Source organism: Sminthopsis crassicaudata, chromosome 5, assembly GCF_048593235.1.
Source record: "Sminthopsis crassicaudata isolate SCR6 chromosome 5, ASM4859323v1, whole genome shotgun sequence".
Classification (NCBI taxonomy): domain Eukaryota; kingdom Metazoa; phylum Chordata; class Mammalia; order Dasyuromorphia; family Dasyuridae; genus Sminthopsis; species Sminthopsis crassicaudata.
Genome location: NC_133621.1, coordinates 213,482,883 through 213,627,061, shown reverse-complemented (window position 1 = coordinate 213,627,061; position 144,179 = coordinate 213,482,883). Strand labels below are relative to the sequence as shown.

Below are 144,179 nucleotides of genomic sequence, written 5' to 3'. Positions count from 1 at the left end.
AAATACTATATAAAAATAAAGATTTTAGACATTTCAAATATAAAACTTGATTCTGGCTGGACTGAGCTGAAATGATTTTAATTCTAATGAAATTAATTTACAAATTCAGTACTGTGAAAACTACCAAATTACCAAAGGTTTACTTTATGGAACTAGAATAAATAGTGATACAATTCATGCAGAAGTACAAATGGTCAAGATTTTCAAGAGAAATAATAAAGTGATTTGGAGCAGTGAGAAGGAAAGTTTCCAATCCCAAAACAAGAAACATCCATAAAATTCAGGAAGGATTTAAAAAAAGTAAAGGGGTTGTCAGATGGTGCAGTGAATATAGCACTAGCCTTGGATTCAAAAGGACCTGAGTTCAAATGTGACCTCAGACACCTTATACATCCTAACTCTGTGACCCTGGGCAAATCATCTAATTCCAATTCTTTCTCAAAGCAAACAAACAAACTAAAAGTAAGAGAAGATGAGCAACGGATCACACATAAACATACTTACATACACAAGACTCCAGTAATATAGCAGTTGTTGAAGGAGTTTGGAATGACAGATACGTTAATTATTATTGGGAAAAGGATACAGTACTCTTAATTATTCTAAGAAGCATTTTGAATGTATATGTAAGGAATTACTAAACTGGCATTATATTTTCATCAATGTCTTAATAAAAAATGAAAAGGCCCCAAATGTAAATTTCTAATTTCTAATAAGACCTTTTTTGTAGTAAAGAATGGGAAGCAAAATGGGTCCCCATGGCATTTTCTTTTTCTGTTCTTAGTGAAGGGAAATATTCACATTTGTGAGAGTTTGGTTAATAAGAAAAAAGAAATTTTAAAACAATCATAATAGTAACAGTAAAAAAATGAAAATCCCCTAAAAGGTTTTGTAGGAAAATGTGAACTCTTTAGAAATCCAAATCAGTATTAGAGTGTATATGCTGACTTTAAAGTCATGAATACATTTGCATTTTAAAAAGGAATTTAACTCATTTCCTCATGCTTACCTGTCAAGATCTAGATGTAGTGTTCCTAAAATATGGTTTTCTGGGTATAGGCCATATAGTTCTTGTAATATAGGCTGTTATTCACATCTTGGTACTCATGTAATAAATCATATGGAAAGTAAATCATTTCTATGTGTTGCTCTAGCAGGATTCATGTCCATATTTACCTTTAACATTAGGGGGTATAATAATACCATAGACTTAAAGAGAAGGAAAAGATAGGTCAATTATTTTATATTATATATGAATCTGAATTATTATCTGCTTTCTGCAAACAGGGCAGAACATGGTAAGAGGATATAAAATTTTTGTAAAATTAAGAGTATTGTTATTTCTCCAAAAGAGTTTTAAGCAATAAAAAAAATTACCAAAAAAGTTGCATAAGTATACTTTTAAAGAAGTAGTGAAGAACATCTCTTTTAAAAACTTCTCAAATTAATTTAACACCAATTAGTTGTAAGGCTGCATTCCAATAACAATGTTTTTACCACTCAGAAGTCAGACAACTAGACTATGACATCTCTTGAAGTGACTTTAAACCCTAATAATAGTAGATACACATTTTAAAAATAATTCTTCAGTGTATTTTGCAAAATGAAGAAAAACATAATAGGATAATAAGTAGCAGATTTTTTTTTTCTTTTCTCTTTTGCTAATATAAGATTGTGAAGAAGGTTATATGAAGGGATTTACTCCCAGCTTGTTTAATTTTGCCTACTAGATTTAGAGCTGGGAAGGAGTTTAGATGCCATCAAGACCATAAAGCAGAATATAAGTTTTGCGAGGGCAAGAACTGCTTTATTTTATCTTTACATCTTGAGAATTAGCACAAAGTAAGAACTTAATAAATTCTGAATTTATGGAAGATCATAAGAAAACAGAGCCCCGGGAGCTTGTGAAAAATGCAAAAAAAGAAGAATGAGGAAAAATCTATCATCTTTTGGGCTTTAAAAACTAAATTACAATTACAAGAAAAATAGCTAAATTTCAAATAAGGCCGCAGTAGCAACCCACTAACAGCAGCTGGATGATTCTGGACCTCTCTCAGAATTGTGTCTTTTGTTTTCAAAGTACCATGACATGATGAATGATGTCTTGACTTGCAAATGTATTGAATTTACGTAAGGCAGAGCTGCACAAAATTGTCAGTCTCACTATTCCAGTCATCAAAGGCCAATGGTAAGAAAAAAGTAAGGGTGACTTTTCTAGTGGCCTAGAATGTAGTAGAAGCTTGGATGCCTCATAAAAGCTCTAGACATTCCTTGATGTCTGCCTTAGCCACTTTCATGGCCTTTGATATAAATTGTTCTTATCCTATCAATTTTCCAGGTAAAATATTCACATATTTTGAGATAGAATCCACCCCATCCCATCCTATGCCCAAATTATTGATGATTTTGATATTAAGAAAGTAAATGCAATTGAAAAAATGTTGGATAAACTAGAAGTGACTGGCCCATTGTATTTGCTTTTTTATTTAATACTACTCTGAGGGTTTTTCTTTCCTAAGTATTTTCTTCCTCCTTGAACAGTTTTTCACTCTGTGGCTTTAATTTTATTGATATGCTTTTTTATTTTTTCACTCTTTCTAGACTTAGATAAAAAAGTAGTATTTCAATAATCTATTCTTTTATATAAGTAGTTTCAATTTGTAATACTCCTTTTCCAATAAGTGTTATTTTCTTTCCACTTTCATCTTAGTACTCAGACCTTCTATGATTTGAGGGAAGCTACTCCTAGGAATTTTAACACTTGATGAAGACAGTATGTGTGCCATTATTCAATAAAGCTAATTTTTATTTTTCTCCTTCCTTACTCTGACATCCACACAATTCTTCAGGAGCTGAAGAATGAGGAACGCTTTGAGGGAACATCAACCCTTGCCTTACATAGGAACCTCCAAAAGAATTCTAACAAACTCTCAAATTAGTCACAGGGGTAATAAAGCAATAAACTCTTTCAGAATGTCCAGAGCAAATGGGTAGTGAGATAGTTCTCAATGTCTTTATTTATTTCCTGCAAAAATTATCTTTTGGCAGGTTCTATTATTTTTTAAAATAAACTTTTAAACTTGGAAGCTCATTTAGAGGCTGGGCTAGGGAAGAAGGGAAGCTTTCATTAAAAAACATCTCATTTTGCCATCTTCCCAGATTTCCCAAGAGTTCTCATTTATAAAAAACTCATCAGTATTTTATAGGGATAAAAAGGTAAGCAGATGGTTTGATAATTATGAATGTCTCCTGGTCACTTAAGATAATACCATCTGTGATTTTTTTTTCTCCAATTATTTGGTATTTTTTTTCTTTCTTGATATATATTAAAAGTATATCCTTCAATGACTTCGAAAATATAACATCTATCAAATTTTATTCTTTTTTGCACTTCTTGTAGTTCAGTTAATCTTCCCAAATTTTAATAAGAATTAGATTGTTAGGCTTGGTAGCTCACACCTCTCATTCCTGCTATTTGAAAAGTTAAGATTAGTACGTCATTTGCCATTGGATATTGTGAGCTACAGTGTGCTAAGCTGACTGGGTGTCTCTATAAGTTGGAGATCAGTGTAGTGAGATTCTAACATCCTAGGGCCATCTAACTTCCTAAGGATTCCTAAGGAACCAAGTAAGAACCAAAGTAGCAACTCTTCTCTCTCCATACCAATCAGCAGTGACATAAACTTATAAATAGCAGCTGCATATGTATATAAAATATACATATATATTCTTGAAAGGATGAACTGGATTGAATTGAATTTTAGAGTAAAAATTGAAGTGATCTCTTAGCAGGTCACATTTTAAATGGTGAATAAAGCAGCATCAAAAGCTTGCATCTTGAAGTTAGCCACTGCTTATTGTCCCTAGAAGCCAAGGTTAATGGAGTGGGGACTTCTGAGAAGTAGTATGTTGATCGAGTCATCAATTTTCTGTTTGTGCCCACATTTTCATGCAGCAGAAACATCAATTTGATCAGTCAAAAAATGTGAAAAATGTTGTGGGGATGTGATAAGCATGGTAGCTACTTCTCTGTAACCTCAGGTCCTATTAAGTCAAATCAACAAGTGTACATTAAGTCTTTGCTATGGGCAGAGGAAAGCTTTTGTTTTCCCCAAATAATGAATACACACATATATACGTGTTAGGTGTAGTTATAATGCCTTTTTAATGCTCATGTCTGAAGTCTCATTTATGTTCATAAGTCAGCCAGAGACAGGAGTAGAGGGCCTGAAAGGGTCTCATGGAAAACAGGACTTGATTTTTTTGTCATAACTCAAAGGGAAGCATAACAGCTACCAACCATTTCCTTTCTGTTGAATTACTTCCCCCCACCTCTGTTCACTATCTTTTATACATGTCTAATACACATAATACATTATAAACTAATAAACATATTTCAAGAAGAGATACAAATTTAAAATGGATACCTTATATAATATATACATTTATATTTAGTAAATATATATGCATAATACATATCTTTTTTAGTTTTATTTTTTATTATAGCTTTTTATATACAAAACATATGCATGGATAATTTTTCAACATTGACCCTTGCAAAAACTTTTGTTCTAACTTTTCTCCTCCTTCCCCCCACCCCCTCCCTTAGATGGCAGGTAGTCCCATATGTGTTAAATATGTTAAATACAATATATGGCATAAGATATATCTTAATATCTATGCTTACACACTATATGAATATATCATATGTAGCTTTGTTCCTCACTACATATGCTTTTTATATTTCATTTTATTATGTTATATGTATTCATTTTATTATATACGTTGCATATATATTATATGTTTGAAGTACAGATGTCTTTTATCTTTATTTATATATGTACATATAGTTTAATATATTTATATATATATATACATACATATATGCATATGGACATGTGCAATAATAATTTTATAATGCTTATTTTCTATAAATTTACATGTGTGTATGTATGTATATATGTACATTTATTTGAGACATGAGATTTTGAGAAGTAAAAACCATCTTTCTACTAAGGACCTTCAAATGTATATTTAAAAACCAAGAATCAATCCTGATTTCCAGTCCTACATCACCAACTTCTTGCTGGAAATTTTAAACTTCTTAGACATCACAAACTCAATAGATTCAAATTTGAACTTAAACTTTCATGCTATCCTCAGCTTATTACTCTCATTCACTCTAGAAATCCTCTCAGAAGCTAAGTCTTGTCATTTCCACTATCACATTTCTTGTGAAATGTACCATTTTCTCTACTTCTGCAGCTATCACAACTCAGAATCTTCCCATTTCTTGAGAAGACTATTGAATTATTTTCCCAATGGAATCCTTTATGAATTCTCTCCTCACTCCTATGCTTTCTTCATATGTTGCCACACTGATTTCTCTAAAGTGTTGGTTTGACCATGTTCACCCACTTCCCAAACAGTATCAGTCAGTCTTCAAAGATTTATTAAGGATTTACTACGTGAGCGACATTTATACTAAGCAGTGGGGATAAAAAGATGGACCAAATCATGATACCTGCCCCCATAGATTTTATATTCTAGTGGAAAAGATCACATGCAAGTAACAGTGAAAAGTGATCTTGGAGGAAAGGCGTTACTGCTGTGAGAGACTAGGAAAAGCCTCCTATAGAAAATGGGATGGGACCTATTTTGAAAAAGAGGCCAGGAAAACCAGGAAGCAGAAGTAAAGAAAAAGAGCATATCAAAGATGAGGAACAGATGATATATATATAAGCTGTGAGTCAGAATATGATGTACCATGTACAAGAACAATAAGCAGATATAATTAGAGGGTAATAGAGTATGGGGAGAAGTGTACTGTAACTAGAACAATGTTTATGCACTTAAAAGTAATAGGAAAGCTTGAAAAAAGGAAAGGTTTTCCCCTCAAGGGAAGAATAATGAGTTAACAATATCATCAAAACAAAACAAAACCTAAAGATCTAAGGCTTTTTTCGATAATGATATATTTCTGCCCATTTCTTGACAAAGAGAAGTTGGACTCAAGATGAGGAAAGAGATACATATTTTGACAAGTCCATTGTATGAATTTATTTTGCCTGACTAAATAATTTATTACAAAATGCTCCTGCTCTCAATTGGGAGAAGGAGATTTGGGATGGAGAGGAAATCAATGATTGATAGCTGGTTTTTTTGTTAATGTTTATTTGTGATTTTTTTTTCATCCTCTAAATAATTGAAAATAGAAAGTTCATGAGTTTTAATAATAATAGAAACTATCTCTTGCCTTTGAACCTTTGCCTTTGATGTCTCCTTAGAATGGCCTCCCTTTCTTAGACTACAGATTTTTCTTCAAAACTCAGAATTTTCTTCAAAAACATGAGACTAATCCTGCTGCTGCTCATGGCTCCTCCCTCCTGCCAAACCCTGGCTATACAAAAGAGTATACCTAGCAAATCTATTTATTAAGTTAAGCAGAAATGAGGAAAACTATACAAAATAGGATAGATCAAAGAATGTAGAAAAAAATGAGATTGTTTTTTGGGAGATAACATCTCACTTCAAACAATAAGAGAATGTTGAGAAGTGAGGCAGAAGGAGCCCACTAATTGTAGTATCTAAGATTATAGGCATTGAAAATTAAGAGACGTGGTCAGAGATTGGAGTGGAGGAGCAGCTTCCCCATATGTCCACAGTTAAAGGGAAGTCCCCTATCTCCTATGACCAAAACATCATTTTTGACTCTTTTTATCACATTTCCATTTCTCCCTTGAAGTGGTTGCTCAGCTAGATAAGGAATGAGTTGACAGCTCAAAGGCCCTTCAGTTAATGAAGTGTCATATCTCTTTGAGTAAGCAATCCTCAGAATCATAGGATTGTTCCTCAAAATACTGTCTTACTTGTGGGTAGAAGTCAGGTCACTTATACATACATGTGTAATATTACCTGGTTTAGATTATAAACTCTTTGAGGGCATAGTTTTTTGTTTGTTTGTTTGTTTGTTTGTTTTGTTTTGTTTTGTTTTTTTGCAGTTTTTACTTTGTAATATCAGAATACTGCCTAACATATAGAAAGTATTTAATAAAGGTTTATTGGTTGATTGGTTAGTTGCCATATTCTCAAAAGCGTTTGGCCTTATTGAATCCCTTTAATTCTTAGGCCTAAATTATAACGTATTTTACACCAAATACCTTCAAATTGACATTACTAAATATTAAGATTGTTTTTGATATAACTTAGAAGAGCTTTTCAAACTATCCTCTACAGCAGATAATCTGGGATTATCTTTATGTCTTTTTGCTATTCTTATCATGCAATCTATGGTGTAATAAACTATCCCATGAAATAAAGATTCTTACTGTCTTTTATTATAATAAAAACACACACCGATAATTATCATATTTGACTCATCAATGAAAATATGACATATCCTTCCATTTAGCTACTACATAATAGTAAACATATTAAAAAGAAAATTTTAATTCAAAGTACTAGATTAATGTATGCTCACAGTTTTACTGTTATCATTACATTTTACATTATATGATTACATTTTACATGATAGAGAAGTAGCATGGGATATCAACTAGAAAGCTAGATTCAAAGCCAGTAAAAACTGAATTATTAGAGACCCATTTCTCATATGTACTGGCTTTGTGACTGTGAGCAAATCAGTATTTTAGGCATTTTAGTGTTCTAGGCATTGCTTTAAGAGTGTAATTTACAGAAAAGATCCAAATCTTTCTCTACTACTGGAAGGAATTCCCTCACCTGAAATTTCCATTCTAATGAAAATGTCCCTATTGCTATACATCATAAACATTGATGATCACTATTAAAAGAGCAAAACATGGAGCTGATTATGTACAATTTATCTATTCTCACTCACCTGAACTTTTCTTATTTCATAAGTTGATGTTTGTGATGGGGAGGAGAAAGGAGATTTGGGGGATGGCAGGAATGCACCATGATGTATCCAACTATGTATTTACAAGACAATTAACCTCTGTATTCTTTATCAGTCAATTTAAGGAAATAAAAGGATCAGATAAGATACGAAAATAGTAGAGATGATGAAAACGACATTCTACTCTCATTGTTGACTAATGGTTGTTTTTATTATAAGTTAGGCTACCTAATAAGTTTCTCATTATGAGCCCAGAATTTGACAGGAATATTTCTTTGACTTTCTAATTCTTATAGTAAAAAATTAGTTGTAATGACTCATCAATTATTTTCATCAACCATAACGGATGAAGAAGTTTTAATCCATAATCTTGATCACATTTTAGTCATGTTGTCTAGGATGACTACATTTCATGGAATTTTTAGCACTTTCTGAATAAACCTCAGCTTGGGTATAGGACAAGCTTGAAGCAAGAATGTATTTGGAATCTCCTGGTAGTCAGTGGTTAAGAAACAAACAAACTTTACTATCTCTGTTTTTCTTTTCTGAGAAGAAAGGAGCCCCCGAGGAGTACAATGGGAGTAATTCTGTCTGCTATAGTTTACAATCATCCAAGAGCCTAAGGTTTTACAATAAAAGATGACTCCCTCGCCTTAGTTGATGAATAGCTATAATTTTCCATTGGACATCCTGAATCGGCTAGCCTGCCAGAGAATGGAAGAAGCTCTCTAACTCTGAATTGAAGGTATAATTCTAAAATGTGAGGCTCCACTGTGCAATACCAACACATTTTCCGGAAATCCTTGACATTCAAGTATTGTGAGGGAGAAAAAAAAGATAACATGGTAGTTATTTAGAAAGGACAGGCATTTGGAATAAATTCAGCAATTTCATTACAAAGGACAAAAGGATAATGAGATATGGGAATAAGAAAACTATAATACCAAGGTAAGAAATTTAGAGAAAATATACTCAGTGTTACCAAGTATATATAAAGTGACCATTTAGTTAATTTTTATAGAAGGGAATATTTGTGGAAGAGAAACCTGAGGATTTACATACATACCACACATGAACTCTCATGCATGTTCACACATAAAAAACCTACCATGGTGCAAAATCATGCCTAATAAAAAAATAAAATTAAAAAAAAAGGCTCCCAGCTCTATCTTCTGGCATGACTGGTTGATTTATCCACTGTCATTCTTTCCCAGAAGTCAGCAGCTAGACCATATTGATTCAAACTCTTCCCTGGGAACTGATGGAATTATGTTGCCTTTGGCTCATATGTCGCTTTGAGACAGCTGGTTCAAAAGCTAGCTGTGATGTCTTTGGCTGGGTCCAACCCTTGAATTCACTTAGCAATTTGGCTATTACTATTTCTCTGCAGAAGGGAAGAAATATGGCATAGTGGACAGATTGGGAGTGTAGCATGGTGAAAAGCATGCTAGAATTGACATCAGGAAGATCTGAGTTGAATGTCACCTCATATACTAACTACCTATATGATGATAGGCAAACCTCTTATCTTAAGTTCAATTTAAACCTTTAGAAAATATAAATGAGAGCACCTATTTAACAAGGTCATTTTAACGGCAAAATGAGAGAATTTATATAAAATAATTTTTAAAAAATATTTTATTTTTAATTTATATAATAAAACAAGTATTTCTATAACAGTATAATAAAAGGATGATTGCACATAAAGCTACAAATCTCTTATGTATAATTTGCTATATTTTTGAATAAATAATAGTTATGTATTTTTTCTTTTCTTCATATATACACACATATATATTTATGTGTATATATACATGTATAGGCATATGAACACACATGTTATATATACACATATATGTGCGTGTGTTTTCTAATACTAAGCAACAATAATTTATTATCTTCAGAACTCCCATAGTATCTGGAACTTCACTGATGTGACATTTTGTGTATACATACAATATAAAACAAAGCTTGAGACAATTATCAAATTCAACAAATATTCTTTAGCATCTCCAACATATCTAATTTAACATTAAATGTTTGGGATGGAAGGAAGTATAAAATGCAAAATTATATGTGTTTTCTATATAGAAAAGAATAAGGTTGGGGATTTCAAGATGCAGCAGAGCTTACAAAATGCCTGAAAACAATTTAATAAAAAGGGGAGGTACCACTAAGAAAGAGGGCTAGGAATACAAACTACTCTCCTTTACTTATCACCCTAGTGGGATCATGTTGCTAGGGAAACATCTTAACATTGTGAAAAATATTTGTGGTGAATAATAAAATTAAGTTGCTTCTACAATAGAAGTCCAGGCATTTGATTTTCCTTCCCTATTCTCTTCTATCTCTTTGAATTTCTCTTTAAATTACTCTTAAGTCCTCCAGATACCTCAGTTCTATGCCTTAGTGTATCTGTGTATAGATTTATATTTTATTCCTTGCTAACTCTTATGGTATAATCCAAAAAATGTATAAACAGGAATGTTAAAATGAGAGAGTGACCTTAGAGGTTACTTAGTGTAAATCCCATGTAAGCATCTATCTTTGACATCTTTAACTGGAGATCATTTAGTTTGGGGCTCTTTTCCTCTTCAAATGGTCTTCCTAATACTTAATTATGTGCATATTGCATCTCCTAGAGGAATGTAAGCTATTTGAAAACAGGAATTATTTTTGCATATCTAGCACTTAGCATAGATGCTTATACATTAGTATGGGATTTAGTAAATGTTTCTCATTGACAATAATATTATGCTACTTTCTTACACTATATATGAGGAAAACAAGACCCTAAGTGGTTCTGTGATAAGCAACATGTGACAGAACATTTATTTGACTGGGCCAAGAGTCAGAAAAACTCATCTTTCTGAGTTTACCTCTGGCCCCAAATGCTTAATAACTCTGTAACTCTGGGAAAGTCGCTTGACTCTGTTAGCCTCCATTTTCTTAACTAAAATGTTCTGGAGGAGAAAAAGGTAAACCATTCCAGTATCTTTGCCCAACAAAATCCAAATGGGGTCATGAAGAATGGAACATGACTGAAATGATTACACAACAACTTCTAATCCAAATCTATCATACTTTCTATTTGAACATCTTGTTAGTGAAAAAGAAAAAGAAGTATCTATTTAATTTTTTATATTTGATTGTGATAATAATAAAAATTTAAATAGATATTTCTTTTTACCACAATCAAATGCCCTGCTTTCTGCTGGATAAGAAAAATGATAAGTGAATGTAGAATGTTAAAACATTTCCCTTAGTCACTATATTTGAAAGAGCAGTTCCTGATTAAAATTAAAAGTAATGATGATTTTAAGGTGTATCTTAACTATGAATTCTAGTCATGCTGAACTTTGGCCACAGGGAAGTAAGGCCAGTACTTATGACTATGTGAATAGAAACAAAGAAGAGTAGTGAAAGATGATGAGTTTTCATAAGAGGTTACCCATTTACCTGGAGAAAATCACTTGTGCTGGTAGAGAAGTTAGTCATTACAAAGCAAAAGATCATCTTTAAATGTGATAAAGAATGAAATCATCTAAGTAATCTAAGTTGATGAGGAGAAGAAGGAACTCTCAGAAAATTATTTTTTCCTCCTGTGAAATAGGAGATAAAGTTTTCAGCTGAAAGGGTTGGAAAATATTTGAGAATAAAATGAACAGGTCTGAATTGAGTCTGAAAGTAAGTCATTAAATAGGGGTAAAAGGGTTATATTGTTTAGCAAAAATGCAATTGAAAATATATAAGAAATTTGTAATGAACTTCATCAGTATGGTTCCATATTTTTCTCTAGATTCTTTCATTAACATAATTAGAAGTGAAGGCAGTAGATAGTGAGAATCCAAAACTGAGGCTTTGTCTGGGCAAGATCTTTAATAAGATAAAGGGGCAAAGGACTCAAAAGAAGAGAATAGTATAGAATAAAAATTATATCCCAAGGGTTCACAAGAAAAATGTTTAGTTACTGAAGGGGTGATGGTCTGGGAAAGACCAGAAGGTGTAAGGAATTGAAGATCATTATGATGATTTAGAGTGGACTTAAGTGATGTAAGGCAGAGGTAGAAATAGAACTAAAATTGATTATGATTAGTTAAAGAAATTTTAGTGTTTACAAACATAGTAGTGGAATAGTATGTGTAATGATGAGATGAAGGCAAGACCATCTGAGTGTATAGTTGAGGTGGAGTTAGGAGTAGTTCATGGGAAATAAATTGAGTAATTGGAAGATTATCATCTTTGAGGTAGTATCAATATTTAATGACACTGGTATGAGGACAGAAATTCAGTAGGAAAGATAGGCTGAATCTCTGAACTCATTGAGGATGAAAGAGTGTCTTAGAGCTTGATAGACAATAGCTTCCAGGATCTTTATTGAGTGATACATTTGGATTGTATGAATTTTAAAGGAACAGAGGTTATATGGCTAGAGAGAGAGTCTAAAATTAGCAGGGAAGAACACAGAGTATTATATCTCCAGTCTCTCCCTAATGTACCCAACTAAAGATTCAACATTATTTAATGTCTAACATATAAAACACTAAATTATTAATTTTAGTTCTGTTTAGAATTTTATAGTCAAGGTTAATCATTTACCTAAATTAAGATGTTCTATCTTCATTAAAAGCATTGCTATGCCCTGGTAATATTATACATAGATAATACATTCAATTTTTCCATATTTGAATTTCACATGATTTATTTAACAATAAAGACACATTTGAAAGGATACATTTATTCATATCTGTAATAAAAGTAAATGATCCTTTTAACTTTATAAATTAATGTTTTCTAAGAATACTATAGAACAATAATCTGTGAATTCATTAAAATTTTGTTATCTGTACAATCTCTGTATATGTTTAATCTAACACCTCAAAAGTAGGAAAAAAATCAGAATATGGAAGAGCAAATAACTGAGAATAAATATCAAAGAGACAAGAATTATCACTTAAAATAAAGTTCATCATTAGCTATGGTAGTTACATGGACAGTGAATAGAGGAATCAGGAAGACAAGCCCAGATCTTGCCTCAAACATTTACTAGCAATGTGAGCCTGGACAAACGATTTAACTATTTCCCTCAGCTTCCTCATCTGTAAAATGAACTTCTCCATCAATTTTGCCAAGAAAACTCTAAACAGGATCATGAAGAGTTGTACACAACTGAAATGACTGAACAACAGTAGCAATAGCTGGCAATGTATGTTAAGAACAAAAAGGGACTTCTAAACACTAATTTAAGGAAGCCCCAAAAGGGATTGCTAAATAGATGATTTGGACAATGACTATAAATGATAAAATATGGAAATTGGTTTTTGTTCAGATTTTCCCCACTAAGGAAAATGATATTGAGTCTGAAACCAGATAACTGAAATCCAAATAAATTTAAGACCATTTCATTTTATGGATGCTCTAAGAGAGCACCTACCTTCCTTTAAACTTTTCAGTAACCAGATGGACAAACGGCATTCCAAAATCCTGAAAACAAAACAAAACAAACAAAAAACCTCCAAAAAACAAACAAAAAATTTTACAGTACCCTAACCTTTGGAAAAAATCATGTACCTCTTTTCCTTCATTTGTTTTCTCTCATACTGTGTTTGCATAAACCTACTTTGTTCAATCATTTATCTTTGTCCCAAATATCAAACATGAACCAAGAAGGCATTGAGTTTAGGAGTGGGCCTACGACAGCATCCTGGAACGTATAACAGGATCTTGAAGTAGAATGTAAGTTACTGGATCTCTTCCCTTATATCTGATTGTTGTTGCTTGGAAAGTTCACGTGGACTGATGGGGAGTAGGGCCTTAGGGTCAGTTAATTAATAATTTGGATTGTAATTTCCTCCCCCTAATTATTGGTCACAAGGATATTTTCTTAAGCAAGTGATCAAATATGATGTAACTTTTGTCTGCTAGATTCTAGTGATAGACCAATGCTGTATTGAGTTAATTTTAACAACATGTTTTCTCAATTATTCATTTGGTGTAGGTTTGTTTAATAAAATAATTTGTGAGTTTATATGTAATATTTTAGGTCTAATCTTGTGGTCTGCTATCTGCCTGCCCACAAGTTTCAAATGAATTTCCTTAACTTGAAGAATTGTCATCACCATCACCCTCATTTTTATTTCCTTATTGAAGAGTCAATTCTGAGAAATGGTAGACACCAAGCTAATGAGAACTCAAAGCAACATATATTGATATTGTATCATTTTTAGAGCATTTACAACAGAATATATCTACGTCAGAAAGCACAATTGCAGAGTCCCTGAAAAGAGCTCAGCTGAAAAAGTGGCAGAAAAAAATTAGCGAGATCAGCTCAGTCTTTCCGGTTTTAAAGATACAGACATAGGATAGGAAACACAGTTAAATTCAAATTAGGTGAATTAGAAATACTCCAAAGTCAGGTTATAATATGTTACCAAAAAGTACCCTAATTAATGTAAATGAAGCAGCTGAAAATATAACAAAAAAACTTAAATAGCAGGGGATATGGAAAATGCATATGCCCTAGAATATGACATCAATTGAAAAATTCAAAAAAACATGATAATGAAGTCTGTGACTCAAGACCCCTATGATTAATTTTAAACATGTTCTCACCTTGCAACAGATATTGCTTATCTAGGTCAGAGAAACAGGATTCATATAAACTTTAATATACTTCATTTACCCTTAAGAAAAATTTGTGACCTAAAACTAACAAGTTCTGAGATATACCAAAATGGAAATTTGAAATAAAAAGATGAGCAAAAAAGATTGTCCTTAGTGATAGGACAGACTGAAATGACAGATAAGGGAAAAAGTAAGAAAGTCAAGGTGATTGACTTAAAACGGAGCAAAGTGATTGGCTTGAAACAGATACATATTCAAGATACAGAAATCAAAACAAACTTTCTTTTATTCTCCTTTGTCTTTAGATAACACTTAAAAGTTCAGGAAATTGGTTTCAGTTTGTGTGTGATTATTTTGCAAAACATTTACAATTTTAGAAGGAGTAAATAGAAAACTAGGATCATCATCAGAATGCAAATCCTACCTAAATCTTACCTGATCCTGACTGGGATTCCAAGATATTTAAATTGTTTATTTCTGGCTGCTTGGAATATTTTCATGTTAACCTAGGAACTCTAGAATTTGACTATAATATTCCTGGGAGTTTTCATGTAAGGATTTCTTTCAAGCAGTATTAGGTGGATTCTTTCAATTTTTTTTTTATCCTCTGTTCTAGATTACAGTATTCTAGGACACAAGGAAAGTTCTCAGTGATAATTAAATTTCTGATATTCGCTTTCAGGTGTTCCTACATATACACATATAGTTATAACAATATGTATGTAATGATGTTATGTATATATATGTATATATGTATAATATATAGTTTATATATTATATGTATATATTTATAGTTCTATTTATATAACTATATGGTCATATATAATTATAAGTATATATAGTTTGTATATATGTATACATTTTATATATAGACATTTATATATACATTATATATAAACATATGTATATATGTAATTTCCCCCCATTTTACATGTAAAAATAATTAACATTCATTTTTAAAATTTTGAGTTCCAGATTCTCTCCCTTCTTCCCTTCCCATGTACCTCATTGAGAATGCAAGCACTTTTTTTAATGTTATACCATGTATAGTAATGTCAAGTATTTCCATAATAATCTTATTGTGAAAGAAAATATAGACAATAAAATCTCAATAAATAAAGAAAGTAAAACAAAAATAAAATGTATGCTTCACCCTACATTCAAGTACCATCAGTTTTTTTCTTTGATTATTGATAGCATTTTTCATGTTAAGTCCTTCAGAGTTATCTTGGATCACTGTATTGCTAAAAATAGCTGTCATTCATGGTTGATTATCTTACAATATTGCTGCTGCTTTGTACATAATACTTTTCACTTTGCATCAGCTTATGATAATATTTCCAGAATTTTCTCAGAGTATCTTCCTCATCATTTCATATAGCACAATAGTATTCCATCATAGTCAAATACCACAATTTATTCAGCCATTCCCTAAGTAATGAATATCCCCTCAATCCCAATTATTTGTCCCCAGAAAAAAGCTGTTATAAATAAATACACACACAACACACATACCGAAATACATATACATATATACATACAACCACACACATAATCCTTTCCCTTTTCCTTTTTTTTTTTTTTTGCTTTTTTTAATCTTTTCTAGGATATAGACCTAGTACAAGTCAAAGGGTATGCATGGTTTTATAGCCCTTTCAATTTAGTTCCAAACTTCTCTACAGAATGTTTGACTTAATCCACAAATCCAACAATAATTCATTCATGTCTCATTTTCCCCACATTCCCTCCAACATTTGTTATTTTCCTTTTCAGCCTTCTTAGCCAATCTAATAAGTAGGAGGTAGTACTTCAGAATTGCTTTAATTTGTATTTCTTCAATTAATAGTAAGTTAAAGCATTTTTTTTTCATTTACCTATAGACATCTACTATTATTTCATCTGAAAACTGTCCATATCTTTTGATCATTTATCAATGGAGAAAATGGATTTTTATTTTTAAAAAAAAAATTTGATTCAGTTCTCTATATGTTTGAGAAATGCAGTTTTTTATTTTTAGAGAAACTCACTTCAATTTTTTTTCCACAACTACTCTGCTTATTCTATTTTCTCTCTGATATCACCCTGTCCCTCCTCAAAAGGGTTTTGCTTCTGCTCATCCCTATTCCAGTCTGTGCTATCTATCACCACCCCCCAGTCTCTTCCCCTACTACCATCCTAAAGATAGATTTCTATACCTAATTGAGTGTGCATATTATTTTCATTTTGAGTTAATTGTGATGAGAGTAAGGTACATTTATTCCCCCTTGCCTTCTCTCTCTTCCCCCCAATGTAAATGTATTTTTTTGTCTCTTTTATATGAAATAATCTATAGGACTCTCTCTTTTCCCCCTTTCTCCCAGTACATTCCTCTTTTATTTTATTTTTTAGATATTATTCATTCATATTCAATCCACAGAAGTATATGTTCCTTCTAATTGCCCTAATAGTGAGAAAATTCTTGTTAGTTACAAGTTTCATCTTCCCATTGAGGAATGTATAAACAGTTTAACCTTATTAAGTCCCTTGTGATTTTCCTTTCCTGTTTATATTATATTTCACTAGAGTCTTATGTTTGAAAGTTAAATTTTTTATTCAATCTCCTCCTCTTCCCTACCCTCTGCAAGTATTATATTCAGTTTCACTGGATAGGTGATTTCTTGATTTTGATCCTAAATTGTCATCTGGATTTTTATATTCCAAGCCCTCTAATCCATTAGTGTAGAAGCTGATCATCTTTTATTATCCTGGCTGTGGCTGCAATAGAATTGAATTATTTCTGATTATTTACAATGTTTTCTCCTTAAACCAGGAGCTCTGGAATTTGGCTATGAAATTCATGGGAGTTTGCATTTTGAGATCTCTTTAAGAATAGACCATAACAAAAAGGAGGTACAAAAATTCACTGAAGAAAAGTAATCCTTAAAAAGCATACTTGAACAAATGGGGAGTTACAAAAGCTCATTAAAAAAAAAAAAAAAAAAAAAAACCTTTGGAGAAACTTACACAAACTGATGCTAACTGAAGTGAGTAGAACCAGGAGATCATTGTGCAAGGCAACAACAAGATTATATGATGATCAATCCTGATGGATGTGACTCTTCAACAATGAGGCGATTCAGACCAGTTCCAATGGTCTTATGATGAAGAAAGCCATCTACACTCAGAGAAAGGATAGTGGGAACTGAGTGTGGATCTCAACATTGTATTTTCACTCTTTTTGCTGTTTGCATTTTGTCTTCTTTTTCACCTTTTTCCTATTTGATCTGATTTTTCTTGTGCAGCATGATGATTGTAGAAACATGTATAGAATAATTAAACATGTTTAACATATTTTGGACTACTTGTCATCTAGGGGAAGGAATGGGGGCTGGGAGGGGAAATTTGGAACATAAGGTTTTACAAAGGTAAGTGTTGAAAAATTATCCATGCATATGTCTTGAAAATAAAAAAAAAAAAGCTTTAATAAAAAGGGAGAAAAAACTCAGATCAAATGCTAATAAAAATCCCTAAAAATTAGAATTGGGCAACTTGAAGGTAATGACTCCATGAGACTACAAGGAACTGTAAAACAAAATCAAAAAAATTAAAAAGAAAAAAGAAAATGTTGAATATAGGGAAAACAACTGTCTTGGGAAACAGATCTCAGAGAGATGAGTTAAGAACTATCGAGGATGCAGAACCAAGATTACAGGGACATCTTTTTTCAGTGAGCTTTTGTAACTCTTTTCCCATTTAGCCAAGTATGTTTTTTAAAGAGTACTTTTTTTTTCTGTATATCCTTGTTCATATGGCCAATTCTGCTTTTAAAAACAGTTCCTCTCTTCATTGAATTTTTGTGCCTCTTTTACCATTAGCCCTATTTCATTTTTAAGGTATTATTTTCTCCTGTATATTTTTTAATTTTTCTTTACAATGCTGTAAATTCTCTTTTCAAAATTTTCTCGCATTACTCTCATTCTCCACCACACATTTTCCCTCTACTATTCTATTCTTTCTTTAATTCTTCTGGAAGTTATTGCTGGCATTGGAGATAATAACATTTATGTTAAAGGCTTTGCTTATAGTTATTTTGACATAGTTATCTTTTTCTAAGTCTACATCTTGGTCTTCCCTGACATCTTAGGAGAAACCTCCAGTTTCTTTTCTGTTATTTGTCCACTTTCACAGTCAATTTAGTTAATTTGAAAATTATGTTAAAGTTGGGCTCTGCCCATCTGGGAGTGGGGAGGTATTATGGAAAGATCCCAGTCAATTTATTTAATTTTAAAGTTATGTGAAAGTTGGGCTCTGCCCAACTAAGAGTGGGGAGGTATTATGGAAAGATAAGTCATAAAAGAAGGTTTGTATCACAGAGTTGGGCACTATTTAGCAACTTAACTGCCAATATCCATTTCTTGGTCACAGTTCTAGGGTAGAGAGGAGTGCTTGCTATGGCAAAGAGTATTGAAGAGTATTATCACCTTCAGATACAAAGCAGCAGCTCTGCCTGTATCACCCTACCTTAGAAGCACTAAAAACTTCCTATAAAAAGTAGCTCTGAAAACAGCAGCACAAAAAAGCCTTATCTTTGGGACATTGTGCCTTCCTACCCCTTGATACTTTCTAGAAACAAAATCCAACTTTAATATAAAGTTTATATTCAAGAAAGATTCTGGGAAAATGATAAGCAACAACACTGAATATGGAAAGCTCCTATGGTGATAGGGAAGATGTAGACACAAACTCAGAGGATGTTAAGAACATAAAAATAGCTATAATAAAGCCTCAATGGGGTGGGAATGGAATAAATTGGATGCCAGCTCAACAAAAATTCCCCCCCAAAAATACAAAAATCAAATAAGAGTAATAGAAGACAAATTGGGAAAATAAACAAGAGTTATGGAAGAAAATTATGAAAATACAATTAACAATTTGGTAAAGAGAAGAATACACACACACACACAATAAAGAACATAATACATTTAAAACCAGAACTAACCAAAAGGGAAGTGAAGTATCAATGTTCACTAATGGAAAATAATTCTCAAAAAATCAGAATAGGACAAAGGCAAAATGACATACAAAAGCTCAAAGAAAAAATTAATTACTTAAAAATTAGAATTGGGCAAATGGAAACTAAAGACTTCATGAGACAACAAAAATGATAAAAACAAAGTGAAAATAATTTTTAAAAAGTAAAGAAAATGTGAAATATATCATTGTGTGGCAACCTGGCTGGGACCCTGGGTACCTTAGAATCAGCAGGAGTCAGGTTAAGCCAAAGTCTTTATTCTTGGTCTTTAGTGGTAGAAATGAAGAGAGTGAATGAGTAGGATCTCTGCAACCTCACCTCCTCGTTTCTCTCGATGAAGTGACTCTGGCTAGTCTTACTGCACCTCCTAGTCCTTCCCATAATTCTCTGATACACCAAATGATTGGGCCAGCATAGGATAGTGGGAAGGACCATTTTCCAAGCATATTTTTATAGAGTATTGTATAGAGTATTATTATATTATATTATATTATATTATATTATATTATATTATATTATAGAGTATTATATAGAGTATCAGTAATTAGCCTCAAGTGCTAGATTGTTTTACCCCAGGGCATTGACTCAAGAGTTTCAGCCCCTTACATTATTGGGGGTGGGGGAGTAAACTGTCCTAGAAAACAGATTGAGGAGATACAATTTGAGAATCTTTGGGTTAGGTATGATACAAAAGGATAAGGTAGTATCATTTTTCAACAAATTATCATGGAAAACTGCTCTAAATCGCTAAAATCACAGGGTGAAATAAAACTTGAAAGAATGTAATGACTTCTTGAAAGAATTCTCCTAGGACCATTATAGCCAAGTTTTGGAACTCCCAGATTAAAAGAAAATATTTCAATCAGCAAGAAAACAAAACAAAGCCAAAAAACAAAATAAGGTATTTAAATACTGTGACGTTATTCAGGATTACAGATTTAAGAGTTACAACAATACCAGAAAAGAAAGCTTGAAATATTATATTCCATAAGGCAAAACAGAGGATTACAACCAAGAAGAACCTATCCAGCAAAAATTAATATAATTGCTCTGGGACAAAATGGAAATTTAATAAAATAGAGAACTTTCCAGAATTCTCAGTGAAAATGTTAGTGCTGAATAAAATAAAAATAATAACTTCCAAATACAAGACTCAAATAAAGCCTATGAAGATAAAAAGGAAAATAAAATACATTATTCACTAAGATTAAACTGTATCCCTATATATGATACTTATAATACCTGAGAACTCTATTTCTTTAAGGAAATTATAAGATAGTAGACATAGACAAAGTGCATAGCTATAAGTTGACTTTTGATGTGATGATATAAAATAACTAAGGGATTAAAAAGTAATTGAACTAGTAAAAAAGGAAAGAGAGAGACAGATAGAGTACACTGCAGGAAGAGATACAAAAGACAGTAAAGGAAGGAAAGAAATGGGATGCTACATTTTGGAGTAGAAGGTGCTTCTTTCTACTTTATTGTCCTCTGAAGAGGAACTTGAGAATTCCATTCCCATAATAAGTTTTTATGGTGGGGTTCTTTCTTTTTTTTGCCAATTCATTTTTTTTTTAATATTAGTATAAGAACCTCTATTCTTGCAGTGGGAAGATGGTGCTTCTATCTTCATTTCAGCTGCTCTTTCTGACCTGGAACCCAAAACCAAAATCTCTAGACAGTGCCTCTAGACAGCAATGATACACTGCTTTTACATTCTCTCCTTATGTGCTGGTTCCTTTTCCACCCACAGATATGTCTTTGCAGCATAGCTGGGCCTGGTGATACTAATCAAGAGACTTTCCATCAGTCTTCCCAAACTCAGATACAGACCCCACAGGAAGTCCAGAAGGTGAAAGATTCTGTGGTTCCTGATGAGGCTCCAGCCAAACCTAGCTATTCCCTAGGATTCCCATTTGGCATTTCTACAGAGCAAAACTGAACATGTGGGTACTTTACACTGGTTAATTTCAGGTCTGAGATCTTTATTGAAATTTTTTTGGATTGTACTAGGAGGATCCATCCCTGTTCTGCTCCAAGTCTTGATTTTCATCAGTCTATGTTCACCTTTAGGTACAAATTTGTTCTGTTTGTGAGGGCAATCTGGAAAGCCTGAAATTTACTGACTTAGTCTTCCTAATTAATAAAATTTTGGAAAAGATAAATGTGTTAGTCCTCTGGAGAAAATGGAATGGTAAAAAGGAGTATATTTTTCTTAGTTGCTTTTTCTCAGGCACAGAAGTACTAGAAAATTTGCATCTCTAAATGCATACAACAATTAAAAAAAAAAGATCAAATCAATCAATGGATTGAGTGTGCAAATAAAAAAATTAAAAAGAACAAATTAAAAAACTCTAATGAAACGCCAAAATGGACATCATCAAAATCAAAAGAGTTGAATAAAATTGAAACTTAAAAAAATAAACTAATAAGTAAAATTAGAGGGTAATTTTATGAAAAAAAAAACAATAATAAAATAGGTAAGACACAGTCAATTTGATTTAAAAAAAGAAGAAAACCAAATCATCAGTATCAAAATGAAAAATGTGAATCAATCACCAAAGAAGATGAAATTAAAGTAATATTAGGAGTCATTTTGAACAAGTTTACAATCTAAGTGAAATTAATGAATATTTGTGAAAAATAGCAAATTTTTCCAGATTAATATAAGAAGAAAAAAATTTAGAACTATATCTAATTTGCTATAAAACTATGTATATACCCTTTGACACAGCAATACCACTACTAATTCTGTATCCCAAAGAAATTGAAGAAAATGGAAAAGGATCTGTATATATAATTTACATTTTTGTGGTCACAAAGATTTGCAGTTAATGAATTGCCTATAATTTAGGGGATGGATGAACAAATTATGGTACATGATTATGATGTAAGAATGATGAGCAGAATGCTTTCAGGAAAACCTAGGATGACTTATATAAACTGATTCAGTGTTAAGTGAACAGAACTAGAAGAACATTGTACATAGAAACATGAGGTAATGTTGTAATAATCATATATGAAAGACTTACAACTCTAAGCAACCTAATGAACCAATGAAGGAACCCATGATGAAAAATACAATCCACCTCCAAAGTGATCTGATGACCTATGAGTTCAAATCAAAGTATACTTTTTTTTCAGTTTATTTTATTTTTTGCTTTTAATTATTTCCTTTTTTATATGACTTTGTATTTGTAAGTGAATCCATTTAGGGTATGGCAACAAAATATGTCTGCAATTGAGAATTGGTTTAGTAAAAAAAAACAAAAAACAAAACAAAAAACAAAAAACAAAAAAAACAGAGAAGTTTATGACCAGAACATTAGTAACCAGAATATAAATTTTCTATTTTTGGCTACTGCTAATCTATGAATACATTAAAAACCTCAGGTCTGTCTGGCATCCCTCTGCACCTATTTTTATGGCAAAAATAAAAAGTTAGAAATCCAAGGGACAACTTGACAGTATCCTCTAAACTAAGTCAACAGATTTATTGAATATTCAATGATTTAATTTAAAAGTAAATTTAGGGAAGAAAGCTAAAAAAACCATAAATCTAAGAAATTAAAAAGATAATAAACCTAGCAGATTCTTTAAGTGATAATATTTGACAATCATTTGATTATATAAAGTCAGATTATTAATTGTTTAGAGAACAAAGGTTAAACTATTTGGCTACACTAGCTCTGATTCAAACTGTTAAACAAACATTAACCCTGTCACCATTTATTTGTATATTTAATATATATTTTTAACAGAAGAGTTACTTTCCAATTCCTTTATTCCCTCATTCCAATTGCTTATTTTGTCCTGTCACAGACTCTTTAACTTAAAGTGAAGGTTCTAGTCTCCATTGGTAGTAGGATTTGCTTTATTTAGGAATTTGCATACCAATGAAATCACAGTCATAGTCCCATTACCATCACAGGTTAATATTCCTCTTCTTCGATTTTGTCATTTGTAAGGTGAAGATTATAATATTCACACAGAACACATTTTACAACTTAGAAGATCCTTCCCTAAAAACTACTGGTTGTTAAGATAATCTAGGAGCACAAGTATAGAAAGCAATTAATTGATTCTTCTCTTCCTTCAAGAATAAGCCTAGACAAAAGATGCCAAATCCAATGCAATAAAAGAACACCTTTTACCTCACCCCTCCACCCCTCCCAAATGATTAGTTTTAATTGGATTATTCCCTTTCCAAAATAAAGTTGGAGTTTTGATTCATTCATTCTGTCATGAAAATCAAACCATAGACCAAGAAATTACTACTGGATACATTAAAAACAATTTACCTTCCCAGTGACCTCTGGCCCTTGTCAACTCAAATAATCCTTAACAATTTCACAGTGGTAATCAACTGTGCTAAAGATATAGAAAACAAAGCCGCCCTAATTTAGCAAATCATTTTACTGAGTTATTCCTCTTTTGCTCAGGGCTCCAAAGCTTCATCATTGCCAATTACTTGGAGGTGTAATATATATATACCAGCAATCAGATGATTAGGGAGGCCAGAAGATGCTAGCCTAAAACTACTTAGCCAGTTAGGCCCCCAGTAGCACTGTCCATTCAGTGTTTGTGTAAGAACAACATACATTCAGCTGAAATTTAGCTGGGGTTGACATTTTAAAATGAATTTGCAAGGGGAATGTTTATCCTATTTAAGATGGCTCCTGAGATTCTCCAATGTATTGGCACTAAGCCTGGAGTAGATTAAAGTGAGATTGTTTGACAAAGGGAACAGATAGCCCAGTTAGTATATTGAATTTTATGAATGTAGTCTTCCTTTGACCTGGAATGTGCAAAAGCCAACACCTGCTAGAAAGCTTCTGAGAAATACAAAGCAGAGTATATTAGGGAAAATGTAATTATCTCCAGAAGAGGGACTGTCTCCATGTGCTTCTTTGTATCCCTGGGGTCTTAAATTAGGATCCAACTTGATTTCACTTAATAAATGTTCATTGACTGATTGGCCAAAGTGATTAGAGTGTTAAGAAATTTAATATAGTTAAACTTCATTTGGCATATTTGATACAGAGGTTGGTCTGAATTATTGAAAAGGCTGAATTAACTAATATTTCAATGTCATACAATTTTAGTTTTGTCATGTACCTAGAGGAACACAAACTAATCTTGAGGAAGATACTTCAATGCATGCATGATAACAATGGGTAATTCTTAAGGAATTAGTTTATGTGATAACTGCTAAGGAATACTAGAACTGGAGGCAGGAAGGTTAAGGTCATATCCTGCCTGACACTATTATCAGGGTCAAATCACTCTACATTTCTGAAATCCAAACAACTCTCTAATCTGGTATTAGCAAAAGCAGAGAGTTAATATCAAAATTCTGAAAGAAATCTGTTTTCTTATATAGGACATTTCCTTAGCCAGGTGGCTCCCATAATACAGAGAGTAATGGACTTGAAGTCCAAAAGATCTGGATTCCATTGTAGACTCAGATACTCAGCTATGAATGAGATTCTGTGCAAATCACAACTTGTGTTGTTCGTTGTTGTTGTTCTTGTTATTGTTTGTTATTTGATTTCTCCCCCTCCCCCTTCTATTTTCCTCATCCATAAGATGGGGATAATAATAGCACATATGTCCCAGGATTTTGGGGAGGCTCATATATTTGTAAAGTGCTTAGCTCTGTGTCTCATATATAGCATTATATAAATGTTAGCTATCATTACCTTTTTTTTTTTTTTTTTTTTGGCTGAGGCAATTGAGGTTAAGTGACTTGCCCAGAATCACACAATCACACATCAGGAAGTGATTAAGTATCTTAAGTATCTGAGGCTAGATTTGAACTCAGTCCTCCTGACTTCAAAGCTGGTGCTTTAACCACTGCACCATCTAGCTGCCCCTAGCTATCTTTATCTTGCTTATATCTTAAAAATGTTTCAGATCCTCTTTCCTGTATTCAATTAAACCCTTGTTCAAATAGCCATAATTTTATTTGATTTTTGTAGGATGCTTAAATGAGATGACTAACTGAATTATAAGCATCTTAGTGTATTTCACAGTTATCTTTAAATAACATTTTGATTCAACTCAGGAAGGAATATTGTGTAATTCAATAGGATATAGAACTGTTAACTGAAAAACAGGGCAATTGAATCTGAATAGAGATAAGACATGGGTTGATAGACTTGTCATTCAACTAGTCTGAAGGGATCTGAATAGAATGAGATAATATTGCATTCCATGATAAGTCCCATTCTTCATTCTGCTGCTGACACATTGACCATGTCATAGAGTGTTTATGGTTCTTAGTTTTCCTATCTAGAAAACAAAGATTGTAATATTTGCTTTTCTCAACAACCATGCTATTTTGTCATTGTTTTACACAGCTGTTAGATTTTTCTGTGCCATGAAAATTGCATTTTCTTTCCTTCCTTCCTTCCTTCCTTCCTTCCTTCCTTCCTTCCTTCCTTCCTTCCTTCCTTCCTTCCTTCCTTCCTTGCTTCCTTCCTTCCTTCCTTCCTTGCTTCCTTCCTTCATTTTTTTCAGTTTTGATTCAGTTCTTCTGTGAATTAACAAAAAGCCACTGTGGGCATGGATATATTAGATTTCAATCCATTATAATCCAACAATTATTTATTAGAGTGTTTACCAGGAACAAGACATTTTGCTTAGGAATGTTTTCAATGTAGTACTCTGTCAAGGTTTATGCTGTAGAATATGACACTTAACAGTGTCAAATGTACTTTAATGCATATTGGTTTTATTTTAGCCTCACTAATCACATTGGTTGGTTATTTGGAATGTCAGAAAAAAAATTACTATTTTGTCATTTGGAGTGGAAAATAAGCATTTATTAAGTACCCATTATATGATAGCCACTTTACAATTGTAAAGTCATTGGATTCTCATTGCAATTTTTAGACATTAAAAAAAATCCATAATAAATACTATTAAGATTCCCTTCTGACTTCAGGCCCACCACTCTATCCTTTGTGCCAAACTAGATGTTTTGTTGTGTCTTTGTTGAGAAAGAACAAATCTTAAGTATAAAAAGCTTGGGTAATACTTCCCCTTTAAAGAATAATAATCAGGAATGAGGGCTTGAACCTTTTGAAAATATTTTCCCCAACATTAGCAATGCATGGGGAATGGGGCAGATAGGTATAATTTTAGTCTGGCTTCTCAGTATGAAGAGAAAGGAGTGGCTAGGCTCTTGCCTTTTTCTATTTCCCTTCAGACAGAAATCAGAGTCTTCCTTGGAGAGGAGTGGACAAGAATCCCAAAATCTTTGAAAGCCTCCAGGGAACAACATTGTGACAGCCACTGTAGACATATCTAACATGAGAAACATATTCATGCCTTGTGGGAATAATAGTGAATATGTAACTACCTCATAATTCATCATGGAGTTCAAATGGAATCATGTAAAGGACTTATTTAGTCTCCCCACTCAGAATAAAAGCTCCATAAAGATAGACTGCTTGGTATGTTGTTGTAGTTTTGCATTTTATTTTGTATCCTGTGTCTTAACATGGTATCTAAAATATTTTAGCCATTTCCTACATTTTATATATAATTTATGCTATAAATAGCTAATTTGACCATGAATATTTCTATGTTTTCTTTCCCATCAGATTGCAAGCTCCTTAAGAACTTCACCTTTCTTTGGACAACCATGTCTTAGCACAAGGCTGGGCATAAAGTAACTTAAAAAGTGAAGGAATTTAACAAATATTTAAACACTGATTCTGACACATATTAGTTTTCTGTCTAGAGAAATCACTTAATCTTTCCAAGTTTTTTCACATCTATGTACATGACATATAAAATACATGCATATATTTTATATAGATAGATATAATATGTACATATATAAAATATCGACATATTTTACATAGATTTTATGTATGGATGGAAATTACAAATACTTCTTTTGTTATTGTCATTTTTAAGCTATGTCCTACTCTATCTGACCCAACTGGAGTATTCTTGGCAGAGATACTGAAATTGTTTGCTATTTATTCTCCAGCTTATTTTACACATGAGGAATTGAGGCAAATAGAGATTTAATGACCTGTCCAGAGTCACACAGCTAGTAAGATTCTGAAAGGAATCTTCCTTACTCCAGAACCAGCACTTTGTCCACTGAATCACTTGGCTACCTATAAATACTTCTACTGCTAAAATATTCTTATGAATAAGAAAAATAATACTTAAGAAATCTTAGAGTATAGCAATCATTTCTGTTATGGCCCCATTTACAATCTCTGTACCTTTCAGGATCAAAATGTCTCTATCCTCTCCATCCTACACCTACATGTGTATCATTTCCCCCCTATTAAATTTTATAAATTAATTGCTTAAGGGTGGGTTTTTTCTTTTGTGTTTCTATCCACAAGTCTTAGATAATCCTTGATACATGATAAATATTTATTAAATGAATTTTCATTAAAATATTCATTCAATCAAATGTCATATAAATGCAACACAATTACTTTTTCCTTTCTTAATTTTAATTCTTATACTTTTTAGGTTCAAATCGCATTCTTTTATTCCCTCTTCCACCTATTGGGAAGACAAGGAATACATTTGAGGTCATGAAGAACATTCCATATTAATCATATGGAGGGGGGTAAGCAAGAAAAATAAAGAAAAAAATGCTTCCATCAGTATTCAGAGTCCAAACGCAATCATTTTTCAAAGGAAAATAACCAAACAAAAAAATTACAAAACACTTGAAACAAATACACATATTCAAGCAAACTAAATTAATTATCATATTAGCCATGTCCAATAATATGCATCTCATTCTGCATATCTGGTCCCCAATATTCTTCATCATGTCTCTGAAAAAAATTTTATCAACAAGCACAGCAATCAAGAGAATCAATGATTTCAAACTCAAATAGAATTGGCAGACCACTAATCCATAATATATATTCTTACAAGCCACATATTGATCTATTTTAAAATTAATATTATTTATACTGTACTGTATTTTAGATTGATTTTTAATATTTCCCAATTATATTTCAATCTGATTCAAGCACACTTTGGAGTGTTATACACCACTAAGTTTTTGATCCTGTAGTTATAGGTAATCTGATTTAACTGGTTCCATAGAAACTTTCCTCATTGGCCATTTCTTTTTTTCAGGATAAGAAATTCTAAAAGAATTTCCATATTTCCCTCCTTCTTTCTGAAGTTAATGCAATTAATTAATGCCACAGTCAGGACTTTGAACTCAACTCATGATTTATATAACATATTTCATTTTATACTATTATACCAGGGCTTCTTAAACTTTTTCTCTTATGATCCATTTTTCCCCCAAAAAAAAGTTTTATGTGACCCCCGGCATAGAGGTATATATAAAATAGGTATGCAAATCAATATTTCCTGATAACAAATTATGATTTCATGACCACCATATTCAGTTATGAGATCTCATATGGAGTTACTTGCTACAAATTAAGAAGCTGGGTACCACACAATACTGTCAAACAAAATAAGTTAAATCATCATAAGCATTTCTGCATTTAAGGCTAGAAAAAAGAAGACTTGGAATATATTAATAAGGAAATTCTCTGAAGTAATGTTCTCTAAAGTTTTTAAAGGATATCATATTTTTTTTTTTTTCCAGGTTGAGCTTTCCTGGGTACAAAAGATTATAGTAATTTGACTACCAGGATTTCTTTGGGCCATAAGTATTGCTATTGGCTCTTTAGGTGCCCTTCTGATCCTAAACTCATTGTTTCTAATAAGAGAAATAAATGAAATCTGGGAAGTTCAAACAGTTTCTAAATGACTAAGAGCTACTCTTTTCCCTGTAGCCTCTTTTGTTTACTTTAATGCAGGTTTTTAACTTTTCTTTGGGTTAATTACACACCACACTATGAACTTGAGTTGCTCTCAGAGAAGGCTAGAAGTCATAGTTTGGGGTATATAATAAAAATCAAGTTGTGAATTTATCTTGAAAGTCATTTTTTAATTTTTTAATTTTTTTATTAATTTTATAATTATAACATTTTTTGACAGTACATATGCATATGTAATTATTTACAACATTATCCCTTGTACTCCCTTTTGTTCCAAATTTTTCCCCTCCTTCCCTCCACCCCCTCCCCTTAATGGCAGGCATTCCCATACATATTAAATATGTTATAGTATATCCTAGGTACAATATATATGTGCAGAACCGAATTTTGCTGTTGTTGTTGTTGCAAAGGAAGAATTGGATTCAGAAGGTAAAAATAACCTGGGGAGAAAACAAAAAAATGCTAACAGTTTACACTCATTTCCCAGTGTTTCTTCTCTGGGTGTAGCTGATTCTGTCCATCATTGATCAATTGGAATTGGATTAGCTCTTCTCTATGTTGAAGATATCCACTTCCATCAGAATACATCCTCATACAGTATCATTGTTGAAGGTCATCTTTTAAAAAAAATCTGATAGAACCTATCTATAAAAACAGCATCATGAAAACAAAAAGCTGTAAAGGACAAACATAGTCATTAGTAATACTCACAAAATATTTTATTTTGAGCTAGTAATACTCACAAAATATTTTATTTTGAGCTAGAACAGTTACATAGTCAATGAAAAATTATGATGAATCTTTTGCTGTCCGGCAGATGGCGGGACCCAAGGCTTCCTGATGTCATCCAAAGATGTCTCACACATTAAATTGTAATAAAATGTTATTTATTACACTATGAATGTGAATAATTCTTGTCATTAAACATTGGGACTCTAGGCCTGGAGGAGATTTTCCAAAGTAAAATGGCTTTGCTCTTGTCATTACAGTGAATAGAATCAAACCCCCCCCACACACTCCCAAACCCTTCCCACACATACATTGAATATATTACCATTTCAGGACCAAGTGGTTTTGCTAGGGCATAAAAACCCACAAGGAAATGTATTATCATTGAGCCACAAATTCATACTTGTAAAGAATTACAGCTCAGAGACGCATTCCAATAAAACTGGTCATTGGCTATTAGTGAGCCTCACATTCCTATAGGTATGTGTGTCTATGTCTATGTATATATAATCAATATTCCTCTCCAGCCTTCATTCCTGAACCCCACAGAACTTTATTTACCTTGCCATAACAAAAATTTCTTCATTTTGTAGACTTCCTTCATTCTGGCCCATTTCTCACAGTGAAAGTACCCTCTGGCTTTGGAGTCTCTCATTTTAATTTGATTCCCTTCAACCCCTCTCCATTCCACAACTTTTCATCTTCCTTTTATATAATGTCTTGCTCCCTTAGAATGGAAGTTCCCTGAGGAGAGGGACACCTTTCTTCTTGTACTTGCTTAGAACTCTATTGGATTCAGAGTTTAGTGTTTAATAAATGCTTGTTGAATTGACTTGGGACTCTTTTTTTCAACTCCACCCTCACTTAAGCTTCTTGCCTCCTCCCTTCCCTGCCCAAAAAAAAATCATAGCTATCAATTTGCAAAAAACTTTCCAAGTTTGTTGTTCATTTGACATTTAAATATATCAAACATGTTCTAGTCCTTGATGCATAATTTACAAGATAATTAACTTTTGTTGTAGAAAGTTATGTCAGTGTTATAGAAAAGCATATTGGAGGTTCTGCAGAAGTGTTCTTGGCCATAGCACTGAAGATACAGAATGTCTTACTCCTAATTCCTGCTTTTAGCATCAATAATATGACTCCTGTGGGATGTGACAGAAGCAGCAAAAGATCAAAATTATTATGATTTTTCCTTTCTGTCAATAGTGACATTGCTAGAAGAGGGCTTTGGGGAACTGCTAGTTCTAAATTTGGTTTTTAAAAGATCCTATATAGGAAGTACACAGTATCATCCTGAGATTTAATGAGAAACTCAAATTCAGTGATGTCCAATACATTCAAATGTCAGATACTAGAGTTTTCTATTACTCAAATTGAGTCATGATCTCATTGATACAGATTGATATTAATGCTCCATTAAATCTTTCATTCAATATATGTTTATCATCCACAAACAGTATGTATGCTATTCATTCAATATGCATTTATCATCCACAAACAGTATGCATGCTAAAACAAAAAAAAAAAAGTAAAAATGCTTTTATTTTTTAAGAATTCATATTTGAAAAAAAAATGAAAAAAGAATTCATATTTGTTGGGGTGGTAGATTACAATCCACTATAATTTGTGTACATAAACAAAGATATTCAGAATAGAGAATCATTTTCCTTTATCTCACATGTTGTCTATATCATTTTTATATATTTGCCTCTATCAATCTACCTTTCCTTGTCTCTCTAAGATCCTATTTCCTCTACAAGTACCTATAAATGGGCTCTCTCATGGTTCTCCCTCCTATGTACTTGATCCCTCCTTCTCTTTCTCCTTTGCTAGTTCATCAATCTGTTCCTGTTCACCAAATATGGGAATCCACCAGAGATCTATCCTGGGCTTTCTTTTCTACTCTTTCTTCATTCTTTTCCTCAGTGATTTCATCAATTTTGATAGGTTTAATTACTACCTATGTGCAGATGACTCCCAAAATCCAATTCCTCATCCAAAAATCAGATTTGTAATTTATCCTCCTTCCCTCCCTCCCTTCCTTCCTTCCTCCCTCCTTCCCTTCCTTTTTCCCTCCCTCCCTCTCTCTTTCCTCCCTCCCTTCCTTCCTTCCTTCCTTCCTTCCTTCCTTCCTTCCTTCCTTCCTCCCTCCCTCCCTCCCTCCCTCCCTCCCTCCCTCCCTCCCTCCCTTCCTTCCTTCCTCCCTTCCTTCCTTCCTTCCTTCCTTCCTTCCTTCCTTCCTTCCTTCCTTCCTTCCTTCCTTCCTTCCTTCCTTCCTTCCTTCCTTCCTTCCTTTCTTCCTCCCTTCCTCACTTCCTTCTTTTTTTCTTCTTTCTTTCCCCATATTTTAGACCTTGTCAAGTCTTGTGAAAACATTCTTCACATACAACTATTCTTCAGAGGGACAGATTAGGTTGTTTAACTTGATTCCCTTTATGGCTTCATTTCAGTCAGTTTGGGGTAAAAACTACTACTCTTGAGTTCTGATCACCCTGGCTTCTCAGGTCTTTCCTGATAGGCTGACAACAATACCATGGCTGGAATCCTTCTGGAATCATGACTTGATTCCTGTTCTGGAGACTCCATTGCCTGTGCCTAGAACTAAAGCCCACTCCTTGGAACCACAGGGCTTAAAGGTAGGGAGGGGCAGTTAGTTCTTCCCCTCCCCCAGGTCTATCTATGCTCTGGTTGAAGAGGAATTTGATCTAGAAGAGGAGGAAGAGGAGGAGGAAGAAGAGGAGGAGGAGTCAGAAAAAAAAAAAGAGAAACAAACAGAAACAGAAAGAAGAGAGGAACATAGAGACAGAGACAGAGAGATAAAGATAAACACGCAGAGAAAAACATACAGAGACAGAGAGACAAATGAACAGAGAGAAAAAGACAGAGACAAAGTCACATCAGGAAAAAGATACAAGGAAAGTGACTGGCCAATGTGGGATCTTTAAAAAGACAGTCTGTTCCAAGTTTAGGGTCAATGGAAGAAGCTGTTCCCATCCACATGGTAGGGGAATGAAGACTGTCTTCTCCCAGAATAATGCTGATTTCTTCCATGTAAGTGCCTTTATTTTAGATGATCTAGGCATGCTCAAAGCAAAGCTACTATACAATATTAGTATTGATTCATTTGAACACTTTTGCATTTAGTTCAATTTAAAGTTTGATGGCATATTATCATAACTATGAGGATTTCCTAAGCCTTCTGATATTGCTGTCATTATATGAAGGATGTTTCACAAGAAAAAAAAAAAGCAGCATATTCTGTCAGACTCAAAGGATGTAAAAACAACTATGCTTTATGGTGATATTTATGACCTTAAGTGAAGTCCTCAGTCCCAGAAAATGATGGCCATGAGGAGGAACCTCACTAAACAAATCCTTTGATGTTATTGCACATAACACGATGAGTAAATCATTTAGAAACATATAAAGAAATAGAAATAGCTTGACATGTGTTCATTTTGTGAAACAAAACACAGGACCAAGCATAGGCAGTTCTCTTCTTTTTCTTAGTTGTCAACCTTTAAATTTTATTTTTCATACCATCGTGATTCAAAACTCCTCCCTACCTACCTAAATTTAAAAATACATACATACATAATATATCATAACATATGCATATGTGTGTGCATATAACAAATGTATATTATGTGTAAATAATATGTGTATATATAAGCCACAAGATGGTTCAGTGGATAGAATACTAGTTCTATTTGCTTCAGTTTCCACGTCTGTAAAATGAATTGGAGAAGAAAAATACATTCCAGTATTTTTTAAAGAAAACCCTAAATGGGATCACAAAGAGTAGTCATGACTGAAAATAAATAGTATCAACAAATGTATATACACATATGTATTTATATATATCAGTAATCTTATAAAATATGATTTTTATTCATGATTATATTGGATGAAAATAAGAAAATGTGTAGTTACTCTTAAGCTATTTTGTAATTTATTTTTATCATTTAAAAACCTCTATTTTTTAAATTCTAAGTTTCAATGTTAGTAGCTGCATTTGCATTGCTTTAGTATTTTCCCCTCAACATTTCTATGATGATGAGATTGAAGAATCAAATTTAGAGCTAGAAGTACTCTTAGAATCCATCTAGGTCAACCTCTCAATTTACAAATAAGGCAAGTGAGGCTCAGAAATGTTGAGTGACTTGCTCAGTCTCAAATAGCTAATAAGTATTCTGAGACAATATTTGTATCCAGGTCTTCTTGACCCTGGGTCTAGTATTTTGTTTTATTCACTATGTTTTATTCACTGTTTTATAAATGAAGAAAGTGACTTCAGAAAGTCATTTGCTTCTCTATGAATTAAGGTATAATCTTTAGAAAGAGAAGATACCAGCCAAAGAAAGAAAATATTGAGTCAGATAACTCTAAAAAGAAAAAAAAAGACCGATGACTAAAATGGCATCATTTAAGAGAAAAAAGAACTTGACAGTGATTTAAGAAATTTAAGTTATCCATTTAAACCAAAAGGGAAACAACTAAGTGAATTTGACAGTAGAGCTAAATTCCTTTACATGTTCACAGTGGGAGGAGATCCAATGACCTTTCAAAGTTCCATCTACTTTGGTAGTCATTTGACATAATAGGAATCATTTTTCTTTTATGAAAAATGTCACACTATTGTATTCAGGAAATATTGTAATAGCATGGTAATTATTCACAGCTGAATCTTAAATCAAACAGGTCACTATTTCATTGCCTTAAGGGATCCCTACTTATCCTGACACAAATTAGAATCTTTGGCAGAATTTAATATAAAGAGATCCAAAATAGAACCATGAAAATTATTGTCATAACTGTGTATTTTGTCCACTTGTGAGAATATCTCTAATCAGTGCTATTTATCTCTGATTTATTCAAATGAGATTACTTTATTTTACGTTAAGACCAGAGAAATGGGTTAAAAAGAAGAAAACATGGCTCACTGATTAATTGTCAACTATTTTTGCCCCAAAAATGTGCTTGTGGTTGGTTGGTAGACTGTTCCAAAGTAGATAGCTGAGTTGTGTTGGATTATACTTTGATTTGCACATAACACTGAGCTTGAGATATACTGCTTTATAATCAGCCTTTTGGTATTGGAAGCTCAGTCTTCTAAATGAAGAATGTGCTTAGGAGGAAAAAAAAAAGCATTTCAACTTAGTTATGAAAAGAGATGTTTCCTTTTTCCCTTTGTACATAAAGCTTCAATGTAGAAATATTATTTCAGTTGCTATTTACTTCTAATGGCATTTGAAGTCCTAAGGCAGACTTTTGACACAAAGAAATTTTTCAGTGACTTCATTTTAAAAACTGCACCAAATATACAGAATCATGAGGTCTAGCGGGCACCTTAAGAATACATTTATCTGCCTCCCTTCCGGCTGTCTGGCACCTACAATGCCCTAAATGGATGAAAATCCATCTTTCTTTTAATAACCTTCATCTCAAAAAAGATGAAATTCTGTTGGTCATATGATTGAAGCCCATTAGACTTGCATAATATTTCTTGTGCTACTGTTATTGGTAAACTTTTTCTACTTCTGTTAATATCTAATTTGAAAAATCATCTCTCTCCAGAGAAAATTCAGTTATTTTAAAATATCTGTGTTGTTACCTTTTCATTATACACCTTAAGTATGGTATCTAAAAGCTAACCTTTCTTTAATATATTTTTAGTTACAACATTCAGTTTCTGATACTTTAAAAATATGTAACAGATGTTTCTAAAATATTTGGATTAATGCACAGTTACATCAACAATGTATTAATGTGCTTATTTTCTAATAATCCCTCCAACTTTTTTTACTTTTCACTTTCAGTTTTTGTCAAATATGCCAATCTGAAATATATGAAGTAGAACTTCAGAACTGCTGGTTAATCATTAACTACTAATAATTTATAACATCTTCTCAAAGGGTTTTTAAGATGCACAAAGAATCCACGATCCAACATGACCAACAAATAAGTGTTGAACCTCCTTATTCTCAATTAAATTGTTTCTCAGGAAGTATTTTCAGTTGTCACTAGAACCATAACTCAAAGAATTGGCAAGTTGGTAAGATGCCAGAGTTTGAGCTTACAAGATATTCGGACCTGTAGCTGACTCAGGCTGACTGTTATATAGTTTAAGTGAAATACTGAGGCAAAAAGTGATATCCTTTAGATCATTTGACAATTAACAAAAAGAGATTTATTTAGCTAAAACAGGTAATAGATATTCAACAAGAATAGCCATTGAGCACATGTCAAGTTGATGGAGCTAAGCAAAGCTCTTTGCCTGAAGTACCCATCATGATATATTAGCTAAGCAACAGAAACCCTTAGAGCTCTTCAGAGTGCTTCATGACTACTTTATACTCAGGTGGTGAGGAAGTGATATAAAAATCCTGAACTTTTAATCCCCTGATTCAACCAAGATTCAAGAGTGGTCTCATTTACTTTTAAGGAATAAAAACAACAATAAAAACTAAGACAACTTGTAAGAGTGTGATAGAGGTGGTAGTGGCTATTATGATATTGTTCCTATCCTAGAGATCATAGCTTTTAACAACACTGACTAGCAAACACACCATAATAAGATACTAGAATAAATTTGATAATATTTTATTGTCATCTATCATATGAGTAACTGATTTTGTTAAATTATCTATAAATACCCATAATTTAATTTCCAATATTATCTCCTTCCCTTTCTTTATCTTTTGTATGTGTGTGAAAGAAATGGAGTGTATCTCCCTCTCCTCCAAAACCAGACCTTTTATTCAACTTAATTTATGGAAATAGCCTATATATCTGCTTTCTGCCTATATTAATCTCTCTCCCTATACCTGCTGTAACTCATATGTAGGAAATATTAATTCTAGTGAAGGAAAGCATTTTGGTGAGAAATTTGAGCTTGGGATCCAGTGGTAGAATGAGAAATATGGGACCTGAGTTTTATTTCCTAGTCTGTTATCAACCTGTTATATATGAACTGGAGTCATTCATCCTTCCAGAAGTCCAGTTGTCCTGAGTCACAGACTCCTTCATATTTAAAAGTAGAATAATTAGAGCCTTTATATGCTTTTTTTCAGCTAAATATGGAGTAGGAAGTAAGAATTAATTTAAAAAAACACTTTACATTTCTTAGAAAGGACAAATGGGACAGAATTCTGAGATAGGTAGGGATATAATGTTATCAGTATGCATGCACAGATATGTATATATAAAATACATACATATGTTTGTTTATAATACATATGTATATAAAATTCTTGGTCATAACCTTAGGTCCTTTGCCTTCTAGAATATAGTATTCCAGGCCCTCTCATCCTTAATTGTAGAAGCTGCCAGGTTCTGGATAATTCTGACTGTTTCTCCTTGATAAATGAATTATTTTTGCCTGGAAGTTTGCAGTATTTTTTCCTTGAGACTGTAGTTCTGGATACTTGGAACAATGCTCCTTGAGGTTTTCCTTTTGGGATTTCTTTCTGAAGGTGATTGATGGATTCTTTCAATGAATATTTTCCACTCTGTTTTCTAGAATATTGGGGCAGTTTTCCTTAATGGTCTTTCCTTAATGATAGAATGCTATCTAGCCTCTTTTTTTGTTGTCAAGGCCTTCAGGTAGGCCAATGATATTTAAATTGCCTGCTCTGTATCTATTTTCCAGGTCAGCTGTTTTGCTAATGAGGTATTTCACATTTTCTTCCTTTATTGCATTGTTTTTACTTTGACTTATTCCTACTGTCTCAGAGTTATTAGCTTTCATTTGTATTGCTCTAGTTTTTAATGTTATTTTCTAGTTACCTTTTGTATCTCTTTTTCCATTTATTTAATTCTACTTTTAAAGGTGGTGTATTCTTCAGGATATATATATATATATGTTTTTTTTTTTTTTTTTGCTTTTCCTTTTTGCTTTTTACAACTGAAGACCTGAGGCAAACCAAAATTAAATAATTTGAATAACCACTTGCAAATGTCTAAAACTGGATTTGAAATCAGTTCTTCCTAACTCTGGCCCCAGATGTTCTATCTACTGCACCATTATCAGCTTCTAAGTATAAACTATAGGAAATAAAATTTCTAAAGAGCAAGAATCAAATTCTGAAAGCAATTTATTCAAAAGGGTCTTTGATCTCTCCATTCAGGTCAGCAAATATTTATCCAATAACTCCTACATATAAGAAAATGTTCCAGGACCTAGAGATCTAGAGCCCAAAACAGAAAAGCAGTCTGCAGTGTGTTGGCAGAAGAAAATGCATATAAGTAAGTCAATGCAAAGTAGATAGAAACTAGAATATGATGCTGAAATTCTGGGGAGTAATGTTATAAAAACACCTTAGCCTTTGAAGTTATTAAGCCTGGATTCAAATACTGCTTCTTCTACTTACTTCCTGACCTCAGCAAGCTAAGGAAATCACACTTATTCCCACTTCTACCTTACAATGTTGTAAGAATCAAATGAGAACCTTGTAACTATAAAAAGTTATTTAAATGTGAATTGTTATTGCTACACCATTTCTAACATATATCTTTCAAGGAGCCAAAAATACCAACAACTAGGAATAAACAGTTGATTCTGGATATCCAGGAGCTACTAGGAAAAAATAATTTTAATAAACTAAAAGTAATTGTAAGATTCTGCATTTCCCCCCCTCAATTCAGTAGCTTTTTTCTCAATCTCTCTCCCTCCCCCCTCACCCCTGTCTCTCTCTGCCTCTCTAGCCTTTACTCTCTTCTCCCTTTTTCATATTTCCTTACATAGACATAGATTCAAATACCCTCACAAACTTTCAAAGAGTTTATTTCTGTAAGTTTCTAATGAACATGAATCTCTAAAACTCTCTGGGGCTTAGATTCATTTGTTAAAATAAAGGAATTAGGCTAGATGGTCTTTAAGATCCCTTTAAATTAAAATGATCATCTTAAGGTCATAGTAGAAAGTTATTTCAAGAGAGAGAAAATTCTAAAACAATAATAGTGGAATGGGCCCCAGCAGGGCCTTTGGTAATTCCTGCAGGGACAACTAAATGCAGGGGCAGAAAAACAGGGTGCTGCTGCCCACTCACTTAGCCAGGTACAGGACTTGGGTCCTGCAAAATGTTTCAAAATCTGGAGCCCCAGCAGAGTATTGTTAATTTCTAGATGTTTCAAAATCTGGAGCCCCAGCAGAGCCTTGTTAATTTCTAAATGTTTCAAAATCTGGAGCCCTAGTAGAGTCTTGCTAATTTCTAAATATTTCAAAAATAACAAGGCCTTTGTTAGTTTCAAAATTTTGCTAAGTCCTAACTGATGGTTGAAGAGTAACCTCCCATAGGAGGAAACCTCAGTCACATCACAGGCAACCTCTTTTGACCAACCAATTCCCTGTTACTGTTTGATTCCAGCCGCTTTTACAATAAAACCCTTTTCTTTGAAAAAGAACGCTACCTGGTTTTTTGACAATTCTTACCAATCAAACCTGAAATCCACTGCAATAGGAAATGTCTTATACAGGAAAAAGCATGATCAAACCATTGGTATAAAGTTCAAATAGGAAATAGGTCACTAACCCCTGCTGTTATTGACTGAGAACACACATAACACACACACACACACACACACACACACACACACACAAAGATATGTACACATGTGAACAAAACGTAAGAATATATGTGTATATGCATACATGAACAGATATTTGTTCATATATATTTGTATAAAATTGACTTTTTTTTTAATTTTGTGAAATATTTCCCAGTTTTTAATCTGGTTTGAGAGGTACTCAGGAATGTTGTAGAGCATGAGACTCAATGTATCTTTATGTTTTTAACTTAAACTATTTATTGGAGCAAGTTATAGGTTCTAAAAAACAAAAGTTTGGAGTATATGCCATGCATGTTGGTGATGGAATTTGGAGTGCCAGACTTAACAAGCAAATCAGTTGATTACAAAGGAGAGTATAGAAGACATAAATTATGTTTGAGGAAGTAGGTAGGAATGTGTTTAACCATTATTCCCCAATTTCTTATTCCCAAAGTTACTCATAGAATGAAAAATTGAATTTGCATCAGAAAAGTTGGGTTCATATGACATTTCTGCCTTTTGCAAGAAATATGTAATATTTCTTGTTGTTTTCCATGTGAGCCTTATTTTTCTTTTTAAAATGGAGATATCTGCATTGGAATAATGGCTAAAGAGCTGGCCTGAAAAATCAAGATCTTTGTTCAAAATTGTCATATACTGACTGTAAGACCTTGAACAAGTCCAAACATTACATAATTCTACAAACCTCTGCAGGTCTGTGCAGTTGTAGATAAAATGTCAACCTGCATTGGCAGAAGGGCCAATGTCATTGGCCTGCGATGAAATCGCAGGTTCAATCACAATCCTTATTCCTATTTCAACCTGATGATGTTGTGAGAATCAAATGAGAACCTTGAAACCACAAAAAGCTATTTAAATGTGAATTGCTATTATTATTCCATTCCTGACATAAATCTGCCAAAGGGCCAAATATACCCACAACCAGGAATAATCAGTTAACCTTGGATATTCTACAAATGTAATAGCTACTAGGAAAAAAAATAATTGTAATATTTTAAAAGTAACTGTGATTTTATGTACTCTCCCTCTCAATCCAGTATCTCTCTCTCATTTCCTCTCACACACACACACTCTCTCTCTTTCTGTCTCTGTCTTTGTCTCAATGTTTATCTCTCTCTCCCTCCCTCCCTCTTCCTCCCTCTTTCCTTCCTCTTTCTCTCTCCTTCCCTCCTTCCTCTCTCTCCCCCTGTCCCTCTCTTTCTCTCTCTCTGTCTCTTATACTCCCTCCTTCCTCTCATATTTACTCACATATGCATACATACACACATATACACACAAATCTATGGGGAAATGGAAAAGTTCTATGAAGTTCCATTGTCAAGTCATAAGGAAGGGTCACTAGATGGATCAGCATTTAAGAAATAGGAAGCTTTTTTTTTCTATTTTCATATAAGAAAAATAAAAATATGATTAAATCAACCATGTTCAACATAGTTCTATTGTTTTATGTTTTTATATATTACCTTAAAAAAAGGATTTTAAAATGATGCTATTCTTTTAATAGCTTCCATTTATTTGCATTCTGCATTTCCATTGTGCCAGTTATATGATTCCCCTTAAATGGTGAAATTTGTGGGCCTCGTGCCTATTTTAATGTGATGCCTTTTATGCTGTAATTGAGTGGAGTCTCCAATGACTAAAATAAATGGTTTCAGAGGGTTCTCCAGCCCTCAAAAGACATCAGCTAAAATGTTAAGAGTGCCTCCAAATCCCTCTAGTGCTATATTTTCTAACCATGAAAGAAATGTCATTATTGTAAATTCCCAGTCTTTGTCTGAAAATCTTGTACCAGATCCCTTGAGCGCCAGTTCACTTAATTAATTCAAACAATTTCTTCCCTAATCTCTAAAACATTTTCATATTTAAGACAATAAATGAGACACTTAAGGGGCTTGCCCGTTGTTGGTCATTAATGTGCCAGGGAATTAGAAGAATTACACCTAGCTTTCAGTGACATGAATGATGACTCCCCACCTCCCCCACCCTCTGCAATTCAGTGATTCTGACCTGCACAAGGTTAAGATGGAGACCTCTTTGCAATTGAATTCACTAAAATCTTATTTCCTATATTATGTAGGCTTAACTCAGTTCCTGATAATCTTCCTTCTAGAAGCTAATATATTTGATAAGATAGCACTACAATTCATGCCATTTTTAAGTTCAAATTTGTTAATGATGACTTTGAAATAAGTCATTTGTTTAGAAGATGAAAGATTGCATTTTCCTTGAACCAGTGCATAAGGTTAATGCAATTGGTAGTCTGATGGCTCTGGTAACTTTGACACTAATTGGTGATTATGTTACAGTTGAAGATAAAAAGTCAGCATGAAAGAATTCCCACAAGGGTTGCAGTAAAGTAAGACTATGTGTTTGCAAATTTACTTTCCTCTATTTAAGTATTTGCCTTAATTTCTAAAATGGTTGATTTTCAACCTTCAAACTCATGTTCCAAAAGACTTCATGCAACAGATTGTAAATAATCAGATTGTTGGAAGGCATTGCAAACAACTTCTTTTGTGAAGAAAAATCATACAACAATCTCCTTAGTTCTGTCAATATATGTAATTGATTAATTATGTCATTTGCTTATATGTGGTACAGAGTCTGCAGAAGCAAAAGAAGAAACAAAAACTTCAACCTTATTATTGCTAATTTTGTTTTTGCATGTTCATCACTCTCACTTCTAAAACATTTATATAAAAAACTAAATTTCACAATAATACTATGGAGAAAGTGGAGGTTGGGGATGGGGGAACATAATCATGTCTAGTGTTTTCTAAATGGGAAAAAAGAACCAGATGTAAAAAAGATTCTTCTGACTCCTGGTGCTGATATCTCAATCCAGTTTGCTTATCTCCAGCAAACACACATACACACACACACACACACACAAATACAATATAGACTCAATTCACTCAAAAACACATTTTTTTTTTAAATAGAATTTATTGATATGAGAATTTATTAGTTTTATATATCTATATTAAATATATTGGTTTTGTATATTTAAAAAAATTCTATTTTATTGTACTATAGCATTCACTTTTGATTTTTATTGTAATTGTTCTTTCTGTTCACATAATAATTGTGCATATTGTTCTTTTGGTTCTGCTGACTTAACTCTGCATTATATTGAGTCAATCTTTCCAGCCTTTTCTATGACATCATAGTTTTTTTTTTAACAATACAATGATATTTCATTAAATTTATGTACTTTGATTTGTTTATCCATTTCTCAAGAAATAGGCATTTGCTTTAACTTACCAAAATAAATAAATAAAAAACAATAACAATATAATAAAAATATTTTACTATTGATATAAGGCGGGATCAAAGGAAATAAGCAGCTTAACAATTGATTTTCAGTAATTCCAAATTGCCTTCCAAAATAATTACATAGATATGCAGTTCCATCAAAAACACACCTATTTTCCCACAAACTCTCTAAACATCAATTGTAATGTCTGGGTTAGCTTTCTGGAAGGCCTTTGGAACAGCCTTGGTTTCATTAGAATAGTCAGGAATAAAGTCCAAAGTCTTTACTGCCTCTTTCAGTCTCCCAGTCTTTGTCAGCAGTCTCAGCCAGTCAGCCAGTCAGCAGTGTGCATGTCTCAATGTAATGTCCTGCTTTCTAGAACCCGCAGGTTGGTGTGACAAAACATACCATTGCTTTCTAGAGCCCCCACACCAGGGTGGATTAAAATATAGTATCCAGACTAGCTCTCTAGAAGATCTCAAAACCAGCTCAAGTCCTTGGTCTTAGTGAAAGAGAGATGAAGGTAGGAGAGCTACCATGAGGCTGGCCAAGTCTTCTCTTCTGTGGCTAAGTTTGTCCCCAGTTTATATATTTTATTACAATTAAATCCATTCATCATACTGAGTATAAGCCAAACATTATATCACTAGGGAACCATTATTTGTTGTAAGTTAAATCAATCATACTGAACTAGAGAACTATTAATCACTATCCTAAATTAGATAACCATTGTCTTATCAATTCCACTGAGTTAATACCTTGTTGGAAGAATCCTTGCCTCAAGTATATTTCTCCAGATTTCTGGCCCATAATAATCAATTTTCATTTTTTTATCATTGCCAGTTTGTTAGGTATTAGGTGAAACCTCAGGATAGTTTTTGATTTGCATTTCTTTCATTAGTTGTATGATACATTCTTTCAGATGGCTGCAAACTTTGTAACTCCTGAGAACTATTTATTCTATCTAGTGAGGAGGGAGTTTGACATATTACATATATACATGTATGTATCCTATATTTATATATATTGTGTTTATACAAATAGACATAAATGTGCACACAAAGTCTATATATACATACACATATATATGTAAATATATTTACACATTCATTATGTAAATGTATACACAGATATACTTTGTGTATATTATATATCCATACTGGCTATGTATGTATGCATGCATATGGATGTGAGGTTTTTTCCCAATATTCAGTCATTTCCCTTCTTTAGCTAATTGTAATATTTTTGTTTGTGCAAAAGTTTCTCAGTTTTAAGTAATTTGACCCCTATTAACCTCAGTTTCCTCATCTGTAAAATGAGAATAATAAAAACAATTTCTTTGAAGGGTTATTGTGACTATTAAGTTAGAGAATATTTTAAAAATATTACTGTGCAAAATATTACTGTACAAAATAAGTACTATATAAATGTTAGGTAGTAGTGTAAAATATTCTGTAATTGTCCATTCTGTAATTGTCTGTAATGTATCCATTATAGCTATGTGTAAAAGATACATTTTTATTTTGTAACATGATCTTTAATATTAAGATCATATATTTATTTTGAATGTAATATGAAATATATCATAAGATTTTTGTCTAAGTCCAACTACAGGAAATTTTTTCCTAAGCAATATGTCTTTTTTGGTTGTTGTTTGTTTATTGAACATTGGGGTATTGATTTCCATTTTTTTTTCTGTTTGTCTCTTTTCTACTCTATTTCATTTATCTACTTCTCTATTTTTAATTAATAATAAATGCCTCTATGCTGCTTTATAATATAGTTTGAAGCAAAAGAGGAAAAAGGACCCATACATGCAAAAAATGTTTATAGCAGTTCTTTTTGTAGTCGAAAGAAATTGGAAGTTTAACATATGCTCATCAGCTGGGGAATGGATGAATAAGTTATGGCATATGAATGTAGGGATATTATTATTGTATAAAAAGTAATGAACAGATTGATTTTAGAAAATTGGAAAGACTTATATGAACTGCTGCTGAGTGAAGTGAGTAGAACCTAGAGAACATTGTACACAGTAACAAGATTATGTGATGATCAACTGTGATGGATTTGGCTCTTCTCAACAATGTGACGATTCAAAGGAATTCCAACTAGCTTGGGATTGAAAATTCCAGCTACATCTAGAGAGAAACCAGTGGAGACTGAATGTATATATATTCATTTAAAAAACAATTATTTGTTTGATTTTTCTTTTTTGTATTTTCCCCCCTTTTGGTCTTTGTTGTTGTTGTTGTTGTTGTTGTTGTTGTTGTTGTTGTTGTTGTTGTACAACATAACAGATTTGGGAATATGTTTTGTAAAAATGTGTTTTCCACAAAGAATCTCATTGAGATGGTGGTGGGTAGATATTTTCTAGGATGGTCATTTCATTATTTTCCGGGATGGTCATTATTTATTTATTTATTTGTAGTTTTTCCTCAGTATCTCTCATTTGATTTTTAAATTATTTTTGAGTTCTTTTACATATTCTCCCTGGGCAGGGAGCCATTTCACTTTACTCTTTGGGGTAGAAGCTTTTTTTACTTCAGTGTCCTCCTCCGTCAATTAACTATGGTTTCCCTATTCCCATAGTAAGTTTCTATGGTTGGGTTCTTTATTCTTTGCCAATTCATTTTTTTTAAAATAAGTTATTAGTGTAAGCATCTCTAATCCTGGGATCTCCCCTCTGACCAGGAGCCCCAAAACTAATTGCTTCCCTTCAGCAAGTGCCCACAGCAGAGCATCTCTGCCCAACTCCCTCTGCACTTACCTGGTGCTGCTCCCTTCTTGCCAGGGCCATGTCTCTGTAGCACAGCTGGCCTGGCAAATCACCTGAAGTTCCCTCAGTCTTTCTGAACTCAGCCAGGACTCCATAAACAATCCAGGAGGTGCAGCTCTTTTTGTTGTAGCTAGAAACTGGAACTTGAATGGATGTCCATCAATTGGAGAATGGTTGGGTAAATTGTGGTATATGAAGGTTATGGAATATTATTGCTCTGTAAGAAATGACCAGCAGGAGGAATACAGAGAGGCTTGGAGAGACTTAAATCAACTGTTGCTGAGTGAAATGAGCAGAACCAGAAGATCACTATACACTTCAACAACAATACTGTATGAGGATGTATTCTGATGGAAGTGGAAATCTTCAACATAAAGAAGATCCAACTCACTTCCAGTTGATCAATGATGGACAGAAATAACTATACCCAGAGAAGGAACACTGGGAAGCTAATGTAAATTGTTAGCACTACTGTCTATCTGCCCAGGTAACTTATACCTTCAGAAGCTAATAATTAATGTGCAACAAGAAAAAGGTATTTACACACATATATTGTATCTAGGTTATATTGTAACACATGTAAAATGTATGGGATTACCTGCCATGGTGGGGAGGAAGTGGAGGGAGGGAGGGGATAATTTGGAAAAATGAATTAAAAAAAAAAAAAAAAAAAAACAATCCAGGAGGTGAAAGTCTCTGTGGTCCCTGCTGAGGCTCCAGCCACACCCAGCTAGCCTGAGGGGTCCCCAATAGGTGATTCAATGGAGATAGCCTGGAGGTCTTTGCATTTCACACATATTAATCTCCAGCCTGGATCTTCTCTTCTTCTTTGGTAATATCTCCAGTTCTGCCCAAGTCTTTTTTTTTTTTTTTTTAATAATTTAATTTTTATTTTATTTTATAATTATAACTTTTTTTTTTTTTTTTTTTTTTTTTTTTTTTTACAGTACATGTGCATGGGTAATTTTTTACAACATTATCCCTTGCACTTACTTCTATTCAGATTTTTTCCCTTCTTCCCCCAACCCCCTCCCCCAGATGGCAGGCAGTCTTATATATGTTAAATATATTACAGTATATTCTAGATACAATATATGTGTGTAGAACCGAATTTTTTGTTGCACAGGAAGAATTGGATTCAGAAGGTAAAAATAACAGTTTACACTCATTTCCCAGTGTTCCTTTTCTGGATGTAGCTGATTCTGTCCATCATTAAGCAATTGGAATTGGATTAGCTCTTCTCTATGTTGAAGATATCCACTTCCATCAGCATACATCCTCGTACAGTATCATTGTTGAAGTGTATAATGATCTTCTGGTTCTGCTCGTTTCACTTAGCATCAGTTGATGTAAGTCTCTCCAAGCCTCTCTGTATTTCTCCTGTTGGTCATTTCTTATAGAACAATAATATTCCATAACATTCATATACCATAATTTACCCAACCATTCTCCAATTGATGGACATCCATTCATCTTCCAGCTTCTAGACACTATGAAAAGGGCTGCCACAAACATTTTTCTGCCCAAGTCTTAATTTTTCACCAGTCTATGTTAGCCCTGAGGTGCAGATTTGTCCTATTTGTGGGGAAAACAAAAAAAAACAAAAAAAAACCAAAAAACTGGAGAGCTTGAAATTTATCAACCTATTCTGCCATCTTCCCAGAAAGCTCTCTGTAATGTTATATTAAAAGAGTGACAGAGATTGAAGGACACAGCCTTTGATTCTCAGGAGAAGCCGACACACCTCCCTAAAAGACCTTGTGTTGTTACAGAAGCAAGAGGGAGATTTTCTAGCTTAGTCCTCTCCTGGTTCCTTCCCACTTAATCATTAATTGGCTAGAGGACTAGAGGACTAGTTCCTGGTCTGCTCTGGAACTCCCTCTTCCCCACCCCAATTTGTCTAGATGTGTGTTTTTGCTTTCTTGTGGTCTGGGTAGAGATTATTTATGATCCTCATTCAGCATCTTTCTAAGCCTAGACCCCTTTATCAGAATTCTATACTCAAGTTAGTTGTTCTTTCTGAGAGCTCATTGGTCAATGATACTTTTTGACTTACATTACTTTGAAGCCTGCAACATTCTGTGGAAACAGCTTTGTAATATTTCTCAGTCTGGTCAAGGTTTCCAAGGAATTAAATTTTAACTGTTCTGTGAAAACTTAACTCTAGTTTGACTCTCACATATATTAGTATTTAATATTCCCTTATCTAGTTAAGTTATTCTTTATTTCTTTAAGATCATTTTGTCATTGAAGCTATCTAAATATTTGATACAATTTGATAAATTGGTTTGCAAATATTCAATGCTTTAGAATTATTTTGAATGACATTTACTTTTCTCTTTTTGCCGCTTATATTTAGTTTTATTTATATAGAAATGAGATGGGAGTTAATTTAATTTGTTGAAGAGTACTATATTCAATCTATTAATTATCTCATGTAATAATATATATGCTCATTCTCTGGGATTTCCTAACTAAATAATTATGCCATAAGCAAATAGAGATAGTGTTATATCTTTTTTGTCTACTTTTATGTCTTTCATATTTTCTTTATGTCTTTTTCTGGTAATGTTGCCATTGTTAGCATTTCTAGAACCATTATCATTTCAAATGATATTAGGGAGAGTCGAGATTCTTGCTATGCTTTTGTATCTTTTGAGAAAGCTTCTAGTATATTTTCATTGCATATGTTGCTTGCATTTAGTTTTAGATAAATACATTTTGCTGAATTAAAAAAAAGTTTTCCTAAAGGGATGTTTTTAATATATTTTTTTGTATTTATATGAATATTGGCTCTATTTTTTTCAGGGAATTTTTTTGTATCCACCCATATTGGCATATAGTTTAGATTTTTCTTTTAAATTACATCTACATCTAGTTATCTACCTACTTAGAATCACTGACATAAACCCAATTTGGTCATATTAAATAGTTTCCTGGATGAATTACAATAATCTGAAAGAATTTTATTTAAAAATTTTAATTGACATTTATTAATGATATTGGTCTATTTTAATGATAGTGATTCTCCTTTGATTCATCTTTCTCTCCTTTAGTTATTAGGATTCTATTTGTCTTATAAAAGAATCTTATAAAAGGAAAGTGATTTCTTTCTCAATTTTTGAGAGTAATTTAGGTAATATTTATAGTAATGATTTTACAATTCAATATAATTCTCCTATAAATGAGTAATAATAATAACATTTACATAGTACTTACTATGTGCCGTGCAATATACTAAACTATCTAAAATTATTATTTCATTATTTCCTTACAACAATCTGGGGAAATGGATGCTATTGTTACTTCCTAGTTAGAGAGGAGAAAACCAAGGCTGAATAATGCTTAACTGGCTTGCACAGGATCACTCAGAAAGGGTCTGTGGGAAGATTCTCCCCTTAGATTCTCCCTCTGAGAGTGCTGCCTGCACTGGAATCTGTGCTCAACCTGCTTGCGCTTGGCTTACCTCCCTCTGTGCCCAATTGAAACAGACCTTTTCTGGTGATCTTTGAAGTTATCTTCTGCTGGAAATTTGTTGCACTCCCCATATTTGTGGATTCTGCTAGTCCAGAACTAATTCAGAGGCTGGATTTGCTATTTAGTCTGAGGGTCGTGTGAGAAGCTCAGAAAGAAATGTTTGTCCTCTGCACCATCTTGGCTTTGCCCCCCTTTTATCTAGATTTTAAATGGAAATAATGGTAGAAAGTATTCATCATTAGACAACCCCACAATAAACTGGAGACTACATAGACAGATATAGATATAGATATAGATATAGATATAGATATAGATATAGATATAGATATAGATATAGATATAGATTTTAAAAGACTGAGAAGGACCCTGAAGGTCAAAACCTAATAGGGAGATCATTAATCAGAAGAGAAAATGAGCCACAGAAATGAGAGCAAGAAAATTTAAAGAAGGGACCAGATGAGAGAATGTATATATCATACAACAGAAATAATCACCAATTAGGAAAAACAAGTCAAATGCATGGTGGGAGTCTCTCTAAAGATTTTTTTTTTTATAAAAGAAAAATTCAATACTAAAGTAAAGAATAATCTAGAAAAAGCTAACTGCAATACTAAAAGAACACATGGGTTTTTTTTTTAAAATATAAGATTAATTGATCTTAAAGATATTATGAATAGAGAAAAATTAAGCATAGGTTCCTTAAGCACACAACATCAAACAAAATAAAACAACTGCAAAAATGGAACATCACAATGAAAGATAAAATATCTAAACAGAAAATGCCCTTTGAAATAGTTCACAGACTTCCTACATGAAGGGAGGGAATCTATGCTTCAAACTTGAAAAAAATATAGTTGTAAGATTTAATATTTTTTGTAAGACATAACAAGTTCTGCATGTTACAAGGAAAATGACCCTCAAAAATGAAGGAAAAGAAATTTGAGTAACTCAAGACTAATATGAATTTAATTGATTTTGCACAAGAGGATGTGATATATGAACTTGAGATACAACTCATAATTAAATATCTTAGAAACTTGAACTTAAATCCTGAAAAAATTTAACTCCATGAACCATAGCTGTCTAGGAAGTTTTCTTGACAAAAATGCTTTAGTGGTTTTTCCATTTCCTTCTATAATGGAGCCAGTGGTTCCTTTTGTTAGCTAATCAGAGATTAAGTGATTTTGCCAGTATCACACAGCTAGAAAGTGTCAGAGACAGGTTTGAATTTAGTTCTTCTTGATTCTAGATCCAGTGTTCCATCCACTGAGTGACCAGCTATCTCCATCATCCTTTTGTCTGTACTCAATAATGTAGAACATATCAGTATATTAATCCTTACACATGATTCAATTTGTACTTTTTTGGGGGCATAAACTGAACTGCTGAGAGGAAGGTCTTGCTTTTATTAGCTTAGCTCTCTTTTACCCCTTGCTCTGAGAAATGGGGCAAGGGGTATTATTTTTCTGCTCAGTTATGTGTTGATTGTCCTCAATTTCAGGTATCCTTATGGGACTGGGAAGCTCTGAAAAGCTAGGGTATCTGGGACTTCAACAGGAAGGGTTTTTGATTCTGAAGTGGGACAATATACTAGACCACGGCTTTATAAAATTTTTCCACTCCCAACCCTTTTTCTCCCAAGAAATTTTTTATGAAACTCTGGGTATATAGCTATATAAAACAGAAACAAAATTAAATATACAATGATAATAAATAATAATTTCATGACCTATACATTCAATGTGATCTCACATGGAGTTGTCACCCATAGTTTAAGAAGCTTTGCTCTGGAATATCCAAACCAAGTCAAGAGCCAAACTTCTCCCTCATATTTTTCCCCCAGAGGCTTATGTGTTACAGGGCAAAAAGGGGATTATGCTTCCTAAATGTTAGGGGAGTAAGTTTGGATATTTATAATTTTAAAAAATAAACCTCTGTAAAAGTTTCTATGTTACATATGGGCTCTTGCTGGCATGAAATTAGGTCATTTGCTTTTGTGGGGACTGCTAAAAAGATTATCTGCTCAGGATTTCTGATTTTTGACATAATCTGGATTGCAAAATCCTAGAGGTTTGGCAAAACAAACAAATAATAATCAATAAATGCCTCTTTAAACTCTAAATGTACATTTATTTTTTATTTTCCAGTGATTGGACTCTCACAAGTCAGTTTGTTTTGTGTAATTTTGTGATCTTTTATCCTATTGACTGCTTGGATGATTAAATAATGATTTTTTTTTTTATTATTGAATCATGTATAAGGATTAGTATACTGATGTGTTCTACATTATTGAGTCATGTATAAGCACTAGCATTAAGTTTGATGTGAGAAATCTGGAGTCATTCAACTGCTACTATCTAGTAAAAACGGTCATCTTGTTCTGTTTGAATTTAAGCAGATCAAGACTTTGTGACAACAAAATATACTGTTTCTTAGGATGAGAACTCATGTGCCTAAAATCTACAAACAGCTTACATTTGCTACTTCTTTAACCGAACCAAATTTTTCTTTGTTCCAATGGGTGAGTTTACTATTCCATTTGGCTTACACTAGAGCTGACAAGATCTTTACAGGAAGTTCAGGAAATTGCTTAGACTTCTATTGAGATCTCCTGTGCTAAAGGGACACATTTTTGCAGATCCAAATTGAATGACCTTATACACTGAGGAAAGCATTGGAAGTTTCTATCCAGAACAGTTTTCTCATTTGAGAAAGGGGCAATTCCAAGTTGATCCCAACTCACAAATCTTTAATGGGAGAGTTACATGTGCATCCAAAAATTCAGTGTTGACCAGGCATCTATTTATAATGGAAGCTGATTTTCTTTGTCTATGTTATTTCTTTTGTTTGTAGATTGAGAAAAGTCCTATAAGGCTAAGTGAGAAGAGATATTTGATAAATATTGTAAAGTTCTTATTTTGTTATCTTATTTAGAGAACTTTGTTAACTATTCCTTGTTTTGTGACTCTGAAAAACCTTTATACTTGGAGATAGTTGATTTTCATTTTAACATGTAGGATTGTATGTGTTTTAAATTGAATTGTATGGCTCTGAGGAAGCAAATCCTCAGAACCTTTTGAATTTGGAATGAAAATTGGGAAAAAAATGTACTCCTGTCGATTTCCTAAGATGGAAATTTTCAAATAAACATTTCTAATCTGACTCGGTGCTTTTGAGCAAGCCCATTTTGTCTAACATGATCACTCTATTTCCATTATTTTTTTTTAGTGTTGATGCCATGAATAAAACCAGTGAGGGGGGAAAGTCTTGCCTTTCCCTGCTCATCTCCTTTTTAAAGAAAAGGTTTCATAACTAAAGGTTATGAAAAATGGCTCTAGATGTCTTTGTTTTTGTTCTATGTTGTTCATCTTCAGTTCTAGAACTGATCTGCAAAGAACCCAATAGTTTGAGCCATGATGATGATAGATTAGAAGCCAAGTGGTCTCATCAGCTGGGCCAGTAGAAAAACTCTGAGAATATAAGCTACCTGGAACTTGAATCTGAAAGGGGTTTTAAATTCAAAACTGGCACTATGGCCTATGGGACTAAGCTAAAATATGAACCTCATCCTTTTCCTTTTCCCAAAGATTGAGCTAGTAGAAAATTAATAGGGGAGAGGATTATACCTTTCACTTGTTTAGGGGGTGATATTTTTACATATTTGTGATTATATCTTCCAGAGTAAATTTTTTTCATAGAAGTTCCACAGCATTGCTTAATCAAGGAAAAGGGCAATGATAGAACTTCACACTTGTCTGAACTGGTTAAAAGAGAAAAAAAAAACATACACAAAGGTACAGAAATTCGTTTTGCTCAATGGGAAAAGAGAAATGAATGGGAGAAGATTGAGGGTAGAATAAGAGTTAAAGTAGATTAGGAAGAGTTTACTTCTGTGAAAAACAAACTCTAATGTTAATGAAACTCAAAAAGTGAGTTAAAATAAAACAAATGATAAGAACTTATGATTAATCTCTAAGTGAAGGAAAGAGAAGAGGGATAGAAGAAGAGTAACAGATTTCATGGAGCACACTCCTTTCCTCTTCTTACTCTTTATAAAGGAGTGTAGAAAACAATTAAAAGTGAAAGTAGAAGAGAAAATAACAGGAAAAAACAATGCTCAATTAATAATAATTGCTGTGAATGTCAGTGGGATTTACTCACTAAGAAATGAAAGGGAAAAGAAGAATGGATTAGAAAGTAGAATTCAAAAATATATTTACTAGAAATATACTTAAATATTAATATAGGATTAAAATAAGAAAGTGGAAAATATAGTAAGTTTCAGCTAAAGTTATAAAAAGAAAAAGCAATACAAAATAGACACAATTAAAAGAGTTAAAAATAGAAATACTTTATTGAAAGGCTGCATATACAATAAATTGATATTACTATAAACATGTTGTTTGTTTTTCCTTTTCAAAGGAAGAGAACCAGGGACATCAAGGGATGTTGCCTTGACTTGCCTATGAATTGGATTTAAATTAGGCAAAGCTGTGGCACAAAGTCCTCAGGCTCACTCCAGAGTCATTGAAGTTCAATGGAAAGGCTAAAGTCAGGATGAGTGATGTTGTCCAGGATGCATCAGAAGACCTTGATAATTCGATCTCTATAACCAAGTTCTGAGAGGTATATAAACAGCAACTGATTCAGCCACTTTCATAGCCCTTGGAAAAAATGGTTCCATCAGGGGAGTCTTCACACTCTCCCTGATAGATTTGAGACCTATTAGTTTCTCTCAACTTGGTTTTAGCACATCTGCAAGATGGGTTACCAAGGTATGAGTGCTTAACATGCTACAGCTTCTCAGAGCCACAAGACAACTGAGTGTCAGATAGACAACAAAAGTGCATGATCAAAGATTCTCATCAAACACATTATATGAAATGACGTAGCATCTAAATACTTACATTAAAAATTGAATGAGTTACATGAAGAAATAGATTAGAAAATTATGATAATGGAGTATTCTCAATTTACTCTTTTCAAACATGTGTATACCTACACATACAAACATAGATGTATACACTTTATGCATTGGCTTCATTTGTTCATGAAGTTTGTATTACATAAATCATGTTCAATTTTGGTAAAGGTGCCATGCACAGTGGAGAATTATATTCTCTTCAATTTCCATTTGCTAACCTTCAAGGATCCATCATATCTAACTTTTCTAAAATTCTATTTGAGTCTTTAACTTCTTTTTTGTTCTTTCATGTTTGAAAAGCTAGAAAGCAGCTTGACAGAAGCTAGATTTAGACCAAAAATTATAAACATTATGCCAAGATAAGTTTTAAATAAGTACATGATAGACACAAAAAGTCACACTGGAAACAAATTAAATGGCCAAAAAGACTATATATTGTTGAGAGGCTTGTGACTAAACACAAGAGAGGTGATTCCTCAGAAGCAATATGCATTATATATAATTAAAAAGTTTGTTCATAAATAAAATGAATGTAAATAAAATTAGAAAAAAAGCAGGTAAATGAGAGAACTTCCACAATTTTAATAAGCTTGTCTGATAAAGGGATTATCTTTATGTTTTATAAGTCATCAAGTAAAACTTATACAAATAGTAATTATAATAATTGATTAAAGTATTGATCAAAATATATGAATAAACACTTCATAAAAAGAAATCTAATAACAAAGAAATCACTAACAACAAGAGAAATTTAAATAAAGTAACAATGAGCTTTCATCTCATACTCATCAATGTCAAAGTATCCAATAAAGAAAAATGACTTTTGCTGGATGGGGACTAGGAAAAGTTACATTTAATACAGTTTTGCTAGAACTGTGAACTGATTCAATTATTCAGGAAAACAATTTGGAATTATACCCTCAAAATATAAATTGTGCATACCTTTTAACCTAGATACACCAATATTAGTTCTATGCTAAGAGACATAAAAGAAAGTAGAAACCAGCCCTTAATGTTGAAAATTATTTATAGCAACTCTGTTTTGGTAAAGAATTGGAAACAGGGGATTTCTTATCAATTGAAAAGGGCTGGTTATATTTTGTTATACATGTGATATAATAGTATTATACAATAAGAAATTACAAAGGGGGGTTAGTTTCAGAAAAGCTTAGGAAAACTTGAATGAACAGATACTGAATGAAGAGAATAGAATGATGAAAACAAGGTAAATCAATCTTGAAAGACTATAAAACTGATAAATGCAGTGACCAACATCAGTTGTAATGTGCTTCCCACATCTTGACTGAGTGGCAATAGACTCAGAGTGAATACTGAGACATCTTTTCTCCAGATGTCACCAGGGAAATAATTTGTTCTGCTTGGCTACATGTTTGATTTTTTTTTCATACAGAATGGAAACAGGAGTGGGAGGAAGAAATAGGTAGGTTTTTATTGAAAAAAAAATTGAAGTCTATTTTTCTTGAAATTATTGTGTTAGTGATGATAATGAATTTGAGGCTCAGCAGAATCATAACAGGCTTAAGATGCATCCCTGGACAATTCCATGTTTTATACTAAAAATTCTTGACATTATTGCATTGTTAATGTGTTTAAAATAGAAACTTTTCCATATGTTTTTCAAATATTCTGTCATTATCATTATGTTCAAATGTTATATTTTGCTTAGCTGACAAAGAATTGAATGTGGAAATGAATCAAGGGATTTTCAGTGGTAAAGATTATAGAAATTTTCAGCATTTCTGCAGGTTTTTTTCAGTAATCATCAGATCAACAGAATTGTTCTCAATTCAACTAATACTTTTTAGAAGACACTTTTTTATCCTTTAGCTAATAAGAGAAGTTTCAACATTTAAAGCAATAAATTTCCATTTCAAGAAAGCCTATATAGTAAATACTGCACATGGTGTTCAGAGCTGTCTATCTTTTCTTTGCTTCCTTATAGGTTTTCTTGTGTTCTCTGCTATGCATTTATTTTATTTTTCCCCTTTCTTTTTTTCCATAAGAAGGTTATGATAAACTATGACTATATTTACATAAAACATATATATATATGAACTTACATATACAAGCATGTTATAGTTATCTATACATTAATATGTCTACATATAAGACCATACTATGCCTATTTCCAGTTATCCTTTGTTTCTCTGAAGATGGATAACAGATTCCTTAATAAGTCCAAATCTTTCCATATTTTTCTCAATCCATTGGCTCATCATTTCCTACAGCAATCACATCAATATTCCTTTTTTCTTGTTTTATTTTTTGATGATATATGAATATTAACTTTAAAAAACACATTTTTATGAATCATGTTGGGAGAGAAAAATCAGAACAAAATCCATTTCATTACATCCAAATCTCTGCTTCTGGAGAATGGGTCTTTTCTGGAGTCTTCTCAGATTTCCTAGGAGAACAACTGATTTACTTTGACTTTTGTTTACTTCCCTCTGAGGCAATGTTGTGTCTTTTTTTTTTCCTGTGGGAAAATTTGGAGAGTTAAAAGTTTTCTGACCTATTTCTCTATCTTCCCAAGATCCTCTCCCACTATAAATCTTTTAAGCACAAAATTAGGAAACATATCCAATCCTCAAGCTTTTTAGTTTTGAAGAAAAGGTAGTTTAAATCACATGCCTTAATGTAACACAGTATATATATATATATATATATATATATATATATATATATATATATATATATATATATATATGTATATGTGTGTGTGTGTGTGTGTGTGTGTGTGTGTTTGGTTCTTGAAGAGGACCAAAATGAAATTACTATGTTGGGATCAAAATACTGCTTCTCTAAAGTTACACATCTCACATTTCTTTTGAGCTATTGTAATTCTGCTTTGCAGAATTATAGAGCACAGCACTTTCTTTGGTGAGGACACCCCAACATGGAGAGATCTTTACTGGTGTCTCCTCTGTCTCATGATTGCAAAGCTCTTCAGAGGGACCTTAAAGGTGGTTCTGGTATTGCTTCTTCAAACTTCTATGTGAACATTTACCTTGTCCGAGTTCCCCATAAAAGAATCTTTTATATAAATGTACTTTTGATATTCTAACCACATGGCCAGACCATCAGAATTGGGCTCTCTTCAGCAGAGTTTGAATACTTGACAGTTCAGCTCAAGAAAGGACCCAAGATTTTTATTTTGCCAGGTAATCTCCAGAAACTTCTTAAGGTAGGTCAAATGGAATTGTTTCCTGGAATAGCACTGGTATACTTTCCAGGTATCATCGACATACTATAATGAAATCAGCACAATGGTAAGCAACCTAATACCTTTCTCTCCCACAATTCCCTTTGGAGCCTCTCAAACACTGAGCTTACTTTGACAAAGAGTTCATCAACTTTACCATCTATGTTTACATTTTTAGAAAGTATATTCTCAAAGTAAATTAATTCATAGTATTCAAAATTCTCCATTTCCTATAACTGATGGCTTTCTGTATGAATAGTATGGTGCTAGTTTTCTGGGTGTCAAAATTTAGACCAAAATTATCACAAGCTGCAGAAAATTGATCCAGTTTTTGTTATATCTCAGAGGCTGCATAGAGTATATATACATACATATATATATATATATGAAATGTGTGTGTATATTTATGTATTATAAAGGAAGAAATAAAGTAAGGCCATACTGTAAATTCCCTGAAATCTTAGCTGAAGAGAAACAATTGACTAGGAGAGAAGGACCCTAAATCCAAAGATCATAGTTTTACTTAGTGAACATTGTATGTCACTACTGAATGATGAGTCACTGTTATATGCCACTTTGCAAGAGTTTGTTTTAACCAGAGCTTGCTTTCATCAAAGTAAATAGAATAAGTTGCTTAAAGTAAAGGAAATTATTGTGTATTTTAGTCTAATGTAGTCCATATGTTTCTGACTCATTTACACTTGTAAATAGTTTGGCAAAAGACTGTGATCTGATTAGCAAATTAAACTTCTAACTTTGTAATTATCTTCCACAAGCACAGATGTTAGCAAAACCTGTTAACCCAGTGCACTTTTTCCTACTTTAATTTTTAGAACTAGATTTTCCCATGTAGCTACCCGATGAGTCACTTTTTCTAAAATAATTCACATAATAAATATGTCTGGATTTCTGAAGGGGAAGAGAAGAAGCAAATGAGGGATAGCCCAGAACCCTACTAGAGGATGATGAGTTGAGTTTCTGATGACACTGGATATTTTAAGAGTTGGAGCTGAAGCAGGGAAGGTTTCAAGAAAGAGCTGGGGGTTCCAACCTCAAAGAAGGATTGAGCGAGGTCTACCATGCAAGTGGAGTAGTGATAGGGGCTTAAATTAAGTAAATGCCTTGTTCATGGAGATATGAGACACATGTAAGAGTTTCTGTGGGATTAGCACTAAAAATATCTAACACCTTGGGGACAAGAGGGAGAAAAACAGTTAAAGGATAATAGAATTAAAGAGACACTAATATTTCAGAGGGAATGTTGTTACAATACTGATTCATCCAGAAGAAACCAGCAAAATAATCAAAACTTATCAGGATGCAGTTATAACTACTTGTACGAGAGTCAGTGTGGAATAGTATACATACAGGGATGTCAAACTGATGGGGAGGTCAGAAAAGCTCCTACCAGGGAAACAGATTAAAATATAAGTGGCAAATGTTTAACAAAAATAAAATAAAAAAAAACCATAACAAATAACACATAATGCTAATTTGTGGTTTTCTAAATTGACAAATAGCCAGGGATCTGTTTCTGTTTGATAACAGTATAACAAGCAAATTTTTTTTGACTCAGTAGCTTCTAATCTTTCTCTTAGCTCTAAATCAATTTCCCTGTGATCATTGAATTTCCTTTTGGTTTCAGTTATATTGGCTTCCAAGTTTTTGCTTAAATTTGTCTGTTTGGGATAGTCTGTATGTCCTTGTCATATTGACTAACACCTTAGTTAATTTCTGGATTCCTTACAGGATCCTTGATCCCTTAAGGGTGGCAGTGTAGTTCACTGGAAAAGTAACTGGGTTTGGAGTCAAAAGTACTGGGCTTAAATCTTACCTTACTACCTCCTACCTTGATAATGTTTGTTGCTGCTACTCTTCATTGTCAGATCACTGTGCAACTATTAGTATATGTTGTTGTTGTTTGTCTTTGTTGGATGTCAGTGGCTGTGCAAGGTCACTTGCCTCATTACCTAACCTTAATTACTGAATGGGTGTGCTACCTAACCTTTAGTGGCATAAGTATTGAGTCCCTTTGACATTATCTTGGATCCTCCCACTAGAGGGGAGCTCCTAGTACATGTCCTTGCTTGCAAGCCCTTTCCTTCACTTTGAAATTAAACTTCAGTTTTATTCCTGATTCACTTGTCTCTAACCTACTCTGACTCTGGCTGTCCACAGGAGAGAGGCTGGTTCAATCCAGTTAACACTTTAAATCATTGCTTTAAAAGTAACTGTTATTCTTATAGAGAGATCACATCCCAACTCATTAATATGACTTCTCAGCATTTTTCTACTCCCATTTGGTATTGTGCAACACCTTTATATTATGTGTGCTATGGAAATTTAGAGCCTATGTAAAAATTTTGAGCATATTTTGTAGATCAGATTATTGAGAGAGATAAATATTTCCAAAGCTGATATTACTTATGAGAAACTAAATCTTATTATGGTTTCCTTTTTCCTAGGGACTTTTAGACTAGTAAATTTTAGAAGAAAATTTAAGAGTTTAATTGGCAAGAGAATGAAAAAATCATGACCATTTTGTGGGCCATGTATATTTCATTATTCTTTAGATTCATTTACATAGCAAAATTTCAGACTGCTTGCCCTCCAGGGCCATGTATTTATTCACAGAAAAAAATGACATTAACATGAAATATTTCTGTTATCTAAGTAAACATAAAATGAGAGGATAATACCATGTATTCATAATGATTAAGTAATACTTCTGTGATATCATTTATTTACATGTCTTTGGGGAGTCTTTAAAGTTGACAATTCATCATAAAACAAAGCAATGTATGCACACAACAAGCTTTATGTTGGTGTCCAACCAATTAATCCTAACAACTGTGATGCTGTTGTTTGTGACATGTTACAGTTACCTAAAAGTTAGCTTTTTAAATTGGAAACGTATTTGAATGTCAATGTAATGGGGTGGCAGCCTGTCAGCGAACTGCTGCTTGAATGGGGGGGGGAGTAAAACAGAAATTAATCATATATAATCATGATGATCAATAGATTCCTAATTCCAGCTCCTTACACTGTACTTACAAAATGAAATCTATGTAACATTGAGGTGAATATACAAAGACCCCAGGGATTATATCCAAAGCATGGTGTTGCTATGGCTTGGACCCAATGAATTTTCATTTATAACTCACTCCTAGACTTTCCTTCCTTTTCTAGAATAAGAACAGTAGTCAATAATACTATCAGAGATTCTGTATCAGGACCCATTCAAGGATTCAAATCAATAAGTATTTATTTAACTCCTTTTATATACTCTGGACAGATAAAGGCAGACTTTTTAATAGTCTATGTATGCCTTTAAAAAGCTTGCATTCTATTAGGGAGCTAAGGTTTGGGGGGGTTCACCACATTACCTTTATATAGGAAATACAAAATATACAAAACATAGTGGAGAGGTCTTGTAGATCTTGTGTATGGGGGGGAGTAAGTGATGTTGTGTGCAAGTAGGTGACGCCTTAGTTTCCATTTCCTACAAATCATGTGATCTTAAAATTGTAACTTTTATTTGCTTACCTTATTTCTATTTGACCCATTGTCACCCTACCTGCCATATAAGAGAAGGGTAACCAAAAGACCCAATCATGATAAAATGCTTTGCTTAAGGGGATATTTTGGGAGGGGTTGGGTACTGCTTTTCCATTTAACCATGCTCTTAATTTCTGGATCCACTTACCTCATTCTGACTTAGGGAGTGCAGACTGCCTGCTTTTCATGAGATTCTAATAAAACATTTCTACCTTCATTTTGAGATATCTCCAGGTAGTCAATTTGGGTTAGGGTCTCTATCCCACACATGTCTAATATGAAAGGAATTTTCTTTAAGGTATAGGTTTTTACAGAGGGGAAAAATGGAAAAATAGAAAACAGTGAGATAGGAGCACTGAAGGAATGGGACTAGTATATTTGAAAATAAGGGAAGAGAAGCTGGTGGTTGAGGTGTCTTATAAGTAACTATTAGGGAAACTAGGTGTGGACATAGATCAGGACATGCTCACACTCCAAAACTACAAAAGTATTGTTTATTTGACAGAGATTGCAAGGATATAAAGCCAGAGTGGGGGGGGGAGTTGATATCAAGGAGATTGAATGCAGTTTTTAAGACAAGAAAGCAAACAAAAAAAACATAAATCTCAACTGTTAGAAGAGATTCAGAGATAAGTCCCTTTAAGTGAAACAGAAATAATATAAGTGAATAGAGGAAATGTTTTTTCCCTCAAAATTAAACAAAAAAATTGATACCAGTAGATAAGAGTAAGTCTATTTTTATATAGAAATATTGTAAGATCAATCTGACAATAGTCATGGGACCAAAAAGACATAACCCTCTGGGAAATTACTTACCATGGGAAGCATGGATCCCTTTTCTGATGGATGAATGGAAGACTTGTCAGTATTCTGACTTTGAGTAGAAAATTACATTAATGTAAAAGATTTAGGGGAAAGTGGGCTAGTGCAGAATTACAAGACCAAGTACGCTGATATCACCTTCTAGGAATATTTCAAAGCTTAGGCAGCCAATTAAAGGATGATGAAACTCTCTAGGAAGCATTTACTGCATTCAGTCATTTTACTAGTTATCACAAAGGAGCAGAGTTCAGGATTTGGGTTGAAAAGAGGGTACTGAAATTGATATAGAAAGGAGTCGCAGCCCTCATGGATGATAATTGATCAACCTTCAGAAAATGAAGAAAGATGTAAAATGCAAAGCAGACATGTTTTCCATTAAATTTTTAAATTCATTTTATTGACATTTTCTTTTCTCAGGTTACAAACTAATAAGAAAACAATATATAAGAAGGAAGAAAATAATCAGTACAACTCTTCAATACATTGAAAAAAACCTCAAAATATGTTCAATGGGCAACACTGAACCTCTGTAATAGGATGAGTCAGGGCAATCTTTTCATTATTTTCCATCCTATTCTTGATTGATCTTTAATAATTTTGTTTTATTTACTTTTGATTTTTTGGATGTTTAGTTTTTTTCCCACTTATATTGTTATATTTACTGTATATATTGTTTCTTTTGGTTCTGATTCACTATGCATCTCTCTCTCTCTCTCTGTATATATATATATATATATATATATATATATATATATATATATACAGAGAGAGAGAGAGATGCATAGTGAATCTATATGTATATATATATATATATATATACAGAGAGAGAGAGATGCATAGTGAATATATATATATATATATATATATATATATATATATATATATATATATATATGTGTGTGTGTGTGTGTGTGTGCATCTGTATGTCTATCAATCTATCTATAGACCTTTCTATGCTTTCTCTGAAATCATCACAAACATTATTTCTTACAACACAGTTATAATTCAAGATATTCATGTAACAGTTTGTTTAGCTATTCCCCAATTAAATGGAACTACACTGTTTCCAGTTCTTAGCTAACACACAAAGTATTGTTGTAAATATTTTGGAGTAAGTGGGGACTTTTTTATTTTAAAAAAATATTTATTTAATTTTAATTTATAGGATAAACAAACATATCTATAATACAGTAAAATAAAATGATGATTGCACATGAAATTGCAAATCTATGTACTACGTGCTATTATTTTCAAATATACAACAAAATTATCAGGTACATTTTTTCTTTTTCTTCACTCTCTTCTCCATATAGCATATGTCATACACACATAGATAGATAGGTAAATGATAGCTATCTAGATAGCTAGATAATTATTCTATACATATTTCTATTTATCATTTCTTTCCTTGGGTGCAAATGGTATCATTCTTCAAATATTCTTGATAGTTAATTTGGTGTTTATAGTAGTAAAAATAACTTATGCACTCAGTCATTCTTAAAAATATATTGTTACTGTTCTCTTGGCTTTGCTCATTTCCAAGTCTTTCCATATTTTTCTAAAATTATTGAGTTCATTATTTCTTATAGCATATAGGCATATACCACAACTTATTCAGCTATTTCCCAACTGATGGGCCTCCTTGCAATCACAAAGAGACCTACCATAAACATTTTAAAACTTATAAGTTCTTTTTTTTTTCTTTAATCATTACTTTGGAAATAGACCAAGTGGTATTATTACTTGGTCAAAGGGTATATGGAGTTTAATAACTCTTTGAGCACAATTCCAAATTGCTCTCTAAAATATTTCAGTCAGTTTTCAATTTGACCAATAGTGAATTAGCATCCCAACTTTTTCATATCCTCTCCATATTTGTCCCTTTCCCTTTCTAACCTTTTAACCAATTTAGGGAGTAGGAAATAGTATATAAATTTATTTTAATCTACATTTCTCTAATCACCAATTTAAAGTATTTTTATACGACTACATATTTTTTCATTTCTTCATTGGAATCTACCTCTTCAGATCCTTTAATTTTTTTTTTTTTTTCCCCCTTAGGAAGACAGAGGCAAGATGGCAGAGTAAAGGCAGGGAACTTACTCAACTTCTTTCCTAAACTGTTCCAAATTCCTTTGAATAATGACGCAAAACACATTTTAGGGTTTCAAAACACCCCAAAAGATGAAGCAGAACATTTTCTAGCTGAAGGGAAATTAGAAGTTAGCAGAAAAGGCCTATGTCACAAAGGTGGGAGTCCAGCATGCAGTCCTGGCATCAGTAAAGCAAAATCTCTAAATCAGCAGTAGAACTCTGGCTTCCAGATTTCTTAGCCCAGAGATACCAAAGAGGACTTAGAAGGTCAGCAGAAAAGGTCTGAGAAACCAGAGGAAAGCCCAGCCCACAATCCCAGGGCAGGCCATCTCAGCATAGCCCCTGTCTGGCCCAGGGTCTAGCCATAGTCCTGAGTTGGCTCCAGCTTCAGCTCTGACTCCAGTGTCAGCAAGGTGGGACCTCTGCATCAACAGCAGTTCCAGAAGCTTCTGTCCCTCTCTGCCCAGGAACACCAGAGAAGATTTTGAAGAGAGTCCAGTGGCATTTCCAGCACAGGTTAAACTAGTGCAGACTTGGCTCCAGCCTTAGCCTTGGCCTTACTGCCTCTATTGTAGCACAATGGATCTTACAGCTACAGTGGCGTGGAGATGCTCCTATTTGCTCCAAGAGAGAATAGAGTGCTTGTGGTCAAGTTCCTATAAGGATCTTTGAGAACAGCTGCCCTGGAATTTGGGACTATGCGTCTTCCATCCTGGAGATAGAGCCATTCTTTAACAAAGAGTTAAAAGCCTACTATTAGGCTGGAAAAACGAGCAGAAAACAAAAAGAAATGTTTTTATTATAGAAAGCTATTACAGTGACAAGGAAGAAGAAAACATTTGCTCCAAAGATGATAAGAAAGGCAAAGTTTGTACATCCAAAGCTTCCAAAAAATTTAAGAACTGGGCTCAGACCATGGAAGAGCTCAAAAGGGATTTTAAAAAATAAGTAAGAGAGATAGAGGAAAAATTAGGGAAAGGATTGAGAGTGGGTGCAAAAGGAAAATACAAAAAGCTAATGAGCAGAATAATACCTTAAAAAGCAAAAAAATATCAATTTTTCAAAAAATTATCTAGGAAAACTCTCCTGATACTCTAGAACTAGAAGGTAAAATAGAAATTGAAGGAATACTGATTACCTTTTGAAAGATATTCTAAAAGGAAAACTTCCAGAAATATAATAGCCAAATTCTAGGACTCCAGGTCATAGAAAAATATTGCAAGTCTCCAGAAAGAAATAATCCAAGAATAATGGAGCCACAGATAGTAAAACTCAAGATTTAGCAACTTTTACAGGATAGGGTTGAGGGCTTGGAATTTGCTATTCTGGAGAGCAATGGAGCTAGGATTACAACAAAGAATCACCTATCAAGTAAAACTGAGTATAATTCTTCAGAGGAAAAAGGGGATATTTAATGAAACAGAGGATTTCAAACATTTGTGATGAAAAGATCAGAAATGAATGGAAAATTTGATTTTCAAATAGAGGACTCTAGAGAAGCATAAGGAAGTAATTAGGAAAGTTGTATCATAAGTATATATATATATATATATATATATATATATATATATCATAATTAGGTTAATCTGTTTACATTCCTACATAACAGGATCATACTTGTACCTTAGAACTTTCTCATTATTATGGTACTTTGAAGGAACATCTACATCTATATTTATACATATCAAATGTATATCTACTTACCTATCTATCTCTATCTCTATCTCTTTTTATCTATCCATCCATCTATCTATCTATCAGGAGAGAGATATACATATATAAACAGAGGACACAAGTGGGAGTTGAATATGAAGGGATAATATCTTAAAATTATGAAATTAAGAGGAGAAAGAGGAATTACTGGGGAAAAGGAAAAAAAAAAGAAATGGAATGATGCAAATTATCTGCCATAAAAAAGAGAAGGGGAAAAAAAAAAAAAGCTTTTACACTGGGGAGTAAAAGGTGGGGAAAGAGCATGAGTGAGTGCATCTTACTCTTTTCAGAATAGGTTAAAAGAGGAAATAACATTCACACTCACTATTGTTACTGACAACTATCTTATCCTTCAGGAAATTAGAAGGGGAATGAGATGTGGGATGAGGTAGGGTAGGGTGATTAAAAAAAAGATGGAAGGGAATGTTTAATAGCAAAATACTTTTGAGGCTATGAAGATTGAAAGGTTAAATTAGAAAGATTAGAATAAATGGAGGGATACAGCTAGCAATAGCAATTGTACACAAAAATTTTGAAGCAAGTTTCTCTGATGAACTCTTATTTCTCAAACATAGAGGGAATTGAGTCAAATTTATAAAATATAAGAGCCATGCCCTAGTGGGTAAATTATCAAAAGGTATGATCTATATCCAAAGGACTATAAATTCATGCATGTGCTTTGATTTAACAATACCATTATTAAGTATAAATGCCAAAATAGGTTTTTAAAGAAGAATGGGGGAAGGAAAAGGACTATATGTACATAAATATTTGTAGCAACTCTCTTCACATGGCAAAGAATTAGAAATGGAGGAGATGCCCATCAATTTGGGAACGAAAACTTCTTTTGCTGAGGTAAATGCCTACTAGATAGATGATAAATAGATATATCTTAGGTATTAAGCCTTTATCAGAGAAAATTGATGAAAATATTTTTCCTCATTTTATCACTTTCATAGATATGCTAAATATGTCTATGTAGAAGCTTTTGAATTTTAAGCAAAGTTCTCTATTTTATCTTTTGTAATTGCCTCTCTTTCTTGTTTAAGAATGTATCTGCTAACCATTGCTATGAGAAGTAAATTATCTCTTTTTCTTCTATGTTAAAAATTATATGATTTTTTATTATTAGTCACATATTCACTTAGAATATATTGTGGAATGTGGTGTAAGTTGGTGATCTGAACCTAATTTCTGCCAGAATTTTTTTCCAATCTTGTAAGAAATTTTTATCAACTAAAGAAATTTCATTCCCTAGGTTATTGATATTTTCTACTTTATAAAACACTAGAGCTAGCTTGTTTATTGATTTTTCTTGTCTATTTTGTTTCATTTTACACCTGCCTATTCTTTAACCAATCCCAAGTGCTTTCTATGATTATTATTTTATAATATGGTTGGGGTCTGGAATTTTTATACCTCATCATTTCCCTTGACACTGCACATCTTTTGTTTTTCCAAATGCATTTTGTTATTGCTTTATTAAACTCTATAAAGCATTCCATTAGTAATTTGACTGATATAGAATCAAAATATAAAATAATTTTTATTATGATGCAGAGCTGAGCCATAAGCACTGAAATTTTTTCTAGCTATTTTAATTCTTCTTTATTTCTTTTAGTGGTGCTCTATGACTGAATATTTAAAAGTTTTTTGTGTAGTTTAGTAGTTTGATTCTCAGATAATTTATTCAGTTTTCAGTCATTTTGAATTGGATTTCCCTTTTAATTTTTGCTTGTTGTGTTTTTTGTTATCATGTAGAAATGTTACTATAGAAATTACACACATATTTCTTGAATTCTGTTATTAATATATAAAAATGTTGTTGATTTTTGAGCATTACTTATAGACTATTAAACATGAAACTATAAATTGTCTCAATAACTTTGTGCTTCCCAGGATTTGTCAAATAAATCATTATATAATCAGCAAATAGAGATGGTTTTATTTCTTCTTTATGCCTTGATATTTTTCTCATCTATTAGTGCTTTTCAATAAGAACTATGTCAAATTTTAGGAGGGAAATTAAGCATCCTTGACTCATTCCTTAATTTTTTTAAGATTCTAATATATTCTCTTTCCATATCATTCTTGCTTTTGTTTTTAAATAGATTTTTTGTAATATTAAGAAAATCCCTCTAACACTCCACTCTGTAAAAAAAAATAGCATAAATTATTGTTGTACTTTGCTAAAAGTTTTTATTTTCTGTATTTATTGAGATGATCATACAGTATGGGATACTTGTTTTCTTTCATGTTGCTTCCAAAATGCAATTTTTAAAAAGGCATTAAAATCAAATCTTACATTTTCCTTTTAAAAATAATAGCTGTCTTCAAAATGCATGTTTACATAGGTTTTAACACCCACCCCATAAAACCTTGTGTTCCAAAATTTTCTCCCTCCTCTCCCCAATACCTTCCCCAGACAACAAGCAATTCAATAAATATTGAATATGTACAATTCTTCAACAGATATTTCCACATGAATCATGCTAAAAAATCAGATCAAACAGGAAAGAATGAGAAAATAAACAAAAAGCAAGCAAAGTAACAACAAAAAAGTTTTAAAAAAGAGACATATTGTGATCCACATATAATCCCTACAATCCTTTCTCTGGAAGCAGATGGTTCTCTCCATCATAAGTCCATTGGAATTGGCCAGAATCATCTCATTGTAGAAAAGAGTCATGAATATGAGGATTGATCATCACATAATCTTGTTATAGCTGTGTAAAATGTTCTCTTGGTTCTCTCACTTCACTTAGTATCAGTTCATGTAAGTCTGTTCAGCCTTTCAGAAATGATCCTGCTGATTTTTTCTTATAGAATGATAATATTACATAACATTCACAAACCCTAACTTATTCAGCCATTCCCAACTGATGGGCATCCACTCAATTTCCAGCTCTACAAAAAGGGCTGCTACAAACATTTTTTTGCACATGTGGGTCCTTTTCCCTTTTTTATGATCTCTTTGGGTTACAGGCCTAATACAGCCATTGCTGAATCAAAGGGTACGCACAATTTGATAGCTCTTGGACATAGTTCCAAATTGCTCTACATTGGTTGGATAAGTTCACAACTTCATCACAACAATGTATTAGTGTGCCAGTTTTTCCATATCCCTTCCAATATTCATCATTATCTTTTCCTATCAGCTTAGCTAATGTGAGCAGTGAGTAGTGGTGCTTCAGAGTTGCTTTAATTTGCGTTTCTCTGATCAATAGATTTAGAGCATTTTTCATGTAATTAGATAGGGTTTAATTTCTTCATCTAAAAATTGTTTGTTCATATCCTTTGACTATTTTTCAATTGGAGAATGGCTTGTATTCTTATAAATTTGAGTCACTTATCTATGTTTTAGAAATGAAGCCTTTAGCAGAACCCTTGGATGTAATTTTTCCCCAATTTATTGCTTCCTTTTTAATCTTTTATGAATTGGTATTGTTTGTATAAAACCTTTTTAATTTAATATAATCAAAATTGCCAATTTTTCATTTCATACTGTATACTAGTTCTTCTTTGGTCATAAATTTAGCCTTCTACATGGATCTGAGAGATAGACTATCCTTTTTTTTTCTAATTTGTTTATCATTTCACTCTTTATGTCTAAATCAAGATCCAATTTAAACCTTATCTGGTATAGGATATTAGGGTTGGTCAGTGTCTAGTTTCTGCCATACTATTTTCCAATTTTCCCAGTAATTTTTGTCAAATAATGAGTTCTTATTTCAGAAACTAGGGTTTTGGGATTTATCAAACGTTACATTACTATGACCATTGACTATTGTGTTTTGTAAGCCTAACTTATTCCACTGATTGATTACTGTATTTTTTAGGCAGTATCAAATTGTTTTGATGAACACTACTATATAATATACTTTTAGATCTGCCACCTTCATTTGCATTTTTCATTAATTGAATTGAAATTCTTGACCTTTTATCCTTTTAGATGAACTATTATTTTTTCTACCTTTGTAAAGTAGTTCCTTGGCAGTTTTGATTAGTATGGCACTGAATAAGTAGATTAATTTAGGTAGAAGTGTCATTTTATTATATTAGCTCAGCCTCCTCATGAGCATTTAGTATCTTTCCAGTTGTTTAGATTGGACTTTATTTGTATGGAAAGTATTTCATAATTGTGTCCCATAGCTCTTGACTTTGTCGTTGCAGGTAGATTCCCAAATATTATATATATTTTTACAGTTATTTTAAATGGAATTTCTCTTTGTATTCCTTGGTGCTGGACTTTGTTGGTAACAGAAATTCTAGTGACTTATGTGGATTTATTTTGTATCCTTCAATTTTGTTAAGATTGTTATTTGTTTCTAGTAGTTTTTTTGGTTGATTCTCGAGGGTTCTCTAGGTATACCATCATATCATCTGCAAAGAGTGATAATTTGGTTTCCTCATTACCTACTCTAATTCCTTCAAAGTTCTTTTCTTATTGAAAAAGCTAACATTTGTAATGCAATATTGAGTAGTAATGGTGATAGTGGACAACCTTGTTTCACCCCTGATCTTATTTGGAAAGGTTTTGGTTTATCCTCATTACATATGATGCTTGCTGATGGTTTTAAATAGATATTACAGATCATTTTAAAGAAAAGTCCATTAATTCCTATAATCTGTACGTTTTTAATAGGAATGTTTGTTGGATTTTGCCAAATGTTTTTTATGCAACTATTGAGATAATCATATGTGTTCTGTTAGTTTTGCTATTGATATAGTCGATTGTAATAGTTTTCTTAATATTGCTGCACCCTTGCATTCCTAGCATGAATCCAGGTGTATTATAAATATATAAATAAATTATAAATTATGATGTACTATCCTGTGGATAACTTGCTGAAATCTCTTTGCTGAGGTTTTATATAAGATTTTTGCTTCCTTATTCATTAAAAAAATTGGTATATGATTATGTTAAGTTAAAAAGACTTTGTATAAACAAAACTAATGCAGACAATATTAAAAGGGAAGCAATAAACTGGGAAATATTTTTACATTCAAATGCTCTGATAAAGGCCTCATTTCTAAAATATATATAGAATTGACTTAAATTTGTAAGAAATTAAGCAATTCTCCAATTGATAAATGGTCAAAGGGTATTAACAGGTAATTTTCAGATGAAGAAATTGAAAGTATTTCTAGTCATATGAAAATGTGCTCCAAATAATTATTGATCAGAGAAATGCAAATTATGACTACTCTGAAATACCACTACACACCTGTCAGATTGGCTAAAATGACAAGAAAAGGTAATGTAAAATGTTGGAGGAGATGTGGGAAAACTGGGACACTGCTACATTGTTGATGGAACTGTATGAATCCAACCATTCTGGAGAGCAATTTGGAACTATGCTCAAAAAGTTATCAAACTGTGCATACTTTATGATCCAGCAGTGTTACTACTAGGCTTATATCCAAAAAAGATCTTAAAGGAGAGAAAAGAACCCACGGGTGCAAAAATGTTTGTGGCAGCCCTTTTTGTAGTGGCAAGAAACTGAAAACTGAGTGGATGCCCATCAATGGGAGAATGGCTGAATAAGTTATGGTATATATTGTTTTGTAAGAAATGACCAGCAGGATGATTTCAAAGAGGCCTGGAGAGACTTACATGAGCTGATGCTGAGTGAAATGAGCAGAACTAGGAGCTCATTATACATAGCAACAACAAGACTCTCTTCAACAATGAGATGATTCAAAGCAGTTCCAATTCTTCAGTGATGAAGAGAGCCATCTACACCCAAAGTAAGGACTATGGGAACTGAGTGTGGACCACAATATGTTGTTGTTCACTTGTATTTTGTTTTCTTTTGTATTTTTCTCTTCCTTGTTGATTTTATTTCTTGATTCTTATTTTTCTTGTTCAGCAAGATAACTGTATAAATGTGTATACATATATTGGATTTAAAATATATTTAAACATATTTAACATGTTGCCATTAAGGGATAGGATGGAGGAAGTCAAGGGAGACATTTGAACAGAAGGTTTTTCAAAGGGTCAGTATTGTAAAATAACCCATGCATAAGTTTTGTAAATAAAAAGCTTTAATAAAAAATAAAAATTAAAAAAAAAGTATGTCTTACAAAAAATTCTGATGGGTGTATTTCCTTCTTATTTTTAAGAAATATTTTATTTTTTACCCAATTACATTTAAAGATGATTTTTAATTTTCTTTCATTAAAAACAAACAAACAAACAAACAAAAAACTGAATTTCCAATTTTTTTTCAGGCTCTCTCTGACCTTCCACCTCCCTGAGATAGTGTACAACTTATTCAATCATGCATAACCTGTTATTACATTAGTCATTTTATGAAAGAGGATATAGACACAAAAGGGAAAAGTGCACAAAAATATAGAAAGTCAAAAATCTTATGTTTCAATGTGCATTCATACTCCAACTGTTCTTTTTTTTGGAGGTGGATAGTATTTTCCATAAAAAGCTTTTGGAATTGTCTTGGATCATTGTATTGCTGAGAATAGTTAAATTATTCACAATTGGCTATTACAAAATATTCCTCCTGTTGTGTAAAATGTTTCCCTGTTTCTGCTTATTTCAATTTGCATGAGTTTATTTTCCAGTTCTTCTGAAATAAGTCTGCTCATTTTTTATAACACAGTAATATTCCAATATAATTATGTTCCACAATTTATTCAGTCTTTCCCTAATTGATCAGCATGTCTTCAGTTTTCAGTTATTTGCCACTACAAAACGTGCTGGTGTGTGTGTCTTTGTGTGTGTGTGTGTGTGTGTGTGTGTGTGTGTGTGTGTGTGTGTGTGTGTGTGTATGTATGTGTGTGTATGTGTTTAATACAAATAGATAATCCCCTGGCCACTTTTACAAATCCCTTTATATTTTTGTTTTTGAGAGGCAATTGGGGTTAAGTAATTTTCCCAAGATCACACAGCTAAGTAGTAAGTGTTAAGTGTTAAATTTTGTAAATGAAAAGCTTTAATAAAAATTTAAAAAAGAGTATATATCTATTGCAAATAGGCATCATAGACAAAATCATTCCAACTTATTTTTTTTTTTTGTTATTTCCCTTGATATTCTAAATCTTTTATTCATCTAACCAAATTTTATTATTATTTTTATCTGGTTCTGTATTGTATGCCTTTGTTAGTTAGATTAGCATTAAAACTCTCTGGTAGTTTTTTATACATACATATTGCCTAATCTTCAGCACTGAGTACCTATCTAGTTTCTTAGTTTATTCTTTATTTTTAAAGGCAGTCTTTATAGTTTGTATCTATAAAGGTATTGAATGTGATTTTTCTCATATAAATACCTGAGAAAACTAATATTATTTTAGCCAGTGATAAGCACTTTACAATTATAATCTCATTTGATCCTTGTAACAACCCTGGAGGTAGACACTATTACTAATCTCATTATACAGATGATAAAAACTAAGACAAACAAAAGTTAACTAACTAACTTGTCCAGTAAGTGTCTGAGACTAGATTTGAACTTACTTTTTCTTGACTCTAAGCCCTATAATCATTAAAAACTATCTTCTATGTTCCATTAAAAAAGCAATATAAAGTTCCATTAATTCTACCATCAGTACCCCAGTTTTTTTGGATAAAGGTTCTTTTGACTTTTATACCCTTATGAGGTATGACATTAAGCCATTATCAGTTATCAGTACCTCATTTAGAGATTTATTAGATTATTCTCTACCTAATAGCTAACTGAGCAGTAATGGAAAAGAAGCCAGTTGTATTTAGATAAGTGGGATAGGACAAGGACAAATCCAGAAGTCAAACAGGTTCAGCTTCACTAAAATTGTAATAGATGTTTACTTTGAATTTTCCTCAAACCTTAGAGAGTTCTAGCCTCCCCTACTTTTTTTTTTTTTTTTTTTTTTTTTTTTTTTTTGGTGGAGAGTGTGGGTCTTTAAGAAGTGATTCCTTTCACACCTTTTATATGCACTCGATGTATATATTCATAATCTTTACCACTTTCTTGCACACTAAAATTCTTATCAAAGTTCTTTATCTTTCATTCACAATAAGTTTTACATAACTAATAAGTTTTATTAAGAACTCTCATAAAAACTAACTGCATTTTAACGGAAGTCAAAATCTTTAACTAAAAATGATTGGTTACCAATGCATTAAATATTGAGTGGGGGAAAGACCACAGGTTATCACTGTCTTCTCAGTGCTTCCACATTCAGAACACATAGTCACTTTTGTATTTTTCTTTGGAATAAACTTGTTCCTCAAAATAGCTGACTGTTTCCTGAGATTCTGGGGAAAAGAGAGAAGTATATGGACTTTGGTTGGTAAGAGAAGGATTATCTTGGAAAATGGATTAAAAACTAAATGAAAAGGAGAAAGGGATAGTAACAAAGACAAGCTTCATTGACCATACAATCTCACCCAGAGCTAACTATGGAACAATGTACAAAATGAGCAGTGATCTAACATGTAAGGAAATGTTTTTTATATTACCTTCACAAATACTTATTTGGGAGCTTTAATTAAAAAAGAAACATTTAAGGGACATAAATTCCAAGTCTTGCAGAGTTCACTTTTCTTATTGTTAATTTAGTTTCCTCTGGAAAGTACTACTCTGTATTTTAGTGTGTTTGCTAAAGATTTTTATCCCCCCCAGAGATGGCCATTATAAAAGCTCAACAAATCAACAGTACAGTCAGAATATACATTTGCCTTTAATTGAAATCTAATTACTGCTTTAGTATAACATAAAAAAAAAAATTAAATGTAGAATATTTTCAAATGTTTATTTCTCCCTCCATAGTCTAAATCCAAATGTCAGCAACCTTTGGGTAAGCAGCAGTTCTTTTGCTAATCATAAAAATAAGTCAGTATTCCTTAATAGAAAATTTCAAATAATTAGGAAGTTTTACTGGATTAAGGCAAACATTCATAAATGTTCACTGAATTATGATTTATTTTTAAATACTTTTCCAGATACATCAACATCAATTTGAAGGTGGGGCTTGGTTGAGTGAATAATCCAGTTTCATTGCAACAAAATATATTTTCTATGAAAAAATGGAAACATTTTTTTAGAAAAGGAAAATTAGAAATTAATGATTTTTTTTTCTAATTTTGAAGTTATATTTGATTCTTTTTTTATCCAGTTGGCAGAAATTATGTAAGTATAGCCCTTTCAAATTGAATCTTATTGATTATCTCACTTTGTGAGGATTAGATAACTATTTTAGGGAGTCTACTAAGGACATAATAGAGAAATCAAGCAAATAGATTAAGTGAATAAATTAAAGAGAAAACATTTTAAGGGCTTACTATGTGGAAAACACATACTAAATACCAGTGATTCAAATATAAACAAGCCAGATAGTTCTTGCCCTCAAGGAATTTACAATTAAATGACAAAACAACAAATAGAGAAGATTAGTGGCCAGGAATGAACATTTGTAAAAAGAATGTCAGAATAAATGGACATTAGGATAATAGTGATATTGATTAAGTTGTCTTTACTAGGAATGGAAGTATTGATTTGATTACTATTCTCTAAGAGAGAATTAGGGGAAGTGGTAAAGGGAAAAGGAAAATGGTGTTTCTTTGAGATGGCCTAGAAATAGTCTATTAGGCTTAAGTTTATATAACATGACATGACATGCTCATCATCAACCCGTTTCTACAGAATGAGGACATTCCTTTTCTGATGGAAGTATGTGCTAGAGACTGTATACCATAAAAGAGTTCTCTTTCTATTCTAGTCTTCTGAAATGATTGGATGTGATTATGAGTAATTTATATTCTAAGACCGATGTCTAAGAGACATCAGTGGTATTAAACATTCACTTGAGGCTGAGTTTTTTCTCCAGAAAATCTCTGGGGTAATTCTGTCTCAGTTCATGCATTAGAGTTTAGATCAGAACCATACTGGCCTAGAAATCAGGAGATATAGTTTTGCCTCTTACTATTTAATGCTGTTGTTGAGTCATTTGGGGATTCCTTGACAGAGCTGCTGGAGTAGTTTGCTATTTCCTTCTCCAGCTCATTTTAATAGACAAGGAACTGAGGCAAACAGTTAAGTGATTTGTCCAGGATGACACAGCTATAATAAGTAGCTGAGACTAGATTTGAACTCATGAAGCTTAATCTACCTGATACCAGGTCTGGTACTTTACTCACAAAACCACTTAGATGTTTCACTTCTTATTCTTAAAATTGCTTTCTTACTTGCTTATTGGTTGACCTATTCTTACTTGTAATTATATTAATTTTTTTTCTAGTTTCTCTTGATTGGGACCAGAAAACTTTGGCGCACTGAGCAAACCTATTGATCAATTCTGTTCTGCTTTTTGCTGGTTTCAGTTTGTTTTGTTTTTGTTAAAAAAAAATTGGCAGTGAGTTAAGATATTTCTTAAAAAATATTACTGTATTTGATAATATGAAAATTATTCAGTGCTTACAGTTAATACAAAAACAGATAGTGAGCTGAATGTGGCCTACTTTAGGTCTCCAGAAGGAAATATAGAAATTGATATTGGACACAGTCAGTTGAACCTGGTTGTTTATGTTGCATTCTTCTCAAGATACAAGAAATAGAAGGTAGATAGATGGCACCGTGAATGGAACACTGACTTTGGACTCAGGAGGACCCAAGTTCAAATAGAGTCATAGACACTAACTGTATGACCCTGGAAAATCACTTAATCTTGATTGTCTCAAAATAAATAAATACAAAGAGATACAATAACCACTTGCCAGTGTACCTGTATACTTAAGCTAAAATCAAAAGTTCTGAATAGTTTTATGTAGCAGTTCAAGGGAACAAGCCTCTCTATCTATAAATCTGTGTGACTTTTAAAAATCATTCTAATGCCTTAGACCTTAGATTTTTCATTTACTAAACAAAAACGATTGACTTAAATCATTGACAAGTCAGCAGGGAAACATTTCCATTTAAAGGAATTGGCTTCAAATCCCAGTTTGACTATTATTTGTGTTATCTTAAGAAATTCATTTCACCTTCCATACTTTGATTCTCAAATAGAATGAGGAAGTTTGACAGTTTGACTTCTATGTGGAGTGTGATATCTAACAATTAGCTCTCTGGAGGGAAAAAAAAGAAAAAAAAAACATACGTGGGACAGTCTTGTAAATTTAATCTGCATTATCATTTTCAATACCACTTTGCCAAATACAGGCAAGCAACAAAATAAGTCAACCTCTAATTTGTAGCAGGTGCAGATGTTCATACTGATAATTTAACAATTATCTTTTATAAGTTGATTGGTTCCAATACAACTTCTAAAAATTCTTCTAATAATAAATCTTTGAACTTATGGATGATGTGGTATAGTCAAGGAAGAACATGCAGTCTTGGGTTTCATTATCATCCATGAATAGAGAGTCAATTACTCTCTGACCTATGGACAAACCGGAGAGTACCTAAAAGGGATCTCATATTGTATGAAGGAACTTCTAACACTGAAGTCTTGCTGGAGGGGTGGGTAAAAATTAGGTCTGTTATGATTGGCACTAGAAACCAGAATTATCAACAATAGGGAGTAAAATAAAGAGGTAAAAAAAATAAACATTTATTAAGTCCCTCCTATGTGGAAGGCACTGTGCTAAGCTCTTTACAAATATTTCATTATTTTAAATAAACTTATCACCAGTGAAAAAGTAACCAAAGCAATAATTAGGAGCTATTTTGCCCAAATCTATGGTAGCAAGGCTGACAATCTAACTGATGGTTGAATATTTACAAAATTGTAAACTGCCCAGATTAATGGAAAATAAAATAAAATGCTTAAAATCCCATTTTTGAAAAATAAATTGAACAAGTCATTAATAAACTTCCTAAGAAAAAATTTCCAGAGCTAGATGGATTCACAAGTGAATTCTACCAAACATTTAAAAACCAGTTAATTCCAACTATTTGGAAACTATTTGGAAAAATAGGTAAAGAAGGAGTACTGCCAAATTCCTTCTATGACACAAATATGGTACTCATACCTAAACCAGGAAGAGCCAAAACAGAGAAAGAAAATCACAGACCAATCTTCCTAATGAATATTAATGTAATATTGGCAAAGAGATTACAGCAATCTATCAGCAGAATAATATACTATGATTAAGTGGGATTTATACCAGGAATGAAGGATTGGTTCAATATCAGGAAAACTATTACCATAATCAGTCATATGATTAACAAACCAAGAGAAATATTATATTCTCAATATATGCATAAAAAGTTTTTTGATAAGGTACAGCACCCATTCCTTTTGACAACACAAGAGACCAAAGGATAAAGGGAATTTTCCTTAAAATAATAAGTACTATCTATCTAAAACTTACAACAAACATTATTTGAAGTGGAGAAAAGCTAGATGAAGTCAAAAGAAGATCAGGGATGAAACAAAGATGCCCATTATCATCATTATTATCAACATTGTATTAATAATTTTGGCTTTAGCAATAAGAAAAGAAAATCCAATTATAGGAATTAAAATAGGCAACAAGGAAATAAAGCTATAAGTCTTTGCAGATAATATAATGATATACTCAAAGAATCCTAGAAAATCATCCAAAAACCTATTGGAAACAAGTCATAGCTTTAGCAAAGTTGCAGAATATAAAATAAACCCATACAAATCATCAGCATTTCTATACATTACTGATAAAGCCCATCATCAAGAAACAGAAAGAGAAATTCCATTTAAAATTACTGTAGACAAAATATAAAATTTAAACTATGTGGGGTCTGCCTGCCAAGACAACCCCAAGAACTGTATAACGATAATTACAAACTGCTTCTCACACAATTAAAATCAGATTTAAACAATTGGAAATATATCAATTGTTCATGGCTAAGCTAAGCTAATATAATAAAAATTACAATTCAGCCTAAATTGGTTTACTTGTTCAGTGTCATATCAATCAAACTGCCAAAGATTATTTTTTAGAACTAGAAAAAAATAATAGCAAACTTCATGTGGAAGAACAAAAGGTAAAAAATATCAAGGGATTTAATGAAAAAAAAATGCAAAGGATGGTGGCTTAGCAGTACCAAACCCCAAACTATATTATAAAGCATCAAAACAATTTGATAGTGGCTAAGTAATAGAGTGATGGATTAATGGAATAGCTTATATACATATGACACAATAATCAAGCTCTATAGCAATCTAGTATTTGATAAAACCTAAACTCCATCTTCTAAAATAAGAACTCACTAGTTAACAAAAATTGTTGGGAAAACTGGAAACTAATATGTTAGAAACTCAGGACAGACCTACATCTCTCCATAAATAAGGCCAAAATGAATGTATGATTTCTTCAAAAGGGATGATACCATAAACAAATTAGGAGAACACAGGATAATTTACCTATCAGATCTTTGGAGAAAGGAGGAATTTATGACCAAAGAAGAACTAGAGAACATTATGAAAAGCAAAATGAAGACATTTGATTATATTAAGTTTAAACAGTTTTTGCACAAACAAAACAAACGAAAACAATATTAAAAGGGAAGTACAAAGCTAGGAAAATATTTACTGGCAATATTTCTGATAAAGGTTTGATTTCTAAATATCTAAAAAATGGAGTCAAATTTATAAGAATATATACAAGTCATTTCCCAATGGATAAATGGTCAAAACATATGAACAGATAATTTTCAGATGATGAAATTAAAACCATTTACAGCTATATGAAAAAATGCTCTAATTCACTACTGGTTAGAGAAATGCAAATTAAAACAACTCTGAGATAACATCTAACACCTCTCAGATAGACTAACATAGCAGGAAAAGATGATAAATGTTCGAGGGGAGGTGGGTAAATTGGTACCCTAATGCATTGTTGGTGGAGTTTGAAATGATCTAATCTTTATTGAGAGCAATCTGGAACTATGCCGAAAGGGTTATAAAACTGTGCACACCTTTTTACCTGGCAGTGCCATTACTGGGGCTGTATCCCAAAGAAATCCTAAAGGAGGGGAAAGGACCCACATGTGTAAAAATGTTTGTAGCAACTCTTTTTGTGGTAACAAAGAAATGGAAAATTAGTAGATGCCCATCAATTAGGGAATGACTGAATAACTTATGGTGTGTGAAGGTAATGGAATATTATTTTTTTATAAAACATTACGAACAAGCTGATAATAGAAAGATCTGGAAAGGTTTACATGAACTAATGGTGAACGAAACAAGCAGAACCAGAAATACATTTTCCGCAATAACAGCAAGAATATTTGATGATCAACATGAAAGGCTTGGTTCTTTTTCAGTAGCTCAATGATTCAAAACAATCCCAATAGACTTTGGACAGAAAATTCCATCTGCATCCAGAAAAAGAACTAAGGAGACTGAATGTAAATTAATACATGTTATGTTCACTTCTCTTTTCTGGTTTTTTTTTTTTTTTTTAGTCTCTCCTATGTTTTTTCCCTTTTACATTGATTTTTCTCTCCCAACATGATTCATAAAGCAAAATGTACTAAAATAAATAAAATGACTATAATAAAATATTTATTTCAGCAAAGTAGGATCACCTTAAAGTTTGATGAAATATGCAAATATCATTTTATCAAAATTATAGTTAACTTATTTATGGATACCTATTATGTTTGGGAAATATTCTATGTCATGGTGATACAAAAATATTCTCTCTCTTTGAGTGTTAGGGTGAGAGAAAGGACAGGAATATAAATAAAAATATAAGAGAATATGTTCTTAAGGTAAAATAAGCTCTACAATGTTATGGGAGCTCAGGGGGCATTTTCAACTTTTTCTTGGAAGATACGGGATTATAATAAATTGGCAGAGGTAGAGCTTAAAGGAAGCTAAATTTAAACAAATAGGAAGAAGAGAGGAAGTGTTATATCTAATAGTCAACTAACTTTCTGACCTTGGAAAAGTACCTAACACCATTGGTTCTCATTGGCTTCCTTTTTCCTATTCTTCCTCCTCCCCTTCTTCATCTCCTTGCTTTCCTTGCTTCCTTTCTTCCTTCCTTCATCTCTTCCTTTCTTCCCTCCTTTCTCTCCTACCCCATCTCCTCCCTCCTTTCCCTTTCCTTCCTTTTTTCATCATTTCCTGCCTTCCTATTTCTCTGCTTACAGAAGGAATTCTGACTCCTATCTGCTACCTGAGTAGCAAATAGATTGGAAAAGAATTTTCCTTATTTATGTAGAAAGTTTATTTATGCAGATTATCTATCTAAAAATGTAGGTAAACAACCATGCAACCCACAATGCCTGACTGTTTCTGTGCTGAATATATGTTCCTTTATAATAGCTGTCCAAAGACTGACAGTATATTTCCCATCCCAGATTTCACTAGATGAAACTGTGTTTGCATATGTTTGTTTATTTAACATTTGTCCTTTATTTCAGGCTTTGTTCAAATTAAAATGAATGATGACATAGGCAACTAGTAGAAGTATAAAGGAATAGTAGTATGAACCAAGGTGTTAAAAATAAATTAAAAATAAAAAAGTTTGGATCAAATCTAGGTTTAGATATATATTTTTATTGCAGTTTGCTTAACCTTGGCTTTTATTTTTCCTCAAGCATGAGAGAGCCTATTTTTTTCCATGGCATACCAGCACCAGCTCACGGAGCAAATAGGGCATTGTAAAACTTTAACAAACCATTAGAAAGATAATTAGCAGCTTGTTAAAACACAGTGCAATAAAGATCCAATTTGGTATACAGCTTTTGCTCTATAAAATGGTACTTAAACTACCTTAAATGCCCTTATTCATATGCTAAGATATTTAGCACTATGCTAATAAATTCAGCAACTGGAATTAATAAATACTTTTAGGTTTACAAAGAAATTTTCAACTCATAGAAATATTGCACAGATATTTCTGGAAATATTAAAAAAACTATAAAATTATCAGTAAAATTAATTTTTCTGTCTTGGTTTGCTTTTGTCATTTTATTAGAAATTCTGAGAGATAAACTATTTTCATTTCTTCAAAAATGATGCATTGATTTTCATAACTTTAAATTATACTATACATATATATATATAATTTTAGAGTTATGAAACATATACATGAATTGATAAGCATATACACTCATTTTTCTGGCTTGTTTTATTCAAACCCATGATTTAATCCATAGCACAAGGAACTATTTAAGAGGAAATTCTTTTTACTAATTTATGACAAAACCATTCTGCAATTTAGAAAGTTGCCTGATGCAAAAGTGGTTAAATAACATATCTGGGGTAATACAACCAATAAGTGTCTGAGATAAGACTAGAAGTGACTAATTCTCCTGGACTAGCCCTCTATGTGAGACACTTATCTAAGTTATTGTTGTTTATTTCTTCCTAAAACCATGGCATATTTAATGTAAATCTGGAAAAAGTCAGTTGAAGACAAGACAGTAAGTTCAATGGCCTTAAATTAAAAATGACTAAGCAATGTAGTATAGTACTTAAGTGTTATTAGCAATTTGACAAATCTAATGTTGGCAAGATCATGATGAAGTCCTAGGTATGATTGGTAGAGAGAGCCTAAAGAACTGATAAAATTACTCCTTAAGACAAGCAGGGAAGAGCACTAATGGGCATGCTCATCATTCCACTGCCACCCCTTATGGAGTGTAGTGTAAACCCACCTTTCCCTATCCAGTCAGAAAGTCAAATCATATCAAACCCTTGAGGTTAAATTTCCCTATCAATCTGCCCACAGTCCATTCCATCTTTGCTAAATCCCTCTTGTGTTAGTATACCACACTGTTCTGCCTCATGGTCTTTCCCCTCCACCTTTCCCATGCCTCAGGTTTTTTCTCTATCTTATAGCTAACTAATTTTTTTTTAGGGTGCTAAATCCCTCTATGTATTTAGTCTGCCAGTCAGTCATATCTCATGGCATATTCTTTAATGGATATTTCCAATGGATACTTCTTTCTTTTAGTCCTATTATTATACAAATTCTATTTCATATTTATCATACCCAATATCTTATCTTTTCTTATCTTATCTCTTATTTTATCTGTAATCTCCTCTCCTAAATAAACCTACCTTTTGCCCCAGAGAATGACCATTGTGAATTCATCACATCCCCAAGACTATGTCCATCTCATCATTTGGTGCTGGACCTCAAAAACATCAATCATAAATTAAGAGTATGAATTAGAATTCATCATGTCTAATTTCCTTTTTGATAGATGAGAAAACTGAGATCTGAAGGAATTAGCTATCTTGACAAAAATTGCACAGATAATTAAGTCTCACAGAAAAGATTTAAATCTTCTAAAACAGCATTATCTTAAATATGTTGGGGGTCCCCTGGTCAAATAGCTCTAGTATTTGTTTGCTTTTTGTTGACCATACAATATGAAACAACATACTTTATTAAATATATACATACACTTCATGCTCTACTAGAATAACTTCCTATTAAATATAAAATGCCATTTTACTTTTAAAACGGATGATTTTTTTTTCCTTTTTCCTATTCTCATACTTGGTGATCTTGTGAGTTAATATTGGAGTAGATGTTTCATGGTAGAATCTCTGGGTCAAAGGGAGTGACTGGATGACATTGCCTATTCACAACAAAATCTACTGCTGTCATAACTATGTTAAATATAATAGAAGGGGGGCTGGGGATGATGGAACTATATAGGAATATTCCTAATGACAGAAATCAAATTGAGAACACTATGGAATCTATGTGAAAAAGTAATGGGATATTATAGGAACATATTGCCAGTATATTGTCAATCCCTGAAAAAGGGATGTATGGAATACAATCTAGAAAACATATATAAATATTACTGAAGCCATAAATCAAAAATTAAGAGATACTCAAGAGGTCAAACTGGTTTTAAAAACAAATACATTGTACAAATACATTAATAAAAACAAAAACAAATTACAAAAACAATAAACAACTAAAAAATGTAAAACAGCGTTAACAAAAAGTATACTCTAGAAGTATGAAAATCAAAGAAATCAGAATAGAAAACATTCAAAAGAGGTGTGTGAAGAAAGAGCAACATACCAAATATAAAATATCTTGGAATTCTATCAGAATCATGATCATTTATATCAAAGAAAATTTAAAATTCTAAAAAATTTAAAATTCTAACTCTTTGGTAAACCTAGAAAACTGTGTCCACAAGCAATCTATAATTGACTATTATAACCCACATCATTTATGAATTACTGATGTAATTTTATGCACTTATGTCTTAGGTGGAGTGATCTTCCCTTTTTCTATGGGCTATCATACCATTTTCTTTTTCATTAAATTTGTATTTCTTATTTCTGCATTGATTAATAAAATTGTATATATGCATATATATATATATATACATATATATATATATATATATATATATATATATATATATATATATATTCCATTGTCAAACAGTTAGATCTTTGCAAGACATAAATTGAATTTTCTCAAGAAATTATTACTTACTGAAATGACCAGCAGGAGGAATACAGAGAGGCTTGGAGAGACTTACATCAACTGTTGCTGAGTGAAATGAGCAGAACCAGAAGATCACTGTGCACTTCAACAACAATACTGTATGAGGATGTATTCTGATGGAAGTGGAAATCTTCAACATAAAGGAGATCCAACTCACTTCCAGTTGATCAATGATGGACAGAAATAACTACACCCAGAGAAGGAACACTGGGAAGTGAATGTAAATTGTTAGCACTACTGTCTATCTACCCAGGTTACTTATACCTTTGGAATCTAATACTTAATGTGCAACAAGAAAATGGTATTTACACACATATATTGTATCTAGGTTATATTGTAACACATGTAAAATGTATGGGATTGCCTGTCATCGGGGGGAGGGAATAGAGGGAGGGGGGGATAATTTGGAAAAATGAATACAAGGGATAATGTTATAAAAAATTGCTCATGCATATATACTGTGGAAAAAAATTCAAAATTAAAAAAGAAATTATTACTTACTTAATTTTTCTTTCTTAGTCTACCCCCAAATATTACAGTTAAGAATTTACTTCTTTATTATTTAGTGTCTTAGTTACTTATTTTTGTCCTATCAAAAATTCTTCAAGGAAGATAATGAAAATAACAATTCTGATTCCATCAAAAAAAAAAAAAAGAAAGTAAAATTATGTTACACTACAAAGTATTTCACCAGCCCCCACTTAAATTACAATTCATATCTGATTTTTAAGTACTTTTAAATGCATATATTTTACTTCTATTCCCCACACTCTCTCAGTCATTCCTTGTAACAAAATTAAAGACATTTTTTCTGTCTCTCTGTCTCTCTGTCTCTCTGTCTCTGTCTCTGTCTCTCTCTCTCTCTCTCTCTCTCTCTCTCTCTCTCTCTCTCACACACACACACACACACACACACACACACACACACATACACATGCATGCACTTTACTTTAAATAACAAATTTATTTTTTTGGATAACAATAATGATAAAGATCTTAACTGGAGTTATCATAAGATAAAAATCAGCAACCAATTAGACAAAGAAAGAGCCCAAACATCCAGACTAGGCCAAGAGTTAGCAATGGAGTAATAAAATCAAACCAGAAATGTTCCTTATCAAACAATTATTATGATAACGAGATACTTATGAAAGTATATGTGTCATATGTGTGTATTTACATACATGCATGGATATGTAATAATATTAATGAAAGTTATCACTCTGTGTCCCTAAGTTACTTAGAAGTAAAACATGTAATTGTGAGACAGTTATGTCTCTGTGGATCATGTGCTAGGCTTAAAATCAGGCAGCTGGATGGCAGAGTGGATAGAATACAAAGCCTAGAGTCAGGAAGATGTGAGTTCAAATCCAGCCTCAAACATTTGCTAGCTGTGTGACTGAAAGATAGTCATTTATTCTTGTTTACCTCATCTGTTAAAATAAGCTGAAAAAGGGAATGGCAAATCACTTTAGTATCTTTACCAAGAAAACCTCAAATGGGGTGATATGAGTGAACAAGAACAAAACTTCAAATGACTATTTCTTAATGAGGGAAAAGGAATATTCCAATCTTAATATCTGAGGCTTTACTCCTTCTCCATTAAAATGGGGCCATGCCCAGTCATCCTGATCTATATCCTAAAACTAGACTCAGAAGACTCTGTAGGAAAGAAGCTTTGACAAAAGAAATTATATGATATCAATTTCATTTTATATTAACAAAAGAAAAGATTTGGGGAAGAATCCAACATGAAAGAGCAGTTATTAGCTGTATGACAATGAGGAGTCAGAAAACTCTCTAAGAATATAGGTTAAAGACACATTGTCGATCTGCAGTAAGTAGAGAGAGTTAGCAAATTGGGACTTCTCTACTATATGAAATCCCAGCCCTGGACCAAAAAACAACAACCTTATCTTATGAAACAAGTGGTGGGTAGAATCAATTGAGAAAATCCATGTGAAGTAAATCATAAATTAATATGTCAATGTCAACTCTCACTATCATTACTATCATCATAATTAATGTGTTTCTAAAAATATATCATGCATCAGTCCTCCTGTCTTAAGTGTTGTTTATCTTTTCTTTTTATTATCCCCCAATCTTCTGCCAATGTAAGTTATACTCAATAATCAATAAACATTTATTAAATTCTATATGCCAATCACTATGCTAAGTGCTGAGAAAATAAATGAGAAAAAGGTAATCTATTGTCCTTGTGGAGCTACAATCTAATGGGGGAAGACAAAGAAAACTGGCATAGTGAATTAGTTAAAAGAATCCAAAATAAATGCAGCTGAATAAGAAATGAGAAGATATCTGAGAAGTTTTTTCCTGTCTTATCTTCTTGAATCTAGGTTGAACAGTTCACTGTTCTGCTCTCTAAATGAAAGGGCAATGGGTATAGATGAAGAGTGAATGTCAAGGCTCATTTGATGTCCTAAAATGTTCATAATAATGAGATTCTATTAGTTTAGAGTACTTTAAAATCTTCAGGAATATAGGGAATCACCAATGTGAGTTAATATATTAATTATTAATGAATTATTATGAATATTTATATATTTCATTGTTTGTGGAATTCCATGAAATTACACCTTGGATTTTTTTAATATATTTTATATCTGGTAGTATAAAGGATGTCTTGCAACTAATAACTATATTTTATCTTAAGGTATAGGAGTGTTCAAGGAGGACTGTACCTCTGGTGTGAGGACTACTGAGCCCTTTTCAGGGATGCTTGTCCATTTTTGGTGTTCACCTTTCACTCAACTCTTATCTTGTAACTCTAAGAAGTTGTAGCATATATAGTGGTTACACTGAAGTACAACCATCTTGGTAGGTGGACTAAACCAGGATTAGAGTAATCCACAGCCTCAAGACCATCAGTGAATTAGGAGAATGCCTACTCCAAACATGTAAAATCTTCTCTTGGTATAATAAAATTCGTTCTGACAGCCATGAAGGTGCTTAAAGCAGGTGCCATACAGTGGTTATACCTTGCTCAAATATTAAAGATGCCATGGTCATCCACTGATTCTGGTCCATTGTCAGTTGTCCCGACTTTTCTTTTGCTGTGACTTCAATGACTCTGGAAATGAGTGAGATTGACAACTTTGTCTCATTTAAATTCAATTGAGGTACAAGTCAAGACATTACCCCATGATGTTAGTTCTTTTCAAAATCGAAAGATGAACAAAATCATTTGTTTCTTGTATGAAATATGGGGTCATTGTTTTATCCCTAGTCATGTGAGCCAATATGAGATAAAACTTTGACATTTTACAGAGTAAACTCTAGGTGGGGAAATTGAGTCAAGAGATAGTTGATGCCTGTGATTTGGTTAGGTATATGTAAGTTCAAAGCACAGAATTCTGAACTATACAAGTATGTCAAAATTAAAAAGTTTTTTAAAAATTTTTTTCTTTGAATTAAAAATGTGATAGACACTGAGAAATCTTTAGAATACTATTATCAGAGACACAATTTATGTGGCATCTGCTACATTTATTGCAATGTCTTTTGGAACTGTCAGATCTTCTCAATATTCAAATCAAAGCAAACTTCAAACATAAAAGAGAAAATGTAACATGAAGCCTTATGGTCTCTCCTGCATTACCCTGTTGAAATTAAATTGCATTTACATATCTGTTTAGATGTTCTATATCCCCATTATGAATGAATAAACAAATTTTGTGCCAGGCATTGTGTCAAATTTGGAGATACATATGGATACGTAAGAGAGTCTATATAGAGGAGTGGTATCTAAAGATAAGTGTTTCAGATAGGAAAATCAGAATGATTGGAGCTATAAGCCCATTAATTGACATGTCGTTCTCAGGAGTGGAAGTATTGGAACTAGAATGGAAAAGCAAAAAGTACTGGTAGATGGTGGGTTGTGTGTAATGGGATGGGGTGGGGGTTAGGAATATAGGGTAGCATATCAAGGGAATGCCTGTTACATGGTGAGGTGAACCTAAAGCCAAGGAAGATAAGGTTAAAACTGTCCAATCAGAACCTATGGCCAGAGAAGTAAGATCTTTAGTCCTGAAAAATATAGAAATTAGAAACAAGGAGGCTTGTATAAAGATGGTTATGAGGTAGTTCCTTCTGGGGACTGGTGTGTGTGTGTGTGTGTGTGTGTGTGTGTGTGTGTGTGTGTGTGCTTTTTTTGCACCACTAGAGTTTGGAAATATATTGTAATTATCAAGCAATTAATAAATACTTGTTGAATTGAATTAAATTATACCAAGAAGAATGATCTTCATAATAAGGTAAAGAAGTGGTTAACTCAGAATTAAACACAAAAGAAAAGAAAGGAAGCTAGAATCTAGCTTCCCTTTTGCTGTTCAAGTTCACAGCCCTATATATAAATTCTGTTAGGTACTGAATTAATTCATACTTGTCATTGATGACCAAATATATGTTTTGGGGAAAAATTAAAGAACCAAGAAAGCACCAAGACAATGAAGGTGGATAAATTCTGTACTCACCACAGACTTATTCATGAGCTTCACTTAAAAGAAATGAGCCTCAAATTTCAAGTCTGCAAAATAAGAATAATAATTTTTAGTACTTACCTGACAGGATTTTTATGTCCCAAATTACATAATATATATATAAAGCACTTTTACAACAGATTTAATAATGAAGAATGCTACTCATCTCTTATAAGAGGAATGATGGAATAAACCTGTAGAATTAAATATACATTTTTCAGTATGACTAATTGGAATTCATTAAGTTTGATTACATCTATGTCACAATGATTTTTTTTTTCAAGTTGTAAGGGGAAATGGGAAAAAGATAAAAGAAATGCTTGATAATTTAATAATTGCTAAAAGAGAAAAGTAATAAAATAATACATAAGAAAATAAAATTTTGAAAATAAAACATTCAATGTGAAATACAGTAATAAAAGATATGATTTCTGAGCCCTTGAAGGGGAAGAATGAGCATTATTTTTCAGGTAAAGAGATGGAAAAAAAGGTGATTTGATAAGAATTTATATACAAAAGCCATAAAGCCTCAAGCATTTTCATGGACTAAAAAGTCATTATGAATCAATAGTAAGACCAGGTAGCCAAAAATAAAAGAAAAAAAAAAAGGCAATGCATGGAGACAGATGAGTATAACAGAAAGTGAGCTGGATTTTGAGTGAGATTTAGATTCTATCTAAGCTCTGAAACTTGCTACTAGAAATGAGTCCAGGAAAATCACTTCATTTCCCTCATCTATCAATTAGGAAGTTAGATGATATAAATGCTATTAATATGACCAGAAATTAACATTATATGAATTTTGAATTACATAAACAGTGTCCAGAAAAAAGTTGTGAACATTCTGTAGTACAACATTATTGTCGTATCAGATTCAGAGTATTATTTTAATTCTGATCATTTCATTTTAGAATGCAATTGAATCTTTTTGAAAATATACAGATTTGGATAAGTGTGAGGGGGAAAGAATGCAAAACTATGGGGGTGGAACCAAGCTGGCCAAGAATAAACATTTTCTTTTTTGCCTTAGTTCTTTCTGGTTTCCCTCAAATCAACATCACATCAAACCTCTGAAGTAGTTTTGGAGTGACAGAACCTGAAAATATTGGGAATGTAACAAATTTCCAGCAGATGATATTTTGGAAGAACTTTAGAAAAGGTCTCTTTCAGTTAAGCACAAATTAGAGAGGAGGTGGCTTAGCACTTATGCTGCTCAGGGATGCAAGGATGAATGTTGTAAATTATCTATGCATATGTTTTGAAAATTAAAAAAAAACTTTATGTATATGTATATACATATACACATACACACAGACACACACACAGACACACACACAGACACACACACACACACACACACACACACACACATATATATATATATATATATATACACACACACGCACACATACAACTACTTTGTGGATATTTCCTTTGAAGGAACTGAGGATGATTAATCTGAAGAAAATGTTTAGAGAGTGACTTGAGAATTGTCTTTAAATATTTAAAGAGTTATGTAGAAGCTGGATTAAATTAGTACTCATTTTCTGAAGACAAAACTGAGATATGGCTAAAAGAGCAAAAATATTTTAGCTCAATGTAAAGAAAAGATATGAAAAAGCTTCTTAACAAATAGAAATGTTCAAAAATGGAATAGGTTGACTAGTTCATGAGTTCTTCATCACTAAATTACAGGAAGGTGGCACAAAGTTAATAAGGTGGTACAGTGGATAAAGTGCCAGATCTAATGTCAGGAAATTTGGCCTCAGATACTTATTTGGGGTGTGACCCTGAGCAAATCACTTAGCCTGAGTTCCCTCATCTAAATAAGCTAGAAAAGGAAATGGTAAACCACTCCAGTGTCTTTGTTAAGAAAACCCAAAATGGTGTCATCCAACTTTGTATGAGTGAAACAACTGGGCAAAAACAAATATAACCCAGAAACTTGTGGTTTGGGGCCATTTCTTTCAATACTTTCATTATGTTAACACCATCTTCCCTTATTAAGATCAAATACTAAGGTCTAGATAATGATTATTGAGTATTTGAAATAGATTTTTAGTAATATTTACAAGAAAAAAAAGAGGGAAAGGACAATTAGGGTTAACTAGTTATGTACTAGGGTCCAAAAGAAACAAAAAAATATCCAAAATGGACTCAATTATGTATAATCATAAAAAATCGAATGGGAAGAAGACCTTGTTTAATTTTTAAGGAGATTATGTTTAAGATAAGTTGTTTTTCAGGTGATAGCAAGATATAAAGCTAAAATGGTTAGTCCACAATGGGGATAAAAAAATTCAAGAGTACAAGGATTACCTTTACTTTTTTCAGAGATGTGAGGAACTTCTTCAGTTGATTATTGATGGAAGAATCTATAATAAAACTTCATTGAGGCCAAGAAGAGTGCCTTATTTAAATTTTGTATAATATGTAACAACATATAATCTGACGTTTTCATATACAAAGCACTTAATATATTATTTTTAATTCTTAAAGTGAGTTGAACACAGCTAAAGAAATAGGGTTGTGATTGATTCCTATTGATCTATATTCTCATAGAATGACAGCAGTGATTTTAAAATTATATTCACCTTTATTTTTTAAATAAATAGAATTATGGAAATGTTTCAATTCAATCTGTTTTTCCATGTATTTAAAGTAGAGCCTTTCTGAAACATTTGATATGCTTCCTATAAGTTTTGTGAAAATTTTAAGTATGTTGATTGGGGTCTATTTAAAAGTGGATCAATTTAAAATAAGAATCCCTCTGGGGGAAGAAAAAGAAATAAATAATTTTGTAATAAGAATTCAGGAAAAAGTACAAGATAGCCAGGAGGGTTATCTCATGAATTATTAAACAAGCCCAGTATTAAAACAAGGTATGTGATATTTAGGAATAAAGCATTGAAAGTATAAGATAGTGGGATGTGGCTGAAATGACATAATTGTATCTATATGCAAGTTGGGCAAAGGAGGTGTCTGAGGGAGGGGCACGGAAGGGGAGTGTGGTTTGATAGGAATAACATGAATAGATTTGAAGAAAAAGAAGAGTAAGTAGGATTTTGTCCTATGATGGTGAATTCTAGAGGGTACTCAAAGGACTTGCATATTTTCATTGGTAGAAACCATTAATAACATACCATTGAAAAGTTACCAAATGGAATATTGAATTTAGATTTTAATCCTATCTGTGACTTGAAAGAAATTATTTAACATCTCTTGGGTATATTTTCCTTCATTTTAGGAATATTGGTATTATGCTAGATAACTTTGAAATCTTTAGCTCAAAATCTTTGATCATTTGTTCCCCTTCCTGCACTGTCCAAGAAAAATTCCAGTTCTGCTTCTGACCATGGGGGCAGCATTCCTAGTTAATATGAGGAATCATTCTCCAGTAACCCTTACATCCCAAGTATAAGATTCATACAGAATTTAGTATCTAGATGAACTATTATTCTAAATCCCATAACTGATTTTGTTTTAAAATTTTGTTTAATTATCTTTTATGCATGGTTTGCCCTAAGTGTATGCTATAGTATAGTATAGTATAGTATAGTATGGTATGGTATAGTATAGTAAACAATTGGTAGTTCTGGTTCTGGTTCTGTGAAGTCAAGGGAATTATTTAAGAGAGATATTGAAAGCAATGGGAACAGTTCTAGATCTAGTAACCCAAAACCTGGGTTCAAATGCTGGCTCCATTATCTATTTCCTTGATGAAAATTTCATTTAATGTCTCTGAGCATCAGTATGCTCATTAATAAAAATATTGGATCTATAATGCATCCTTTGAAAACTAAATGAGGAAATGACCATGAATGTTTTTCATAAAGTGAACTCACTAAATTTTTAATTGTATATGTAAAGATGTATGAAAAATGTTGTAGGGTGGAAATAAATGAGGAAGAATGAAGAAGTGAGGATACTAACTATGCTTTGAATATTGGTTGGAAGAAGTTGGTACCCCTGACAGAAATAGGGAAGTTATGAAGAGGATTGAGGTTAGAAAGAAAGATAATGATTTAAGTTTGGAGCATGTGGAGTTTGATATGGATACACATGGAAAAATATGGTTGGAGCTATTTTAATTGTGGTGGTGAGTAACATTAATCAGCTTTCTGACTACTTTTCTATATCTTTTCTGCAAAATAGTCCTGCTTTAAATCAAAACCAACCTAATTATCATTAATTGGCCACCAATAGATATCTAGGCCAAGCCCCTTTTGGTTATGGTTGGGTTCCTGATTAAGTCAGATTGAATGTAAATAGTAATCATTTCTGCTTTGGCCAGAAATTCTAAGGGTCTTCCCCACCTAGATTTATTTATTTATATTTTTTTTTGGGGGGGAGGGACTAGATGAAAGGGAAATTTTTTTGTTACAATTGCTATCTAACCTTAATCACTGAATAGGTACAGCCTCAGTCAAACTGAGACTTTTTGAAGACCTTAGCTTAAAAAGGCCAAGGTCTCCCACTGCATCCAGGGACATCTCCAGTCATCTTGATCTGTATCATGCTCCCTAGATGGCTCTGGAGGAAAAAGTGATGCAAGTGACCTCGCACAGCCCTCCCTCACTTAAATTTAATTCACTCACTTGTTATAGCATCATTTCCCTGATATCACAGTCCTTTTTGAGAATGAAGGGCAAATAATCACTTATAGGAGGGCACAGAATAGAACTTTATAAAGTGAAGGAATGTGGATGTGCCCCACTAGGTGGAAAACTGATTTGTATGAAAGAGATTACAGAATCATGGAACCACTGGACTCTTGATATTACCAACTAAGATTAATGCAAAATAAAAATTTTTTTTCTACTAGCTAAACTAAATTAAAAAAAAAAAACAACAATAACTGTCAAATGAATTGCTTTACTGAGATTGTCATTTGAATGAAAAAAAAAAGCAATGAAGTACACAATTTAGTTAAATGTTTAACCCCATCCAGAACAAATGTCTAAACAATGTTCAGTATATTACAAGGAAGAAAATGAATCTTTGGTAAAAGCAGAAAAATATGAATGTGTGAAATACTTAGTGTGTTGATTTTAGAGCACCAGAAATTGAGGGTTATCATATGCTAAGGCTATATATAAATCAATTTTCCAAATAGTTCTTCTCAATAAAATTTTAAACCTATAATCTAATCAACAAAATTCTGCTGTTCACCATTCTAAGTCATTCATGTATGTCCTTGTGACAAATCTAATTTGATATTGTTTGTGATAAAATTAAATATATGCCACATGCAAAGAAGATTGAGTTGATCCATTTTCTTTCTCACAGATATTTTGCTGACAATTTGGAAATTTTTTTTAGTAGTAGATAAAAGGAAAATGATTTTATAGTACATTTCCAGACCTGCTATTCACTAAATAATGAAAAAATAATTCCATTACATCATTAAAGAATAGATTGAGATAATTTTAAAATATGCTTAATAATATAATTAGCCTTAAATAGCTAACAAAAATGATTGAGTTCTAGGAAGCTATGTAATTTAATTGAAACATTTACATAATTGGAACTATATAATTTAACTTACCATTTCTCTTTTGACAACAATGTAGCTATTTCATTTTCTTCAACTAATGTTTTTGACTAGAAATACTGAAGAAAATTATAGTTACTCTGAAAGTTTTAGTCTCCACTTATCGGGCTAAGATATTATTTTCTTAATTTTAAATTTTGTTATCTCAATAAGTGATTTTATCAGCATAGGGAATTCCCTATATACATAAACAATACATCTGATACTTAAAAGTCTGAAAGTATTTACTTGGGCAGTGTTAAATCATGCTGTAAGCAGGGCTTGAACATACCTCTTTCTAAGTCTTATCTACTTACTGGAGTTTCTCTCAGTGTATCATCATACATAATCTTGGTTAGCAATAAAACAACCACTTTATTTAGCCCCACCAAATTTTTTTAAAGAAATTGTTATGTCAGTTCTCTATAAGTAGGAATAAAGAATGAAGTTGTGTGTGTGTGTGTGTGTAAAGAGTATATTGTGGTCTCCTCTTAGTGTCTTGATTCCTTGTTATCATATGGAGATATTTTAGATCAGATCTAACCTCAGGGCTAGACCAGTGATCCAGAGAATGCATGCATAATTCAATTGTATATTAAGAATTTAGAATGCATATACAATTCAATAAATATAACTATTTATGGAATGATTAAAAAGGATATATTTCCTAAAATTGAAATGGATAATGACTGAGAAAACAATATTCCCTTTTACTTCCATAACAAACCACAGTAAGCAAAAAAGGAGGAGAGCAGGAATTCCCCTGAAACCACACACACTAACTTTACATAATCTGGATGGACCTTACTTAGGCTGATACTTCAGGCATTAAAGAAACCAAACCAATGATGATCTTGTAAAGGACATCTCTGCTCCCTTCCATGAAAATTGGCTCAGTGTACATAAAAGAAGTACATCCATCTGCACAAGACATCAAAAGAGATCCAGAAGAATGACCAGAAAGTTAGAAGAAAAATGTAAATGAACTGGACTCTTGAAGATCAAGAAAGAGAATATTGCTAATATACAACACTGAGGTCAGTATGATGAGAAAGGAAAGATTTTTTTTTTTCATGTTACTTAGGTTTGATCTTTATGAGCAAGTGGGAATAACACAATGTTAAAAAGAGACCTGGAGTAAGTCAGTCCTCAGAAAGCCAACAGAATCTGTTCCAGAATTTCGGAGATAGGCAGGAGACGCCCCTGGGATTTCCAAGTGGTGTAGTGAATAAAGTGCTCAGGAAGATTTGAGTGCAAATCCAGCCTCAGATACCTACTAGCTGTGTGACCCTGAAAAAAATAATTTAACTTTTTTGCCTCAGTTAATTCATCTGTAAAATGAACTGGGGAAGGAAAGGACACACCTTATCAATATTACTAAGAGCTGGAAATGGCCATATAACAACAACAGGAGACTTATTGGCTGCTAGCTGAAGGGTGAACAGATGAATCCTCTATTGAGTACTTAAAGGGGTATCATTATGCATTCTTTTAGGCTAAGGAAATGAAGCCGATCATAATGAAAAAAGAGTTTATCAAAGTGTTACAACATCTATTTTCTTTTCCCAGAAGATAGTTGGAGGAAAAATTAACTTAATAACACAACAAAAAAGCGACATAACAACTCCACCTATGCAATTCAACAGAATTTGCTGTTGCCTGCAAAAAACTCAGTGGCACAGTAAATATAGCACTGGGCTTCAGGAAAAAAAAAATCATTCAAATCTATCCTAAGAAATGTACTAGTCATGTGACCTTGGGATAGTCCTTAATTTTCTCTTTGCCTTAGTTTCCTCAGAAATAACCTTTAGCAATCAAAACACTGATCAATTAGAAGTCATCATCAAGACAAGACCCTCCACGAGCAAAAAGATTATAACTTGTTAAAAGCTTATATAATGTCTGGACTAGCTCCCTGGAGGGCCTCAGGATCAGTCAGAATCAGGATCAATCAAAGTCCTTGGTCTTTAGGGGGAGAAGTGAAGTAGGTGGGCAAGCTGCCACATGGCTTGCCAAAGATGTATCCTGGATTCTGGAGTCCTGAGTCTCCAGCCTCTCTCCTCCTCATCCTGCATCCAAGTGACTCTGATCTATCTCCCTCAGCCCTCCAATCCTTGCCTAACTTACCTCACTACCACCCATTCAGCAAGTGCCAATCATGAGGAGAGCCATCATATTACCATATCATCTCAGTAGATGCTTATAGCATATTATAGAGCCACTTAAAGAGCCATTATCTCACATCCAATAGATAATTAGCATTAAGTGCTCTGCTGTCTGATTCAAGCATACCTTTTCAGAATTTCAGCCCTCTACAGGTTCAGAAGAGGACTAGCAATTTTAATCAAAAATTTAATTTAAAGTATATTTATCTTTTAGACATAAAACTATTGCACAACTAACACAGTGTAAACATAAATTTTATATGCATTGAAAAACAAAAAAAAATCTTTTTGTGTGTAATTCATTTTGTTAAAAAAAAAAAGCTGCTTTACTTCTTTTTTTAAAAAAATTATTTAGTATTTTCCGCCCAGTTTCATGTAGAAACAATTTTCAACATATGTTTTTAAAACTTTGAGTTCCAGATTCTTTCCCCTTTTCCCTCCACATCCTGTCAATGAGAATGCAAGTATTTCAAAATAGGTTATACATATGTAAGCCATGCAAAACATTTTCATGATAGTAAATATTGTGAAAGAAAACATAGACCAAAAAATTACTCGAGAAAGATACTTCAGTTTCAATTTGTATTGATACATTATCAGTACTTTCTATGGGCATGGACATTTTTTATCAGAAGTCCTTCAAAGTTATCTTGGATCATTATATTGTTGACAATAGTAGAGTTGTTCACAGTTGATCATTTTAAAATACTGCTTTTACATTGTACTTGCTACATTTAACTTTGCATCAGCTCATTCAGGTCTTTCCAGGTTTTTTTGAAAGCATCTTGCTCTTCATTTCTTATAGCACAATTGATGGGCATCCCCTCAATTTCCAATTCTTTGCTTCCAGAAAATAACTGCTATAAGTATTTTTTTTTAACATATAGGTCTTTTTCTTTTTCTTTTTTTGTTTTTTATCTCTTTAAGGACACAAACTTAGTAGTGTTATTGCTATATCAAAAGGTATGCATGGCATTAAAGTCCTTTGAGCATGGTTCTAAATTTCTCCACAGAATGGTTGAATCAGTTTACAGTTCCACCAACAGAGCATCAATGTCTCATTTTCCCAGATTCCCTTCAGCATTTGTCATTTTCCTTTCTTGTCCTATTAGTCAATTTAATAGGTATATGATAGTATTTAAGAATTGTTAATTTGCATTTTTCCAGTCAATAGAGAATTAGATCATTTTTTTTTCATACAGTTTTAGAAAAATTATGATTACTTAATCTAAAAACTGTTCTCATCTTTTGATCTTTTTTATTGGAGAATATCTCTTATTTTTAAAATTTGACTCAGTTTTCTATATATTTGTGAAATGATGCCATAGTCAGAGAAATGTGCTTCAATTTTTTTTCATAATCACTCTTGATAATTCTCTATTCCCTGTTTATTATTTTTTCTCTCTTCTTTCACTTTATTTCTCCTCAAAATTATTTTGCTTCTAATTACATCCTCCCTCAATCTTCCCTACCTTCTGTCTCTTCCCAGTTCCCACCTTCCCCTCCTTCCTCAGCTATTCCTTTACCTTCCTACTGTTTTGCCTAATATAGATTTCTATATCCAGTTGAATTAGTGCTTTATTTCAAAGGGGTGAAAAAGAGAATTGAACTGGAAGGATGGGGGTAGTTTGAATAGATAAATCATCAGAAATTAAAGAGGCATATAAGTTGTTATAAAGAAGGGAAAGAAGGAAAGGTATGATGGTGGTGGCAAAGCCTAAATATTAAAAGTGGCTCAAGGGGAAATAATATCAAATAACTTTGTAAATAGAAATTTATCTTATTCTATTAGGAAATAAAAAGAGATGGGAATAATAGAAGGAATATGGCAGAGTGATAAAAATCAGGAAACAATGAGGAAGACAATGATCAGAAGTAAAATACTTGTGAGGAGGAAGAGGGAGGGGTATAAGAAAGGAGGGGGATAAACAAATGAAATATAGCTTGGAGGGAAACTAGTTATTAGTTATCATAACTATAAATGTGAATGGCATGAACTCACCCATGAAATGGAAGCAAATAGCTGACTGTATTAAAAAACACAATTATATAATGTGTTATTTATAAAAAAATGCATTTGATATATATACATATACACACACAGGTTAAAGGTAAAGGTCTGGAGAAGAATCATTATGCTTCAGCTGAAGCAAAGAAAGCAGAGGCAGTAATTATGATAAAAATAGATCAAATTAAAAGAGATAAAGAAGGAAATTATATCTTATTGAAAGTCACCCTAGAACAATGAAGTTATATCTATACAAATTATATATGTACCACATAGTTTAGCATCTAAATTTTTATGTTTTGTTCTGCTTTTATTTAAAAGAGCAAAAACTTTTTAGAAATATTTTGGCAAAAATTCAAAGAAAAATCTGGCACATAGAAAAAATACCACCTAGGTACAGACTCATAAATGTGTGAATCTCACAGTGTCAATTCAGCATCATCACTAAGAGACAGTTATGCAGGTGAATAGTTTGAAAAATATTTTTTTAATATACAAAAATACCTACTTCACTGACATGCTAGTTCCACCAGCTCCTCCCTCCCTTGTCAGTAACATGATTAAGTAAGCCAAATACCTCATACTTTTTATCCAACCTCCAACTCCCCCTCTCCATATGTGTTCTTGTTAAAATCACAGCTACCAAATGGTTCCTGCTGCCTTTAGCTGTAACCATTTCTATCTTCACCAGCAAAAGAAAGGGTAAACTGAAAAGATGACCAGTCATCAATTTTTTGTCCTAGCACAGATCTTTCTTCATAGCAAGAGTTCCTCATTTCTGACCATATATTCTTACCTTTTCTGCCTCTCCACCCCAGCCCCATGTACGTAATGCACTCACAAAGTTGTGTTTGTCTTTCATATTTTCTTATTTAAATATGAAAATACTACTCTGCTTTGGGTGAAGGAAGGATGAGTAGGTTCATTTTTTTTTCCTTTTCTAAAGTTGAAAAGTCTCCATTGGTTCATGCAAGCCTCAGACTACTTTTTAATCAGAGGTTTCCCCTCTAGGCAAGGGAAAATATAAAGAGGCCTATATAGATAGATAAGAAAGGACTTATTTTCCTATGAGCGGAGCCCATGACTTTTCTAATTGTTATTTTTTAAGAAAAGTAGAGGGGAGAATGGAGCCAAGATGGCAGAGGGAAGAGAGTCTTTGTCTGAACTCTTGATGGCTTCCCTCAGATCAAGTCTCTGAACTGGTTTTGGAATGACAGAACCCACAAATATTGTTAATGTAACATATTTCCAAGAAATCAACTAAAAATTACTAGAAACAATTCACAACTTTAGCAACGTTTCAAAATACAAAATAAATACACAAAAATTATCAGTATTTTTATCAGTTACCATCAAAGTCCAAAGCAAGAGATACAAAGAGAAATTCCATTTAAAATAGTTGTAGGTAATATAAAATATTTGGGAATGTCTTTGCTTACACAAAGTCAGGAACTAGATGATCACAATTGCAAACACTTTCAAATGCAAATAAAATCATATTTAATCAATTGGTAAAATGTTAATTGCTTATGGGTAGGCCAAGCTAATATAATAAAAATGACACTATTTAAATTGATATATTTATTCAGTGTCATACCAATAAAACTACCAAAAATATTTTACAGGGCTAGAAAAAAATAATAACAAAATTCATCTGGAGGAAAAAAAGGTCAAAAATTTCAAGGGAATTAATGAAAAAAATGCAAATGAATATGGTCCAGCAGTACAAGAAAGAAAGAAAGAAAGAAAGAAAGAAAGAAAGAAAGAAAGAAAGAAAGAAAGAAAGAAAGAAAGAAAGAAAGATATTTAAAGCACTGATCACCAAAACCATTTGGTACTGGGTAAAAAATAGAGTAGTCTATCAGTGGAATAGTGTCGCAAGACACAATAGTAAATGACTATAGTAATCTAGTGTTTGATTAATCCAAAGACTCAAGTTTCTGGGATTAAAAAAAAAAAAACAAAAAAACAAAAAAAAACTTGCTATTTGACAAAAATGTCTGGGAAAATTTGAAATTAGTATGGCAGAAACTAGGCATTAACCCACAACTAATACCATCTACTAAGATAATGTCAAAAGATGTTCAAGATTTAGAGAAAAAGAGGGAGATTATAAGCAAATTAGTCTACCTCTCAGATATGTGGAGAAGAAAGGAATTTATGGCCAAAGAAGAACTAGAGTACATTATGTAATGCAAAATGGATGATTTTGCTTATATTAAGTTAAAAAAGTTTTGCATAAAAAAAACCCAACGCAGACAAGATTAAAGAGAAAAAAAGAAGCTGGGAAAAAAATACATCCAAGGGTTCTGGTAAAGGCCTCATTTCAAAAATATAGAGAACTGCCTCAAATTTATAAGAATTCAAGCCATTCTCCAATTGATAAATGGTGAAAGAATATGAATAGACAATTTATAGATGAAGAAACTAAAACCATTTCTAGCCATATGAAAAGATACTCTAAATCACTATTGATCAAAGAAATGCAAATCAAGACAACTCTGAGGTACCACTACACATCTCTCAGATTGTCTAAGATAACAGAAAAAGATAAGAATGAATGTTGGAGGGGATGTGGGAAAACTGGGACACTGATATGTTGCTGGAGTTGTGAACAAATCCAACCATCTGGAAAGCAGTATGCCTAAAGGGGTATCAAACTGTGCATACCCTTTGGGCCTTTATCCCAAGGAGATCATCAAAAAGGGAGAAGGACCTACAGTGCAAAAAAAGTTTATGGCAGCCCTTTCTGTAATGACAAGGAACTGGAAATTGAATGTATGTCCATCAATTGGAGAATGGCTGAATAAGTTATAGTATGTAGATGTTATGGAATAGTATTGTTTATAAGATTGAGAGGATGATTTTATGAGAGACTTACATCAACTGATGCTGAGTGAAGTGAATAGAACCAGGAGATCATTGTACATGGCAACAGCAAGATTATACAATGCTCAATTCTGATGGATGTGGCTCTTTTCAACACTGAGATGATTCAGGTGAGTTTCAGTGATCTTGTGATGGAGAGAGCCATCTATACCCAGAGAGAGGATTGTGGGGACTGAATAAGGATCACAACATAGAATTTTTACTTTTTGTTGTTGTTTGCTTGCATTTTATTTTCTTATTTTTCCTTTTTGATCTGATTTTTCTTGTAAAGCTTGATAATCATAGAAATATTTTAGAAGAATTGACCATGTTTAACATTTATTGTTATATTATTATTACTTGCCATCTAGGGGAGGGGTGGGGGAAGGGAGGCAATTATTTGGAATACAAGATTTTGTAAAGGTGAATGTTGAAAGTTATCTATGCATGCATTTTGAAAATAAAAAGCTTTAATAAAAAATTAAAAAGAAAAGTAGATTATAGTGTCATGTGAAATTAATGCTGTTTATTCTTCCTCAATAAACCTACAAAAACCTCAGTAATCCTCTTCTACCCTCAACTATATTAAGGAAATCATTAGGAAAAAAATGTGAAAGAATGTGGTCCAGCCCTACCAGATATAAAACTGTATTATAAAGTTATGCTAATTAAAACAATTGTGGTACTAAGAAATAAAATGGTGGATAAGTAGAAAAAGAATTAAGTACTGCTGAGAAAATTGGAAAACATTAAGGTAGGAACTGATTATAGACCAACTTCTCACATGGAATATCAAGATATAGTTAAAATGAATACATAATTCACATATGAGAGTGATAGTATAAGCAAATTGAGAGCATGCTATTTTTCACTTTATTTTTCCTTTTGAATTTTTCTGTACAAAATGACTCATTTGAAAATATTTTATATTGTTGCACATGCATAATCAATATCTATTTACTACCATATTAGGAAGAGAGGAAGGGGAAAAAGGAGGAAGGAAGCAACAGAATTTGTATACAAATGTTAAAATATTGGAAAAAATATTTAACTTATTTTGCAGTGCAGAACAGAACTCTAATATCTCCAAATTATGCCATTATTTGTGAGCACTTACCATGGATTCTGAAACTTTTGAGACACATAATAAATATTTTTCTCCTCGTTTCTCCTCCATGTCATAATAACAGTAAACATACCTGGAAAACCTTAACTATACAGCTTTTTCATTTGATCTCAAGTGACTGCTCAGATCCCTAAAGTCTCTTATATCAATCATCCTGCTTGAACAAAGTTTTCATTTCTGTAGTGTCCTATCTTGAAATTGTTACCAGCTGATTGGGTTTTGTGTAAGCATTTATTGTGGCTAACTCATCCCACTTCTCATTCTGCTTTTCATTCTTGATCCATTACAATCCCTACAATGGCAAGGGAATGAAAAGTCTTTTAATGAGTCATTTCCCTCTTTCGTTACCATCATTTTCTCTGCTACCATCATTTCCAGCTGTTTCTTAGTACTTTTGTGTTTGTTTGAAGAAAGAAGAAAAAAAATACTAAAGGGAACAGAATAATTCAAGGGATTTACCTCTGAGTTCAGGGAACCAGATGTTCAGGGAATCCCTTGCAGGAGAAATACATTGAAGAGTCTCTTGTGTGTGAAGCTTTGAATTTGTAGTTTGGAGTAATAGCTGATGCAAATTGGTCCAGTGCTTAAATGAATTTTTTTTTACTAGTTATATAGAGAAATGGAAGTCAACCTTCAGTTCATTACATAAACCTTATCCAGTTATACTCTGAGTATAGAAACATAGACTCCTTTAATCAAATGCTTCAGACTATGAAAAAAGTTGAAACTAGTTTGCAAAACCTGACCCATATGCAAAATGAACTAACCATATATATATATATATTCAGGATCTACTAAGGAATAAATAGAGCAAAACTTGATTAAGAGTTTAAAACCCATAATATTAGACAAAATTTAAAAAGGTATTTATTTGGGAATATATGTAGCAGAAATATGTAGGAAAATCTTTTATTAATCTAAAACCAAAATTGAAATAATTATTAAAATACATTTAATCATTTGACAGATATTAAACTCCCTGATCATCTATTTCTTTCTAATTGTGAACAACTGACCCTGTTTTTATTGAACTGCTTATTAATGTATATTTTTCAGTTTAATAATATACATATTTGCTTTCTATTAACATTCATCTCTTTTATCTCATCTTGGGATGGTAGTGACTCATGGTTATCATAGGCTCAGTTAGCAGAAGACAGACTCTCATTTTATCACACCAGAGGAAAAAAAACTATGAGCCCAGTTGTGGATTTTATATTTGTTGTTTAGCAGCCTAAGATGACTGAGACATAACCAATTTTGTGGCAATAAAAACTCTTGAACACCACCAAAAAAATTACCAAAACTTTGTGATGTTTGTTGATGGAGATTCCCCATTAAATGTAATTATTCATCCTAGTGTCAGTGAAGTAAGAAGTATAAATACAATTAACTTCATGGTTTAGTATGAGGTTTATGAGAAGTAACAGTTAGAGAGCTAACTTTGGTGTCAGGAAAACCTCATATCAAATTTGCTCTCTAAGATATACCAACTTTGTAACCCTGGAGAAATCATTTAACTCTTCTGCTTAAAACAATTCAGGTAAATATTTCCAGTCTTTTCTAAAATCAGATTGTTAATCATTTTTTATAGAACAATAATGTTCCATTATCTTTATATACCATAATTCATTTAGCCATTCCCCAATTGATGGACATCTACTCAGTTTCCAATTCTTTGCTACCACAAAAAGAGCTGCAATAAAAATTTTTGTGCATGTGGGTCCTTTTCCCTTCTTAAAATTTCCTTGGTATATAGACCTAGTAATGGCTGTTGGGTCAACGGGTATGCACAGTTTTATATTCCTTTGGGCATGGTTCCAGATTATTCTCCAGAATGGCTAGATTATTTTACAATTCCAGTATTTGTATTTCCAGTAATATATTTTACAATACATTTATTTCCCAGTTTTCCCATATCCCTTCCACCAATTATCATTATCTTTTCTTGTCATTTTAACCAATCTGAGAGGTGTGAGGTGGTACCTCAGAGTTATTTAAATTTGCATTTCTTTCATAAGAGTACAGATGTCTTTAATTTTATCTCTGAAAATTATCTGTTCATATCCTTTGACCATTTACAAATTGGGGAATGACTTGTAGTCTTATAAATTTGATACATTTCCTTATATAGTTTAGAAATGAAATCTTTATTAGAAAAACTGGTTCTAAATATTTTTCTAGTTTTGCATTTTCCTTTCAATTTTTGTTTGTGTAAGTTTTGTTTGTGCAAAACCTTTTTAATTTAATGTAATCCAACTTGTCCATTTTGCCTTTCATAATTTCTCTAGTTTTCCTTTGGTCATAAATTCTTCCCTTCTCCAAAGATCTGATAGGTAAATTATTAAATTATTCATGACTCTCCTACTTTGTTTATGGTATCACACTTTATGTTCAAATTATGTACTCCTTTTGACCTTATTTTGGTATGGGGTGTGAGACGTAGGCCTATTCCGAGTTTCTGACATCTTATTTTCCAGTTTTCCCAGAATTTTTTGTCAAATAGATCTTATTCCAGAAGCAGTGGTTAATTATCAAATATTAGATTATTATGTTTTTATTATTGTGTCACATGTATCTAAAATATTCCAATGATACACCACTTTATTTCTTAGCCACTCACAGAAGGTTTTGATGACTGCAACTTTAGAAATTAAAGTAATAATTAGGAGCTATTTTGCCCAATTATATGACAGCATATTCTACACTCTAATGGAAAGGATGAATATTTACAAAAGTATAAATTGCTCAGATTGACAGAAGAGAAAATAATTACTTAAATATTCCCATTTTAGAAAAATTAATTGAATAAGCCATTAACAAACTTGCTAAGAAAAAAATATCCAGAACCAGATGGAATCACAAGTGGATTCTACCAAATATTTAAAGAAAATTAATTCCAATAATATGTAAACTATTTGGAAAAAATAGATAAAGGAGTCTTACTTACAAAATTCCTTCTATTACAGAAATATACTGATACCTAAACCAGGAAGAGCCAAAATAGAGAGAGAAAATAAAAGACCAATATCCCTGATGAATATTAATGCAAAAATTTTAAATAAAATATTAGTAAAGAGATTACAGCAATTCATTAGCTCTAACTCCCTCTTGATTGGAGAAATGCAAATTAAAACAACTCTGAGGTACAATCTCATACCTCTCAGATTGACTAAAATGACAAAACAAACAAATAAATAAATAAATAAATAAAAACCGATAATGATAAATGTTAGAGAGGATATGGGAAAACTGGGACACTAATTCATTGTAGATGGAATTGTGAACTGATCCAACCATTCTGAAGAACAATTTGGGACTATGTCTAACGTTCTATTTAAACTGTGTATACCTTTTATCCAGCACTGTAGGTCTGTACCTGAAAGAGAGCTTTAGAAAGGGAAAAAGGACCTACATCTAGAAAAATATTTATAGCAACTCTTTTTGTATTGGTGAAGAATTGGAATTTGAGGAGATGCTCATCAGTTGGGTACTGGCTGAGTAAGTTCTGGTGTATGAATGAATGAATGAAATATTATTGTACTACAAGAAATAATGAGAGGAATAATGAACAGAATTTTAGAAAGATCCAGAAAGATATGAACTGATGCTAAGTCAAATGAAATCTTGGTTCCACTCTTTTGACAATTGTCTAGTACCAATGTATTGTTGAGAAGAGCAAGTCTGTCATAGTTGATCATCACACAATTCCAAAAGATTGATTGGGATGGAAAATGCCATCCATACCATGGAGTTTAAATAAAGATCAAAGCATATAATTTTATTTTTTTAAAGTCTTTTTTATTCTCTCATTGATTTTACCTTTCGTTCTGATTCTTCTTTCACAACATCACTAATAAAATAATATGATTGTATATGTTTAGCCTATGTCAGATTGCTTGCTGCCTTGGAGAGGGAACAAAAAAGTGAAGAAGGTAGAAAAATTTGGAACTCAGAATTTCACAAAAATGAATGTTGAAAATTATCTTTGCCTGTAATTTGTAAAAAAAAATTAATAACTTAAAAAAGGATTAAAAGAGCAAGTAGAAGAGTTGAAATAAAACAGGTTGGCATGAAGAGGGCTTAGAAGTGGTTTGTTATAGCAGTATTAATGCTTTCTTTACTGTCTGTCTCTCAGAATTACATTTATCAAGACTAAAAACCATAATTATGTCAACAAAAATACATGAAACTAATGAACTATTGTTGTGCAAGTACAACAAAATATGAAAGCAACTTTAAATTCCGAAATAGCTTGAATTCAAAGACTCTGCTACTTGCAGATTTTACACTATAATTGTTTAATTGAATTATTGGGACCTTTAGAAAATTATTAATTGTTTGGATCTTCCTTATTTTTTTAAAATAAAATAATAGGAGTAGATGACTTTAAAGATGTTTTTCAGTTTAAATATTTATGATTCTATAATTATCCAAGTTCTATTATGATCCAAACAAATACTCTATGTTGTTCTTTTAAACAATAAAGAGTAAGAATAATATAATATAATATTAGCTAGCATTCACATGGTACTTTAAATTTACTTTTCATATGTTATATCACTTGATCCTTACAACAACCATCTAAGGTTGATTCTATTATCCTTGTTTTACAAAGAAACTGAGACTGTGAGAAGATATGCAAATATCTAGGATCAAAGAATTAATACATATCTGAATTGCACTCAAATGCATGGCTTACTGACTTAAATCTAATAACTCAATCCACTTTGCTGACTGGCTATCTATAGTACCTGGGTAGTACACCTCATCAACTTAGAAACTCTGGATTCAGATACTATCTCAATTGAAAATTGGCTTTGTAAGCCAGACCATATCATGTAACTTCTCCATTATCTAGTAGAAGAGTTTTGATCATACCTCTAACATCAGCAGAACCCAATTAAAGGTAATTGATACATATTTAGCAAAACAAATTCAAATTGCAACAGAACATAGAAAATCTAAATAAGGGAATTTCTAAGTGATTATGAGATATGCAAAGATCTTTTATGTATGGATTAGTAGGCCTTCTTTCTGTGTGAGTTTTATATCACTCTCTAAGATAGTAAGTTGCAGGAAAGGTATTCATATTAGGAATTTCTTTTCTTGGGAGTTTTTCATACTAATGAAATCACAAAGGCATTACCTACCACTATTTAAATTATATGCAGTATGTGATATGGGTTTAAGAATATTATAATGAAAGAACATATGTTAGAAAATATTATTGTTCCATTTTTTATGTGTAAAAATAATTCATTCAATAACTTGTGTTGAATTACTAAGATGATACAATGATAAATTTTAAAAATCAGATGTACTTTATAATCATCACTTAAATCTTATTTGATATCTTAATTATGTGAGTGCTTACCCACATCCTTCCATAAGTTCATCACATTCCCTTTTGTTTAATATGCTAAAGACCTTTCTCATCACAATAAAACACACAGACAATTCATTGTTCTCTCTCACTTTTGCTAGCTTATCTTTTCTTCTTAGAGCAAAGAATGGCTGAAGACCAGTCAACATTCTGCAATACACATAATATCATTGAACACTACTCATTCTAATATGAAATTCAACATGAGATTAATTTACTGTTGAACTCACTCAGTGCTGCTTATCAGAAGAATATCACTGTCACACAATTTTACCTGTTAACACTATGCTGTAGCAGAGACCTGATCATAGACTTGTTAGCTCATACTGTTTGTTTGGGAGTTTTGCTATTTAACAAGTTACACACCAACACCCACCCATACCCACATAAGCTGGTGACTTATTGTTGTTATATTGCACTATTTTATAAGGATCTCAACTGAATGTTTTTTTTTTCAGAGAGCAAGATTGTTTCTCTTCATGTTGCTTTTTCTTCTACATGTTACCAAATCATAGCTTTGAACAGGAATATATATATTTTATTAAACACTTCAAACTACAATTTAAATTTAAAATGCTTTTTATTTAAATAACATGATTTAAGATACAGATTGTTCCCTTCCTCAAAGAAATCTACACATGAATAATATTCAGTTCTCTCAAAGCCTAGCCTCAAAAATTGGAGAATGGCTGAACAAGTAATGGTATATGAATGTTATGGAATACTATCATTCTATAAGAAATGATGAACAGAATGATTTCAGAGAGGCCTGGAGAGACTTACATGAACTGATGCTGAGTGAATTGAGCAGAACCAGGAGATCATTGAGCAACAACAAGATTATACGTTGTTATAATATAATTATAATGTTCTGATCGTCTCTCAGTTGTAATCCTTCTCTGGGAGGAGGTTTCTTTTCTGTATAATCATTTCCTCTATGAGCAGGTTACTTGGGAGGTTTCTGGAGCCTCCAGCCAGCCTCTTCTTCTTCCTGAATCCTGGCTCTGAATCTCCTCCATCTCTTGTCCTTCCCCAGTCCAGACTGCTCATGACAATGCAACAACTTTAGGAGATCAGCAGCAACAACAAGATTATACGATGATCAACTCTGATGAATGTGGCTCTTTTCAATAATGAGATAATTCAAACCAGTTCCAATTGTTCAGTAAAGAAGAGAGTCAGCAATACCCAGAGAGAGAACTATGGGAAATAAGTATGGACCACAACCTAGCATTTCCACTCTTTCTGGAAAGAAAGTTATTTTCTGTTATTATTTGCCTGCATTTTTGTTTTCCTCCTTGGTTTTTTTTTTTTTTTCTTTCTTTTGAGATCCAGTTTTCCTTATGCAGCAAGATAACTGTATAAATATGTATACGTATATTGGATTTAACATATACTTTAACATATTTAACATGTATTGGACTACCTGCTATCTAGGAGAGGTGGTAGGGGGAAGAAGGGGAAAAGTTGGAACAGAAGCGTCTGCAAGGATTAATGTTGAAAAATTACCCATTCATATACTTTGTAAATAAAAAGCTATAATAATTTAAAAAATAAAAGAATGTAATTGAGGGAAATATTAAATAAAATTAAAATTAAATTTAAAAAATTCATTTTCCATTTTATGTTTTTATTATTTTCTCTTTCTTACATGAGGATAATTTTATATCTATTATCCCCTCTTCTGCTCCCCCCCACCCCAATCTACCACATATGATAATAAGTTAGAATAGTCAATACATTAAAAAAATCTGAAAATGAGGAAAATGTATGTAACATCTGTGAACCTCCCACCCCCCTTCAGGGAACATTGAGAATGTCTTTTGCTTTCTCTTCATTCAAATATTTTTGATGCTTATAATTTTTTACATATATTTTGATTTTATTGATGTGCATTTTCCCCCATTTTCATTTTTGAAGTTACTGTGTATTTGTTTCCTTGGCTCTACTTAACTTCATTAAGCATTGTCATACAGGTCTTTCCAAAGTTCTTTGTATTCATCACACACATAATTATTTACAGCACAGTAGTATTCTATTGCATTAATGTATCACAATTGTATATCTACTTTATTTCCAATTCTTACTTATCACAGTGAAACACTACTATAAATATTTTGAACTATGTGAAAGATTTTCTGGGGTATAAACCTAGTAATGAAATCTCTCATTCAAAGGTTGTGAACATTTTGGTCCCTTATGTATTATTGGTGGAACAGTGAAACACTATGATCATTGTGGAAAACAATTTGGACTAATGCAAATAAATGAAGTTCTTCTATCTTCCCACAATTCCTACAACATTGCCTATTAACATCTTTTGTAATTTTGCCAATTTGTAGGATATAAAGTAAAATTTTTTGATTCTATCAAACACTGAGTTATTGATTCTGCTGTCTGGATCTCCCTTTTCGAATCTTTTATTCCATTGACAAGTCTCTCTATTCTTTAACCAATATCACAAATTTTTAGTGACTGCTACTTTATAATATAGTTTAACTTCTTGAAGTGCTATTCCTCCTTTGTTCTTAATTCTTTTCATCATTCCCTTTGATGATCCTAATCTTTTATTTTTCCCAATGAATTTTATTATTTTATCAAGCTTTATAAATTATCTCCTTAGAAATTTGATGAGAATGGCATTAAAAGTATGAATTAATTTTGATGATTATATATATGTATGTATGTATTAGAATGACCTAGCCATGAATACCAATTATTCCTTAGACTCATTAGGTTCTAAATTTCTTTAAGGAATGCTTTGTAAATGAATCTACACAAGTCTTTTATGTGCTTTGGGAGGTTGACACCTAGAGTTTTGTACTTATTTGGAATGGAATTTTTCTTTCTATTATTGCTTTCTGTGTTTTGCTATTATCGTTTTAAAATGTTACTGATTTTTGAGAATATATTTTGTTTTTAGTTACTTTATTTTTTATTAAAGCTTTTTATTTACAAAACATATGCATGGATAATTATTCCAACATTGAGCCTTACATAAACTTTTGTTCCAAATTTTCCCCTCCTTCCCCCCACCCTCTCCCCTAGTTGGCAGGTAGTCCAATACATATTAAATATGTTAAAATACGTGTTAAATCTTATATATGTATACATATTTATACAGTTATCTTGCTGCATAAGGAAAACTGAATCTCAAAAGAAAGAAAAAAAAACTGAGAAAGAAAACAAAATGCAAACAACAACATAGAGAGTGAGAGTGCTATGTTGTGTTCCACATTGTGTTCCCACGGTTTTCCTCTGGGTGTAGATGGCTTTCTTCATCACTGAACAAGTGGAACTAGTTTGAATCATCTCATTGTTGAAGAGAGCCATGTCCATCAGAATTGATCGTCATATAGTCTTATTGTTCCCGTGTATAATGATCTCCTGGTTCTGCTCATTTTATTTACCATTAGTTCATGTAAGTCTCTCCAGGTCTCTCTGAAATCATCCTGCTGGTCATTTTTTACAATACAATAATATTCCATAACATTCATATACCATAATTTATTCAGCCATTCTCCAGTTGATGGACAGAAGATGTATTTTGTAACATATAACTTTGCAGAAATTGATGTCTGAATCTACCTCTCAGACTTGTGGAGGAGGAAGGAATTTATGACCAGAGGAGAACTAGAGATCATTATTGATCACAAAATAGAAGATTTTGATTACATCAAACTAAAAAGTTTCTGTACAAATAATACTAATGCAAACAAGATTAGAAGGGAAGTAACAAATTGGGAAAATATTTTTAAAAACAAAAGTTCCGACAAAGGTCTCATTTCCAAAATATATAGAGAACTGACCCTAATTTATAAGAAACCGAACCATTCTCCAATTGATAAATGGTCAAAGGATATGAACAGACAATTCTCAGAGGAAGAAATTGAAACTATATCCACTCACATGAAAGAGTGTTCCAAATCACTACTGATCAGAGAAATGCAAATTAAGACCACTCTGAGATACCACTACACACCTGTCAGATTGGCTAAGATGACAGGAACAAATAATGACGAATGTTGGAGGGGATGTGGGGAAACTGGGACACTAATACATTGCTGGTGGAGTTGTGAAAGAATCCAGCCATTCTGGAGAGCAATCTGGAATTATGCCCAAAAAGTTATCAAACTGTGCATACCCTTTGACCCAGGGATTATATCCCAAAGAAATACTAAAGAGCGGAAAGAGACATATATGTGCCAAAATGTTTGTGGCAGCTCTTTTTGTTGTAGCTAGAAACTGGAAGATGAATGGATGTCCATCAGTTGGAGAATGGTTGGGTAAATTGTGGTATATGAAGGTTATGGAATATTATTGCTCTGTAAGAAATGACCAGCAGGAGGAATACAGAGAGGCTTGGAGAGACTTAGGTCAACTGATGCTGTGTGAAATGAGCAGAACCAGAAGATCACTGTACACTTCAACAACAATACTGTATGAGGATGTATTCTGATGGAGGTGGAAATCTTCAACATAAAGAAGATCCAACTCACTTCCAGTTGATCAATGATGGACAGAGGTAGCTACACCCAGAGAAGAAACACTGGGAAGTGAATGTAAATTGTTAGCACTAATATCTGTCTGCCCAGGTTACATGTACCTTCGGATTCTAATGTTTATTGTGCAACAAGAAAATGATATTCACACACATGTATTGTACCTAGACTATATTGTAACACATGTAAAATGTATGGGATTGCCTGTCATCGGGGGGAGGGAATAGAGGGAGGGGGGTTAATTTGGAAAAATGAATACAAGGGATAATATTATAAAAATATATATATAATAAAAAATTAAAAAAAAAAAAAGAAAAATAAAGTTAAAAAGTATACTTCAAAAAAAAAAAAAAAAGAAAAGAAATTGATGTCTGTCTCATTTAGCATCTTTATTGATTTCCTGGGTTCAATAACCAGGGATTCAGTAAATCATCATATTATGAGCAAACAAGAATAATTGCCTCTCCTCTCTATTTGCTATTATTACTTTAACTCCTTTCTCTTATATTATTGCTATGCTATCTTTTTCAGTATTATATCAAGTGATAAAAGAGAGTGGGCATCCTTGTTTCACTGCTGCATTTATAGGGAAAGGAAGGATCTAGTATTTCTCCTTTGGATATGATATTTGCTTTTGCTTTTAATTTTTAAAAAAATATTATATATGCATACATATACACACATATCACTATGCCTAAACATTGCAGGGCTTTTAGTAGAAAAAGATATTTTATTTTATCAGAGGCTATTTCTGCATCTATTGACATGGTTGTGTAATTTTGTTTTAGCTTTTAATATGATTAATTATGTTGTTTTGCTAATGTTGAACCCTTCATATCCAATTTTTGATATATATCCTACTTTGTTATAATTTATAATTTCTTGATATAACTTTATTGATAATACTTATTAAAATTTGAATCAGTATGTGTTAATGATATTATTCATAGTTTTTTTTTTCATATTTTATACTTCCCTACTTTTTTTTTTTTTTTTTTTTTTTTTGCAGTCTGTATTTATTTTACAAATTGACTTTGGTGCTATTTTTCTCAAATTTTCAAAATAATTTATAAAGTGTAGATACTGATTCTTTATAAACTTTGTAAAATTTTTCTACAATTCTATCACATCCAGCATTGGTTTCTTTTGTTTGTTTTTTCCTTGACAGTTATTTTACATCTAGATGCCTTAATTTTTTTGAGGTTGAAGATTTTCTCTCTCTCTCTCTCTCTCTCTCTCTCTCTCTCTCTCTCGTCTTCTGCTAATTTGGGAATTTTTAACTTTTGAAATTATTTCTCTGGTTTTGTTGTGTTTTCAATTTTGCTATCATAATTTTGCAAGTGTTCAGATTTTGAATTAATTTTTTCTACTTTTGCTGTGCTATCGTTGTTTATTTACTAGTGCATTGATTTTATTTTCTGCTTTCTTGTTTTTAATTAGATTAGGTAAAAGTATAACAACTTGTTAGTCTTCAAAAATCAACATATGATCATAAGGATATGGATTTCCTCATGTAGACTACTTAACTGTATCCAAGAAACTTAATGTGATGTTTCTTCTTTGTCTTTTTCTTTTCCATTGTTATTCATTGTTTGTATTGTTTGTATGATATTTTTCTTAAAACCATTCATTTCTTAAGAGTTGATTGTTAAGTATTCATTTAGGCCTGTATCTATTTTTTGTTAGCTTGGAGACCAATTTTTTTTTTTTTGATTGCATTATGTTCTGCAAAAGATGTATTGACTAATACTGTCTTACTAGATGCTATGTATTTTTCTACCTATATCTCTATAAAAATAAATAATAAGATTTTGTTGTTTGGGAGGCAAAACAAAAAAATTTTGTTGTTAGAAGCAAATAAATTTCTTTTTTGAAAGTACTTCAATTTCAATTTCAAAACTTCAATTAAAGTTCCATGTGTCACAAAGAAACATATATTTTCTTTTGCTATCCCATTTAAAATATGCATAAAATTTTAAACTTTAGTTTCTTCAGAAATTTGTTCAATTTGACATTTTCTCTTTCATCTTTTTATGTTAGATTTATCCAAAACTGAAGGTGTGGTGAAGTTTTCTGTCACTATTGTACTATTAGGCCTCCTTAAAGCTTAGATAATCATTCATTTATGACTTTGGGTGCTAAGCCATTTGGAGCATAAAATAATATTACTGATAGTGGCTTGTAGTCTATGATTCCTGTCAGCATAATATAGCTTTTTGGTTTGTCCATTTTTAATTTTTTTGTATGCTTCTTTTTCATTTATCTGATAGTATAATGGCACTTTTTGATTTTCTAAAATTCATTGAATGCATAGTAATTTTCCCCATCCCCTCAGTTTTATTTTTATGTCTTTTTAAAATTAAATGCTTTTCTTACAGCAACAGATTGTAAGAGCATGTTTTCTTATGCAATTTGTAACTCCTTTTCATTTTACATGATTAATTGTTCCATTCTTATTTAAAGTTAAAAGAGTTAAGTTTATATTTTTCTGTCTCTATTAATTTTTTTTGCTATTATAATATTTCTACTCTTCTTCTGTGAACACTTACTTTAATCCTTTTTTAAGGTGGTCCTCTTGGCTTTAATTTTCATCCCTCTTCCCTGACCCCATCTTCTCATTTACTGTTTTCCCTTTTGTTTTTTTTTTTGTTTTTTTTGTTTATTTTTTGCTTTTCTTTCCTGCTTTTATCTGGTTATTTATTTCTTCCATTTCCTTCCCTTCTCAATCCAGTAGATTCCTCCTTCTCTTCTTCAGCTAGTCCTTTCATAAGTCTTTTAATTTCATTTTTATACCTTTTTCCAAAAAGAATGTTTCTCTGTTTTTTTGTGGATCTTCTCTTTGTTTGCTTTGGATACTTAATATGTGAATTGTGTGACACTGAATAAGTTAATTAGGTACAATTTTTTTTTTTGCATTAGTTCTCCCAACTTATGAGCAATTGATTGTTTTCTAGTTGTTTACATTTGACTTGTGTGTGTGTGTGTGTGTGTGTGTGTGTGTGTGTGTGTGTGTGTGAAACGTATTCCATAAATGTGTTCATGTATTTCTTTTATTTTTCTTGAAAGGTAGATTTTCAAATATTTTAGATTGACTATAGTTATTTTCATTGGGATTTCTCTTGCTGCTGGGCTTTGTTGGTAATATATAAAAATAACAGTAAGTGCCAAAGTGTTAATTATTTCAAGTAGTTTTTTAGTTATTTTCCAGGATTCTTTAAGTATATCATAATATCACCTGCAAAAAGTTATGTAGTTTTGTTTCTTTGTTGCTTATTCTAATTTTTTCAATTTCTTTTTCTTCTCTTGTTGTTAATTCTAATATTTCTTTTTTATTTTAATAGTTTTTATTTACCAGATATATGCATGAGTGATTTTACAACACTGACAATTGCCAAACCTTTTGTTCCAATTTTTCCTCTCCTTACCCCCCCCCAGATGGCAGGTTGACCAATACATGTTAAATATGTTAAAGTATAAATTAAATACAATATATGTATACATGTCCTGACAGTTACTTTGCTGTACAAAAAGAATCGGACTTTGAAATAGTGTACAATTAGCCTATGAAGGAAATCCAAAATGCGGGCAAAAAAATTAGAGGATTCGGAATTCTATGTAGTGGTTCATAATCATCTCCCAAAGTTCTCCTGCTGGGTGTAGCTGGTTCAGTTCATTACTGCTCTATTGGAACTGATTTGGTTCATCTCATTGTTGGAGAGGGCCACGTCCATCAAAATTGATCATCATATAGTATTGTTGTTGAAGTATATAATGACCTCCTCGTCCTGCTCATTTCACTTAGCATCAGTTCATGTAAGTCTCTCCAGGCCCTTCTGAAATTATCCTGCTGGTCATTTCTTACAGTAATTCTAATATTTATAAGACAACATTGAATAATAGTATTGATATTGAGCATCTTTGTTTCAACCCTGATTTTACTGGGAAATCTTCTACCTGATCCTTATTACATATGATGGTTGTTAATGGTTTTATATAGATACTACTTATCATTTTAAAGAGAGCTCCATTTATTCATATTCTCTTCAGTGTTTTTTAATAGGAATAGGTGTAGTACTTTGTCAAAAGCTTTTTCTCAATCTTTTGAGACAATAATATGATTTTTGTTTTGTTATTGATGTAGTTCATTATGTTAATAGTTTTCCTAATATTGAGCCAACTCTGCATTCCTGATATACATCACATCTAATCATAATGTATTATCTTAGTGATAAATTGCTGTATAATATACTAATGTTTTACTTTACTAATATTTTATTAAATTTCATTCTTAAGGAACACATCTTAAACCCAAATCATTCTGTCTCTCACAGATTGATCAACAGTAGGTCCTTAGTCAAGCTCTACTTAATCAGTATGGGCCCTGTTTGGCTCAGAGTTAATGTAAATAGCAATTGTTGCTGTTTTATCAAGAAACTCTGAAATTCTTCTCACCCAAATTGATTCATTGTATGTATATATGTATGTATGCATTTATGTGTTTTTGACCAGGTTTAAAAAAGCACTATAAAGTGCAAAGGCCTCATTTATTTTTTATCTACCCTTACTGAATGGGCAGTTGCTTTTGTCAAACCTGTTAAAAACCTTAGTTCAAAAAAGGTAAGGTGTTCCACTGCATCCAGGGCATCTCCAATAATCTTGAATCAGTTGATTCTAGGGGGAGAAAGTTAGGCTGATGACTTTGGATCCAAGCAAGATTCTACAATTTGGATCATTGGTCTCTTTACAGGACTGGAAAGAATGGGGAACAATGGGGAACAAGGATGATTTTGATGTAAACCTATATTGTATCTCTGAGTTTTAATTGTGGTTTGACTACAGGTAACATATATTTTTCTGAATAAATCATTCGCAAAATATTCTGGATATAGAGGCTTTTATTTTTTTAAATAAAGTTTTAATATTTAAGAAATAGTTTAGAAAGTTTATCTTTTAACTCCATACTTTATGTCTACGCAAACTTGAAAGAGATTGAAGAGGGGAAAAAAAATAGAAAAATCAGTTTGTTTGATCTTTCTAAACTACCTATAATTACATTTTTTTTGTTTACATTTATGGGCTAGTGCCTATAGTTAAAACTGTAAAATGCATCATTCTCATGTCCCATATAAAAAAGGTGGGGGGGAGATTTCAAGGGTCCTAATAACAAACTCTTATGAAAAATAAAGATAGGAATTGCATAAAAATTGTTTTAGAGATGCCAGTAGGCTGTCATTGCATCTTTTCTCATCTTACTCCATCTTATGATACTCATAAAGGGCAGCCTTTGTTTAATAGTACCTTTTGACATTTACTACACTGTTTCTAACAGTCTTATCTTCAATTTTATGAAGTCATAAGTGCATCATATCTCTCATCAGGACAATGAAGTTATCACTAATATATTAACTTGGTCTCATTTTCCATATTTCAAATAATAGTTGGTTTCATGACAGAATGTCCTTGAATAATGAACAGATTATGTGGGATCCACAAAGCACTATATTTTCATCTATTTTTCACAATATGAGTATGTTAACTCAGTTTGGTAGAAACACAACAATAGGTCATGAATGATGTATCACTGACCTTTTTTCTTTAAAATACTCCAATTAATTTACCATTTTTTCTTTATTAATTCTTTCAATGTTGCAGAAGGAATACTAGTCTTGAACTTGAATATCCTTGGTTTGAAATCCAAGATTTAACATTTGTCATATGGGCAAAACAATAAGCCTATTTTAATATCAGTTTCCTTTTTCATAAAATATAAATATTAATAGTTGTGAAAGTTTTCTGATGAGATTATTGTGAGAAAAATATATTGTCATTCTGAAATACTATGTAATTATGGGCTCTTATTACTGCTAATTTGAACACAAAAATCCATGGGATGTTTAATATATATCTAATAGAAGTTAGTGGTTTTTATGATTTTCAGTTTAATGCAAGTGTAGAAACAAGTATATATTCACATGAATGTGTAAACAATTTATAATTCTGTTAGACAACTCTTCAAATTTTAGTTTCTGTCATGGATTTAAATCATAGCAATCTTTTTTTTTTAATAAAATGTCTTAGATTTGAAGTACAACTAGTATGATTAACACAAGGTCAAGGTGAAATTTGAACCTAAGTATTCCTATTCCTGTTCCAAGCTCAGAATCCTATTCATTATGTATCATTGCTGCTGCTTCTTTCCATAAGGATCATACCATTTTCTTTTTCTTTTTCTTTTAAATATTTATTTTTAATACATATTGATTTATGAAGCATGTTAGGGGAGAAAAAATAAAGCAAAAGGGAACAACTAGTCTTCCAAGGGTGGAGCCAACATGGAGGAGATGACACATATTTCTCTTTGATTTTCTCTACAACCCTCACACTAATTAAGTAATCCAGCCTATGAATTAGCTCTGGGCCAGCAGAACCCACAAATAGTAGGAGTGCAACAAATTATCAGCAGAAGATAATTTTGAAGATCGCCAGAAAAGGTCTGTTTCAAATGGAAACAGGAGGAAGGTGGGCTGAGTACAAGCAGCTAAGCACAAACTCCAGTGCAGACAGCACAGAGTCCCAGGATGGTGTGGACTCCACTGTTAGTGTGAACTCTGTGGATGAGTGCAGATTTCAAATGGCAGAGAATCTATGAGGAGGAATCTACAGGAATCTACAGCAGTGTTGGCCACTCTGCCCTGGTCGCAAGCCAGGGAATCCACAGAAAAGTTATAAAACATCCAACACAAATACAAAAGATCAATAGTAAACCCCAAAATGCCAGAATCTCAAGGGACTTAGCCATGCCCACCTAGCACCAGGAGTGAATCAGCACTGACCCAGCATAGTCGAGGCTGCTTGGAAAATCTCCTCAGTTCTAAAGGCAGACCTTAACTCTTTTAAAATAAATTAGTGAAAAAGTCAAGATTATTCTGATAATAGACAGCTTTTATGACAAAAAAGAACAGATTTCAAATCCTGAGTAGGTTAAAGGCAGTTTGTCTTCAGATGAAGCCACAAAAGACAATATAGCCTGGTCGCCACCACACAAGGCTCTCCTAGAAGAAATTAAAAAGGATCTTAAAAGAGAGCAATAAATAAAATGAGGAAAGGAAAGGAAAACTTTGCAAGAGAGTTTGGAAAAGGCAACATAAACTATCTGAAGAAAATTCACAACAAAATAGACTTACTGAAATGAAAAAAGCATATAACTCATTAAAATATAGGTTTGATAAAATGGAAAAAAGAAAGCAACTCCCAGAAAAATAGAATTTATGAAATAGAAAAAGAAAATAACTCTTTAAAAAAAGAATTTGTGAAATGGAAAAAAATTCCATAGGAAAAAAACTCATTTAAAATTCCAACTGGACAAATTCAAAAAGAAGTAAAAAAAAGTAAATGAAGAAAATAATTTACCAAAATTCAGAATTGAGCAAATTGAAATGAATGATGCAATGAGACAACAAGAATCAAATCAAGCAAAAACAAATAAAAAAAATGAAAAAATGGAAAAAAAATGCAAAATACCTAATTGGGAAAATACTAAAGATTATTTGACTCCCTGAAAATACATGATGAAAAAAAGAGCCTAGACACTATCTTTCAGGAAATTATCAAAAAGAATTTCCTGTATATCATAGAATCAGAAGGTAAAATGATGATTGAAAGAATTCACCAAATGCCTCCTGAAAAAGACCCCAAAATTAAAAGCTCAATGAATCTCGTATCTAAATTTGAGAAAAATCGACCAAGGAAAAAATATTACAAGTAGCCAGAAAGAAACAATTCAAATACCAAGGAGCCCCAATAAGGGTTACTCAGGACCTAGCAGTTTCCAATTTAAAAGATTGAAGGGCCTGGAATCTGATATTCCAAAAGGTGAAGGAATTTGGAATGCAGCTAAAAATAAACTACCCTGCTAAAATGAGCATTTTCATTGAATGTCCATCTTCTTCCCTGAAATTACACCTCAGAAAGAGACAAAGAAAACATATTATAATTGAGGGAAAGAAAGGAGAGTGACAAATATTGTGTGCATCTTACTCTTATCAGATTTGGCCCAAAGGAAGAATATTAGATATATTTGGTTTCACTGAGAAACATCTCTCAGGTTATAGAAAAATGGAAGGGGAAAGGGGAAAATGGAAGGGATAAGCTAAATAGAAGGCAAAAGAGAAATAGTAGGGAGAAGGTGTGAAAAAGGAGGGTCTATAAAGGGGAAAGACTGCTTGAGGCAAATAGTGCTCATAAGTAAAATACTGGGGAGGAGGGAAAGGGGAAAACCAAAGAGAAAAGTATAATTTGGGATTAATAAGATGGCAGGAAGTACAGAATTAGTAGTTTTAATTGTAAATATGTAAATGTAAAACAGTAGTTTTCTAATTAAAAAAACTAGTAAAAAATTCACTGTGAGTTCTTCCTCCTCTCCCCCTCAGCCCAGAGCAGCTTAGAAAGATATAGATATAGGTGTGAGCATTGGCCAGGAGCAAAAAGAGGCAATGGAGGCAATGATAGTGAGCATGTCCAATAAGCCATTTCAGGTTACCAATTTCACAGAAAGATTAGATTCAAGCAGAGAGAGGCCTTAGTTGTGTAGAGAGAAAGGAGCAAATTTCAAAAAATACCTGTTTTCCAGTGACTCAAAGAAAAGAGCAGTTGGGGGGCAGGAGCTTATTTCTAACCCTTAGCCCTGCATATGTCTGCAATGATTAGATCAAGAAACCATGACCAAAGTGGAGACAACATTTCAAGTGCCATGAATGTGAAATAACAGGTGCGTTAAAAGTAACTGAATCCATAAGAAGTCTATTGACACTCAACCATATTCAGTGCAACAGGGTCAAAAGTGGGTCAGAAACTTGTAGAACTTATATCATGATGGCAATATACTAATCTGTTCCAAGAACATACCACCTTGGAAGCATCAAAGATGTCCAGAGACTGAGTTCTGAAAAACAAAAAAAGGACATAAAAAACCAGAGCCTCAGGTCAGTTATCCTTTTTCCTTTTGAAGTGAATAGCTGTCTTTGTTGTTCAGTCACTTCAGTCATGTCTGATATGTCATGACCATATTTGTTGGTTTTTTTTTTTTTTCTTAGCAAAGATAAAGGAGTAGTTCTCTTCTACAGCTTGTTTTACAGATGAAGGTCCAACATTCCTATAAAAGTGAAAGTCAAGAAGTAGGGTAGAAGAAGAATAAGCAAACAAAAAATATGCCAACCATAATGACTTACTATAATGAGAGGGAAGTGCAACACAATGACTTAAGCTGAGGCTTAAACAAGAATTCTTAAGAGAGATAAAAAGATAAAAAAGAGTTACAAAATAACAAATGTAGTAAAGGAAAAATGGAAAACAGCTATGCAAGGTTGTTAGAAAGAAAATTAATAGCTTTGTAAAAAGATTACAGAATATTTATTTTTGTTCATTTTATTTTAGTTTACAATATTTTATTTTTCTAATTACATAACAAAGTAAGTTTCAAATTTTCTCCTCTCTTCCTCTGCTGCTTTATAAAAGCAAGCAATTTGATATATTATGCATATATATTCATACAATGTATATTTGCATATTAGTCAGGTTGTAAAATAAAATAAAAACCAGAGAGAGAGGACAGAGAGAGAGAGACATAGAGAGTGAAAGAAGAGGAGAGAGAGAGATGTGGTTTTTTTGTTTTGTTTTGTTTTTGCTGAGGCAATTGGGGTTAAGTGACTTGCCCAGGGTCACACAGTTAGAAGTATTAAGTGTCTGAGGCCAGATTTGAACTCAGGTCTTCCTGATTTCAGGGCTGGTGCTCTATCCATTGTACCACCTTGCTACCCTTATGTTGTGATTTTTTTTAATGTTTTGATGTGCATTTAAATTTTATCAGTGCAAGTGGGGTGGATTTTTTTTTTATCATGAATCTTTTAGAATTGTATTAGATCTTTGAATTTTTAAGAATAACTAAATCATTCCAGTTCATCATTGCACAATTTATTCTTCCCATGTTAAATATTTTCCTATTTCTGCTCAATATACTTTGCTTTAGTTCACTAAGTCTTTTTCATGTTTTTCTGTACAGAGCAGTATTGAAGAAAATAACTTCTTAAAATTCAAATTAGACAAAAGGTAAAAGAAGTGCAAAATCTTGCTAAAGAAAAAACTTCCTTAAAAATTAGAATTGGCTAAATGGAAGCCAGTGATTCCATGAAACAGCAAGAAATAACAAGACAAATTTAAGAGACTGGAAAATAGGAAAAAAAGTGAAATATCTCATAGGAAAAACAACTGACCTGAAAAAAATAGATAAAACCATAACTAATGAGTCTTTAGACTGTCTGAAAACCATAAACAAAGCCTGCAAATTATTTTTCGAGCAAGAAGTCCATATACCTTAGAACCAAGTTGCAAAAAATTAAAAAAAACAAAACAAAACTTCCCAATTGTTTCCTGAACAATGCTCTTAGAAATATTATAGCAAAAACAGAGAAATCCTAGGTTAAGGAAAAATACTAAAAAAATACCAATAGATTTCACATATTGTGGGAAAATGGTCAAGTTTACATAAATTTTCCAGCAATCACTTTTAAAGAAACAGAGAGCTTGGCAAAGAATTTTCTAGAAAGTAATGGGTCTAGAATTTCAATCAAGAATGATCTACTCAACAAAGCTGGGTATAGAAAAAAATAAAAATTTCATGAAATAGACGGTTTTCAACATTCTTTGATGAGATCAGAGCTGAAGGGGAAAAAATACCCTCAAGTGTAAGATTCAAATCAAGAATATAAAAAATAGAAATAAAGAAAATAAGAAAGAGATAGCATAAAGGATTAATCAAGGTCTTTTTCTATCAAATACTTTATTTTTATTAAATCTTTTTATTTACAAAGCATATGCATGGGTAATTTTTCCAACATTGACCCTTGCAAAACCTTTTGTTCCAAATTTCCCCCTCCTTCTCCCACCATTTCACCTAGCTGTCAGGTAGTACAATACATGTTAAATATGTTGAAATACATGTTAAATCCACATATTGATGCAGTTATCTTGCTGCACAAGAAAAATGAGATCAAGAAGGAAGAAAAAGAAAAACTGAGAAAGAAAACACAATTTAAGCAAATAACAAAAGAGAGAGTGAGAATGATATGTTGTGTTCCACACTCTGTTCCCAGGGTTCTTTCTCTGAGTGTAGATGGCTCTCTTCATCACTGAACAAATGGAACTGGTTTGAATCATCTTATTGTTGAAGAGAACTACATCCATCATAATTGATCATTGTATAGTCTTGTTATTGCCATGTATAATGATCTCCTATTCTGCTCATTTCACTCAGCATCAGTTTATGTAAGTCTCTTCAGGCCTCTCTGAAATCATCCTGCTGGTCATTTCTTACAGAACAATAGTATTCCATAACATTCATAAACCATAATTTACTCAGCCATTCTCTAATTGATTAGTATCCACTCAGTTTTCAGTTTCTTGCCACTACAAAGAGGGCTGCCACAAATGTTTTTTTTGCACATGTGGGTCCTTTTACCTCCTTTAAGATCTTTTTGGTATATAATCCCAGTAGAAACAGTAGGAAACACTATTGGATCAAAGAGTTCACAGTTTGATAACTTTTTGAGCGTAGTTACAAACTGCTCTCCAGAATAGTTGGATTTGTTCACAGTTCCACCAACAATGTATCTGTAGGACTAATCAAGGTTAAACTGTCATTCTTAACTGGAAAGCGATAAACCACTGGCTAAGTTGATTTTTTAAAAGATCAACTTACAAGTATCAAAAGTTGAAAAGATGAATTTACAATTAAAGAATAAAAAACAAAAACAATTTTAGGAGCTATTTTTGTCCTAATAAAAATGACAACCTAAATGAAATAAATGAATAGTCAAAAATAAGTTACCCAGAGAAAGAAAGAGAAATTCCAGTACAAAATATTTGAAAATCTCCCTGCAAAGTCCTCTAAGAAACTATACAAACACACTTTCACAATTGTCTTTACACAAATATAGATTTATATTGTTGGAGATATTTTAATTATGCATGAGTAGGCCAACCTAATATATTAAAAATAATACTGTATTAATTAATTTATTCATTAAAAACTATATTGGGCAAATTAGCAAAAGTAAATATTTGTAGAGCAAGAAGAAATTGTAACAAAATTCATCAAGAAGAAAATGTTAAAAATATGAAGGAAATCAATGAGAAAAAAAGATGGGAAAGAATAGGGCTTATCATCATCAAATCTCAAAATATACTACAAAGCCTTAGTTATCAAATCATTTTGATAATAGAAAGATTGATCAGTGGTACAAAATATACAGAAGAAAATGAACACAATAATTCAGTGTTTTAAAAGCCAAAAGATCTTAGGTATTAGAAAAAGAACTCATTATTAAATGAAAACTGTTTGGGAAAACAAAATTTATCTGGCAAAAAATAGACTGGATACCAAGAGAATACCATATTAAATATATGACTTAGAAAGAAATGATATTGTAAGCAAATTAGTTGAATAGGAAAGAAATTACCTATCAGGTCAATAGATGGAGGAACAAGTAGTGACCAAAGAAGAGATAAAAGTTTACAGGAGGTTAAATATATAATTTTTTTACATGAAATTGAATTTTTTGCACAAAATCAAAATATTTTAAAATTATAAGAAGACAGTAAACATCCATAGCAAGTTTCTCTGCTAAATGTATCATTTAAAAATAAGAAACTAAGTCAAATTTACAAGGATTAGAGAGGTTTTCCAAATGATAAAAGGTCAAAGAATACAAATAAGCAATTGCTAGAGAAATCAAAGTCATCAATAGCAATATAAAATGATCTAGAATACTGAAATCAGTAATTCAAATTAAAACAAGTGTGACAGAATTTTATTCATCAACAAGATTCCTTGAAAACTTAAAAGATAATAGTGGTTTAGCCCTTCCACTTTTCTTGGGCTTTCCTCCTTATATTTTAAGCATTTACCAAACTCTGCTGGGAAATGTCTTTAGAATTCAATTAACCTTCAAACCAACTAGGTTATACTGAATTTTTTCAGATAGAGAACTTTGTTTTCATTAGAATTAGAATTAAATTATGGTAAATTAAATGCTGTGGAATACTATAGCTCTGTAAGAAACAACCAGCAAGATGTTTCTAGAGAGCCTTGGAAAGACCTACATGAATTGATGTTAAGTGAAATGAGTAGAACCAGGAGATCATTATATATGACAATAAGACTATATGATGATCAATTCTGATGGACATGGCTCTCTTCAACATTGAGATGATCCAAACCAGTTCCACATGTTCAGTGATGAAGAGAGCCTTCTACACTGAGAGAGAGACCTGTGCAAACTGAGTGTGGAACACAACATAATATTCTCACTCTCTCTGTGGTTACTTGCTTGTATTTTGTTTTCTTCCTGTTTTTCTTTTTCTTCCTTCTTGATCTCATTTTTCTTGTGTATAAATGTATACATGTATAAAGGTATAAATATGTATACATGTATTGATTTAACATGTATTCCAACATATTTAACATATATCGGACTACCTGCCAACTAGGAGAAGAGGTTGGGGGGAAAGAGGGGAAATATTGTAAGAAAAGGTTTTGCAAGGGTCAATGTTGGAAAAATTACCTAAGCATATGCATTGTAAATAAAAAGCTTTAATAAAAAAGGACAAATTCAAAAGAACTAATATTGCTCATTTCTTTAATTATTAATATTTTTCGTTTTGCATTTCTTTTGGAGAGGTCTCCTGATCAAGGCCATCTTCCAGGTTTAAGGAAGTCCTATTTATAAGTTTTTGATTTTGAGTGTCTTTTTGGAAATTTCAATGCAATTGCAGTCATCAGTCCTGTAACTATATGTGAAAAGAGTCTATTATTGAGGTTTGCAATAAAGGACCCCGATAAAGACAGGATGCAAACAGAAACAGATCTCTGGAATTCCCTTACTCTGCTAAAGACATTATTTTCATTTTGTTTGTTTGTTTTAATTTGAAATTTAAATGGGATTTCTTGTGATTCCAGCATATGCCATTGTAAAGGACAATAATAAATTCTTCTTAGAAGCTTGGAGACACTTCTCCAATTGTGATTATGAACAAATATTCCATTTACACAATTTAAGTAAATGAAGATTACATCAGTTTTAGCAGTTACTCATGAGCTATGAATTACAACTCTTTCTTTCTGTAGTTCCAGTGGGGGTCCCCTAAGTGTTAGGTTCTTACTAAGTGCTAAGTCAGTACTTAACAATTCTCTAGTTCACACCTTTGGTTCCCCACCTTTAAGGGGAGTTTACCTCTTTGAACTTCTGAGGAGAAGTTTACATATGAAAAGGAGTTTACACAACCTTTAAAAGGAGCAAGTTCATTGGTTTAAGTAATTTCCCCCCAAGCCCTTGAGTTCTCACACACCCATTTTCTGGGAGGATAAAAGAAGACATTGAGCAAGGAGTGAGTCTATTCTGAGACAGACTTGGGACAGCTCTCTGGAGGAAAAAGGGCTGAGTCTGAGATTGAGTTGAAACAGCAGATCTCCTTCCAGAGAGCGATCTGCAGTTTCTGGAGACAACAGAACATCGCATTTTGGCATCCACAACGTGGGGCAAGGACTTTTGCTTATCCTGACAAGGACTTATTCTGAGCCCTTCAGAGGAGCTAGCCCAGACCATCGCACCTAAGGAGCATAAAGCTCAGAACCTAGGAGCATTTCCCTAATTCTAGCACAAATGATAATTGACTCTAAATGTACTGGCCCAGATGATAGGGGAAAGTTAGGTCTGCCATCATGGGGCAGTTAGGGCCCAGTAGTGTTAGTACAATATTGCTCAGGCTTACAGACAACATTCTGTATATTCTAAAAGACAAAGTAGGGCAGGATCTAAGAGGGAAAATTTTCCTGCCCTAGTATAGGGGGTAGCAGATGACACTCAGAGAGTAGGTAGCAGAGTGGCCATCAGAAACACAAACAGAGCAGCAAGGGAAGTGGGACAAACTGGAATTCCAGACAACCATTTACAGGAGCCAAAGATGTGGGCCCCAGCAGCAGTAACCAGCACCAAGAAAGGGGTGTGGCAGAGACTTGAGTGCCCTGAGGGTTGGGCCCCAGCAGAAGGCAAAGACATCCTACCAGTGGCAGTAGACACCTGACTGGGAACCCATTGATAGAATACAGGGCATTAGTGTGCAGAACGGAAAATGCAAAGTCTATTAGAGCCCACTAACTACTATAATATAAACTAAATGAGCCCTCTACTTTGCTGAAATAGAAGACTAAATGATCATTCTGTAATTAATCTTCAGGTAGAGTTGGAAAACCAAGATCTGGAATTGTTGTGAAGGGATTTGCTTTATAGCAACAAGGGGAAACAACTGAGACATATATATTCACTTTTTTTTTTCTTTTACCTTCTTTTTTGTCTTCATTTTATTTTGCAACATGCCTAACATAGAAATATGTTTAAAACTTCATACTAATAACACATTGAATTGTTTGCCTTATTAAAGAGGGAGGAGGAAAGAGGAAAAGGGAAAGTATTTGAAACTTCAAATTAAAAAAAAAGAATGAATGGTAAAGTTATTTTATATATAATCAGGAAATATTTGGTGAACAAAATATATTTAAAAATAAGAAGGGGGAGGTGAAAATATTTAGTTAGCTGAATAATTTAATTCAATCACCATTTATTAGGCATTGTAGTAAACAGTAAAATATCAAGCAAAAAGAATAACAAAATGAAAAGGAAGTTATTTTTCATTATTTTATATTCTATTAGGGAAAAATAATATAAAAATAGAAGCAGGAGTAAGCTACTTGCAAAAATGTCATATCCACCAAAATTACCAAGAACCTTCAGATTTTAAGGATTTTCAATCAAACAAGCACAAATTTATTAGAAAATTTAACATATATAACCTAATGTCAAAGATCAATTTCAAGGAACTCAGCATGGACAAACTGTTTATGTTTTTTTTTTCCCCCACATGAGAAATGTATACCAAATATTTAACATTGATATCAACAATAGGGTAACTGAAAAGAGAACTGAGGCAGAGTTGAGGTAAAAATAGTAAATACATTATACAGAAGTGGTGCAGAGGAAGAATATGCACAGAAGCATGAGAGTGGGGAGAAAGGATCATAGTTCTGAAAACCTACTCACATCAGGAATGGATTAAACAGACAACACTATATATATACCATGAAGGATATAGGAACCTCCAAATTCTATAAAGAAATAAAGGGGGAGTTATCAGTGGATGGGAAAGCAAAGGGTGAGGGAAGAAGAGAAAGGAAGGATTTATGGGTGAGAGGAGGTTAAGTAAAAGCAAAGCAAGTTAGGAGCACAATTAAAGTAAAAGGTCATCAGGGATAGGAAAGATATATGTATGTATGAGTGTTGCTTGGGGGAGCACGATGTGTATGTATGTATGTATGTGACTGTTTATATCTACCTATGTTTACATACATGTCCTTTCTTAACTATAGCTTGCTTGGGGTTGGGGGTGGGATGAAAAGAGGAAAAAATAAAGAAAAGAGAAGTTCAGCAGAGAACAAAAGAATTATTTACAAGGAAGTAAAGAAAAAATGGCCACTCATGATTATAATTACTTCTACTACTATATTAGAACATATACTAATATATTAGTAATTTGTTATTATATATTTTGAATCCTCCTTGATATTCTGTTGACACATGACAATGTTCTCTTTTGACTTTTTTATATTTTTCTTTTTCTTTCTGTTTATTGTGTTTTTAAAATGAAAATAAACTAATAATATTTTAATATATTAAGAATGAAAAATAAACTAATTTGAAAGGCAGGGGTAATTACTAACAATTGGAGGGATCAGGAAAGGGCTCTGGCAGCAAGTGGCACTTGAACTGACTCATGAAAACAATTAATCATCTCAAGAGCTATAATTATGGATAGAGTACAATCCATGCATGGGGGATTCCCTTCGCAGTGATCCATATATTAGACATGGACTTTTTTTTTTTTTTGTGGAGAATACCAAATAGAACAGTTTTCCTGGAGCAGAGAACAGATTGACAGAATAAAATAACATAGTTTTGTAAAGATAGATTGGAAAAAGATTGTGAAGAGTTTTAATTGTTAAATAGTAAAGTGTATATTTCATCCTATTGACAATAGGATCCACTGATAGACCAAATTGATTCCAATGGTCAACTTAATGTAAACAATAGTATCAATCTAAAGCCAGAAGGTTCTACTATTTATAATACTAACACTTGTATTAGTGAGAAAAATTAGCCACTTTCTTGATCTCAAATGGAAAAGCATGCATTTAATTCTCTCCAATTTTTTTTGATATAGTGCCATCAATTTGAGCTATAAAAAATAGACAGAAAAGCTGGAATAGGCAAATAAGAGGTAAAACTATTTCTAGTGGATCAAACAATAGTTTATTTTTAAAACTCCAGAGCACCAGGAATGTTCAGCTTTTCTATATATTATCAAGAAAATAAATGACTACGATCTAAAAAGAAAAAAAAATCATTCAAAATAGCTTCTAAATTGTAACATAGCAAGATAGCCTCAGAAATTATATAAACACAGCTACAATATGCAAAAAATTAAAAACATTTAAACAACATTTTAAAACATTTAAAGCATTAAACATGATTTCATATATGTGTATGTATAGTATGTATATATGTGTTTAATAGAAATATTGTTTGCCTTCTCAATTAGCAGAGGAGGGACTTGAAAGAAGAGGAGAATTTGGAACTCAAAACCATAAACATGAGTGCAAAATAAACAAATAAATGTATAAAATAAAATAAATGCTTTAAAATTTTTATATTTCTATATTAATCATATTATTAAAAAAGGCAAGAAAAGCAGAGTGAAAAAATATACTTTAATTTTCACTCAGGGCTTATTAATTCTCTCTCTCAGGAGGAAAGAATAGTATAAATCATAAACTCATGCCTTAGTGATAAAAGAAAGCCAAAAGGGCAGAGTAAAGCAGGAACTCATCTGACCTCTCCCAAATTCCTCTTCAAACAACTTTAAAATAACTCCTCAAAACTAATTCTGGGGCAGGAGAACCAACAAAAGGATGGAAGAAACAAATTTCAGCTTGAATCAACTGGAAGATTGAAAGGAAAAGTTTATCTTATGGAGGTGAGAGTGGAGTTCAATCTAGTGCAGGATACCAGGAATGCCTGAAGCAAGAACCAGAACCCTGGTGTACATCAGTATGGGTCTTGAGGTACAAGTGGATACAGCAGTAACTTCTGAAGCACTCTACCCACAGACAAGAAAGGGTCTAAACAACTGGTCAGAAGGTGATTAAAGGGGGAAGGTTGCTGCCCCTGATTTCAGGATTTTGTTGAATTGCCTAATTGTGTATTTGGGTCACACCCAGCTCCTGGGAAGTGGAGATCTTGGTCACAGTTTCAGAGTAGAAAAGATAAGAATGTATATACTTTGATTCTGCAGTGCCATTACTAGGTCTATCTTCCTAAGGAAATCATTATAGAGGGAAAAGGACCCACATGTGGCAAAAGGTTTGTAGCAGCTCTTTTTGTGGTAGCAAAGAATTGGAAAATGAGTCAATGCCCATCAATTGGGGAATGGTGGAACAATGAAGGAAAAACACAAAACAAAAACAAAAAGCAAGTAAACAACAACAAAAAAGGTGAAAATGCTATCTTATGATCCACATTCAGTTCTCATAATCCTTTAAATCGGTGCAGATGGTTCTCTCCATCACAAGTCTCGTTATTAGATTTGGCCTGCATCACTCATTGTTGAAAAGAGCCATCAGAGTTAATCATCTCATTACTTTGTGGTATATAAAGATAATGGAATATTATTGTTCTATAAGAAACTATCAGCAGGATGATTTCATAAATGCTGGACAGACTTATGTGAACTGATGCTAAGTGAAATGAGCAGGAGCAGATCATCATTGTACATAAGCAACAACAAAAGTAGGAGACATTAGGATGTATTTCTAGGATAAGTAAAAAATATAGTAAATATATAGTAATATAGTAATAGTAATATGGTTTATATAGTAAAAAAATAAACTTATGTAAAATTTTGTATGAGAACTTGAAAATATTGAATGACTTGAAAATGTAAAATACTTCAACAATAATTTCAAGGAATCCAAATATATCTGATATATAATGTGTTATTAGGTCAAGTCAATGATTTTTATTTAATACAGTGTTATGAGTCAGGTATGACTAAACGTGAACTGGTGATTCAGGCTCAAAATTAGAACAAAATGAGACACAGAGTAGAAGGGGAATCTAACACTTATCAAAAAGAAAGTTCATTTTAAAATTTCATGGGAATTCTATTTTTAAGGTACAATTATGGTTCAAATAGATACAGTCTCCCTTGGAATTATATTTTTTCAAAAAATGTTGACTCACATTACAGTAAGACATCTGTCCTGTCGGAGGATTTTCATCTCCTTGTAGGGTAGATTTTTTATGTCCTAGAAAACCAAAAAACTAAACTAGTGGTTGAGCTCCTAGTAAACTGGACCAACTAAGTCTCTGAAATAGATTTCCTGCTTTTTTAAGTGGAGAAAAAAAATCTCTTTCAGTACACATGGCAATGACTGTAACATTCCTAGGATCACAAAATCATAAACCTGTCTCATTTAGTCCATGCTTCCAGCTAGGGAAGAAATCACCTTCATTACATTCCAAATAGTTGGGCATCCTGATTCTGTATGTATCCTTTACTTGGACATTTCTGGTTGTATAAAACATACCATATATTTTAAAGACAATTCTTTTAGAACTCCTACCCTTCTGAACTGGAATCTGACTTCCCTTCAACTTCTATCCATAACTTTCTAAGGTCCTCAACATTTTGAGATAAAAAATATTCCATTCCATTCAATCAACTTAGCAATCATTTATTAAGCATCTACATTGTTTATCTTACATTGTATCTTACATTGAACTATGCATTGAAGAACTTTTGTACATTATGTACAAAATTATTCTTTGGTGTTATAGACTTGTCACATTACAGTAGACAACTAAATTATTCTAATTTGCTATAACAATTTGTTATTATTATTGTAGTAATTCTGGTAAAACCAGTCCTTATATGAAATTAAATGATAAAACTATTTTAAAAGATTACGATAGCAAAGCAATGGAAATATAACAATTTTGCTATTTTTTACTTTTCTAATCGTAATAAAAATATACGATTGTGTGATTAAAAAAAACATAAAGCCCAAACTTATGGAGCATATCATCAAAATTTTCCAGATTGAATTTCATATTACTTATTATAGTTGTCTATAATTTCACTAACTACCATTATTTATATCGCAATAGTGAACCCAAAAGTAAGTGAGCAACCCTTCTACGAGCAGCTTAACCATCTTTTCACATATGCTTTATGGGACATCACGGTGAGGTCCCCAGTCAAGTAACGTTATATAAAATGAAGAAGCAGATTGAAAACAGCAAAGGCATACTAATAAGAGGGGGGGAAGATAATGTTGAGAGTACAAATAGATGAAGGAGTTATGAGAGAAAATTCTAAAAGGCAAACAGAAAAACACTTATCAGGTTGGGACCATTTGTGTTATGATATGTGATGCAATTTCTGAATGTCACCATATACTTTTATCTATATTATAATTATATAATATATGTTTATATATACATATATAATTTATATGTGATTATATATTGTCTAATTAAATTATAAATCACCAAGAAAATGCTATTTTATATAGGTTATTAAAAGTGAGGTTACTTTTGAGGGAGATATTCACCATGTTTTTTTAATGAGGTATTGCTTTCCTTCTGCCAGCCAAAGCAGTTGGCATTACATGAGTTTTCCAGGATCATATAGTGAGTAAATGTCAAGTCTGAGGTTAGATTTGAATGCAGATCCTCCTGACTCCAGGGCCAGTGCTCTCTCCACTATACCATCTAGCTTCCCCCCCTTTTAATCAGTTTTGTCTTATGTTGTATACATCATCCCTCCAAAATGCTAAAAAAAGGCAAGAAATTAAAGAACAGAAATTTCGTCATAATAATTGAAACCTAACTATAAGTTTTATGAATAGTATAGAAATCACAATGAAATCCTCAAATTATCATCTTTATGTCTCAGTCTTACTAGGAAATTAAGCCACACATATAACCACAATATAATAAATAAAAATTCGATGTATATTAAATATTCTCTCAATTTGTCCCAGAAGAGTAAGAGTCTAAGTCTTATATTGAAGTAAATAAAAGTCACTGGATTCTGTCTCTGTCTCTATGCTTTTTTGTCTGTTTCTCTATCTTTCTTTTTATCTCTCTCTTTTTCTTTCTCTGTCTCTCTCTTTCTATTCATTAGTTTATCACTTATTTATTGTTGTTCTTTTAATGAATCAATCTGAGAAACATCATGGAACAGTGGACAGAGAGCAAGCCTAAAAGCCAGAAAGATACAGTTTAAATCACTGCTCTGACATGTTAACTGTGTGATTGTGGATAAATCACAATTCCCCAATGTTCTAAATAATTCTCTTAGGTACTAACATATTAGTCAAGGGCATTTTATAAGAAATCATAGATTCAGTCCCTGTACCTATCCTATCAGTCTATAATTCCAATTATAAGCAGATCAGACAAAGTATATACAGAGATTCATATTGTTGTCAGATCCAGGGATAAGGGATTTTCATCGGCCTGCTATCTATTTCTGTCTTTATAAATGTATATTTTTTTTCTCTAGACAAAGAAATCTTTTCTAATTTGCCTGAATTGTCAGGAAAATCAGCTTATCATATTGTTATTACTATTATTATTGGTATTATTATTATTATTATTATTATTATTATTACCACTTCTTACTCTGGCTTACAAAGAACACATATAAAATAATTCAAGAAATAGTGTATATCATCCTTTGGAAGAAATGTGTGCTCAAGAAATTCAGAGGTTAGATCTAAATGTCTTTACTGGGAAGTGTTGACTATGACAGGAGTGTGAAAGTTAGAAAACCTGATATGAATGAAATATAAATGAAGATCAAGAGGATTCTTTATAGCATGTGGAACTGGGCCCTTTAGGAAGAATTCAGAAGAAGAAATGGAACAAGAATTGCCAAGAATTAAAAGATTTGGAGAAGTTGAAGTGAGCACCATTGGAGAAAATGGTTCACATCTGTAAAATAATGATCCAAATCCAGGTTTACTAGATAAATGGAATGCTTCTCTATGTGTGTGAAAAACACTAAAATAAATGGAAAATATTGTAATTGTTTTTGTTATTAAGAATGTCATGACAACCTTAGCTCTGAATTTACTTTTATTGGCTTAAACTATGTCCTGAGGGGTTCAGTTCTCCCACACTTCACCAAATAATCTCATTCTCTTTCCTTGGAGAGCAAAGATTAATCATTCAGAAACTTAATGAGCTGGAAAAACAAATACCAGTAGAATAAAGGTGCCCAAGAATTTTAAATAAAATAAATTAGTTTCCATCTGAAAAGTGAATTAGTTGATTTACAAATCCCTTTTTTCCCTTTTCCTTCTCAGTTTATTTTCATCAGTGTTTTTTGCTATTTTCATCTAACAATGGTGTCCTTTAAGAATTACTGCTCACTTCATTCACATCATTTTATATTAGGAGTTTCCTCATTTTCTACTTTAAATTTTGCAATTTACCCACAAGATACTTTTTAACTTTAAATTTTTTCCCCTTAAGATTCATTATCCCCTCCTCCTTTCTAATACATGTTTACCTGTGACTTTATGTCTGAACCATTGGAAATGATTTTTGAAAAATTATGAGGAAAGAAAAGTGACAGGAGATAGTGAAGAAAAAAAGAATCTCAGTAATAATGTCAGTGAACATGTCTTTAGTTCCTTATTAAAAGAAAAATTATGAAAATAGGAAAGAGGAAGTGTTCTTCCTAATGTCTTGACATGTTTAAGTAACTAATAGCTTGTGTTGAAAATGTGTGAGTTTTTTCTAGGTGGAGGTACTCCAAATAGTTTCTCAACCATAATCATATTTTGTTATTAAGAATGTTATGTGCACACACAAAAAAGTTTCAAAATCTTTTGCAAGTTACAAAGGGATGGATTTATGGTACAAGAAAATGCCAGAGTCAACATTGTAAACTAATCTGGAGATGGACAAGGGATACATCCTGGTTCTGCTCTTGCTTATCTTTTTTGTATTTTTCCCCTTTATTTTATGTTTTTCTTTTTCTTCAGTACCAAATCTTAGTCTGAAATCAGTGTTCTTTCTATTGGAATACATCAAGGGTTTGTGCATGACTAAGACTTCCCAGTAAAAATAATCAGATTGTATCTCTACCTTTCCTGTTTATACATTTACCATGTGATGTCTTGTGTGGTACTTCTTAGACTATTTTAGATAGGGTATAGAAGCCAATTTAAGGCATCTCCTATCATTATCTGAGCAGCATTGCCAATGGTTAGACATGACCAATTTACTACACATTTATGGTCACTTGGAAAAAAATACAACAGTTTTTATCCTTAAAATGTAATTTACTCGTTGTGATAACAGGTTATCTCCAGTGAGAAAGATCATTTTAGTAATAAATATTTATAGTAAGCAGTGAGAGGAAGAAAAGTAAGAAGCCCCCCAAAAGCTGTCAAATACTTCTTTTCTTGTTATTATTGGCTATTTCAAAGTCTTCTAAATGCACCAACCCTCTCTTTCTAAATCCAGAGCATCTTATTCTCCTTATTTGGGAATATGGCTGCCAATTTAGTCTGAGTATAACAAGGAAAGAGATTCTAGTTCTGTTATTACTCATCTTATTTTCTTTTACTATTTCCCTCCTCAAGTTCCCTTCTTTCTTTCAGTATACAATCTTCTCTTTTCCTTTAGAAATAGGATAATTACTAAATTAATAACCTTTGAATGAAATAGGAATCAGAAGAGAAAATAATCAAGTAGATTTTTCTTTATACTGAGACACTAGAGAAGTTGAAGAATATTGGCTTTTAAAATTGTTTAATGAGGTGATTTTCTCCCCAAATTTACATTTTGGGGGGGATAGTCTGAAAAACAGAATTTCCTATTAAACTTAAAAGCAAATGCAAAATAGAAATCTATCCAGAACAATGAATGTTCCTCTTTATTAGATAAGGTGAAAGATCATGGTAGGAAATATTTTAAAATAGAAAGAAGCAGCCAGAGCCAAATAAACAAAACAAAACAAAACAGAAAAATAGATCTATTGAAAACTCCAAAACAGAAAATCAGTTCAATCAATGATTGCTTGTCATCTAGCATGTCTCTAAGTCTATGATTTAAATTTCATTTTTTTTGACATAATGTAGTCTCGTTAATCAATGGCTTAGGAGTTCTTTAATTCAATGATGCTCTCAGGACTACTCAGAGCAACCAGAATCCACATGAAGGCAAATTTTTGTGATGAATGGATGGTTAGCCTCACTAGGACTGGCTTTAATTATATTCCTACTAACACCTGTCTCCTATCAAAAAAAAGTTCTGAAACTACCTGATAATGATCCTCAATGTCAAAAATTCTTACAAAAATAGTAGTGAAAAGACAGATATATGGAAAGTTAAGGTTATATTTCAACTTCGAATATTCTTTGGAATCAAAATAACTAAAATTTCCATAACACTTTAAGTTTGTAATTATATTGACAGTGATAGAATTCCCTCCTCAAAAAAAGAAAAGAAACTATTTTGAAAAAAAAAAAAAACTAATAATGATCATCATTGTCAAAAATTCTTAAAAAAGAAATCCAAGTGAAAAAATAGAAATTTGGAAAGTTTAGGACAAATTTCAAAGTAGGATATTATTTAGGAATAATCATATCTATAAAATTTATATATTGCTTTAAAGTTATTGAAGAAATTTCTCATACAAATATTATTCCATTTTATTCTGATAAGAATCTTGCGAGGCAGGTATTAATATTATTATTATAATCATATTCAGATGAGACAACAGGGTCTAAGAGGGTTGCATCGCTAGTAAATATGTGAGATAGAATTCAAAGTCAGGTCTCCCAGACATCAAGGTTAGCACTCTATTCAGTCTGCTATCTAAGCACCAAAATAGGATACAAACTTTTCATTAACACGAATAGTATGCATTCATATAGTTATAAATATGAATCACTTCCTACCCTTGATCTCCTCAGAATATTAGATCTCTTAATTGGGTAGGGCAAGCATTTCTATGCTCACTTTGTGGAAGCGAACTATGTGGTCCATTGAGATTGTTATTTGCTTAATTATAATTGCAATATGGCTTCAAGAAAACTGGCTCCCAGGTCTTTAGGCAACAAGTTTTAATGTCCTTTCTACAATTTTGTGCATGGCAAAGACCTAGAACATTTGATATTGAGGTTACTTTAGTGCTTATGATTCTAATTCTACAATTCCACTTTTATAATGCCTGTTAGTCCAGTGATGCATTACTTGAGGGCAAGTTCAATTTGGAAAGTTAACATTTCCAATCACCTCATGTTTCTTGGCTCTCTACCAACTTTCAATCAAATCTGTCAGTTTTCCTTTTTTTTCCATGACTTTAGTCATCAACCTTTAGTACAGTTATCTGTCAAATGTTTTCTGAAAATCTAATTAGATCGTATGATACTTACAGCATCCTTGTTCTGAGTATTTTTTCCCTAATAGTCTCAACCTCCTAGATTTCAAAAAAGGTCTTGAGGCATCATCTCATTCTCCCTAGCATAAGCAGCTATTTTCCAGATATTACTACTCTGGAGATTTTAGAGATTTGTCAGCCTAAATCAGGGTAAAATACAGGGTTCATTATCATTGCAATAAAGGGTAAATTTAAAGGTCATAATATTATTGCAATCTGATTTCATGGTACTTGTGTATCATTTCCATTTTTTTTTATTTTAATTTTTCAAAAGACATTAGGTTGACCAAAATATTTCTGGGTAACTAATTTGGTAACTCCTGATTCCCATTAAAACTTACTATAAAACTTAAGAATTTTCAACATTGTGCAAAAGAAAGGAGTATAAACTTAATTGATTTTTTCTCCCAAGAAAAGCACTTGTATATTTTCTGCCCTCTGACTTAATTAATGATGTCTATTTTTTTGTTTCATCTTTATATTTTTAAATAATTAATTTGGATTGTTGAAATTCCTTTGCTTTATTTAATTATGTGGTTATTGTTACTATGTGAAGTTTATCTTGGGCAATTGGTATAACTCTCTAATTAGCAAAGTCTTACACCATTTAATTTATTGTTCACATTCCAAGTCCATCCACAAAATATTTAGACCTTTGTCATAGAAAGTAGCCTAATTTTTAGCATTCTGTAGTATTACTCCTTATTGGCTATTGAATTAGTTGGTCCTCTCTTTGTTGCATCTAAATTTAGCACTTCCTGGTTAAGTGTTTATTAAGATGGATGTGTTGCCATGAATTTTTGACTTGCATAATGATTAATGATCTGGTCTTCATGCTCCTGTATTTTGGTCCTTGTTTTATATGCACTCTCATTTTCCATTACCATAAGAGTTTCACTTACTTAAGTAGGGTTTTCATGTTGCTAAAGCTTTCTTCCCTCTCACTCTCAGAGCTTCAATCTATTCTCCTAAAATGATGGGGAAACTGAAATCAATTTTATGCATCTTAGAACTCAGTGCAAAAGGAGTAGTAACATTAAATGTTAATAGTTTTGAAAATTAGTGTGGTATAGCATCACAGATAGTGTGCTCCATGGATAAAGAGCTGTTTTGGAATAAAAAAAAATACATAGTTTCAAGTTTTTTTTTTTTTGACATGGCAACTGTATAATCATATACAAGTCATTTAGTCTCTGAATACTTAAGCTAAATCTCTAATATAGTGGTTCTTTGAGTGTCATCCTGGGCACCTCTCAGATGCTTACAGAGAGTCTACAGGTTCAAAATAATTTTCATAATAAAATCAATTAAGTTTATAATCCCTTCGTAATTTCTAATATGGTAAATACTTATATGGAACTCATTAAAAACAACATGGTAAATATTGATGATAGAACTCACATTAAATAAAATATTTTTGGTGTTGTCATGGAGCTTGAGATCATCAAGATTGAAGATTGCTGCTTTATGGCAAGAGATTGCAATGGCAGAGGGAGTTGCCTCATCTAGAAGCTCTCTCTGCCAATGACATCAGGCCTCCAGTCACTATCCTTACCATACTTACTGAAAAGATAACAAAGGGAAAAAACAAAGTATTATGTAAAAAAGGAGCTCACACTGGATTTTGGCTTCTTATACTATGTGACAATAGGAAAGTCATTTTTTCCTTTCAATGTTCTAGGCAACTGTCTAAGACTGGCTATTACAGAGGAGATGCGAAATTGCATCTAGGGGAGGAGTTATACAGAAATGAAATTGAAGTTCTGTACAATACTTTACATTCAACCACTTCAAAAAAATAATAAAAATAGAACAGCAACAACTATTCAGAGTAAGAAATTTGTTATTGATAAAATTCTCCATTGATTCTGTTCCTGTGATAAGAACCAAGTAAGAGTTTAGGAGGAAGAAAAAGAGAATGACATCTGCAGAGTAGAAGTGTCAAGGGCAGAGGCCTTCAGTATCAGAAATACTCCTACCTAAGGTTATTTGATAATTCCACTCAGCAGGCTTTGGGTTGGACTAGCTGAGATTATAAATGGTCAAAGTAATTGCAAGTGACCATATTGCTGATACAAGGGAAAATACTAAGTTTTCTGAGTTCAAGTTCATATTGAATCCCAAATTTCACATCTCAGAATTATTTTCCCTACACTTTTTGAGGATCAGATTTCTTTTCGCATTACAGTGTACTAGTTAAGTTGAGCATCAGTAAACTATGCCAGTTTAAAAGGTAATATTAGTGAAGAACTAAACAAAATTAAATTCCAAATATCTTAAAATTTCTGCCTCCAAATGTATCTACTATCTGAAGGAACTTCTGGAATTTTAAAGACCAGTGTCCAAAAAACTAATTTTGAAGAGGTTTTCTATGTTTATTTTTCATTGAACTCTAGTTCTAATAATTTATTCATAAATTCCATGATAAGAATAAATACTGCTTCATATATTCAAATATGAGTGATTATTTTTCAGGGGGCTAATAGCAGCTTGGTGGACATAAGCACTGACATTTGAATCAGAAAGATTCACCTTCATGAATTCAAATCTGGCTATATGATCCTGATCGAGTCACTTAATTCTGATAGCCTCAGTTTCCACATCTGTAACATGAGCTCAAGAAAAGAAATCACAAACTACTTTATTTTCTTGAGAAAATTCCATTCTCCAATTCATAAATGGTCAAAGGATATGAACAGACAATTTTCTGATGAAGAAACTGAAACTATTTCTAGCCATATGAAAAGATGCAGCAAGTTATTATTAATCAGAGAAATGCAAATTAAGACAACTCTGCGATACCACTACATACCTGTCAGATTGTTTAGGATGACAGGAAAAGATAGTGGTGAATGTTAGAGGGGATGTGGGAAAACTGGGGAACTGATATGTTCGTGGAATTGTGAATGCATCCAGCCATTCTGGAGAGCAATTTGGAACTATGCTCAAAAAGTTATCAAATTGTGCATACCCTTTGATTCAGCAGTGTTATTACTTATATCCCAAGGGAATCTTAAAGAAGGGAAAGGGACCTGTATGTGCCAAAATGTTTGTGGCAGCCCTTCTTGTAGTAGCCAGAAACTAGAACCTGAGTGGATGCCCATCAATTGGAGAATGGCTTAATAAATTGTGGTATATGAATGTTATGGAATGTTATTATTCTGTAAGAAATGACCAATAGGATGATTTCAGAAAGGCCTGGAGAGACTTATATGAACTGATGCTGAGTGAAAAGACCAGGATCAGAAGATCATTATATACACTTCAACAACAGTACTATATAATGATCAATTCTGATGGATGTGACCCTCTCCAACAAGGTGATGAACCAAATCAATTCCATTTGTTCAATAATGAATAGAACCAGCTATACCCAGTGAAAGAACTCTGGGAAATGAATGTAAGCCACTACATAGCATTTCCAATCCCTCTGTTTTTGTTTGATTGCATTTTTTATTTCCTTGACAGGTTAATTGTACATTATTTCAAAATCTGATTCTTCTTGTGCAGCAAAATAACTGTATGGATATACATATATTGTATTTAAAAATACTTTAACATATTTAACATGTATTTGTCTATCTTCCATCTGGGGGAGGGGATGGAGGGAAGGAGGGGAAAAAATGGAAGGCTTTGCAATTGTCAATGCTGAAAAGTTACCCATGCATATATCTTGTAAATAAAAAGCTATTTAAAAAAAGAGAAAATCTCAAATGGTGGTCATAAAGAGTTGAACAGGACTGAAATGGCTCAACAATGCAATGTAGAAAAACTCATCCAAATCTTTTCCTCATTAAGCTTTCCTTTCTGACCTTCTATCATCTTTCACTTAGAAGCAGTATGGAGCATTTGTATAACTTGTCTCCTAGTTGTTTTATATTTTACATTGAATTCTCAACAATCACTTATTTAATGCCTGCTATGCACAAGACAGGCTAATCTTACCCTTGCCTATTGTACTGGGGGATACAGACTGTGCACCTTTAAGTGGCTGTTAAATTATATTAGGTTTTCAGCAGGAGGAATACAGAGAGGCTTGGAGAGACTTACATCAACTGATGCTGAGTGAAATGAGCAGAACCAGAAGATCACTGTACACTGCAACAACAATACTGTATGAGGATGTATTCTGATGGAAGTGGAAATCTTCAACATAAAGAAGAGTCAACTCACTCCCAGTTGATCAATGATGGACAGAGGTAGCTACACCCAGAGAAGAAACACTGGAAAGTGAATGTAAATTGTTAGCACTAATATCTGTCTGCCCAGGTTACATGTACCTTTGGAATCTAATGCTTATTGTGCAACAAGAAAATGGTATTTACACACATGTATTGTATCTAGGTTATATTGTAACACATGTAAAATGTATGGAATTGCCTGTCATTGGGGGGAGGGAGTGGAGGGAGGGGGGATAATTTGGAAAAATGAATACAAGGGATAATATTATAAAAATATATACTAATAATTAAAAAAAATAAAAAAATAAAAAAAATTATATTAGTTTTTTTTTTTCCCTCTCAGATAGATTGAAAGTTCCTTGAAGGCAAAGATCTTTTAGCTCTCAATGAGTACTCTATGGCACTGGGCACTTAATGATCTCACAATAAATAGTTATTGATTTATTGATTCTTTCAAGAACTCCATTAGAGAGTTTCTGCAAAAATACACAATGTGGAGTTTGGGTTTCTAGCTATCCTCTTAGGGAGTCACATTTTTTTTTGTCTTCTTTACACATGATGTGACTTTCTGTCTCTGTTGAATGATGTTCTGGCTCATTTTGCAAAAAAACAAAAATAGCGTTAAGATATCAGATTTGCCAAGATAATGCACCCTGCATATCACATTATGCTCTCATTTCTATTTTTATTTTTCTGGTTTCAGGTCTTTCACACATTATTTTTAGCAAGAACCAGAAATCACACTCAAGAGTAATGAAACTTCTAAATGTTTTAAAAAGAGAACCCTACTTTTCAAGTACCACATATACTAGATGAAGTATTTGAAATTTCTATTGCCAAGTATTTGATTATAGTACTAAAATACATGCTTAATAGCACACAGAGTTTGAATTACTTGCTTATTGGTGGTAATGCATCCCCTGTCTCTTTCCAAAGTCTTTTCATAATCCTTAGTGTTCATTTAACAGGTAGATTAAGAATCTATGGACCCAGAGCAAAATTTATTTAGCCTTGTAGGGTACAACCCTATAGTATTGCCCACATTCTCCTAATTTCTGATTAAAAAGCCATCAAAATTAGAAGCTATTAAAATAACATTTGACAAAACAGGAACAGTCATAGGGAAAGAGATACACACACAAAGAGCAAGAGAAAGAGACCAAGAGAGTGAGAGAGAGAGAGTGAGGCACAGAGACTGTGAGACAGAGACCCAGAGACAGAGAGGGAGACATGTTTGAAAATGTAAATTATATAAAACCAAAATCTATCAGTGTTTTGTAAGAAATTTTAAAAATAATATTAAGATAATATCTTGAAGACTTTAAAAGAAAACATTTAAATTTAAATAGGAAATGGAAATTTAGATTCTGAATAGATTTTGGAAAATGGCAAACTAATATAAAATGTTTTTAGTTCAGAGAATATGTCTACATTAGAAAAGGTTGATTCAGTGATATAATTATGGATTTCTACCTCTCATTTCTATCATCCTTTGTTAGGAACATGAGCCATCAAGATTTTTTATCCCAAAGGAGCCAAAAAAAGACATGTTCATTTTTTTCAAAGTCATTAAGCAGAAGATTCATGACATCACAACTATTTGATCCTTTAAAGATTAAGGAAGAAAATGTCTGAGGCTACAGCAGTATAATAAATGATGATGCAAAGTCCTCTCCTGAAAAACAAGAAGAGTGCTGAAGTTAGCATGTATTTACAACAGTAGCTGATCACTAAGATATGTCATTTGAAATGGATATGTCATTAGAAAGTGTTACATGCTCTTCTTTCATGAAAAGGTCAGTAATGATAGGGAAATCTCAGAAAGAGGAGCCAAGATGTTCCTTTGCCCTTTTCAGAGACAGAAATCATCCACATTTCTAAAATGTCATGCACAATTCAGCAAAGGAGCAAAATGCAATCAGCAGAAAATAGTTGCCAGGATCTTTCACAAAAAGCATCATTGTCAAGTATAAAGGAATTTAAATTTAGTGGTCATTTTTATGACTCTTTGATTTTAAACATACACATGCATACAAATATCCAATCTTCAAAATTTGTTTTAATTACAACTTTTTAATGTAATTTATGTTATTTTTATTATATTTCTTCAGAAGAAGAAGGTAACTACAACATTTGTTCAGAAAAGACTAGTACCTCTGATGCAAAGGCTGCTGGGCCCTAAACAGGGCTACTTTTTACCTTTGGTGGCTACCTAATCCACCTCCCACCTGTGACTCCATGAAGCTGTAGCATGAACAGGGGCCACACCCTGGTAAGCCATTTAGGCAGATGGGATTAACCAAATTGAGGAAATCAAAGGGACCCAAAGCCTATGATGAGTTAGGAAGGTGTCTATCCCAGGCATCTAAAAACTTCCCCTGGTGAAATGGGTAGATGAGAAT

At 32.4% G+C, this 144,179-nt stretch overlaps 1 long non-coding RNA gene across 1 annotated transcript; it reads left to right on the top strand.

The window, feature by feature from the left end:
• The first annotated feature begins 32,654 nt into the window (after positions 1–32,654).
• On the top strand, positions 32,655–143,362 carry LOC141542740 (uncharacterized). The gene is made up of 3 exons (XR_012482245.1): positions 32,655–33,088; positions 38,167–38,284; positions 143,277–143,362. It is a non-coding gene; the product is annotated as an uncharacterized LOC141542740 (long non-coding RNA).
• The last annotated feature ends 817 nt before the right edge of the window (positions 143,363–144,179 follow it).